This window comes from Uloborus diversus, chromosome 8, assembly GCF_026930045.1.
Source record: "Uloborus diversus isolate 005 chromosome 8, Udiv.v.3.1, whole genome shotgun sequence".
NCBI lineage: Eukaryota > Metazoa > Arthropoda > Arachnida > Araneae > Uloboridae > Uloborus > Uloborus diversus.
The window spans coordinates 14,797,866-14,932,405 of record NC_072738.1 but is presented as its reverse complement, the minus strand read 5'-3'; the positions used below and the strand labels follow the sequence as shown (position 1 = coordinate 14,932,405).

Sequence of the window (134,540 nt, the reverse complement as noted above, 5' to 3'; positions counted from 1 at the left end):
CAGTGAGCAAAAAGCTACCCGCCATACAAGATAAACAATTTAAGGATCTATCTCATATTTTTGAGGAGTTGAATGTGGGAGGATGTTCAAACGGAAGTAGGTGTGATGAAAGAGGAGAACGGGAGAGATGATAGTTAGCAGATACTTGGCGGGCAAACTAGATATCATGACTTTTTAAGGCTGAGGGTTTTTTGGTTTAGGATGAAGGCTTTCTTTTTTGTTTGGAGGAGTTAAGGGTGCTCTTCACTGAGAGTCTGAAAGATTCGGATCTAATGTTAACCTACGGGGGGAAAGTTGGAGCTTGTTTTACAAATTCCTGTACAGTTTTCGGATCCGTTTTTTTTTTCTGAGTATTTTTCAAGACCATGTCTGTTTCTTTTAGTTTTTACTTTTTTGATGTGTCCATTCTCCGATTTTTTAAAATTCGAGAAAAAATGAATTTCTTCGAAAACGAGGTACTGTTGGACATTTCGCTCTGTAAAACATCTGCAACTCGTGCTATCGAAATTTTAAGAACGCCCTGACACGCAAAATATTTCCAGCTCTCTTTTGAGATCTTGTTTGAAATAATGCGACCATTTTTTAAACAAATATCATGTTCTAACTATTGAAAAAAATTTCAAAATACGTTCACTTTTTGCATTTGCCCCGCCCTAGAATAGTTACCTCCCCTTTTTGAGGGGTAAAAGTTAATGGGGTGTAAGATTTATTACCCTCTCATTAGTTCCCCTCAATGACCTCCGCTGGACGTCCTTTCTTCTTTCCTCTTTTCCTAAGGCTTTCGTGAAGAATCAAGTGCTTTTGAAAGTGAATCCATGTAGATGCGTGCTATTAGCTGTTAAATTCGCAACATCTGCTTTTTTTCAAATTTGTGGTTTGAAAAGAAATAGATTTGAAAGGAATATTTCTGAGTCAAATTGTTTATTTACAATATAATGAACATTGTTACAATGCTGTCGAATGCGAAAAGTTGACATTTTTCCCTTCCAGTGGAAAAATATTTTTATATATAGATTAAATCGTATTCCAGATACTGGGTATTTTGCATCGTTTTACATGTGTTTTATGTTACTACAAATGGTACACACATAAAGTGCTTTCCACAGCTCAACAAACATTTTTGAAAATTATTTGTGTCTTTAAGAGCCAGACTCGTCAAATTTCTTGAGAAGGTTTGGGAGGTGGAAAATTCAATAGCGGAAAACATTCCGTACACCAACATACTCATTAAATACATAGAAAATCATGAAAAATATATTAGCAATTTAATATGATTCAGTTAATGTAAAAAACACACCGTGGTAGAATTACTAAGCATTGTATGTATTAGTTTTAATGACGTTTTCAGCCTTATGTTGCCGACAAAGCTAACTAAAATGTGAACAATATAGAATGGGGGTTACAAGTTTTCACTGTTTTCTATTTTCATTCTCAGAAGCTAGATCAACATTTTAATACAATGTAGAAAAAAATTAATTACAGGCATAAAGGTTTTCAGGTCACATAAGCACCCCCCCCCCCTTAAAAAAACATCATTAAAGATCGTCTTAAATTTCGTTTTTATGGCTTTAATTTCAAAAAATTTCGGGAAGGGAGTTTGTGAAAAGTCCTTCTTTGACCATAAAAAAAAAAAAAAAAAAAAAAAAAAAAAAAAAAAGTCGTCTAAAATTGCATTTTTGGATTTCAAAAACCTGCATGTCCCCAACGTTAATAAAGATGGCCTACAATCATGTTTATAACACTTTAAAAATTTTGCCTCCCCCCCAACATCACACTAAGACTGCGTTTTTAGACTATTTCGAAAAATTTCGGGGAAAGCTTCCGAACTCCCCGTTTCCTAACAGAATTGAAGAACCTGAAATTGTGTTTTTGGCGTTTCAAGTTCAAAAATTTGCTGGTGGAAGATCACAGGACCTCTTACTTACTTCCAAATACTACCAGAGATCGTCTAAAAGTGCATTTTGAACATTTTTATTTTCGAGAAAATTAAAAGGCATAGCCCCCAAACAGAGTGCTTGGGAAAATAGGGAGTATTTCTGAGTAAATAGTATGCTTACGATAAAGATCATGTTAATTAAATATAGAAATGGTTCCCTCTCCTAAACAAGAAGCTAAATCCTTTCTCTCGCTGTATTTACATATTACTAGGAGTCAATAGAATAGAAAATGTGGGATCTCAAAAAAGATTTTTGTTCTATACGAATGAAAATTACTTGATAATCATTGGATTAGAACATTCATTTTATTCTGTGACTGAAGACAGGATACGATAATTTTTCGGCACAGAAGTGCGTAACACAGAACTTAAAAGAAAAAGTTTGTCTTGTTTTTTTTTTTTTAATTGTGAACCCTTACTTGTACCTATAATTGCTTTCCTAAATGTAAGCTGTTCATTTTCATTTTTGTTTCAACTTTATGTATTTCCTGCAAATCTGTTTCTTGCCTTTTTTTTATTTTTTATTATTGATTCATTAAATGCAAGATGCATGAAAACGAGGCAGAGCGATAAAAACTTTAAAATCTGGCAGAGCGAGGCGTTGAGATTTTTTTCATCTAAGTATTTCGAGATTTTTTTTTTTTTTTTTTTTTTCAGGCAGATATACATGTAGGTAATATTTTCGTGCCTTCTGAGAAAAAGGACAACCCTTAATATTTATTATGACAACTAACGAGGATCAGACACCAACAAGACTCATTAGAAAATTTTAATAAAAAACTCAATGTGTTGAAGTAGAAGCACTATATACACTATATGACCAAAAGCATTGGGACACTTTCAAAAATTCACATGTTTAGGGATTTCTCGAGAAATAATAGACCAATTGCTCTATAATTTGTTTCGCATAAAATGTATACTCTAGTTGTCATTTTCCAATAAAAATTAAGTCTGCTATTCATTTAGGGGACCGACAACAAATTGAGTAAAAAAGTTTTTTTGATAATTTTTCATTGCAAATTGCTGGGAATAAGCTATAATTTTCAGAAATGAGTTAAAAATCTATCAAAAACTTATTTTTATATTTTTGTGAAAGTATCTCTTATACCCATGGAAATATAAGCATTTCTTTCAAAAATGCAAAATTTTTTTGAAGGTTTTCGCCTTATATTACGCCAGAGTATTTCGTCAAACGTTACTAAACTTTTAAAATATTTGACAGCATTTTAGAGAAACATAATAATAAAATTTGAAGTTAAAATATTGAAAATTTGTTGAAATATGAACAGTTAAAGCTATTAATTTTTCACTGCGCAGGACACGAAAGATAGCAATTTATAACGTTCATAATTCAAAGCTCAGATACATCCTACAATCCATGAAAAAAATTCCACCGCAATTTCTTTAAATTTTAAAAAGTTATCAGCAATCTAATGAGCCGAATTTCTATAATTCTAGGATAGGCGACGAATGGTAAGGAATTGTTAGCAAACTGGCAACACTTTCCTGCCATCGTTATAGAGTGATTCATGATAAGAACAGATTATTTGTTGCTGGTCCCCTAATGAATATCAGACTTAATTGTTATTGGATTTGACGTCTGGAGTATACTTTTCATGAGAAAAAAATTACAGAGCAGAGAGCAATTGGTCTTTTATTTTTTGAGAAATCCGTAAAATTGTGAATTTTTGAAAGTGTCCCAATACTTTTGGTCATATAATGCATGTAATACCTCATGTATTTTGCCGAATTTAGTAACTGGGAATCTGAGACTCTAAAAGTGCTAGGTTTAGTTTTATTGCAAAATTTCAACGCAAGATAGTTTACAAACATTGAGAGTGGGGGAAGGAGTGATTTTTGCCTTTGAGCTTGGAGCAGGGTGAGCAGCCCTTGTATACACAGATCAGAGAAAAATCTTTAATTTTTCAAATTCAGGAAATCCTTATCCGTAGCCGTCCGCGACTTTGCCGTTGTTATGCTCAATTTGAAAGAACTTTCACCATAACAACCCCTTGAGAAATGCTATCGTAGCCTTCTCATCTGCATATAGTACTTAGATAAATAAATAAATATTTTTTCAAAAAGAAAAGGATTCAAAGATAAAGATTAGGGGAATTTTCTGGTCACCAGTGGTGAGAAAAGGCATTTATAGTAGCCACATTTTTTTTCTAGTCGGCCACTACATTTGTAAAACAGGTAACTAACCAACAAAGTAGTATTTAATTTAGCACTAAAATATAAATATTATCAGTTCAAATAAAGGTTAATGTAAGTAATTAGTGGCATTAATGTTTATTGTACAATCAAGTATTAACTATGCAAAGAGGATCTAGTTTCATTTTTAAGAATGTTTTCTGCTAACTCGGATGGGGTTGGGGAGAGTGGCAAACAGGCAGAGGAAGTGAAAGAATTTCGCCAACCGATAACTAGTTAGTCCCCACTTTTATTCGGCACTCGATTTTTCAGATTTATTAAGTAGGATCATCCATTTTTAAAGAATATTTTTTTGTTAGAATTTGGAGTTCATTTCGTTAAAATTCAGTGTGGTCATGTAGGCTATCTTTTTTTTTCCTTCCTTTTTTGATATTATCAATTTTCAATAACGAACATTTTTCTAAAAATAAAACGAATTTATAAATTTATTTATTGCAAATATTCATTCATTCGTTAATTTTTCCTAGATGAGATCAGGAACCGTATTAATGGGGAAAAAAATCTTCGTTTCAAAAATTAATTTTAGTGCGAATGCAAATAAATTAATATCACAAGCGGGATTGCAAAATGCCGCGCCTTTTACACTGAGTAATTTTTCTTTTACCTATGTAGTCAAGACTCAAGAGGGAAAGAACTAGAATTTCGTTGGAAGGGTCTGTAAAAAGCTGCGGTTTCATTTCGCCGTCAGCTATTACCTCCTTCGACTACTCTGCACAGCAGGGGAGCGTCCGGTCTGTCCCCCTGCAAAATGTGACAGGTCACATGATCCACACTTTCATCGGCCACCGCTCGTTCTATTGGTTGTTGAAGTGTCAATCACTTCACTGATGAACATTGCTTTCGTTTAAAGAAAAAGCCCATTTTCAAGCGAGATCGTTTTTCTTCCCCACTGAAGAGCAGCCTTAAAGGTTTTCTTGGTGGGGAAATTTTTACAACAGGGCTGTTTTTACTGAGATATCACATCTTTTTGCATTGATATTATTACTTTGTCTGTATTTTTGGAATTGAGAATTTCAAGTCATAAATGTTCAATTGAAACAACGTTGTTTTGTGTTTTTAAGGAACAATAACGGCAAGCTTAATTTTACGTCATATTATTTTCTGACCAGTAAGATTCTAAGTTCGTTTGGTGAGAATTGGGCCGTTTAAATTTTATTGCAATCCTTGTAGCCTGTCTGTTGCAAAGAAAACTGCTTGGATAATAAAATACAATATTTTAAATCATATTGTTTTCAAGTATTTTACAACTTCGCAATAAATTCTATTACAGCTTCTTTACTTGACGGATTATTCAACATTTTCATGAAGTTATTTTTTTAATGTTTTACAACTTGGGGGCCATTCATTAATTACGTAAGGATCCCGAGGGGGAGGGGGTTTTAAAAATCTCTACTCACCCTTTCTTTGGGGAGGGGGTCAACCATATTCTTATGTAATATTTTCCAATGCGCTGGCATGTTTTATTTTTAATTAGTATCGCATCATAAACAAAAAATGTCGAAAAAACATTCAGTCTAGATTCCAACTTCTTAGTAAATATTTCTTTACACGAAAAGGTGTAATTTAAAAATAGTGAATTTAATAATGATTCGTTCTTTTATCCTTATATATTATTTGTGTAGCCTGTTTTTAGTTTCTACGCGAGATCTTCCTCAATTCTTGATCGATTTCAGTGATTTACCGCTTATTTTAAAGCTTATCATACAGGCTACTGATGAAAAATAGACCCACGGTCTAAAAACTGTTTTTTCAGTCAAAAAAATATGTTTTAAAGAACCAGAATGAGGTTTTCGGTTAAATTTATAACTTTAACTTGCACTATGACCGGCAGAGCAGAATAGCTCGATCGGCAGAGCGTTCGACTGGTAACCAGGAGAATGAGTGTTCGGGCGCATGTCCGGACAATTTGCATCAAAAAAATAGAAAAATATCGCGCATTACATGAACACTTAATAACAATACATAACAAATATGAGGGAATAGAGTAGATGAGATGGAAACGCTCCTTGCTGTTATGAAAACTTAGTGCAACATGGAGCTAAATTGCTTCTTAATTGTAAGGTTTTTTTAAGCTTTGGCTCCGGTAAGAAAATTAAATCATAATGTAAGCGAAAATATAAGTATCAGGTTTAAGATTTCAGACTACAATGGAATTGTTTTTTATTCAGAAAAAAATTATAAATCGTACATTGAAATATAGATTCTTCTAATGAGGTTTTGACTCTTTGTACAAATAAAAAAATCACTACCTCAATTTGAAGGGTAAAATATATATTTTTTCTTCCTTTTTCAAAAAAAAAAAAAAAAAACAAATAGCCTATCACATTTTTACTACATTCGAAAAGCTACGCTTATAAAAGAACTTTGTTCAAATTATTTTGTATTTTATCCGTGCTGTTAAATGATGAACACGTGCTGTCATCTAAGCCATAACGGTTCAAGCAGCCTGAGATAACAAACTAAAAATTTTCAAAAAAAAAAAAAAAAAAAACATTTCTCTTCAATATCTTATTTTATATATTATTTCTGAGGATTATTTTTCTGTCAGTATGTGAGATCTTTCTTATCTCTTGAAGAAATCCCCCCCCCCCATTTTAAAACTTATCAGGCCGGCATATAATGAAAAATAGACTTATGGTCTAAAAATCAAGTTTTCGGAAAAGCCTCTTGCTGTTGCAAAACCTTGATGCAGCCTGTAGTTCTTATGCAAATTTTCTATCTGAACTTCGGGCACGCCCGAGCTGTCGACATAATAGCAAATTTACATTAATATTACGCATTACATCTACTCATAACGTACGACAGATAACACACTTAATAAAATTAATGCAGTGGGAATGCTACTTGATGTTTCGACTCCTTTATGCAGGCTACAGTTATCATTCAGATAAGTTGACTGTTAATCGAAGGGTGTTCTTCCTTTTTTTTTAAACTTTGACTCCGTCCAGACCACTAAGCATAAGTTCTACCTTTCGTACAAATGAAAAAATACTACGCCAAATTGAAACTACAAGTTTCAACCAGTAAACCTTTAATTATTTATTCATACGATATAAAACATTAAAATTAATATCAACTTCAATAGTAAGAAATCGTTTTCACCTCCTCTGCTTTCGGCTGGAAAAAAAGAAAACATTTTGTCTAGGTTCGAAAAATTTCACTTAAAAAACGGACTCAGTTCAACTGGTTTTGGTTTTGGATTTTAAGTGTTCGATTAAAAGATAAACATGTGCGGGCATTAAAGCCGTAACGGTTAAAGCAGCCTGCTATGGGAAATTGTTCAATATTCAAAAATAAAAACACTTATTTTCAGTCGAATTTAATACTTCTCTAGAATGTTTGTTTCAATCGCTACGTGAGATCTTCCTCTTTCTGTAATCACATTCCCTGTTTTACGAATAATTTTAAATCGATCATGCTGGCTAATGACAAAACTTAGACGCATGATCTTATTTTTTTCCGGCAAAAAGCCTTTTTTGCTGTTTTTTATTACGCATTCCTTCAATGAATAGCATTCGAAAAGGAAGGCGCAATTGCTAGGTTTGATGGAGTGTCGTGATGTTAATCAGAATGGCGCCATTTCGAATCCGTGCCAATAAATATCTCTTTAATGTTTCTTTTTTTTTTCCATCAGATGCTCACATGGGCAGGACCGTATTTGCCACACCCTGATTTTTCACATGCAAAATTACTGCTTTTTCACGAGTCACTCAGCCACACTTTTAATGATATTTATGTTTGCATTGAAAATACGTACAACCAAAAGGTGAGCGATGATCAAATTATCACAACGTTGTATTTAACGAGGTTTTGTTACTGATGTCTTCAAGTTACATGCCTTCTCTTGTGATTTTACTTTTTTCCGTTTACTTTTTTCGGTTCTTCTTCATAATGTTCTTTCTTTGAAATTTTTAAAGAGCGAAATGCCTTATGAAACGATTCGAAGCACAGTGCGGAGTTCCGCACGGGTCGACTAGTCATTTTGAAAAACGAAATGGAATCTTACGTAAGAGGGAGGGGGGGGGGGGAGGTTGAAAAATCTTACATACCTTTACATGGAGGGAGGGGGGGGGGGGGTCAAAAATTGCCAAAATCATCCTTACGTAATTAATGAATGGCCCCTTGCGGACTATATTAATCTAGCTTTTCAATTTTTATTTAATGACGTTTCTTAAATCGTGGATTATTTTACGTTTTATGGGATAATTTTAATTGTTCGGTGATTTAACTTTCTTTTGATAGAATTCTTTGTCTTGTTTAATACCTAGTTTTGTTTAAAAGTTCACTAAAAAGACAAACTAACGTATGTTATGACCAAGCAAAAAAAAAAAAAAAACAATTCTTTAAATATTTTAAAAAAATGAATGTGTTAGAAGATGTATGCAACTGTACTCTACGTTAAATCGCGGATATCACAAATTTGCCACAGCGACATGAGCGTGGACTTAGCTCATTTCAAAAGTCTTGCTTAAATTAATTGCAAAAATTTTGTCTGTTAACAAATTACTGCAAAACACGGATATCCACATACATATTTCATATATTTCAATTCATAATGTGTTATGTTTGTGAAAAAGGCATTGATTTAGAAAATAAGCAAACCAATAGATAAGTGCTATTTTTCGCTTTCAATTATAAAGTTAGATGTATCATATTCATATGCGTACAGTTACATATAGTTTCGCCGACATTTAAAATTCCTCCCCCCTTAAATATATCAAAACTGAAAAACAGGAAAGAAAGAAAATTCGTACTGGTGAAACTGGGGGAGGGGGGGACTGTATTCTAATCTCATTCATTAATATTTATATGCTTAAATATAAACAAACAACATAGAATCTCAAAACAGAAAGCCCGATGAGCAAAGTCCGCGCGCATGCGCAGTCGATGTGCCAAATTTGTGATATCCGCGATTTAACGTCTAGTAGCAACTGTTTTTATTAGTTTTGATTGAATTTCATTTCCAAAGACAAATTTTGAATAACTGTTAGATCTTAGATCTGTTCTTGCCTTGCAATTGCAGTCAGAGATTAACAAACCCTATAAGCTGAGAGTAAGTTCACATGAATTTAGGGGAAATTAGTGATTTTCAAACTTTAATACTCCGGTCCATGATGTGCCTGGGATTTGAATTTTTGTATGTGTCCTCAATGGCCGCTCAAGAATATGTATACAAAAAATCATTACCATAGCCCCCCAGGGGGCTGCTACAGAACCCCGGGAATGTACGATTTGTGGGGTAAAAACAAGGTGGGAGGGGAAGGGGGATAAAATGGCACAAAAGGCACATCAGTAGGGCACAAGGAATGTGTGTGCGAAATTTCAGCTTGATTCGTCTTTTCGTCTGGGCTGTAGCCCTGTCAAAGAAAGCGAAAACTTTTTTGAATAGCGATTTTATAACTTAAATTCTTCCTCCCCGTGATGGTCCAGAGGATTGTATTTTGGTTTACGTCGTCAGGGGCCACTAGAGATTGAGTGAACCAAAAATCAACACCGGGGGTCTTCATGGGGCTGAGATACAGAGGGGTGAAAACCCCAACTTGTTCTGTCGCGGCGTAAACTGTTCTTGGTCGCTTTTATTTTCTTTCGTCTTTCTTGGCGGGGATTTGCTTTTGTTGGCTGCTGACGTTTGTTTCTCTTGGCGGCGGGACGCTCCACAGTGGAGTATTTGACTGAAAATCCTGGCCAAAAGTCCAAAATTAAAAATTTACCCGATTTTTATGAAAATTTATTCCATGATAGTTGACTAACTGGTGCATCGATCGGCACCTGTTTTGGAAACTTGAGTCACATACAATTGCTCATAGCCTCAGTGAAAAATGAGATTTCTATAAGAATTTTCGCTTTTTTGTTACGTTTCAGCTTAATTATTACGTTTTAATGTAGATTTTTTTGTAGCTTTCTAAATGAATGGAATTGAACTAAACCAATTTTACGGTATAAAGAAATGTCAGGGCTTAGTGCTAATTATAAATCAAAGTAAATATTTTTATTTTCTTTTAGTGAAAAAAATAAAGAAAACTTGGTACGTGAGATTTTTAAAGGCTTTTCGCCTTAATTTATAACTAATGAAAGCTTTTTAAGTGGGTGTCGGGCTTGGTCGGGCTGTTTTGAAAGTTGCATCGTATTTGGCAAAGTCTCTAGTGCTAATTTCAGCAAAAAAATCTTCCGCCTACAACTGCCCTTTTTTTAAATGATTTTTAAAAAAAAAGTGCATAATCCGATCTTTTTGTGACAAGTCATGATTTTAAACTGAATTTACCTACAAAGATTTAATAAATTTGCAAAAAAGTTATCATAAGTACTACTGAATGAAAAGATCGACATATTTGAGCGCACAAACAACAATAAAATTTCAGACACGAGTTTCATGGTTATGAGAAACCGCTTCATCAATGTGTAAAGATGTAAGTTATGGAATGAGAATCATCCAATTAATTTCGAAAACGCTTACCTTTATGCATCGCTAAAGAGATTCACTTCACCCCTAAAACATGTGTTTGCGTTCAGTTATGTTAATTTTCTCATGTACGTTAATGAGTTAATAAATTAAATTATTTTGTGATCTCGTTAAGAAAATTTGCTCTTCCTTAAAATTGAGATAGATTTTAGATAAAATAAATAAATATTTATATTTTTTCAGCTCATTGCTGCAAATAATGTGCCGGGGGAGGGGGTCTTTCCCCCTTATACGTAGCAAAATGGGGGAAATACCCCCCCCACACACACTTGCTAGCGTTAGGAGACAATTGTAATTGTCTCCTAACGTTCCTACGCTAGCGAGCTATCCATATTTAAGGCATTTTACCTACTCATTGTGAAATTAAAGTTATATAAAATTTTAGTTCCAAATTTGTTCGTACAATTTTTAGCGAGACACATCACACGATGTAAAACTAAGAATCGACCCTAGGTACGAGTACAATATATACAATTCAAAAACAAAGAGCTTTTGAATATCCATTTTCGAGTGTTTTTGCAATTATAATATCCTAGTTCATTTATTTATTTATTTATTTATTTCAGTAGAAAAAAGGTTCTTTGTAACCCCGAAGCCCTTAATTCTATTTGTGCATGATTAACTCAGGGTTTTAATAATTGAAACCAAACGAAAAGAATAAAATTGATTATTTTCTTGGTTTCAAATTAGTGTTTTGTACAGAATACTAGGATTTTTTTAACCGCTTTTTGCTCTTTTCCCCCCTTGAACAGTGCACTTAATTACATATCTTCAAAGGAAAACAGCAATTCGCATCGAACATGTTTACTTATCACTTGTCTAAGCATTATTGGCAAAGAGCCAACCGTGGCATTCATTTCGGATCGAGTGAAAATTATTGAAAATTTTTATTTCAACTCATTGAAAAAAAAAATCATTATAAATCAGTGAAAGAACATAACTTCACCGTTTTCGCTGTAAATGAAGGAAAGGTGTTTATATTATTTCCTTAAAAAGTTTCAGAGCCATAACATTATTAGAATATTGGATGCAAGAATTTTAGTTTACATGGATTGAATAATTGAAAAAAGTCGAAAAAGTGACCTCCCTTTGTAAATTCTTAGAAATTCGGTTAATTACGTTAGAACTTCAAACAAACCATAATCTTGAAGAAAATTATTTTTCCTATATAGTGATGCATTGGGTTTTTTTCTACGTTTACTAGGATCGTTTTTACGGTCGTAAACATGCAAAAGTCTAAACCGTGGATAAAATATTAAATATTTCATTTTCTAATTCAAATTTTAAAAATCGAGTTTCAAATTGTAACATTAGACATTTCAGACAACTTGTATACCAAGTTTAATGTCTATAAGCGGGATAGCTTCGCCTTACAGCGCACAAACGCACACAAGGATGTCGCCTTCAGAAGGGTGAAAATTTCAAACTAGTTTTGGCCAGGATTTTCAGTCAAATACTCCACTGTGCGCCGATCGCTCCAAGAGGTGTTGATTTTTTTTTTTTTTTTTTTTGCGAATAAAAATATTTTTATTAATGCAACAATAAGAAAGATAAATCGTAATAGATTGTCGTCTGCGTATTTCTCGTGATTTTAATTGTATGGAAATGATCGGAAATATTATCTCAATGATTTAAAATTTTTAACTGTTGCCATCTTATGTTTGTTAACAAATAAAATATTTGTAATTAATTCAAGCAAGGCTTTTAAAATAACTTTCAATTTTCGCTCTTTGCTTTGCTTTTGCAATAATTCAGACATTGGGATAGTCGTCAAGTTTTTGCATGTGTAATTTTGTTTTTGTTGGGAATATTGCTTCCTCGTCAAGCATGGGGAGGGATCAGAAAAAAAAAAGAAAAATATAGAAGAAAGTTTCGTGATGGCCACAACATACTAGTTTACTTAGTTTTTATATTTGCCAATGCTATAATTGCCTTCATTAACAACATTCTTTTTATTTGGCTAATTTCCAACTCCGGATTTTGGCAACGATTAAAAAGCTGTTCTTAAACTAACCACTTTTGTCCTACTGAACAGACGAAAATTGATGAAAATCGCGAGATTTCGAAACAAATTTTAATGAGCTCAATAATAGATTGAAAATAACATTCTAAATTTTCCATAAAAGTTTTCGATTGGCAAGTTAATGGAAAGATATACTGGCGAAGTAAATTTAGTTACATTAAAAGCAACACGGTTAATAGTAAAATTGTGAAGTTTGAAATGTACACTGCAAAAAATTCCGAAACGTTACTGAGTATTTCCGTGTAACGTTTCAGGATTTCAATGGGTTTTATCCACTTCCAGAGAAAATCAAGAATTATTGTCAATAACTGACACAACTAAAATATAGGGTTTTAACTGACACAACTAAAATATAGAGATTTACCGAAGGTGGTCTTCGAATTGAGCCGTTGAAAGTATTTTTTTAAAGGTGTGTTTTAGAACTTCAATTTTGTAGTAATTCCGGGGAAATGTTTCGAAACCCCCTTCCCTTAACATGATGGAAGGTCGTCTAAAGTAGCGCTTTTTTGAAACTTTAGTTTCAAAAAATTGCCGGGGAAAAGTCGCTGAAGTCATTTCTTACTCTAACACCTCCTGAATTGTCAACAAACGCGTTATAAAGACTTAAATTTTGCAAAATATCCAAGGGAAAACGTTCCTCCTAACATCACCAGAGATCATTTGAAATAGCCCTTTTGAAACTTCAGTTCCAAAAAGTTTCTGGGAAGAAGATTCGAAACCCATTTTATTTTTTATGCTGTCAAAAATGGCCTACATGGGCGCTTAAAATGGCGTTTTAGAACATCAATTTGGAAAAATTGACGCTGCAGGATCCCTCAAGGGAGGGGCGATCGTCCCCATCGCCCCTAACTTGTATCCGTCCTTGGTCTTAGGGGTAATTCATTAATTACGTAAGGAGGAGTTTGGCAATTTTTGACCCCTCTACCCCCCATGTAAGGGTGCGAATGATTTTTCAAACCCGTCTTCCCTTTTCTTACGTAAGATTGCATTTCATTTTTAAAAATAATAAAATGTTGTTAGAAAAGAATAATTTAAAACTAATCCTCTTCTATATACAGTGCTCGACATTGAAAATGCAACACCAAGAAGGAGTGTTCAGAAATTTATGCAAATTTTAGAGTAGACGTACATCACTGAGTTATGCAAATGATGTGAAATGCGCAGCTCTCCGACGCACGTGAAATAAGTTATAAGGGAAGGAACTTGTAGAATGGGCAATATTCGTATCGTTATTTCTGACTGGAGAATTATCGAAGAAATTTTGTTTTTGTCTTGGAGGATACGTGCAACACGAGAGAATGCCAGACCGCCGTCAACGAAGGCACTTCCAGCAGGTAGACGATTTTACGAGGGGTATGGTGATCGGACTGAAAAGAGGAGGTTGGTCCGTACGTCAAATCGCAGCTGATACCTACATGGATGCGAGCACGGTGCATCGGCTATGCCGAAGATGGTTGGAACAATGAAATGTGGAAAGATTGAGGGGTGCAAGGGCAGCCAGAGTGACGTCAGAACGCGTGGATCGACGCATCCACCGACAAGCTTTAGAAGACCAACAAATCACTTGTTCCTTGATTCTGCAGCAGGTGCAAGATACCCTGAATGTTCCCGTGTCAACCAGAACCATTTCCCGTCGTTTGGTTGCACGTGGTCTGCAATCACAGCGTCCGCTAAGAAGACTGACATCGACCCCACTTCATAGACAGCAATGTTTAGTATGGTGCCGGACTAGAGCGACATGGATGACAGAATGGCGAAATGTCGTGTTCTCAGATGAATCCGGCTTCTGTTTATCCAGTGATAGTCGCCGCATACGTGTGTGGCGTCGTGGAGACGATACGTGGAGACAGATCTAATCCGGCAGTAACTAACGTCCCACCGCACGACAACGTGGCATAATGGTTTGGGGCGCAATTGCGTACAATTCCATATCACCTCTAATTCGTATTCAGGCACTGTGACGGCCCAACGATACTTGGATGATATGCTGCGGCCGGTGGCAATCCCTTACCTTCAAGGGCTACCTTATGCAATTTTTCAGCAGGATAACGCCCGACCACACAGTGCTCGCACTGCCAACATGCTCTCCAAGGCACACAGATGCTTCCCTGGCCTTCATACTCTCCTGACCTGTCACCAATCGAACATGTGTGGGATGTGATTGGAGGCCGTTTGCAGACTCTGTCCCTGCAGCGTTCAGAAGACAAATGGTTGAAAGGGAATGGAGAGCCATTCCTCTGGACACCATCTGCACCCTTATTGACTCTATACCTAGACGTGTTTCTTCGTGTATCGCTGTCCGCGGTGGTCCTACATCCTACTGAGCCGACGCCGTTCGCGATCTGTATTCTGCCTTTCATTTTGAAATTAAGATAATTTATTATTCCTTGCTGTCTCTGTCTTTTTTCCAAATTTCATCACTTTCTGACCACTCCTTCTTGGTGTTGAATTTTCAACGTCGAGCAGTGTAAAACTCCCATAATATAAAAACTCCTATTTTGACGCAAATCAAAGATTTTTATTTTTCAACAGATAAGTCATATTATTTTATTGCTGTCGCTGACGTCATGGTTGGTCCGCGTTATCTAAGTACTTTTCATCTAATGAATACGAATCTTACATCACTGGAATCGTTATTAAATTGACTATAATGAAACTACTTTTAAAAACCTTTTTGTGCTAAGGAATATTTACTGTAAATCTAAACTTGAAATCTAGACTATATGTGCTTCCGACATTTTTTTGTATATGATGAGATACTAATAAAAAATAAAACATGCCATACATAGTGCGATTCTTTTATTATATTTTACACTATTCATTTTTTGTAAAACAAGTAAAAAAGAGCCCATCCTCATATGATTTTTACCTACCAGACGCAAATGAAATATGATCCCTGCCAAACCACTTGACCGCGCGATTTCTAATATAAAGTATAGACCTGGACAATTTTACGTAAGAATGGTTTACCCCCCCCCCCCGTCTCCAAGTAAGGACATGTAGAGATATTTCCAGCCCCTCCCTCTCGGGACCCTTACGTAATTAATGAATGTCCCCTTAGCTTTGGCCCTGTGTAAGAATTGCAGGCGAATTACATTCTTGATATTCATTTGCAATTCTGGCTTAGCTTTGGCCATGTTTGCGATACTACTTTTGGAGCTTTCTTGATACATCAGAAAGGTGTCAAGCTATCATATTATACTTACCTAAGTTTACTCTGAAAGTTCCAGAGACACGACTAGGCTTTAAACGGGAATATTTCTGAGTTCTTCAGGAGGCTTCCAGGGTAATTTCAGGAAGATTACTGAATTTTAGCGGAAATCCTTCCAGTGTTTGGCAAAATATGTTACTGGCAGAAATTGGGCACAACACTGTCCAACCACAGATTGCATGGAATTTTCAAACGTCCAGATAAGGCGAATCTATGTGAATAAGGGGGAAAAGTAAAAATTTGATGCGCGTATTCCGCTCATTTGAATGAGACTCTGCTTCTGCAAAAGTTGACATCGATAAAAAATAACAGATTCGTCCATTTCCGGCTGTAAAACGGATGTTTGTCTTTCCATACAATCCGTGGTCAGACTGTAGCTGCCAATTACTTTCCAGAAACGTTTCTGAGTTGTTTTTACAGTGCATAACACTAATATTTTTAAATTATGTCTATATACAGGGCCTGATTACCGCACAGCCCGACTAGGCCTAGGCCTGGGGCCCATCTTCCTAAGGGGCCCCAAACTTCTTAAGGAAATATGCATATCATTGAAACTATATGAAAAATACATGTATTTTTAAAATAATAATAAAAAAAAAGACTTATTAATTGGAAAAAAAACTTCTTTAAAAGGGAATTTTTAATCATTCTGCCAGCAACGAATTTACTTTGTCACAATTATGAGCGGCCCCAAAGGGGATTGGTAAATGCAAATGATAAATGATTTATACATAGTTCTGTGGTTAGACAAAGAAGCCCCAAAAGAGCATTCCGAAGTGCCCTAAACCTGTAAATCAGCCACTGCATATTCTTCAGGGGGCCTCCAAATTAATGTGGGCCTAGGGCCTCACTTTTAGTTAGTCGAGCCCTGTCTATACAATAAAAAAAAGTAAGGTCAAAGAAATTGTGAAAGGAAGTCTGTGGTTGGTCTGTGTCCAGGAGAACCCTTAGCACCTATAGGCTTGAAATTTTGAACCAAATTACTTCGAACCCCGGTAGTTTGCACTTGGGGTTTTGTTTTTTAAATTTCAAATTAGTTCTTTTGCAATTAATTTTGTAAGCTCAAATTTCACGTAAATGGCCTATTAAACACTGTAAAAAAAATCCGAAACGTTACTGGGTATTTCCGTGTTACGTTTCGGGCTTTTAATGGATTTTATCCACTTCCTGGAAAAATTAAGTTTCTTCGTAAAAAAGTTTCTTGAATTGCTACAAGTTGCACGAATGCAGACTTTTCATTCATGTGAAAAATATTTTTAGCTCCCAGTTTAAAGATTGACGGAGCGTATTTATAAAGTGTATCTTCCTCCGCTCCATTCCGGCTCATCTGTGCTAATTACGCTCCCAAGGGGAGCGAATAAGTATGGGCCACGTAGCTCTGCAAGCATTGCAGGCGAGTAAAATTGTCGTTACTTACTTGCAGTTCTGGCTTAGCTTTGACCATGTTTGTAATTGTGTTCTTGGAAAGATCCCAAGCTACTATGTTATAACTTCCTAAGTTTACTCTAATTTTCCAGAGACACGACTGGCTTTTAACGGGAAGATTTCTGAATTTTTCAGGAGGCTTCCAGGATAATTTCAGGAAGGTTACTGAATTGTTGCGGGAAACGGGGTTGGTTTTGCAAGATATGTTACTGGTAGAAATTGGCCACATCAGCTGTCCATTATTTTCCAGGAACGTTTCTGAATCGTTTTTACAGTGAAAAGGTGAAAGGTTTTCCAAAGTCCTTATCATTCTATGTCGTACGAAAGAGATTTTGTTTCTGCATGAAATAAAGGGGTTTGAGTGGGATATTAATATTTTTCTATGTTTAATGAGTTTTACTAAAACTCTATTTTCAACGGGAAGGGGAGCGTGATTTTTATTTTCTCTGATAGTAACGCGTACTGTAACTGATTCTTAACAAGCACTTTAAATCTTCGCGAACCAAGTGAGGTTGCGAAGCAATTTTTATGTGGTTGGTGAGCGGCAGCGAGCAGGGGGCTGAAAAAAAAAAAAAAAAAAAAAAAAAACTTGTAAAATCATTCTGAGATATCACGTAGTAATTTAAATGCATTCTTAAAAATAGAAAACATTCCATAAGGCAATATAGACTGTTTTCTACTTTTAAAGATAATCAAATTTCTTAAAAAAAAAAAAAAAAAGAAGAAGAAGAAGGAACCATGTTTTCAAAGCATTTTTAAAAATAGAAAACAGTCGATATGGTAATACAACCTGTTTTCTATTTTGAAAGGTGATTAAGGTAATAAAAAAACTTAAGAATATATTCTGAGATACCACAAAGTAATTTAAATGCATTTTTAAATGTAGAAAATCCTTTTGCTGGATGTTTTTCCCCTTGTAAAATCGACTCGTTATAACTTGTTGCAAGCAGGTATACTTGAAAAATTTTTCATATTTTCTTTTCGCATTTGTTTCAGATTTGGAACTTTTTGCCAACTGTACTGGACACCCCGGCACCAGAAAACAGGCTCGGCAACAGTATAGAAGGTGAAACAAAGCTGCCCGATGTTGATCTTCAACTTATCGTCAGACCGGTATCCAAGCTTCTTCTGGAAGGGAATCAACAGCTTCAGGAAAAGGCTGAGAAAGGAATAGTTGTGCTAGGGAACGCAGGAGTGGGCAAGAGTAGACTCATCAGCGAGCTTTCTAACAGACAAGAGCTTCCTGGTGCGAAGAAAAATGAAGTATTAGTGCTTAAAGAGGAAAAACTAAGCGAAAACAATGTCGCAGCTTGCAAACCGTCTTCCGAGCCAAAGGTTCCAACCAGAAGGGTGACTGAAACCATAAACACATGGGAGAAATCGAGGGAAGAAAATGATGATTGCGTGCGGATGAGAAGTTCTACTTGGGAGTGGCAGGGGCAGCTGAAGGAAAAGGCTGAGGAAACCTTTTTTGACAAACAGGGGCTCTCTGATGCTGAGGTGAAAGAATTATTAATACTTGCAGATCGGGGACCTATCGAAGACAACGACTGCAAACCGGCTTCCAAAACAAAGGTTCCAACTAAAATGCGTACTCGTTTCCTTAGTTCACATATATACTTGAGTGTTTGGGACGGAAAAACCCAGCAGAGGAAAATTATTTTTTGGGAAGGGGACGTCCAGAAGAAAATAATTATTTGGGTAGGGGAAGAACATAAGCTAATTAGCGTTTGGGAAATGGATGAACAGCAGCGGGGAAAGGGCGAGGAAGACCTTTCTAGCAAACAGGGGCTCTCTGATGCTGGCACAAATGAATTACTGGTGCTTGAAGAGGAGGAACCTTTCGTAGACATCGTCACTGGTTGCGAACTGTCTTCAGAGACAAAGGTTCCAACTAAAAGTTTATCTGAAGACACAATCATATGGGAATGGCCGAGTTTTTCTGATGTTGTTGATCCCGTACAAGAAATTGTGAACAGCTGTTACATCAGAAAGATCTTTGAAGTTACAGAAAAGATTAAATACGTGTTAGTAGTTCCCGAGACTGATATGATTAGCGAACAAGGCAATCAGTTTATCAAAACGATTTCGAATTTTATTAAAATATTTAAAGACTTCGATTGTGTACCAACTGGTAGCTTGCTTTTAGCAGTTACTAAGACTTGTACGCTGAATAATGTTCGTGACATTCAGTTAACTATTGAGAACATCTTAGCGATCAATGAGCAAATAGATGAATGTGAAAAGGAAATGATTTTAAATATCAAAGAATTTTCATTCCTATTCCCCAATAAAAGTGAAATAAACGACAAAGATTTCTCAAATTTGAGCAAATCTGCAATTTTCTCTGGAAGCTATTCAGAAGCAAATGTGGACACTCTTAAGACTAATCTATCAAACATCGGTGCAGAGTATTCTAACTACTTATTTAACATGACGCTGAAAAGGTTTTTCAAGGTATTGCATGTGATAACTGAAGCTATAGCCAGTGCAAACGACTTTATGAGCATTAATGATCCCAATGTGTTTTCTAAATACCATTCAGTTATTAAAGAATGGCTTTTCTCACCAGTCCATCACATACGCCCCCCAAAAGATGTCGATAAAAGTCGATATTTTCCAAATTTGGAAATGCAATCAAAACTGAAAATAGTGCTTTCGCGTGATTCATTATCTAAAACATCAGATGGAATAAAGGTATTTCAGCAAGCGTTGGGCATATTCTCCGACTACGCCGATTTTGCTGATCTGCAAGAGATAATCCAAGACTATAGTTGCTGCTTGGCGCAGCAATACCAACTGTTGACGCTTTTTCCTGCCATATGCAAAAATGAATTACCAGAACGAAATTTACTTCTGGAACTTATATCATCCTGCCATGAGAAAGTTAACAAAAGCATGGAGCACCAAGTAGTAAATTTCTGCCCACTTCGATGTTACTACGAGGAAGATCTCATTATTGAAGAAATCCAGTACTTGATGGTTTATAAACATCTCGAAATCTGCAGTGAAAAGATAGCTTTTAACTACAGAGAGTTACTCACTTCTACACTGGAAAGGTATGCAGATGAAGCTGAAATGTACTGTGTATTAAACAAAGTGTTTGATAAGAACCATCCTTCTTATTATGGCATCGCAGCTGCAGCTTTGAAAAAGTGCGGTAGATATTCTGAGGCTATCCAGCTCTACATAAAAATCGGATGGCATTCTTCTATTCCGCCTTGTTATATACTCTGGTTCGATGCGAAAGGATACACCTACGAACTCACGATAAATCTGGCTGTTTATGTGCGCACTTTCCGCATAACAAGCTTTCATTACGTTGCTCGAACACTGAGGAAAAAAATAAGTGAGCTTCTTAAAGAATGTCAGGAACTGGCGGAGAAACATAATGTCAGCCTAGAGGAAGTTTTACAATGGAAATGTGAATTCATGTATCATACTGTTGATTACGACGATTACTTGTTGAAGCCATATCTTACTCCGGATTTATCATGGGAGGGAGACACAGGACGTTTTCGCAAGCAGTATTATTTACAGCCCTGGTAATTACAGGGCAGCCGGCCTCTGACTGTAGCGCACATATAACGTGTGCAAGAACAATAATTATGACTACACTGTAAAAACGATTCACAAGCGTTCCTGGAAAATAATAGGCAGCTGATGTGCCCAATTTCACCCAGTAACATATCTTACAAAAACCAGGAACGTTTTCCGATAAAAGTCAGTAACCTTTCTGAAACATTGGGAAATCTCCCCTGTCAATAAAAGCCAGTCGTGATCCTTCTAGAAAAATGAAATAGGATTAATGTATTTGATTAGAACCCTCCTAATTTACTAAGAAAGCTCCAGACACATTATGGCATTCATAGTCAAGGCTACGCGAAAATTGCAAGCAAGAACTGAGCATAAGCCTTGCCCACAATTCCTGCCTCGCAAAGCTGCTGCTATCTAGTGACTTATTTGCTCCCATTGCGAGCTTAGTCGATCCAGATGGTCCGTAATCAAACTAAACCCGATGCACTAAATAAACACGCGCAGTCAATCTTTAAACTGGTAGCAAAAAATATTTCGCACACCAGTGCAAAGTCTGCATTCGTGCCTCTTTTAGGAATTCAGGAAACTTTTTTGCGAAGATACTTGATTTTACGGGGAAATAGGTGAAAACCTCTGAATTTCCGAAACGTTTCACGGAAATAACTAGTAACGTTTCGGATTTTTTTACAGTGTAATTCAAGATGATAAATAATGCAAGGCAAGATTTAAATGCGAATTTATTTTATGTTGTTATCGAGCAGGGGTGCTAGCATTTTTTTTAAAGTTAATTATTTTTTCCACTTAAGAGTTACTCTATAAAGAGGAAAATTAGAAATATCGCAATACAAATTTGGATCAAAGCCAAAAAAACCTACAGTATCATGGTCGACAAAGAATCAAAAAAGTGATGGGAGGGTGCATGAATTTGACTACCCCTCTTTCAATTTTTTTTTCAAATGTAAAAGATAGAGAGAAGGGGGATCCAACGTCTAGTTTAGGATGGCATCATCCTTAGAATTTGAGCACTCAAATGAGAGTTGAGTTACATATGCGGAGAAGAGGTATTAGATATTAAAAAACAAATGAAATGTTCTATTAATGTTTTTGTCAAAAGATTTAATACGCTTAATTGAAGCATAAAATAGTGAAAGCTATCAGAAGTTGTTAATGTAAAATTTTCTCATAATATTAGCTCAGAAACTAAAAAAATCAGATTTAAGATTAAAAAACATAGAAAACGTTATGTACACACTTATAACGGCAAAAAAAAAAAAAAAAAAAAACATGGTAGAAGATTTTACTGGTGAAATAAAAAAATTGTGCGTGGTACATAAACAACATAAGAATTTTGAATGTTGTATTTGGACTCCCCAAATACGAATTCAATATCATAAACCTTTGAAACCCTTCTTAATTCGAAGCGATTTTTCAACTTAATAAAAACATACTGATCTGAGCATTTTAAATCCTAAATGCTGTGTACTATTTATTCATTAATGCAAATGCAAAGCTGAATTTTAAACATCGAAATGATACGTTGAAAGAAAAGTAGACAAACTACAAGTACAGTTCAACATGTAAGAAGAGTTATATGAAAACTAAAATGTAACTTTAATAAAGGTAACTGAAACATTTTAAGTAACATTCCAGATATATTCTATTCCAATTAATCCCCAATTCATTCGTTTACTGAGGGGGTTAAAAAAAGCAACTTTTTAATAGTGGACTCTCTCTATCTGAACACTCCCTGATGTGAATACTCTGATATTCTGAACACATTTTGGTGGTCCCGGCTAAACTCCATAGACTTAACATAGACTGACCTCTCTGTACTCTGAACACCCTCTATATGAACACTAGGATGGTTCAAAAATATGTGTAAAAAAAGTTTCTCCTAGATACCGGGACACCCCTCAATATTTTTAGACTTGTGGATAGCAATATGCTGGAAGAATTTTAGCTTCCTATTTCAACTGAAAGAGAGTGTTCAACCCCCTACCCCAAACTTCAATAGTATGGGGAGGGGGGGGGTATGAAAAAAATGCATCGAACTGAAAAAAGAATGCTACATATTATAATATACTCGAGCATTATGCATAAATTGCAATAAAATAATTATTTACAAAAAAAAAAAAAAACAGCTGGGGAAATTAAATGTTTCTAAATTGGTGACATTTTTTATGGTACGGCTAATGTTAAATTGAGGGGTCATTGAGCACCGTCCTAAAATTTGGGTAAGAAGCTAAAACTTTTACTTCATAATGCTATTGGTAAATCTAAAAAAATAGGAGGTGTCCTGGACTGTAGCTGAAAAAAAAAAGTTTTTTTGAACCACCTTAATGTATGAACCCAAATTTTAACCCCGTTCAATTACTATACCTCTCTATATAATGAACATATTCGCAATCAGTACTCGGGCATTCTTATGAACCAAATTGGAAAACCTGAATTACCTTCACAATTTTGTCACAACGATTGAAGAGTATTAAGAAGGTGAAGAGAGGAAGAAGAAAAATTATTTTTGCGGATATTGCTGCATTGCATAAAAATATTGAGCTGAGAAATATGGGCCTTTCCACCACTGAGCTGCGTATTTCAAGAATCCAACCATTGTATCAAGATTTTTAAAGTACGATTACCTACAAGCAATATGCGGCTGAGAGTCACCTGGAAAGATTTTCATTTAAACAATTGGATGATAACACGTACCTTGCACGAGAATACATAATGCTAAAGCAATTAAGATTACTCTTTTTCACACACACACACACACACACAGGTATTGTACTGATAACTGTGTTGTGTTATTTTATAGTTGAATGTTACGTTAAACTTTTTAAACTAAAGAAAGAAAGAAAGAAATTCAAGCGTTTAGATCCTACTGAGTTTAATTAGACATTGCACTTGCTGCCAATTCAAAGTTCAGCACTATCTCAAAAACTGTTATAGCTCACTTGGCAAAATACTGAATGTAGTCCATTAACGCAATAGAATATAAATGCATGTGTTTCTAGTCTCCATATATAATGAACACTCCCATAATCTGAAATCTTTTGTTGGGTCCCATGAGTGTTTTGGATAGAGAGAGTCCACCGTACACAAAAAGGAAAGATGGATAAACAAAAACATAGGATTGAATTCATCTTCTAGGTCGCTTAGATCTTCCAGTGTAGGCCGGGTTGGCGAAAACCCGGGTTTTTTTTAAAAAAGCCCATGGACCCAGGGTTTTTTGGGGTTTTTTAAAATACCCCCCCCCCCCCAAAAAAAAACCGAACTAAAACTTTTTTTTAAAAAGAAATTTATTTTTTATTTTTTTTATTTTTTTAAAAATTTTTTTAGGGAAAATGAGGGGTAATTGTAGCATATTGTAGCGTTAGTATATGGACGAAGCACAAAAATTGTCTTGGGGTAAAAAAAGCTGGAAAATTCAGCGTTTTCTGAAGAAAAGTATAGAAGACGACGAAACCCAAGAATGGTGAAGTTTCAAATTTATTAGTTTCCATGATTACCAACAGTTAAGACTCGAGTAATAAAATCTATTGTTCGTTTTTAATTACTACATTTTTTTTTGTATTTTACTTTATTGTATTTCATTTTGTTATGCAAAACTACTGTAGAACCTCAAGTAGTTTAAATCCCTTTTTACTGAATTCCAGCTTAATCAAGACATTTCTTTGAATTTTATGTTGCCTGTTTTTCTATTTCTGTGTACAGAGTAAGAAACATTAAACTTTTTCATAAGACAAGAAAATACTGTACATCCTATTCTGTTTTCTGTCAGACCGTTTGTAAAACCTGTTAATTTCGTATACCTTGTTTATTCGAGATTTGTGATGTGTTGGTTTGCAGAAAATAATTCATATGAAAGCCTTTTAGCTAGAGTAGTTTCCTCTGTACAAATCTACAAATATTGAGAAAACCAGAAGTGACAGGACTTAGTCAAGATAATTTGAGTTATTTATGGAAGTTAAAGAAAAAGGTTAAATATATTTATTTGAAATCTTTGAAGTATTTTCTTAATGCCGATAAGAGTTAAGAAATACTATTAAAGTTCAAAATTCATTTTTTATGTCCATTCTCTCTGGTGAAGAACAAATAAAAAAGAAGTTAAAATTGTGAAAATTTAAACTAATTATTTTTTTTAAAACCTTCTCAGACATTTTTTTAAAAACCCAAAAGTGGGCTAAACAATGAGTTTTTTTAAATGGGTTTTTTCAAAAAAAAAAAAAAAAAAAAACCATTGGATCCAACCCAATTGGATCTAATCCGGCCAACCCTGAGTGTAGGCCATCTTTGGTAATGTTAGGAGAAAAAATGAGGTTCAGGAATTTTCTCCAGCCAATGTTTCTCAATTGAAATTGCCCCTGCCCAAGTTTGGTAGACATTCATAGCTCTTTGGGGAAGGGGAATGGAAATTTTTAGAAATGGAAGTCCATTAGCAAGTTCTTTACCTATAAACTGCACTATCCACTCATGTCTTGGGATTATACGGATCAAGTTTCTATCATCTAACAATGAAATTATTTTCACTTAGATAATTTTAAATTATGATAGCTGGAACATACGCGCACTAATTCACGTTTTATTTTGATGTATTAGCGATAAAACTTTAGCGTACTCAAGCTTCATTCAAACCCCACAAGTGTTTGAACCCTAGAGCAAGAATTAAAATGAAGGGAGCAAGTCCAATGATTGGCTTATTAAAAGCTTACCCCAAGACTCCAAGTCACGTGACTTAACAACGACGAATTCTTAGCACGTTTTGCGTGAAACAAACGAAAGAAACCTGATTTCTTCCAATGCTTTGCTTTAAAATATATCACGTGACTTGGGATCTGGGTTTCAGGAATGACAGTCTTCATTCCCTTCATTTTATCCCTTCTCAATGGTTTGAACTAGAAGATCGTGGGCTAGTTCTTTGTTAAAAAAATTAAGGGAATTGTTTTTGTATTTTTAATGTCGTGTAAACAACTCCATGTACTTTTGTTGCAAAGCATAGTTCTTTTTCCATTGTAATGAGCGGTTGAGTCCGCTTATTTAAGGACTTGTTTCGCTTATTACCCGGATTATCCGGATTTTTGATCATCCGGATTGCCGTTGATTCCAGTTAGTCCGGATAAACAAGATTCTACTGATATAACTCCCTCCTCAAACAAGCCTGTTGTGAAAATCCTCCTCCCCATGAAGAAAACCTTAACTCCTTCCCGGGAAAAAGAACAACTTAATCCTAAACCCCGAAACCTTCGGTAACAAAATGCTGTGATTAATTCGCCCGCCAAGTATCTGGCAAACTAGCATCCTCCCTGTTTTCCCCTTTCGTCAAACCTACTCCTGCAAGAACCTTTCCCACCCCCTTTTTTTTCCAGTGCTGTTTGGCAGGAAGTTTTTTGCTCATCGAGCAACTTTTTGCGAAGTTTCCCGCCAAACAGCATTGAAAAACATTTAAAAATCTATCCAAACTGGTACGGAGTTGGAGGTGAAAAGTGGTTCTTTTTTATGGGCAAGAGCTCAAGTTTTCTTTACGGGGAAATTTTTACAATAGAATTGTTTTTGAAGAGATATCGCATACTTTTTCTATTGAAGTTATTACTTTGTCTGTATTTCTTTTTGGAACATATTTTATAAGTGTAGGGTTTAAAAAAAAGTTCTTCTGCATTTTACTTATATTTTAATTAATTATATTTCATAATTTTTCCTAACGCAAAAACACTATATGTGGTTAAAAAATATAAACTTTAACGCCAGATACCCCCAGTGGGCCGTGATAAGCGGTGAAGTGAAAATCATATTTTTGTGCGAGATTTGAAGCCTTAGTGCAGTGGTTGGAAAAACTACATTTCTTTTGTCGCGAACTAAAACTACAACTTTTTTATTACAAATGTTAACTACAACTACAATAACTTTTTTTTTTTTTAATGTAGCGACTACAAACTGCTTTTAAAATGCAGTCGCTACTTCACAACTTAAAAAAAAAAATGAAAAAATAAAATAAATAATAAATAAATAAAAAGCATACACACACGCCGTTTGAGGATTGAACGAAAAAATTCGAAAAATTATCAAATTAATTAATTAGCTCATTTGAACCTGAAATATTACTTAGAATTACCATTTATTTATTTCTTTTCTTTTTAAAACCATTTTTACGAGTATTCACTGGAAGAAAGGATTAAAAAGTTGAAAGATTAATTTTTTATTACACTTCGGCTATTTGAAAAATGTAAATAGAAGCAGTTATAGTTTGATTTAAATTTTACACTAGCATACATGTACATAAAATTGAATAAATGAGGAAAACATCTTTTAAACAGAGGGGAAATTAAAAATTTTTTTTGGAGTTTATATTTTGCAGGATCTAGCTAATTTTGAACTTTATGCTAATGGCCTGGATATGAACACCATCTCCTTTCTTACGCTACTGATAATTTTTTAAAAACTTTAATTAAATTTAAAAGTAGTTTCCATAAATCGCTACGAACTACTATTTTTTCACTACTCTCTACTCTATATATTTTTAAAAAAAAGCAGTGTGCTAAGCTACAAATTACTAAAAAAATGTAGACCGACTACTGCCTTAGTGCATATACTTAATGTCAGAAAGGTTACTGACTTTATGCGGGAAACTTTCCTGTTTTGTTTTGTGCTGCATATGTAACCTTCAGAAATTTGTCTTACAAACTGCCCATTATTTTCCAGAAATGTTCCGGATTATTTTTTCCTTAAGTAACAATATATGTAAAAATATCTAAGCTTAAATAAATGAATCAATTTTATATGAACATCAATCCGACAGAGCGATTGATTCGGAAAACATTACATTAAAATCAAGTTATTTGTTCTTGATAAAGTAACTTTGTATGGTGAAATTTAAAAGAAGACAGCCACTGTACACTGTAAAAAAATTCCGAAACGTTACTGGTTATTTCCGTGGAACGTTTCGTGATTTCAGATGTTTTCACTAATTTCCACCAAAAATCAAGTATCTTCGCAAAAAAGTTTCCTGAATTCCTAAAAGAGGCACGAATGCAGACCTTGCACTGGTGTGAAAAATATTTTTTGCTACCAGTTTAAATATTGACGGAACGTGTTTATTAAATGCATCGGCTTTAGACTGTTTATGGCCCGTCCGAATTGACTAAGCTTCCAATGGGAGCAAATAAGTCACTGGATGCTAAAGCTTTGTGAGGCTGGAATTGCATGCAATTTTCGGGTAGCTTGACTGGAGATGCTCTAATGTTTCTGGAGCTTTCTTGGTAAATCAGGAAGGCTCTAATCAGATAAATTAAACTAATTTAATTTTCCTAGAAGGTTCACGACTGGCTATAATAGGGAAGATTTCTTAATATTTCAGAAAGGTTACTGACTTTTATCGGAAAACGTTCCTGGTTTTTGTAAGATATGTTACTGGTTGAAATTGGGCACATCAGCTGCCTATTTTTTCCAGGAACATTTCTGAATCGTTTTTACAGTGTACGAGGAAATATTTCGGGAATTCAATACTGGTTACCCTGCAACAGAATTTCTTTCAGCTGCTCGCAACGCAAATTGAAAATTCCGAAAATAGTCTGCAAGATAAACCAATATTAGATTAATCACAAAATCTAAATGAGCACCGAGAAATTCTTAGAAACAAGATGCTGAACCTAGGTAAGACAAAATACCTGTGGATTATATCTCAGAAGTACGGTACAAATCTTTGTCCGCCAAAATTTAAGGTTATTTTTTCTCTAAAAATATTAGATTTTTTCCCCCCGTCTACTAAGTAATAGATTTCTCAAGAATCTGCATCCGAGACTGGTTATGTAACACACACAATTTTTGCTAACCAACGTGAAAACGCACGTATTACATACGTGATACTCAAAACTTTGATATCGAATTGTAACAAATAAAAACTATTTTGCTGCTCTAAGGCTGTTCAATCTATTGAAATTCTAAAGGTGACAGTTAAATGAGGCAGATCAATTTCTTGAAATTCAGAAGGTGAGAGTTGAATAAGATGGATCAATCTGTTAAAGTTCAAAATGTGACAGTGGAATAAAATAGATCAATCTGCTGAAATTCAAAAAGTGACAGTTATGTAAGCTACAGGGTGTCCTTAAATAGACTGACTGCTTTCAAAAATTTGTAACTGGATAACGGTTAATGATGAAAAACAAATTCTTGCTGAAAATTCATGTTCTGGGCGGTAAATTTCTTCGCCCAGAATTCCAAATTTTAGTTCAAAAATGTTTCAATAGATGGCACTGCAGATAGTAAGCCTGTACGTCAAAATAAATTGAAATTTACCGATTTTTCCTCCGATTGTGATATGTGATTGCAGCCGACGGTAGATATTTGAAAATATTGTTGCGTCATTTTGTTCATTAAAAATTTTTTTCAAAAAATTATGATGTAATTTTCTATCTTTCTTTTGATGAACGGATATCTGCAGCGCTCTTGGAAAATATTTGAACTAAAATTTGGAACTCCGGAGGGAAAGAGTTTACGGCTCACCACATGAATTTTCTGCAAGAATTTTCTTTTTTATCATAAACAGTTTTCCTGTTATAAATTATTGAAAACAGTCTATTTCAGGACACCCTACAGATTAATCTGTTGAAATTCAAAAGGTGAGAGTTGAATTTCAACTACAGTAAACTTCCGATTATTCGTGAGTGCAAAAAACAAAAACAAATGACAAATTCTTTCAAAAATCGTTAGTTTTCAATGTCGTTGCTTTTGTTTCACATGTCCTTCAGACTAGTGAGGTATAGTTTGACGAATAAATTAGCGTACCTGGACGTTATCGTTCACTTACTTTTACTGCTTTTATATATGCTTTGGTGCATAAAATGCAATTATGTAATTTTTAATGCGCGTACTGCATATATTTTCACTCATTGTACGTTGTATCACATTATTTTTAGGTACCAAACACTAGTTTTTAAGCAAAGACATTTTTTTTCTTATTTGCGCCACATGTTAAGCCTTTTTCGGGTTACCCGCGAGTTTTGTTATTGCGGTACCCGTGCCACCCAATTCTGCAGACAACCAGGAGTGTACTGTATCAAAAATTAAGTCTAATTTCGAAACAACGTTTGGAGAATGAATAATGAAAAAAAAAAAGAATATTATTTTTTTAGCTCATTTACTGTTATAATTATCAATACAGGAAATGAACTTCGGCGATGAACTGAAATAGATACATTAAAGTAAAAACAATTACATATATTAGTTTCTTGACAAGCGAGCGCTTAAACTGAAGACCTATGCCAAGCGAGCCATAACTGGGATGAAAGATATCAAATGAAGCAAAATGATCAACAGAAATTCTTGAAGAATGAATTTATTTTCATAACCATTTACAGTAATACCACTTCACATGAAACGAGGAGAAAACAAAGTTTAAAAGTATAATGAGCAATATGAATGAGGTTTGTGTTATAAATAATACCAAATATATCACACATTCTAGTCAGACAAAATGTACATATATATTTTTGCCATAATAAATGCTGTGCCAACACAACCACCTGAATACACATTGGAACGGGGGAGGGGGGGGGGGGGGACTGCTCTCTGATAATTTTCTGCCTACCAGCAGGTTTTCTGATATAGTCCAAGATTTTGAAAGAGAGATACTTTCATCAGTTTTTGAAAGGAACGTTAGATGTTACTATTTCCGCATATTTGACGCAATGAAAAAGAAATGTGACCATAAAAAGATCTGAGCCAAAATAAAAACAGCAGCTCCAACACAATAATTTTTCTAAATTATTAAGTTGGATGGCAGTTTCTAACAGAAATGACACTTACACTTCATTGCCACCAAATACACATGTCTTTCTCCTATTGTTTGCACTAGTTTTCACCACATTTTAATTTTTGTCACTTAATCATTTAGCGTTAAAAGTTTTTAGGTAGTAACAAAGTGTTCAAAAGGAAAGTCCCTGATTTTTATAAACTGATCGTTAACACAGTTACTGGGTGCTTGACATGTTTATCTGTATATGGTAAAGTTATACGATTTGATATTTTGAGTAAGGGTCAATGCGAAAATGAAAGGGAAATGGTGGCAGAGGCAACTCATGCCGATACTCGATACCAGGAGCGGATAAAAGGGTAGAGTCATGGGGGTCGTGAGGCCAACTGTCGACAATATTATCCATCCACATTATGTTCAAATTCTTTATGAATACAATTTAAACGATTGCAGTAACCTTCACAATTCATTCGTTATTTTTAGGAGTAAATGTTTCAAATATTACTTACTTTCATCGTTTATGAAATTAGTTAGTAACGCTCAAGTCCTATTAGGTGCTTTATTCCTGGTTGATTTGGTGCTTTTTATTGATGCTCAAGCAGTATCAGATTTTTATTTGTGCCTACATTCTTTAGCATGACTCCCCCCCTCCTCAAAAAGTGGTAGTATGTATCCGCCCCTGCCGATACCGCTGTTTAGTTGGTGCTGGGAAGACTGGAAACAACGCCCCTCTGAGTGACACTTTATACTACCTACCTGAGTTTTTCCTTTAATCACATTAAAAATAGGAAAACATAATTTTTCTAAAATAAAAGGTATTATCTGCAAGATGAGAGGGAGGGGTGATCTTTCTTTTGTGAAATTTCTCGTGTGTGAAGACTTTGGTTGAGCTCTAGTAAACTTTTTAAGAAAATAAAAACTTGGCCAATTAAACTTCGTTCAACAAGCCCGTTCCGCTAGGAAACTCTAAATGGGCAAATGAAGGCGATAAAACAGCAACCTTTTATGTTTACTTCCTCTAACACTTCTGGTGAAACAGTCTGGAACCAATAGTCAAACCAGTATGAAACTGTCTGGAACTAATAGTCAAACCGGTGTGAAACTGTCTGGAACCAATAGTCAAACCAGTGTACCTCGAATTTCTTGCGGCAAGAAAAATTCGAGATACGAAGATTTTATAAAAATAAACAATTGGAACCAAGTTTACAAATTATTTTGCATTGACCTTTTTGAGCAACTTACTGTGTAACATATTGTGATTACCCATTTTAAGAGTTTTAATGTTTATGTCGATACTAATTTTATGCATACCTTTAAAGATGACAATTATCTTTCAATCATTGTCTCTCTGTCGAGATTTTTACTGTTACCCCAATTGAAATAATTTTAACATTAGAAGGGCATAAGAACCAGATAACAAGATAAAATAGCTGTTCTCAATGGCTCGAAAATTATAAAACTCAGAGAACTTTTTCACTGTTCAAAAACGCCCCCTTTTCCCATTTTTATGAATGGATAGAATTCCTAGAAAACTTGCTCTTTGTCCATATGTTTTCCCCGTGGTAGATGCCACTCAAGGCAATGAGATTATAGCGGCTGATGTTAGAAAAAATTCCCTTTTATTTTTCAAGTTCTATTATTAACAAAGACCGCTGAGCTTGGGATCACATTCGAAAATGACAGTGTAGTCCGGATGCGAGATATTAATGTTTTTGAGAAAATTCATTCGAGATAAACATGGCAAAGAACGTTGAATTTATGCTATAAATACAGGGAAATGTAACAAATTGCAGCTAAAGAAGTTTTCGAGTTAGACAGGTTCGAGATAAACAAGTTCGGTTTAAATTTTTTAAGGTGCCTATCCTGAAGAATTAATTTCGCGCTAACAGGCTGATATGTAATTATAACAGTTAAATAGATAATACCTTTTGGAAATAATTCATTAATGAGCGTGTTTTTGGACACTAATCTCTTGTAATCTCTTGTCATGTCCCATAGAACCAGAAAAATAAAATGTCTAATATTCAAAAAACTCCCTATTTTTGTTTAATAGCCTTCCACGATTTCTATAGTTCATATAATATTGCATATTATAAATTATAGTAAGTAAAGTAATGTCAACAGCCTCCAATCAGCGCTCAAGAGTAGTTTCCAAACAGTTACTTCGGAGTCATTGAACTATACAGAGAAATTGATGGGTTTGTTTCTGAGAACTGACGTCAGGTTTCGATGTTTTGTCAAATAACCGTCAAATATCTGAGGTCAAAATTGATCAGTGGGTTTTATCGAGAAACTGAATCATTCATAACTCATTTACTGATGGGTGATTAAAAAAAACATCTGAGTTATACAAAAAGTATTTATTGATTTTGATGATTAGGGAATGTTCAATACGAAACAAAAAACCGAAAGAATGTCTTAAAACGCATTTTGATGCGCTCCAAAAAATTTAAATAATTTCAATTCTCAGATTATTCTTGTGCTTCACGAATATAGACATTAGGCTGAACTCTGCGTACCCGAGGCTGGTTTATTTCCACGAACCTTTGTGATGCTTATCCAGTGCTTTAACACTAAACTAAAAGGACCTCAAAGCTCGCGGCAAAGTTAGGCTATGTGCTCTCTGAGTGTATGCCACACTCTTTCACAAACACCTTTTCATAAAGCTATAGTGGACACCAGTAAATTGAATCAGCCGCTTTAATGAATCAAATTGTCAAAAACCGAATAAAATCCAGCTTTTTTGAATCAGCCACTTAATGGAATCAAAATTGCTTAGAACAAATGTGATTCATTTAAGCGGCGGCCACTGTAGTAGCAAACATTGAAAATCTTGATGTCCTATTTTCATAAAAAAATCCCTGCAACTTCTCACATATTACAACATGAATTGAATTCAGGCTCTAAGGGTACTGCAATCTGCTTCTTCTTCGAAAGGATTCCATTCGCTTGGAACTTCTTATAGCATTCTCGAACCATGGTGTCCGTGTCTTTCGCCCAGTGCTCGTTATTGAACGGACCCAACTGCCCTCCAAGCTCTGTAGGCAGCAGCGTCGGAGGCACTATGTTGTGCAGAGCCGTCCAGTTGCTGCTCTTGTGGAAAGATATCTAAAAATGAAAAAGAAATTGCATCGATTTTAAATGTTGCTTAATGAATATTGTTACATAACTAAAATAAAAACGACCATAAAATATTTGAGAATATCCACACTGTAAAAAAATTCCGAAACGTTACTAGTTATTTCCGTGAAACGTTTCGGAAATTCAGAGGTTTTCACCTATTTCCCCGTAAAATCAAGTATCTTCGCAAAAAAGTTTCCTGAATTCCTAAAAGAGGCACGAATGCAGACTTTGCACTGGTGTGAGAAATATTTTTTGCTACCAGTTTAAAGATTGACTGCGCGTGTTTATTAAGTGCATCGGGTTTAGTTTGATTACGGCCCATCTGGATTGACTAAACTCGCAATGGGAGCAAATAAGTCACTAGATAGCAGCAGCAGCAGCAGCTTTGCGAGGCAGGAATTGCGGGCAAGGAATATGCTCACGTCTTGCTTGCAATTTTCGCGTAACCTTGGCTATGAATGCTCTAATGTGTCTGGAGCTTTCTTAGTAAATTAGGAAGGTTCTAATCAAATACATTAATCCTATTTCATTTTTCTAGAAGGATCACGACTGGCTTTTATTGACAGGGGAGATTTCCCAATGTTTCAGAAAGGTTACTGACTTTTATCGGAAAACGTTCCTGGTTTTTGCAAGATATGTTACTGGTTGAAATTGGGCACATCAGCTGCCTATTATTTTCCAGAAACGTTTCTGAATCGTTTTTACAGTGCAATATCCCTTACAATTGAAAAATTTGAGTGGAAGCTGTCCAAATGCAACAAAACTCTCACAAAAATATTCAATTGGCTGACACTTAAAGTGTCATATAGGGCAAAAAGGAAGCATGTGGTTAAATGGGAACACGTTCTATTACCACATGGTGTAAAAAAGAAAAGAAAAGAAAAGAAAAAAAAAAAAAAACCCGAAACATTCCAGGAAAATAATGGGCAGCTGATGTGCCTAACTTCTGCCATTAACATATCTGACGAAATTTAGTAACCTTTCTTAAATTAACCTGGCATATTTCTGAAAAATTCAGAAACGTTCCCAATCAAAGCAAAAATGTTTCTCGAATAACTCAGGGGTTTTCAATGAAAACCTATATAATGTGCACATAGTGATAGTTTGGCACCTTCCTGCTTCACCAAAGAATTTCCTAAAGCAAATATGGCTAAAGCTAAGACGAAATTCTTCAAATCTATAATATCCGGAGACTACATTTCACCATAGATGCAGGGCACAGTAAACCCAGCGGGGCAGTAACTAAGCTCAAGGAGAAACACTTGATAAAGAAGCACAGAATATTTTTTACAAGTAGATATAAATGTTTTTCAAAATAGTGTAACAGTATTGTGAACGTCACCATTGTTTGCAGACATTGAAATAAGTTGCTTTTTAAAGAGTAGTGATCTTACATTTTCCTTTTCAACAGGTCAATCAAAGCTTCTAATCTGATTGCGTATGTTGCGCTTATCTACCTACATATAGAGCTCCTTGAAAAGTACAGGCTGACTTATCCGACATTTTGGTTCCAAGACAAAATTGGATCCAACCTCGTTTCTAGTATTTATAAATACGTTATAATATTCGCTGGTTGTTATGTCGTAAAGCAATTGATGATAAGTTGAGTAAAATGTCACCTAAGGTAAATCTAGAAAGATTACTTAGTTCACAAATTCAACAAAAACGTATCAAGAAATGTTTACTGTAATAAACCTCATTTTTTCACCTTATTTGTTTTTAATTTGTATAAATTAAATCGTCTTCATCTACAGAATAAAATACTCAAACATCAATCAGGTAACACATCTAAAGCTTTGCCACCACTTTTCTGAAATGAGACTTTTGCACAAATACTATTTTTTACGCCCTACAAATTTGGAACCAAAATGTCGGATAAGTCAGCTCCCCTTATATAGGAGCCTTACCTACATAAACCACATGGGGAAGAAATCAGTTTCCAATTACCTCTTAGACTCTGGAGTAAATAGAAACATTGCGAGGTGAATGTCAACATGATTTTGCTAATAAACAGTGATCAAGTCTCATTTTTGTGAACACATAATCTCCTCTAGATTATACTAGCAAAAACACCCGGCGTTGCCTGTGTTAGCAATAATTATGAGAAACAATCGTTACTTGCATTTGTTTTCTGTTTTAAGTGAAATAACTTAAAACACACCTTTTTGACGTGATTTAAAATCTAACTTCTTCCTTACTCATAAAACTGAAGTAGCAGTAAGTAAAAAGAGCAAAATAGTATTCATTTAGAAACGAAAACACGAAATTTAAACGTATACAAATTTGAAGAATTTCCGAAATATGAAATTAAACTTCATATGTTTAAAAAGATTTATCAGTTAATACTTTTTTTTTACACGGAGTCTTACCTTCTCTGTATGTCTATTGAAGAACGAACTGTTTAAAAAAAAATGTAGCCGAGTGCCCGTGATCCCCTTAAACTTAATTTCAATTATTGTGGGGTCTTGGTGCGATTTAAAATGTTACCGAATTTGCGGGAATCGTTTTGGGATACCTTGGATAATGCTCCCCCTCCTTACTTTGTAAAACGGTATGTTACTAATTTTTGTTAAAGAGATTTTGTCGCCATATGCTAAGATACTTTTGGTCACCATATTCCAAAATAAGTAGTAAAATTTGGCGATGGTTTAAATTTGTGCACAAAGTCACATTAATGAAAGTTTTTGTGCTGTTTATGGATTTGCCTAATTTAGTTGCCGAATTATTTTACAGTAAAAAAAGTTTTTAAAGATTCTTTGATTGACGATATTTTGTTTACATGGTGAAAGCTGACAAACATTATTACGTAGTCTTTGACTTCAAAAACCGCGACAGTTGAAAAAACTGCCAAATGCATCCGCTACTGAAATCTTTCTGCATAAATTTTGGCGAGGTTTCTGCTGTTAGATTGGATAGTGATTAAAAAATTCAATCAGCACAAATAATTAAAAAAAAAAAAACGATTAATTACACTAAAGTTCCGTTTAAATGGAAAATAATCAACTAAATCTAGTTATTATTAGCCAATTGGGGAAAAAACATTACTTTGAGATCTGACTTGAGAAAAACCTCAAACAGTCAGACGAAACACAAAAACATTCAGCGATTCTAACTATGAACTGGGAGTTGAGATGATACACTAAATAATGAATTGGGTTGAAAAAAGCCTTCGAACATGGAACAAAAAAAGCTCATAACTCGTTTTTCATACAACTTAGAACTTTCTAACAGATGCCATCTTCAGCAGAAAAATAAGCGCTTTCGATGGACACATAATTTTAATATGTACACGCATTTTTTTACCGCCATATTGGGACATTTATGCGAAAATTTGGACAAATTAGAATAAAAAAGGAACTATCAATCGGATTTTTTTCGAACTAGTCTACAAACCTCCCCAGTACCAAAAAGAACAAACGGTGAAAGTTTCAGCCAAATCTGCCGGGTAGTTTCTGAGATCTTAGGGAACAAATTTACCAAACTCCATTTTTATATATATATATAGATAATAAATTTCAGACGTAACATTGATGCAAAATAGGTTATTGCAAAGACAATCATGACTGGAAATGAAATGGAACATTCTTTTAGATACTGTTAAAAAAATTTTAACTATCGATTTAGAGCTTTTGCGACTGGTGTTTCTTATAATTTTTTTTTTTGGGGGGGGGGGGGGCAAAATTTTAACTTTATATCTTTCTCTTTTCTTGTATGATTCTTCAAAACAAAATGAATAAATGAAGTAAAAAAAAAAAATCACTCTTACTTACCCGCTTACGGATTTTTGTACTTATAATTGGTTTCACTAATTTCCAGCCAACTTTAAAGATGGAGGGCGTATTGATGACGTGGAACTGTTTCACTAAGCATGGACAGCAACTCTGAAGTATAATAAGAAAATTAAAAGAATGTCAATTTCACAATATTTTGTTTTCAACGATAATAGACAATAATATTTAAAAGGCATGGAAAGGATATACAGTGAAACCTGTTTTAAGTAAGTTGACCACTTGCGTAGTGATCCATTTATAGAGGTATATATGTGAAGTGTAGGACTAATCCTGTACATGACAAAAGCAATCAACTTAGCCAGGTGCTCAACTTACAAGGGTATTCAACTTTACACGCTTTACTGTATTTGTTTTAAAACACCGAATTTTGAATTCGCAGCAGTTTTGGGGAATGATAACTTACTTGTAAGGCTTGAATTCCAAACACCAGCCAAGGAACCATAGCGATGACCTGCGTCATCTTCAGCTCGTCAAGGTCAAGTATAACGACGAAACCGGCAATCTGGTTCACCGGATTGTCCATTGCCGTCTGGATTGCTACGATGCTTCCGAAGATGGCGTCCTCGGGAGGCAGTTCTTTTGGATCCCATGGCTCTGAAAAAAATAAATGGTGAGCAATCCAGATTAAATACTACATCAATGGATATTTCGGAATATGTTACTGGTAAACTAAGACACACAGGAATTGTATGTCGGGGAAGGGTCAAATTAAGACATGGGCCCATGGGGCACAGGCTTATAACAATAGCACTTGAGGGACATCAGATCAGGCGCTGAAGCAGATTGGGTATTGCTACAGCAAGATGTATATGTCTTGAAAATTTATTTTCTTTAAATTTTTTTTACCTTTTCGCAAATTTTTGAGACATTCATGGCTAAGCATAACAATTTCACTATTGTTAAATGCAAAAGTTAGATTGTACATTTTGATATTTGCGTCTTATAGCTATCAGACGAAATTTGAGAGTTCACTAATCCATATCAATGATGTATCGGTTGAACATAACGATTAACATGGTCGTTTTAAAAGCGTAAGTAATAAAATATTTTATTTTCGTGGAGGAGGGGAGGGGAAATAAAGCTTGAGCCCAGTGTCAAGGAATAAAGGGGACTCTCTCTATCTGAACATTCCCTATGTGAACACTCCGATATTCTGAACCCATTTTCGTGGTCCCGGCGAAACTCCATAAACTTTGCATAAGCTGACCTCTCTGTACTCTCACTGTAAAAAAATTCCGAAACGTTACTGGCTATTTCCGTGGAACGTTTCGTGATTTCAGATGTTTTCACCAATTTCCACAAAAAATCAAGTATCTTCGCAAAAAAGTTTCCTGAATTCCTAAAAGAGGCATGAATGCAGACCTTGCACTGGTGTGAAAAATATTTTTTGCTACCAGTTTAAATATTGACGGAACGTGTTTATTAAATATATCGGCTTTAGACTGTTTATGGCCCGTCCGAATTGACTAAGCTTCCAATGGGAGCAAATAAGTCACTGGATGCTTACAGCTTTGTGAGGCTGGAATTGCATGCAATTTTCGGGTAGCTTGACTGGAGATGCTCTAATGTTTCTGGAGCTTTCTTTGTAAATCAGGAAGGCTCTAATCAGATAAATTAAACCAATTTAATATTTCTAGAAGGTTCACGACTGGCTTTAATAGGGAAGATTTCTTAATATTTCAGAAAGGTTACTGACTTTTATCGGAAAACGTTCCTGGTTTTTGTAAGATATGTTACTGGTTGAAATTGGGCACACCAGCTGCCTATTATTTTCCAGGAACGTTTCTGAATCGTTTTTACAGTGCTGAACACCTATAAAATCAGCACCCCAGTATTTTGAACGCTTTTTTTTTAACCTGTTTAAATATTACCACTCTATATACTGAATATGTTCATAATTAGTGCTCGGGAATTCTTAAGAACCAAATTGGAAAACCTGAAATACCTTCACAATTTTGTCACAATGATTGAAGAGCATTAAGAAGATGAAGAGAAGAAGAAGAAAAATTAATTTTGCGGATATTGCTGCATTGTATAAAATAATTCAGCTGAGAAATATCGGCCGAAAGTTTCCGTCACTAAACTACGTATTTCAAGAATCGAATCCAAGCAATGTATCAAGTAGTATTTAGTAGTAGTAAGACCTTTAAAGTAAAATATGGCTGAGAATAACCCGGAAACATTTTCACTTGGATGATAACACGCACCATGCATGAGAATACTCAATACAAAAACAGATTAAAATTACTCTTTTTTTTTCCCCTTCTGATATTATACCGATAGCTGTATTGTAATATTTTATAGTTGAATGTTACATAAAACTTTTTAAATTAAAAAAGAAGGAAGTAAAGGCGAGAGTATAGATCTCACTGAGTTGAATTAGACTCACTATCCTCCAGTACAAATAATAAACCCCAATAAAATCTCAGTAACTTGTATAGCTCACTAGGCAAAGTATTGAAAATAATCCACTAACGCAGTAGAATACATCCTTCTATAATGAACACCCCAATAATCTGAACACTTTTGTTCGATCCCAGGAGTGTTCAGAATAAAGAGAGTCAGTCCACTGTAGTCGGGCCATGTGCTTTCAGGCATAGTAAAAAATGCGTGCCTATTATACAATACATAAAACATTCTACAGAATAACAAATGCTATGTAGGCAAAGTATGAGAAAGCTCCTGATAAGACATGACACGCTGGCATTCTATAGAATACATGAGCATCGTATAAAATGCCTAGGCATTCTAGGCGTTATATACACCTGTCATGTCCTGGCAATTGACAAATTCTGAGTTTGAGGCGCGTTAAGAGTCACAGGCCTTGATATCCAAAACGAAACGGAAGTGTATCTCATACTTTGCCAGTCTCTAATTTGGCATTCTAATAGGCAATGCTTAGGCATGTGTGAAATATGACTCGTATCATGCATTGCCGGCTCGTTTAGTTATTATGTCTATGCATTCTATCGGAAGCTGGATTTCCAACTTTGTCTGGTGTTTACAGCTAACATTCTACTCTTAATTTCTGCAAAAATGCTCGTGGAAGAAATCAGGGACGCAGTGAGGGAGAGGATAATGGCCCCAATCACCAGATTTGCTGCCAATAGCGTCGCAGTATGGGAGGGAGGAGGAGGGATCCCAGCGACTTTGGGTTCATATATTGCCAATCCTAATGTGGTAATTCATACGCATAGGGCTGTTGTGATCCCCCCTCCAGATCACTGTAAAAACGATTCAGACACGTGCCTGAAAGATAATAGGCAGCTGATATGCTCAATTTCTGCCAGTAACATATTTTGCAAAAACCAGGAACGTTTTTTCGTTAAAATTATCACGAAAAATTCAGAAATCTTTCCATTTAAAGGCAGTTGTGTCTCTGGAACTTCGGAGTAAACGTAAGTAGGGATATTATAACAGCTTGGCACCTTCTTGATTTATCAAGAGAGTTCTAAAAGCAGTATTGCCAACCTAGCCAAAGCTAAGCCAAAATTGCAAGTAAAGTATCAATCATCTTGTTTGCAATTCTTGCAAAGCTACGTCGTCCAAATATTCATTTCTTTGAAAAGAGATAAAATGGACGGAGTGAGGACTTTCATTCGTAACGCCAAGACCCCAAATCACGCGATAGATTTTAAAGCAAAGCATTGGAAGAAATCAGGTTTCTTTCGCTTGTTTCAAGCCAAACGTGCCATTCATTCGTCGTTGTTGAGTCACATGAGGTGGACTCACCAATGATTGAATTTGCTTTCTCCATTTTAATTCCTGCTCAAAAACTTATTCGCTCCGTTCAGGTTTTGGCGAAGGGTCTTGTTTTCCTCTTCAAATTCGGCGATCTTCTTAAGTAGGATCTCTTCCTGCTGGAGCTGCTGCAAATATGATCTTTAGGTAACGCAGTGTCCGAATTTGAACGTGATCCTCTTCAGTAACAGCGTATCTCTTTTGAAAATTTCGTTGGAGAGTCCAGTTTATGTTTGAGTTCATCCAAGAATTCCAGGTCTTTACTGTTGGCAATAGTGTCTGAAATTCCTGACCTTTCGATGCCTAAGTCCTTGCATGTGGTTTCGAGTGTTGGGTACTCTTCTATCTCATCATCGGGAGGGTGTTGTTGCAAACGAGCAGTTGCTTTGCGACTTGTATTCCATCCTATCATTATGTCCGGAGGCGCTGTCTGTGGATAGGGGAAGGGCCCTTACAGGAGGCCCTTGACCGTTCTCCTCCTTGGAAATTTCCCGTTCCGCCATCTCAGTAGAAATACGTCTTGTTTGTTGAATGCTACGTCCGGGGGACGAAGTCGATATACTTTATACATACGCTCAGATAATCTTTAAACTGGTAGCTAAAAATATTTTTCACAACAGTGAGAAGTCCGCATTCGTGCAACTTGTAGCAATTCAGGAAACTTTTCTGCAATAATACTTGATATTTCCAGGAAGTGGATATAAACCCTTGAAATACCGAAACGTTACACGGAAATATTCAGTAACGTTTCAAAATATTTTTACAGTAATGGTGAATTCTTGCAGCGCTAGTGTTTTCTCCATAGCTGATCTTTGTCCGGTAATATGTCCCACAGAAGGAGTTTGAAAAACAATAAAAGAAAAACAGAATGGAATTGAAACGTGTCGTTTGTAGACGTAGCTTTCGAAACCAAGGAATATTATCCCACAAATTTTCTTTCTGATTTAGTTACTATTTCCGGCAAAAGGTGGCACGGCATACTAGATGAAATTAAAGTCCACGTGAAAATGCGACAAGGACTGTTTCAAAAAATTAAACAACGATAATATTTTCCTAACACTGACAACTGGTTGCGCAGCAAATCCCGGTGTCCCGGATTCAATTTCTCTGCAGTTCTTGTATGTCTACACAACGAATGTCTAAAAATCTGCTTTGTTACTAAAGGGTGAAAAAAAGGATTTTTTTTTTTAATTTTCAGTTTTATTTATAATCTACTGTGTATATAAATGAAAAAATGAATTCATGCAAATGGTCGGGTGCTGGTAGTTCATGCAACAAATTTGTATACGTCTCCTTCTACATGAGAGAGGGATACGATATTTGAAGTAAGTAGGGTTTAAAAGGAATTCCTTAAATGCTCCCAATATATTAACAGGAAACAAATTGGTGATTCGATTCTCCAAAATTCTGACAATATTATTCCCCAGGTGCCTAACACAAGGATTGTTTGACTTATTTTTTTTTTCTTTGTAATATTTAGCAATAATTTTTCCGATTTTCGTTTATTTTTATTAAAACGGTAACTCAATATTTTTTCCTACAAAAATTTTTTTTTGTAGGAAAAACTCAGTTTTGTGGAAAAATCAGAAACTTACTTTTTTTAGGCCCCGTTCCTATTGGTTTCTCAAATGTATTTAATTTTTTTTTTAAACGTATATCAACATTCCACAAATTTAATTTAAAGTACTATATTACGCATACTAAAAGGTGAGAAGTAACATTCTTAAATTGAATGCAAAAAAGAAGTCACATTGAAAATATAATGCGACATCAACTCTTTATTTTTAGTGCTCATTTGCTCTTTTCTCTAATGAACAGAACTATGAAAAATATGCGAATTAAAAAGGAAATAATTATTCGTGTAGTTGTCTAAAATTATCAACCCTTTTTTTAGAAAAATAAAATGGTCACTGTGGACTATATCAGTGGACTGACTAAAAACACATACTTAAATATGACTGCTTCTTCTACTCATAGATGGCGCTACTAAACCAGAAAATGGATTTCACTTTTTGCTTTATTTTGCTCTTGACGAGAAAGAATACAAAGCAATAAGGAAAGGCCATGAAAGGTGTAGTCCGAATTTTCTTATTTGGTGTACAGTACATACAGCAAAAGAAACGTTTACAAAAGAAAAAAGGGAGGGGAAATAACTGAGTTCATTGAACGCAGCATAATAAAAATAATATTAAGTGCAAAATGGACACCATTAATGCAAAAATTGACTACAAGTTGAGAAGAATAGAAGGAAAAAGTACCACAAAATTCAGTCAATTTTAAGGTTCAATCACTAGCGCAGCCAGAAATTAACTTCTGGAGGGTTTTTCAATCAAAATAACCTTCTGGAGGTTTTCTTTTTAAATCAAAATATCCTTCTAGAGAGTTTTTTTTTTTTACTCAAAAGTACCTACTGAAGGTGTTTTTTTTTAAATAAAAATAGAATTTTCATATGCGCAAACTACTCTACAGTCGACGCTCGATAACTCGAAGTCTAATAACTCAAATATACCTTTATCTCGAAGTTTTCATTCGGTCCTACAATAATTAAGTGTTTTCAATACAAAGTTGTCTCTGTATCTCGGATGTTTTTCTTCTAAGTCGAAGTTTTACGAAGATTTCATTTCCATTTTATGCATGAAAATGCAGCCAAAATAAGGGAAAAAATTGCTTTTCTCCTTTAACACACTGCTTTGCTTATAAGCTTGTAGGAGTGATGTAACTTATTTAGAATAGTGCTCCTTAATGCATTGCAAGGTATCTTGAAAAGTGTCCGATTGGGCTACTTTTTGACATGGCCGACGACTTAAAATTTCACTGCTTACTAATTTTAGAAAAACTTGAAAATTTGGCAAAAATTGAAAAAGTAGCCTTTTTACTTTATAGTAATTAAAAGTAAGATTTCAAGGAAATTCAGTCTGTGGCAGACGTGCGTCCAGGAGAGCCCATAGCACCTACAGGCTTGAAATTTTGTACAAAATTACTTCGAGCCCCGGGGGCGTGCACCTGGGATTTTATTTTTTAAAATTCGAATTATTTTTTTTGTAATTCATTTTTTAAGCTGAAATTTCGCGGAAATTGCCTATTACTGCCTATTAAAGAGGTGAAAAATTACTTGCGCACATTAATGCTATGTATCGTTGGAAAGGGTAGAATTTTCCGCGTTCCACGCAATTTGGTTCAATGTTCTAACTTAAATACGGCGGGAGTTATTTGCGTTTTTAGCTCGAACTATTTAGGCTTAGCTGAAATTTAGGCACTATTTTCTTCATTAACTCTATCAGTAAATTGTCCTACAGTTTTCTTTTTGACACCACCGAAAAGAGCGGCTTTTTTTACTCCAGATCTAACTCGACCGATGGTCGAAAAACTGAGCTTCTATCTCCAAAAGAAAAAAAGTTACAAGCCGTTAAAAATCCTAGTTCGAATAATTCTCATCTCTAATGAAATTATTGATGTTTTATTTGTCGTTGCCATAGTTACGTATTTTCGATTCGCATGTTTCTTCTTTCCCTTATTCACAAACTTTAAGGGTTTCGATTTTAACGGAAAATCTTATGTTCAACTCAATTCAAGCCCGGAGCTAAAGAGCATAATATATTACTGAGACCATGAATATACAAAACTACAGTTTTGCAATGCTGAGGAGCCCCTTGCCCTTACGGCTCTGCAAGTTGGTACAAGTTGTTTTAAAAACCCGGGGAAGGGATGTTTTAATCCAAAGGGAGCTCATAATGCGTTTTTAATCTTTTTCTTTCTGACTGACGTTTTAAATCTTTGCGAATCAAATAAAATTGCGAAGCAATCTTCGGGGGTTGGTAAGCGTGAACGAGCAGGGGGCAGAGCCCCTAGTTTTTGAAAAAAAAAATGTACTATTACGTCAAAAGACGTGCAAAAGCAATTCGAACTAAAGTGAAAAAATTGGGCTAAGACTGCAATTAAATTTGCTTTTAAGAATAAACTGCTAATAAAAGTTACTTTCTTTAAAGATATTTTTATGTAGTACTAATAATTTACTTTATCCGAACTATGTATGCTGTAGTCAATCTATTATGCAGTATTTCTTTAAAAAAAAAAAAAAAATTACTTTTAAGATGGCTCGAAAAGAAACTTCCTATAAGTCGAACTACCTCTAACTCGAAGGTTTTAGCTGGTCCCTTGGGACTTCGAGTTATTGAGAGTTGCCTGTACGAGAATTTGCATTTATGTTAAAACCAATGCGTCTGAGGAGTGCTTTTACCCCCCCCCTCCCCCGCTGCGCCACTTGGTTCAATGTTTTGAAAAGATGGACGTGACTTTGAAAAGGTTGACATTCTTTTTTCATTTCTTCCAAGAAAAAAAAAATGAACACCCAAAAAAATTTGTAACGCTGCCGTGGTGGTAAGGTAAAGCGCTGTTCCTGCACATTTTATATTGTTCATTTTTTCCTTTTTTGCCATCTATTGTACGTTAGCTTCGCTGTAGAAGCTTGCTTATTTGTTTTACGCTGAAAATAAAGCACGAAAAAACGTCAAATTCCATTGCCCTACTGTTCGTATGGAAACACAAACGCGTTTCCAACCAAATGTATCAAAAACAAAGTTTTGCAGATTCTGCGCGTTACTTTCGCACTGCTGTAAACTACACTGGTGGGACCCACGTGCCTGCTCTTAGACTTGGTTTAATTAGTTAGATAAAACAGATCTATTTTTTACATGAAATACACTGCCAGCTCAGTCAATTCCAGCCGAGGACTGCAGTTTCGTGCTTATTAGCACTCATCAGCACGACATAGGAGTGACTGAGCTGGAGTGGAAAACGTCTTAAGAAAGCCTAGAGTGCCAAACAAACTGGTAACTAATACAGAATTAGCATTGACCAGGCGAGTGACCGAAACAATGGTTCGGTTCAACTCGAATATTTAAGGCAAAGCAGGTATATGCAGTAAGTTACCAGGTGTAACTTACTGAATAGATCTGTTTTTTATTCCAGATTAAGAGCCGAGCAACCCCCAATCCAGCACCCCTGGTCCACTATATGTTTTTTTCTTCTTTCTAAAGGGGCTACGGAAAAGGCACTGCTTTTTGCAGACCTAGTACGATCCCCCGGCATAGCAACCTCTCTTTCACAAGGCACCAGTTTGGGTGGGATGCCATTGCCACGAGAGTTTTTACACCCTGTTTCCCAACCAGATGAGGCACTTGGGCTCTATGTGATGCAAAACAGCACTAGGAATTTAAATTTACCAACAAATACTCCATGTCAATTGAGTACTCGAGGAATCTTTTACTTGACGCATAATCATACGACATGAACGTTGCCAATTTTCTGCATCTTGAAAATCCACCGACTTAAGCCAGGACCGAACCTGCGCTTTTGGACGTAAGAGACCAGCCTCTAACCATTACATCACTCTGTCGCATCCACTGTATGTAGCAGCGTAATTAAGATCGCCGTCTTTCATCCAACTACTCAGACTCGATATCGGCATTAATCATGGGAAGAACCAACCGCTTTCCCCCCGCTATTTGAACATGGTAAGTCGCGATACTTTACGTTCAAAGGTAGGGAGAAGGAAACTAATCACAGCAAAATTACAACTTCCTTTCAGACAAGCACTCTCATATTTGAAGATACACAAGCCGTTGCCTTGTTTTAAGAGAAGGAAACGAATCGCAGTAAAAGTACAACTTTCTTTCAGACAAGTACTCTCATGTTTGAAGATACACTAGCCGTTGCCTTGTTTTAAGAGAAGGAAACGAAATCGCAGTAAAAGTACAACTTCCTTTCAGACAAGTACTCTCATGTTTGAAGATACACAAACCGTTGCCTTGTTTCAAGAGAAGGGAACTAATTGCGGTAAAAATTACAACTTTCTTTCAGACAAGCACTCTCGTGTTTGAAGATACACAAGCCGTTGCCTTGTTTTAAGAGAAGGGAACTAATCCCGGTAACATTACAACTTTCTTTCAGTCAAGCACTCTCATGTTTGAAGGTAGACAAGCCGTTTCCTTGTTTTAAGAGAAGGAAACGTATCGCAGTAAAAGTACAACTTTCTTTCAGACATGTACTCTCATGTTTGAAGATACACAAACCGTTGCCTTGTTTCAAGAGAAGGGAACTAATTGCGGTAAAATTACAACTTTCTTTCAGACAAGCACTCTCGTGTTTGAAGATACATAAGCCGTTGCCTTGTTTTAAGAGAAGGGAACTAATCCCGGTAACATTACAACTTTCTTTCAGACAAGCACTCTCATGTTTGAAGGTACACAAGCCGTTTCCTTGTTTTAAGAGAAGGAAACGTATCGCAGTAAAAGTACAACTTTCTTTCAGACATGTACTCTCATGTTTGAAGATACACAAACCGTTGCCTTGTTTTAAGAGAAGGGAACTAATCACGGTAAAATTACAACTTCCTTTCAGACAAGCACTCTCATATTTGAAGATACACAAGCCGTTGCCTTGTTTCAAGAGAAGGGAACTAATTGCGGTAAAATTACAACTTTCTTTCAGACAAGCACTCTCGTGTTTGAAGATACACAAGCCGTTGCCTTGTTTTAAGAGAAGGGAACTAATCCCGGTAACATTACAACTTTCTTTCAGACAAGCACTCTCTCATGTTTGAAGGTACACAAGCCGTTTCCTTGTTTTAAGAGAAGGAAACGTATCGCAGTAAAAGTACAACTTTCTTTCAGACATGTACTCTCATGTTTGAAGATACACAAACCGTTGCCTTGTTTTAAGAGAAGGGAACTAATCGCGGTAAAATTACAACTTCCTTTCAGACAAGCACTCTCATATTTGAAGATACACAAGCCGTTGCCTTGTTTTAAGAGAAGGAAATGAATCGCAGTAAAAGTACAACTTTCTTTCAGACAAGTACTCTCATGTTTGAAGATACACTAGCCGTTGCCTTGTTTTCAGAGAAGGAAACGAATCGCAGTAAAAGTACAACTTCCTTTCAGACAAATACTCTCATGTTTGAAGATACACAAACCGTTGCCTTGTTTCAAGAGAAGGGAAGTAATTGCGGTAAAATTACAACTTTCTTTCAGACAAGCACTCTCGTGTTTGACGATACATAAGCCGTTGTCTTGTTTTAAGAGAAGGGAACTAATCGCAGTAAAATTATAACATTCTTTCAGACAACCAATCTCATATTTAAAGATACAGGATGTCCTGAAAAAGATTGACTGTTTCCAAAAATTTATTACAGGAAAACGGTAAATGATTAAAAAAGAAAAAAAATTCTTGCAGAAAATTCATGTGGTGGGCCGTACCCCCCCCCCCCCCCCCCCCCGAATTTCAAATTTTAGTTGAAAATTTTTCCAATAGATGGCGCTGCAGACAGTAAGCCCGTAAATAAAAAAAAAGATAGAGAATTACATCATAATTTTTCGAAAATAATGAACAAAATAACAAAACAACATTTTCAAACAATCGTCGGCTGTAATCCCAAGTTGCAATCGGAGGAAAAATCGGTGAATTTCAATTCTTCTTTTTTGACTTACCGGCTTACTATATGCAGCGCCATCTATTGAAACATTTTGAACTAAAATTTGGAACTCTGAGGGAAAAAAATTAGCGCCCACCACATGAATTTTCTGCAAGAATTTGTTTTTTTATTATTAACCGTTCTCCTGTAATAAATTTGTCCTGAAAACAGTCAGTCTTTTTCATGACACCCTGTACGTAAGACGTTTCTCTGTTTTAAAGGTTAAAACTTGCTTCTTACCTGCCCGGCAATAGAGAATAGCTTTTCCTTGCCTGTCTCTGTAGGGCAGAAAACCGATGACGTTGGCTTCCATCGTCTTTCGGACAACATTGAAGGCGTCGCTGCGGTCAATGAGTTTGCTGTTGGAGTCGACAAATTCCAGGCCACGTCGAAGCAACTCGGCCGAACGCTTGACGTCGAATTTTCTCGACCTCAGAAAGCAAAGGAGAAAGATGTCCTCGTCGGTAAACAGCAACTCTTTGTCTTCTGGAAGGAAAATATATTTAGAATTATACTCTGTGCAGCGAAAAGATAGACTGAAAGTAAACAAATGGGTTGATGGAAGGTTTGCCACTTTTCGGGATTATCTCTGAAATAAAAAAGGAAATCAATATTCGCGGTCTGCTTGGCGCTGATTTGTTCTTTTTGTCTACCTAAAACCACGGGGTTATCGCAGCCAAATGGCGTGTTTCTTTATTTACATCTAGTCTTTCCTTTTCGTAAATGCAATTTAGCCAGAGTTTGCGGTATTTTTTTGCTTCGGGTACTATAATCGTTTTAATAGCGCTTGGCGGCTACAAACTTGGAGAGAACAGAAAAATACCGCTTACTGCCTTACCACATGTCTCAATTTTTCAGTTTAAAGTCAGCTTTTACTGGCTGGTTTTGCGTATTTAAGCGAATTATTTACATTTTCATGAAAGTTTTAGAGTTGAACGATAATTGAAAACTGTTGTGTAGCACTTTTCTCATGTTTTTTATTTACCTTTTTTTTATTTGGTGTTTTGTAGAATCAAAAGGAGGTCGGGAGGATCAGCACCTCCCACAGGCTTCAATCATAATTTTATCGCCAATGATAACTATGATATCGCTTAATACAGTAGTTTACACACATGTGAGGTCTGTTTTGCCCGCCACCCCACCCCGAAGCTCAAATTTAATGGCTGCGTTAATGATTTGGCGGATTATTAGCCTTTCCAATGGCATGATTTAACTATTTGATTGAATGATTATCATTTTAATGGAGTTTTTACTATTTTTAAAGTTTTTTTTCGTTTTAAATAAAAAGTAAATAGTTCAATCCAAGATATCTGCAAAACATTGTCTTTAATCCCTCAATATAGCTTCGCTCAAAGATAGTGACAATGCATAAAACAAAAAATAATCGCGAAGATTAAACATGAGCCATGCAATTCAAAGTGTGCCTATACTCAAGAACAAGAGTTTTCAATATATATATATATATATACATATATATATATATATATATATATATATATATATATATATATATATATATATATATATATATATATATCATTCTTGCGTACCCATATCATAGTAAAACGGAACCCAGTAAGTTCAAAACGTCTCTCATTTGTAGGCATCACTTGCATTGTTCAAAAAAAATCATGTATGTTATTTTATTGAACAACTTGCAATTTTCTGTCATTCATGTACGCCACTTTTATGCTGTAAGCACGATATTATTGTCAAAAGATCGCACCCACATACCCCCTCCCCCCCATTTTTGAAAACACACATCGTTTGTTATAATAAGTTGCCTACCGGACGTTTTAAATGCAGAGTTAAAAGTGTTTGAAAAAAATGATAACTAAAATAAAATAAAATAACTAACAATTAAAACAAAGAATAATATTTTCCGCCTGAAGGAGAGTGAAAGACTGTGACGAAATGGCTGAAATTGAATTAAGAAAAAAGCGGTTCAATTGTAAAGAAAAGTAACTACTTGAAGAAATGACTAAAATTACAATAAGAAATAAGCGGTTCAATTGTAAAGAAAAGTAGCTATTTGAAGAAACGGCTGGAATTGAAATAAGAAAAAAGCTGTTCAATTGTAAAGAAAAATAGCTATTAGTAGAAATGGCTGAAATTGCAATAAGAAATAAGCTGTTCAGTTGTAAAAAAAAAGTAGCTATTTGAAGAAATGGCTGAAATTGAAATGAGAAATAAGCTGTTCAATTGTAAAGAAAAGCAGCTATTTTCTACTACATTTGCACGTCAAGAAGAAAAAAAAAATCTCGTTCAACTGAGTTTGAAGTTTTTTTTTAGAGGTGCAGGAAAACGTCCACAAATTGAAACACGTGAATTGAGTAATACAAGTTCCTTTGAAAACCTCAATTGCGACCTCAAATTGGGTCACGACTTCTTGATGGCACATTTGCCTCAACATTTCCTTCATTTCCCCATGCAATATATTGCTTTCTTTTCCTGTGTTTGCCCTTGAAACATCAGCCGGCGAAAGTATCATTGATGAGAGAGCGTTGTTGAGAAACGGCTGGTTCTCAAAAATCTTGGTACTAGTTGAAAAATGTTTGGATCTAGCCAGGGGCGAGCCGAACTTATTTTTATTATATTTCTTTTGAGGAAAAGGGGGCGAAAATTCACATTCCCCCCCCCAAATCCAAAAAAGTAAATTCGGCCCCGGAAAGGGGGGGGGGGGGTGATGGAACTCCAAATTTTGCCGAATGGCAAAAGTTTGTAAACTTTCAATGACAAAATTAACTTTAAAATCACTAATATTTTCCATATTTTTTCGCAACAATTAAAAAGCGGATTTCGAGTATTGTTTAGTTTTCTCGTTGCTCATAATCCATTTTGTTGTAAATTTTGCAGAATGATAATAATTTTGCCGAATGGATCGCCTAATTTCGCCAAATGATAAAGGTTTGTAAACTTTTATTGACAAAATTAACTTTAAAATTACTAATATTTTTCAATATTTTTTCGCAACAATTAAAAACCGGATATCGAGTATTGTTTAGTTTTCTCATTGTTAATAATCTATTTTGTTGTGAATAGAACTTTGGCAGGCGCAAAAAGGACAAGAGCGTGGTGTGAGAGAAGACATACGGGGGAAATAACACTTCAGAATGCGAAAAAATAAATAAATAAAAGATAAAAGTTTTACTTCTATCGTATATTTACGAAGCACATTTTTTTTTTTTTTTTTTTGCAGCATTTTTTTTTTTTTTTTTTGCTATTTGCATTATGCTTAGGTATCGTCAGTGTACCCAAACCTGTAGCATATGTAATAATAGAAAAGGTATGCGGTTGCACCTCTGCACCACTTTTCACCGATTGCATTGTTTCAGGGGTTCAGAGGTCCCTAAAATTCCTAAATCCGGTCCTGGGTAAAACATCTATGCATGAGCAGACAGGTCGAATCACTACTCAATATTCATTCAGTAGAGAAGAAAATGGAAACTTAGGAGCCATCCACAAATGATGTCGCGCTTCAGGGGGAGGGGGAGCGGGGTCACAAAATTGTGACTGTTTGTGACAAGGGGTGAAAGGGAAGAAGTGGGACATCCCCCATTTTGGTTGAAATGAAAGCATTTTTATAATATCGTCGCCTCAGAGCAACAGTAGGATATCTTAGTGTAATTCCTGGGATTAGATGTGTTACTGGTGCTCTGAGGCGACGATATTACGTGAAGGGAATATTTCATGACATGTGACAAAGGGTGAAGTGTGACAAAAGAAATGAGGGGCGTGGGGTCAAATATTTTGAAAAAAAAGGTGACATCATTTCATCGTTCTAAAATGTAGATAACACGAACTTCAAGTGAAAAATGTTTTCCTGATTATAGAACTTTTTTTTACATTGAAACAGATGTGAGCAGAATGTGTTATTGAAAAACGTTCACAAGTAAAAATCTTGTAAAAGGAAGTTAAACGATATGCACTTAAACACAGACGACATTAAGTATACATTAACTAACATTAACTCGCAACAATACACATTAAAATATAATTTACGAAATTTGTAAATTTTTTTATGAATTTAAAATATTTTTGAAATTTTAGTTTTTGAAGTAAAAATTTACACCCAGTCAGATATTTTTACTTCAACCCCCCTCCCCCCCCCCCCCTTTTTTTACTCCCTGGTATAAACGAAGAACGTGAACATGAAAACTAAGGGATAATGTAGCTGTTGCGGAAAGTAAAGCCCTGCGGAAAGAACTGATTTCAGGCACTTCAGTGGTTAAAGAAACGAGCGGCGCATGCGCATCACGCCTACTTATGCTTCGGAAATTCAATTGCGGATCCCAACCGTTATAGCAGTGTTAGTGGTGAAATAGATTCAGATGAAAATGGAAAAGTAGAACTTTTCTCAAAAGTGCTTCTTGTAAAAACCCAGCTGTTTTTTATGGGGTTTTTATAGGCAAATCCAGTTTTTGGTACCATAAATTTTCTTCGGCAGTTCAACAGAAATTTCAGATCAAAATGTTTCTGGTATGTGTGTTACTTTCTTTAATGGCTTATTGTAACTGTGGGATCTGACGATAAGCTGACTCCCGACGAGGGGTTTTATACCCTTGAGGGATCCTAAGAGGATAAAATGAGAACTTATCTTTACTAATAATAAAGCTGAAAGTCTCTCTGGATATCTCTCTGTCTGGATCTCTGTGACGCGCATCGCGCCTTGACCGTTCGGCCGATTTCCATGAAATTTGTCACAGAATTGGTTTATAACATGGGGGTGTGCAGTGCACCTCGAAGCGATTTTTCGAAAATTTGATCTTGTTCTTTTTCTATTCCAATTTTAAGAATATTTTACCGAGCAAATTATCATAACGTGGACGAGTAAGTTACCAAATCATCATAACGTGGAACTGCAACATGGGCGAGCAAATGAACACAGCAAATTTGCGAGAAATTCATCATCCATTATTTGTAAATATACAGGAGAACCGAATGATCTTTTAATTTTCTACTACATGCAAAGCCAAGCGGGTACCACTAGCTTTTTTTTTTTTAATATACATATATATATAAAACTCATACTTAAATTTAAAAGGTTGAAAATATTTTTTAAAGTTTTAAATTAAAACTCTGTCATTTCTGCCAATAATGACAGCGAACTTGAGAAATTGATAAAGAGTTAAAAGTAAGGTAAAATTTTGTAACAATTTTATTTCTTCTGAAAAATTAGGGAGGGTAGAAAATGCATTTTGTGTGTGTAGCATCAGCGAATCTTAAGAAAGAATCATTGCGATCTTTGCAATAACGCAAAATTCTATTATTATTATTATTATTTTTTTTTTAATGAAAACAAACGTGTTAAATATATTATAGAAATCAGTAAGAAGTCTCAAAATCGAAAAAAAATAATTATGTGAATAAAGGTAGGCTTTTTAGCTCACATTTTCGAACATAACAAAAATTGACTTCTGAAAAATGTAATGTTATTGAAAAAATAAATTGATAAAAGATCCATTACTTAGAGGGAGAGAGGAGAAAAAAAAGGAGAAGAAAACTTAGGAAAATATTCGAAAGAGAAGAAGATGCGTGAAATATGAACACATTCTTTAAATTAATTTTAAGCATTACCCTTAAGATCAAGATAATCATCTATGATTTTTGAATCGAAGTACATTTGAATAAAATTTTCCCAATTATTTAACCATTTAAAAGTAGTAAAACATTAAAATTGAAATAACTTGTATTTAGATTCATCGTGAGAAAATGCATTCAATGAAAATATTAAAATATTTAGTAAAACTCCGTAAAAATAACTGCAACTAAATTAGAAAATTCTCGCTTTTTGGAACAAAACTTTTAGAGAACAGAATACGGAAACCAGTGGTAGTAACAATATTAATCAGATTGGGGTTGTTTCCTTCAGTGCTACTTTTAATCACTAAATTGAGAGAATAAGCAGGGGAAAAAAAAAAAAAATACAAAACATGGAGCCAGAAAAATCTTTTCTTTTTCCAATGTTATTTCGTCCCGTTGATTTTTACTGCATATCTCACACTGCTGCAAGCTTCACATTAGAACATTTTCTTAATAAATTTATTTTTTCACGCTTCCTGTGGTCTTTTAAGTTGCTAGCCATTCATTCTGTTTTCGACAATGATGCTGGAAGCATATTGTATTGTGTAGTCTGTGTAGTGTGAAAATTATTGTGCTAAACCTTCGACGCACTAAAATGATAACGAAGCTAAACTTCGAAACATAACTATAAAGATGTTTCATGTTCTTGCATATGGTCCATGTAATGTTTCCATCAGGTTTAATCGAATTTTCTTGAGCTACTGAGCATTATTAAGTGGAACTTTTTAGGCATGGCTTCGATTCTATCATTTCAATGAAAGCAGTAAAACTCGCGCCTTGTAATGACAGACTTAATTTTTTAACGTACAATAATGTCAGCAAGTAGGCTGACATTTTCATGCAAAGAGTATCGAATGTGCTAGAGACAAAGGAATAAATGTTGAACAAAAACCGCTTGAATTTAAGACTTCATTCCAGTAAGTCACCGCCCTATAGCCATGACTAAGGAAGAAAGGCACCGCCAGCTCAGTCAATCCAGCCGAGGACTGCAGTCTCAAAACACATGTTAAAATTCCGCCATTTCAATATTATTTTCGTGAACCCCTTTGCACCTCTCACGAACCCCTGGGGGTTCGCAAAGCACCGGTTGGGAACCGATGTCCTAGAGGATTGAAATGTACTTTAAAAAAACGGAACACACAGAATGTGAGGATAATAAAAACCTATTGCTTTGCTTAAAAGGACGATTATGAATAGTAATATTTTCTCTCACTAGATGGCGCTTATATTCGAGATTCCGGATGACATTTCATATACATTCCTCCCTGTCATCTTCTTTTCGATTCAGCCGTTCTTCACAGAGTGAAGAGCGTGATACTTGATAATGAATAGACTGATATCTGCATATAGGTACGAAAGCAAATTTACATATAAATAAGCCTTCACTCTTTCAAAATACTGGTAGTCAATGCTAAGGTGTATTAAAAATATTTTCTTTGGTCCACATATTCTGCACTTCAGAATCAGAAGGACCAAAGTCCAAAAGTTGCGATTTTCTGTTAATAAGTGCATTAAGTAATAAGTGCATAAGTGCATAAGTACGCTGAAACCTATTCTGCACCGAGCATGCGAACGTAATTCTTTAAAAACAATATTTTTCAATTTTTTACTAGAGTTAAAAAAAGCGCGCGTCCCATTCTTTGCATGGGCCAGAAGACAGTTCTTCCTCTCTTCTGCAAAATTATCATAGTGTGACTTACGCTCCTCTGGCTCTGAGGTGCAGTATTAATATCGAGCGCAATACCACTTGACAATGATTGCGAATTTCTAACGCTGATATTAAATGCACTGAAAAAGAAAAAGAGCACGTTATACAGCGTGACGTCAGGAAAATTTCCAACCTGCACAGGGCGAGATGGTCTGACGGTGTCGAAAATGGAATTACAAGAAGACGTTGATTGTAGACGATGAACAAGCGAAGACTAGAATTTGCTGAAATTTTATAACATATATTTAGTAGTACAAAATTTCCGTCATAGATGGCGCTGCAGCTTCATATTGCTAAATACGGAGAAATTGGACAACGGCGCGCCGCTGTCCGCCATGTTCAGTCCAAGTGCTTTTAGCTCGAAATGCTGCGCTGTGTGAATTTCTAGATTTCCTACGGAATGTAGGGAATGAAATTTCTGAAGAATAGACTGATTTTTCTTCTCCTCGTATTTCCATCAAACGGAGTGAGCGCCAAGTCTGGCCATCCGGTGCCAATCGTTTCGTATCGTCATAGCGCTTACAAAGAAATTTTTTTTCCTCAAAAATTTGTTCATAAAGATAGAAAACAAACATATATTTGTGATCTTCACATTTCATTTCATAATATCATAACTAGCTTCTAATTTTTTCGATGAAATGTACTGTGATATTTGGGGCAGAAGATGCATTACGGTCTACGGGGAGTGAGCATTTTGGACATAAGATGGCCGCCACTCTGAAGTTGTCCTATCTATCCGTATTTAGGATCTCTAGATCATTCTACCTTGTAGCGACATCTAGTGAAGAAATGAGTAACTATTCAATGAGTAAATATCGCGATTCTTCAACTCATACAAAATTGATAAATAATTATTTTTACTGAGTGTTTTTTCACCAAAAACCTCCTTATTGCTTCCTTTTTGTAAAGAGGAAGTATTGTTGTCGTGAAAATCTTTCACTTAAATATCGGTCTAAACCAGGGTTGCCAGTTGTTGGAACTGTAAATACCGGACAGGTTTCTAGGAGTGGAAAGGGGGGGGGGGGGATACTTTTGAAGTTGAGGACGGTTACTGGATATGGTATATTTTTAAGGGGTGCTTTCTGACGTTGAACGTCTCTTCATGATAAATCAGAAAAATTCAATCGTAACAAAACATTAAACCTTACAAAATGTCGCCGATCAAAATATAAAAATCCTTTTCATTGTGATTGATGACGCATGCGCAGAGATACATTTTTTACTATATACATTAGTCAATGCGCCAAAAGGAAGCAATCATTCGGCTCCTCATGGTCTGCCGCCAAAACAAAAACCAAACTAAATCGAAAATAACTTTTTCGTTTGCTGTCATGTGATTTTCTAATTGCTCTTTATTTCACATTTTTTATTTTACTTTACTTTTTTCCCTTAAAATACTGTCTCGTTTTGTAAAATATTGTTATTAGCTGGAATAAGGGACTTTAGGCGTCCCGTATGGAAGTTCCCCGGGACGCGGGACAATATTTAAAAATGCGGGACTGTCCCTTGAAATCCGGGACGTCTGGCAACACTGGTCTAAACATCCATTTCGCTCTCCCCCGAATGAATGCTAAGTTGTTTTTTTCTTGCCGGACTGCACCGCACTTGCATTTGAGCATTTGAGGAGGTAGTCATTAATAATAAAAAAAAAAATTTGAATTTTGACATCTTGAATTCAAATTATGTTTTTCGCAATCACGAGTGTGTGTATGTAGGCGTGTGTGTTTGTGTGTGTGGGGGGGGATATGTGTTTGTGTGTAGGGGTTATGTGTATGTGTGTAGGGATGTGTGCTTGTGTCTGTGTGCTGGCATAAGTGTGTGAGTAGTTGTGTGTATGAATGTGTGTGTGTGGGGGGATGTGTATGTATGTGTAGGCATATGTGTTTGTGTATGTATGTGTAGGCAAATGTGTTTGTGTCTGTGTGCAGGCATGAATGTGTGGGTACTTGTGTGTATGTGTGTGTGTATCTTTTTGTGTGTGTATGTGTGGGTGTCTGTATGTATGCGTGTGTGTATCTGTTTGTGTATGTGTGGGTGTCTGTGTGCAGGCATGAATGTGTGGGTACTTGTGTGTATGTGTGTGTGTATCTTTTTGTGTGTGTATGTGTGGGTGTCTGTATGTATGCGTGTGTGTATCTGTTTGTGTATGTGTGGGTGTCTGTATGTATGCGTGTGTGTATCTGTTTGTGTATGTGTATGTGTATGCGTGTGTATTTGTTTGTGTGTGTGTGTGTGTATTTGTTTGTGTGTGTGTGTGCGTGCGTGTGTGCAGTTGTGTATGTATGCGCGTGTGTGTAGGACATGGATGCAACCTGAAGACGGCTTTCGCTATAGGAGCAGCATCGTGAGGAGCCCGTCGACGGTGATGGTGCGGAGGGTGGCGGTGGGAAAAATAAAAAGACGCCAAAAACAGTCAAGTGAGAACAATAAGCAATCGTGATTGCTCAAAAAAAAAAAAAAAAAAAAAACACGAAACGAAACACTTTGAATTATTCGGCTATCATACGTCCTAGGAAAGAAAGAAAGGTATTATCTGACTTGGTTTAAAGTTTTTAGAACTACGTGAATTAAATTTTGATAAAATATCAAGTGTTTTGAACCCAAACTCCAAATGTTTGAATATTAACCCCCATTTTTTTTAAGACACAAATGAGTTCCTAAAACTATCAGTAGCTGAGTTGCGAACTTTCATTGCATTCCGACTTGTAGAAGAAAAGACACTAGCGAAAAACGAATCATGGACCATCACAGTATTTAAATGGATACTTGAAGGTCAAAGTTTACCGATCAATGCAAAATAAATTACTGTTACTCCTGATTGTCCGCGTGGCGAATTATCCGCGGGTCATTTAGCAATCAGGAGGAGCATGTATTTTCATAGCAAAAAGGAAAAACAAATGGCTGGTTTTTTTTTTTTTTTTTTTGTCAAAAAATTGTAAATTGAAGCTCATTTGTTGTTGTTTTATTTATTTATCTGCTTATTTATTTATTGCGTTTTCTACATCGTATATACACTTGTTCTTATGTTAAGTTCTATTGGATACAATATAAAGTAGTTTTGCTGTATTTTATATATTTTCACTGTTTGTAGAAAGTTGCAGTTACAGCTAAAGTTATAGTTAAAGTTAAAGTTGTAGTTACAGCCAAGTATTTGAAGAACAACAGTTTTTTCCTTATTTTAGCCTTTTTGCGGTTTATCCGCGATTTCTATTATCCGCGGCACTTGTGCCACTCCATTCCGCGGATAATCGGGAGATTACTGCATAAATAAATGTTTCTGCGTTTATAACTGAAACTACGCACTATAATACTTTAACTTTAAGTAATTACTTGACAACTTTCGAGTTTTGCTAAAGATATGACTTCTTATCCAACTAGGGCAATCATAATATTACGGTTACAGATTTTAAAAGAAAGAAAGAAAAATCTTCAGTATTTTAGCATTTTGCTTAAAACTTAGTTGGAAGTAAAATTCCGCTACGCACTAGCACAGCCAGAATGTTTTTTTTTTCTGTAGGGGAATTCAAAAAGCCTTTCCACATGCATACAGGATGTTCCGTTTTAATCTGCAAAACCTCTATTTTCGCAACCTTTAGTCCTAGAGGCATACTTCCACTTGCAAAAAGGTTCAAAATCAGATAAAGAGTTAAAATATTGAAAGTTTGAAGTGAAAATAAAAATGAGTCAAAAAAAAAAAAAAAATACAAAACTGAACTTTTTATACGGACTCCAAGTCACCTAACTTATCTTCAGGAAATAATCTCCATTGAAAAATAATTACAACACAAAATGTTTGAAATTAGTACGACCAATATTCACCGAGATATGAAACGCAGTGTTTTGTGATTTAAGCCACTTTACACTTGCCGTCTGTAACACTTTTTGGGGGGAACTATAGCAGTTAACAAGGGTTTAAAATTATCTGTGAGCATAGAGTGTGGTTTTAGAAATTGTTCGAGGTTTTGTAATGTGTTCTTACGTATCATGGTATAATATTTGAATTTATTTTTGAGTAGCAATAAAAAATATGAAATACCTTTTTTTTTTAAATTTTACTTTGACAACATGTCATTTTTTTGAAAGAGCGATAAGTTCCAAATTTATCTTCTTATGGGCCCTTAAAACTTTGAACTGGAATGTTTCCTTGAGCTTTGTTCGCACAAATGTCAAGTTTTTTGTGTCAGTAATAGTTTTTAATGGAGATTATTTCTCTAAACATAAGTTACGGGACCTAGGGCCCATATAAAAAGTTAAATTTTGTATTTTTGCTTCAAACTTTCAATATCTTTACTCTGCTGCTGATTTTGAACATTTTTGCAACAGGAAATAAGCATTAAGGACTAACAGTTGCGAAAATAGAGGTCTTGCAGGTTAAACCGGAACACCCTGTATAAACTACTGTACTAGGATCGGCAATAATGTTAAAATCAAGGCCGGTAGGAGATTTTTTTGCCCCCCCCCCAAATCTGCTGCACCACACCTCTTCAGTCAGGGATATTCTGTTACCTTATTTGGTATTATATCTGAATAACTAGTTTAGTTTTTTCAAGAAACAGGCACAGCTGCCCTACGTTCATCTGCATTTGGAATGGTTAGGAGCTGAATTGGCATTTAAAAATTACAAAAAAGGGCTACACATTTTATAGACGATCTAATGCTGATGCGTTACTGTCCCTTTGAATTACATGGATCAGATTTTCTCCGAGACCAAGTCACGTTCCACACCTCCGACCAGGAGTGTATGATTTAAAAATAATTCTTGTGCAATGGTGCAATAAGTGATCACATTTCTATGTTGATCAATTTTTTCTGAAAGTTGAAATTAACTTCCACTGTCTCGGTTTGCAAAATATACCGTCGCTAAAAAAAACGAATGGGCTTCTCAAAAAAAAAAAAGAGTTATACCCACCACGGAAATGTCCAAAGTCGATTCTATTATACGATCAATGAGCGTATCTCTACAATTAATATTAAAAAAGTTACAGTCCCTCACACTGGTGGCGGTTCCCAAGCGATACAGTAAATTGGAAATCTTTAAATTGATTTTCTGCAAAATGCTTAAAAGCGAGATACGCCCCATTCGTCTTTTTACCGATGATACGGATCCTCAAACAGAAGAAAAATTGATAATTTAGCATATTATAAAAACTACCGAATATTTTGAGCTCAAATGTGATGGATATCGGTATAAAATATCTTCTAGACTATTTCCCCATCAAAATATAATATAGTTTCAGATCATATTACAGATAATGACGTTTTTATTTTTGGTTTGAATCATGCTTTGAAATAAAAAAAAAAAAAAACAATCTTTGCCGTACCCTAAGTGGTTTATGTATGACATGCAAAAGTATCAAAAATCCTTTCAACATTATGAGATGCTTTCTTTACCTGACTGAACACGCGCGACGCAAAAGAGGGTAATGTGTTTATGAGTCTGTGTATGCATGCTTGTTCCTATGTGGCGTTGTAGAGGCTAAACGCCTTGGCCAATTTCGATGATTCTTGCGTCAATCGTCTGTCTTAACTTTGGGAGTGTCACTAAACACATTACAGTGATCAAAATTCCTATTCCTATTCCTATTCCTATTCAGAGTCAACAACTGACTACAACTGTATTTATGTCGAGGACTGCATACTAAGTGCCTTGCCTCCATTATTTTATATACCGATAGATGGCAGCATCATCACCGGATCGAACAGTTAATGAGAATTTAGAACTAGTCCAGGAGCTAATAGCGAACCTGGTGCCAGCACCCCCAGAGGTATCGTTTCACTTGGAGGACATTGAGACGACGAGCATATTTAACGTCGCCCAGTCCCCTTTAATGACGACGGTGGGTCTTCGATGATCAAAATTCACCGTTAAAACAACCAGTCGCCATATTGTCAGTTCGGGATCGTGTTGCACGCTACCTGCGTGTGACAAGTGCAGGTAGCGTTTTGCTGCTTGAGTTTTTGTTTACTAATAAGTCTAATAGTTCAATTTTCATCTCTAACATGTTGCATTTGTTTTTATCGTGATTCCGAGACTGAGTTTCGTGACGTGTACTTTCTCGACGGGCTTTTTTAGTTTTGCGCGAATGATTTCACTTAGGACGTTTTCGAGCTCGCGTCATCATTTATTATACAGGCTGTTTATAAAGCTGTAGTTGACTTAAGTTCGCGTATTTTTGCTAAAGGTCAAGCATATGTAGTTTTAAGCCGAGTTAGGTCCCTAGAGGTAATAATCAGTAGTTTAGACCACAGCATGTTACTTAATAATCCTCAACATATAAGCTCTCTCATTAAAATGACAAGATTGCGAAATTTATCGTCTTATAATCATAATAACCAAGTTAATGAAAATTGACTAAAAAGTGAAAAAAAAAATTATTTAATAAAAACAAAAAAACCCGACTGCGTAAAATTTTTTTTTTTAAAAATAAGCTCAATTGTTTAGAATATTATTAAGTAGTACTGAATAACTACACCGTTGAAATAGTCTTATAATATCGTTACACACATAAGAAAAATCATAAGTTCAAAAGCTGAATAAAAGAATCAACAGCCGGAGCCCATTCAAATTTTACGGGGTTCTTCGATTGTTCAAAAATTGATCCTTTTATTCTGCTTTTGAATGTATGATTTATTTTATGTGTGTATCGATTCACACATTCAATGGTGAAGTTATTCAGTTGTACTTAATAATATTCTAAACTACTGGGCTTAATTTTTTTTAAAAGTTTTCTTTTTTTTTACGCAGTCGAGTTTTTTTGTTTTTATTTAATAATTATTTTCTATTCTCAATTTAGTTGCGAAGCAACAGCTGGAGTAAATAAAACAAAATTTAGTCCCGCTGAAACTCAACCAGTTTGGGTTTAACTCAACCAGAGCAGTTGAGTTAAAAGATGATTCTGATGCCAAATATGTAGTCAAAAAGGGGGGCTCTCATAAAAAACTTTAAAGTTCATGTACAATAGTTTTGAAACTTAATTATGTAGAGTGCATTATTTCTGAAAGACTAACACTTTAGACGTCTCTCTAATGGCAATAGTCTTTGAATACGAGCGAGCGTTTCGTTTCGTTTTTTTTTTTTTAATTTCTAAGACTGTACAATATAGCACAGGCAGTACTGCAGTTTGTGCTTAGAGTCATCTTGAGAGTGCTATTGATGTTTTATCACTTTCAAGTACTAGAAGGGTATAAGGCCTCTATATATACGAGCCGGCGCATCATCAGCTTAAGATCAACCTTTTTGGATCGGAGCGCGTGTTTGAGTGGTTGTCTTTTCTGGCGAGTAATCGCGTTTGGTGGTTGTTCTCTGCGAGCGACTATTATCGGCACGTGAATTATATATGAAATAAAGTACTATTTTCGGCAAATTTGGCGAAAGCCTAAACTTGGCTGTGGCAACCCTAACAGCGCAACAATGAAAAATCCGATCCAAATTGGCTAAACTTAAGCTGATGCGTCTGCTTCTCTGTATAGCGGCTCTACAGAATGGTATGGGAGTAAATTTTGACGTCATCAGTGGAGATAGGAAACTAGTGGTATTTAGGGGGCGGGGCTCTCCGGGTGATTTTAAGTATTAATTTAAAAATAGCTAGCTACCCGATTAAACTGAAATTGTGTCTGTCGTCATAAAACGCCCTGACTTTTCATTAAAAAAAATGCATGCAGAATTTTCATTATTCCAACTAAGTTTTAAGCAAAATGCTAGACTATTGAAGTTATTTTTTTCTATCTGCTCCCGTAATATTATGTTTTCCTAAGATGGGTAAAAACCGATCACTTTGGAAATAATAATTTGAATTTGATAAACTTTTTTGATTGCATTGATCAGAAAACTTTCACCTTAAAGTACCATTTACAAATGCGCTGACGGTCCCTGAATTGTTTTACGCTACTATCTGATATTTTACTTCACGGAGTGCTATGAAATTTCGTACCCAGCTGCTTTTCATTTCAGGAATTCATTCATATTGAAAAAATAGGGGTCACTATTTGAAAAATCAGATTTTGTGTTCATTTCACTTTGTATATGATCCCTTACTTCCTTATCAAAGCAAATTTAATTTACGGAGTTTTACAGAAGACTATAATTCACGCCGAATGACATCTCTGTTTCTTTTCTAGCGATCATAGTCTCAACTAGGGTTGGTTGTCGCGTGGGTCACTGGGATAAGTAGGCCACCCCCCTAAAACTGAAATATGGATCAAGTTTTCAAACTTTTTTGCACTGATCATGTTAACTTTCATCACTGTGATTGGTGTTGCACATATTTGGGCATCGTGGAATTTTTTTTCTAGGGCGTAGCGCTTAGTCCAAAAAGAGAAGAAAAAAAAAAAAAAAATTCTGAATTAATTTTTTTTGCGAGTTCAAGCATCATTTTTTAAAGAAGTGTTTCTAGGTTAGTTTTAATTATTTTTTTATGATAATTATTTTTTCACGTATAGTTTAACTTAGTTCAAACAGCAACAAGAATTTTTGTGTAAAATATTGTTAATAATTGTTTAAGAGTAGGGGTCCCACTTACCCCATAAACTGGTGCTATAAGGGGTAAGTGGGTCCCCCTATAATAATGGAGATTTCAAAATCAAAAGCAGCTTTGTATTTGTAAAATACAACTATGATGACATAGTAGAAATTGATAGTTCAGCTACAAAAAGTTCAAAAGCTGGTGATTATGTATTTGTTAAACTTACATCAAAGTAAACCATAAAGAAGGTCTAATGTTGGAAGTTGAAGATATAAATAAAAAAATTATGTTGAATTTTTAGGAACAACAAGAAATAGTGACTTTTTCTTGGCATGGTGCAGATGATGTTGGAAAAATTACTGAGAAGGAAGTAATAATGGTTCTTCATAGCATAGACGCAGTCATTTAGTGTTTCCAATTTCTTTTTCAACTTATATTTTTGGCTAATTCACCAAAATTGATCTAAATTAACTGTATTACGTTCATTAAACACACCTTCATATGTAAAAGCAAATATACCTATAGGCTTTCAATAAATTTCACAAATGAAATAGTTTTGTTTTAAAATTTTCCGTGATACATTTTTAAAAGACAGTAAGAATCTCACAAATGGACGCATTTACAAAAAAATAATTCACACTAAAAATTTACATTCTTTATCATGTAAGACCCCCTGACCCCGCTTTTTTTTTAGATATGTTTCATTTAAATTTTAATAAAAGCGGGGTGACCCACTTACCCCTCACTGTGGGGTAAGTGAACACCATTTCGATTTTTTACAAAATATAATCGTTAAGAAAAGTTAATGCATTATATTAGAAAATAATGATGATTTTTTGTTTATTAATGATATCCAAGATAAAATATGACAATGAGTGAAATTTTTTTTGTTTCAAAACTTTTGTGGAAGGTTTTAAAACGAATTGTTCTTTAATGGGTCCCACTTACCTCAACCTTCTCTATTTAGTTATAATTCTTTGGCTTGTCTTTTCTTCTTTGGTCTATCTTTTATCCAGCCTTTTAACAAATGTGGGGAATGACTTTTAACAAGAGTGCACATTCTTTCGGTGAGAAATCACTTGATTTGGACGAACGTATATTAATATTTTATGATCTTTTTTAAATACTGGTAGTTTTAATTAGATTACGTGTGATTCGTCTTTGTGGCGCGGCGTTTTGATTAGTGTCCGTTCGGATTACGAGAATTTTGGTTATGAAGGTTTTACTATGAGATATTGCAATAGAATTAAAGACTTGTGTCCTTACTTTTCAGTACAGTCGAGTCCCGACTTACGCGAGGGATGCGTTCCAACACACCTCGCGTAAGTCGGAATTTCGCGTTGTGGAACAAGGTATGTTTAATGTTTTATAAGCATACCTAATTGTTTCAGACGTTTGTAAACACCTCTCATATTATTTCAAACAATTTATTAACTATATATTGCAGTATCTTTTACAAAGAACAACCTTTTTCTGTATTTTAGAAAAAGCGTTATTATTTGACATAAAATTCTGTAATTTAGCACAAAATCAATGATTAATGGGGGAGAGAAACTTAAAATAAAGCAGTATGGTACTTACAGTATGTACACTACGGCATTATTATAGCACTTAACAGTATAGATATAGTAAATATATTTATAATTTAAAAAATGAAGAAGGTTTTTGCAGCGCGATCAGAATGTATTTTATCAACATTCATATGTAAAATGAAAAAAAAAAGTAAAGAATCGTAGCGGTTATTTGTATAAACTAAAGTAAAGCCTTGTTTGTTTAGACTAATACAGTGAGTGAACTTCCGCTTTCAGTGATGCTAAAGGGATGAAAGTAAATTCACAAAACCAATATTTAGTGTCAACGAAGCCCATTCTAACTCTCCGCCGCTCTTTTCCGAAAAATTTCATGTTGCAGGCGAGTAATTTGTATCCGCACTAAAAAATTCATTACTCATGAAAAACTCGCGTTATAGCCATTTCGCGTAAGTCGGATCGCGTTGTAGCGGGATCCGACTGTAGTTCTCGAAGATCCTTGAGTCCCTTTTTTCTGGTTTCTTCTGTCTGGTTGAGGTGCTTAGCCGCGTACTCCCTTAGAGCACTGGTGATTACCGTGCACATATACGGTTAATGCACTACCTTTTGTCCCGCTGTTCCTTAAGTATGGGGAATAACTTTTAACAAGAGCGCATATTTTTTTCGGTGAGATAGTAATCGAGGATCGGTCGAACGTATATTTATATTTTATGATCTTTTTTATATACTGGTAGTTTTAATTAGATTACATGTGATTCGTCTCTGTGGCGCGGCGTTTTGATTAGTGTCCGTTCGGATTACGATGGTTTTGGTTATAAAGGTTTTACTATGAGATATTGCAATAGAAATAAAGACTTGTGTCCTTACTTTTCAGCAGCTCTCGAAGCTCCTTGAGTCCCTTTTTTCTGGTTTCTTCTGTCTCGTTGAGGTGCTTAGCCGCGTACTCCATTAAAGCGCCGCTGACTACCGTACACGAATACGGTAAATGCTCATCTGATCGAAGTGCCTCGCTGCGTGAGCTACATTGAAGTTGGGCAGGCAATTCTGGCAGCATACCTGAAATGAACAAGACGCATCTTCAAACCTTAGAACAATGGGGCTGTTTCCTTCAGTCAAAAGTACTACTTTTAGTCACTGAAATTGATAGAATAAGCAAAAAAAAAAATTAATTTGAATTCTGAAATTTTGATTTCAAATTATGTTTTTCGCAATCACTAACTGAGACAGGACCCTACTCATTGGAGTTAGTTTCTAGAAACGGCTCCTGTCCCCCCGAAGCCTGCCTCTCCTCCTGGGCGGTTACATGTGTATAGTTGTGTGTGTAAGTGTTTAGGCTTGTGTGTGTGCGTAGATCTGTGTGTATGCACGTAGACGTGTGTGAGTGTATGTGTTTGAAGTGGTGTGTGTGTATGTGTGTGAGTGTGTGAGCGTGCGTGTGTGTTTAGGACATGGACGCCTCCGACCAGGAGAAGCGGATAGCTCAGGACCGGAGCAGCCGCGCAGCCTACAGAGGACGGTGGACGGTGGTGCTGCAGAGTCTTCTGGTCCAAGCTGAAAAAGGCACGGACCTCAAAAACGGTCAAATGAGAACAATAAGCAATCGTGATTGCTCAATAATAAATAAAATAAAATAAAATAAATAAATAAATAAATAAATAAAAAAATAAAAGAAAACGAATTTGAATTCTGAAATTTTGTATTCAAATTATGTTTTTCGCAATCACGAGTTGCGACAGGACCCTACTCGTTGGAGTTATCGTTTCTAGAAAGGTCTCCTTTCCTCCCAAGCCTGCGGCTCCTTTTGAGCGGTTACGTGAGTATAGTTGTGTATGTGTATTTGTAGGCATGTGTATGTGCGTAGACCTGTGTGTACGCACATTGGCGTGTGTGTAAAGGCGCGTGTGTGTGAGAGAGTGTGTATGTGTATGAGCTTGCGTGTGTGTAGGACATGGACGCCACTGACCAAGAGAAGCGGATTCCGGGGAACAGTGCTCTGAACCAGATGAGCCATGCCCGAAGAGAACGGTGGATTGAAAATGGAAGCAAACATCAAGGAAGGTCAAATGAAAACAATTAGCAATCGTCATTGCTAAAAAATAAAAAAATAAATAAAAATAAATAAATAAATAAATAAAAAATGAATAAAAATAATAACATTTACCCAAAAAATAGGTACTTTCATTTTTCCCAACAGTTATTTTTTACTTAATTTTTCAAAATGTCCGATTTTTCAAACAAGGCGCGATCTTTATGACGTCACAATTGATGCACTTTGGCGCATCTTCCAACCACGTTTGCACGCAATGATAATCAAGAAGCGAATTAAATATGGTGCTTTACGCTTGCTGTCAACCATATCATTGCCAACACACGTGAGTAAAGATGCGAATCAAATATTTTGCTCTGTGAATGGGAACAGTGAATGGCATTTCATCATTTGTGATGTCATCGGCAGAAGCGTAAACTATGAATGCGCACCGGTTAAGCAAAGTTTTTAAAAATATTAAACTTAAACAAATTATTTAAAAAATGGTCAGATCCTATGTTTTTAAGCATGCTCTTTCAGAAAAAAATACCTTTAAAATTTTAGAAACGACCCCATTGTTTGTTCAAGTACAATAAACAGAGGAGCTTCACTTGCAAGGGCAGGGGCAAAATTCGCGATTGTGACCGGAAACAGGGTAACTAAACTATTAAAAAATAAATAAAAAATGGCAGTCTTGGGACTGGCCGACTGAAGTTACATTTTTAATTAGTAGCATAAGCTTATAACGTCGAAGTTGAAATTGTCGAATTGACAAATTTAGCTGTATTAACTGAAACTTAATTCGATTTGTTGTTTCATCATACATGGTGTTCCAAAAATGACTGACACATTTGAAAAATCAATATGCTTGGAACAGCAGTAAATTTTCACATAGACAAGCTTTCAAAATTAGTTGCACCGTTCCCCAACAGATGGCGCTGTGGATATTTTAAAAAGGTATAAACGGAAATGCAGTCTGTAAGATTGCCGAAATGACCGGTATGTTTGAAAAATCAATAAAAACAAAACGAGCAGCATAGATTTTTCAAACATATCGGGCATTTTGGCAATCTCATAAAAACAAAGCGAACAGCATAGATTTTTCAAATATATCGGTCGTTTTGGCAATCTTACAGACTGAGTTTTTATACCTTTTAAAATACCTGCAGCGTCATCTGTTGAGGAACATTGTAACTAAATTTGAAAGTTTTTCTGTCTGAAAATTTACTGTTGTCCCAAGCAAAATGCAACAAACGATATATTCCTGTCACTGCCCGTTTAGTTTTTATTGATTTTTCAAATATATCAGTTATTTTTGGAACACCCTGTATGTTGTTTAATAAAAACCTAACTTCTGACGGCTCTCGGTTAAGTTTAAACCACTAATTATTTGGCAGTAAGTCGAATCGCACCATGCTGCAAACACGCGCTAAGGCAAAACTACATGCAATATAACAGACAGCCCGGTTATCGCATCCTGAGACTGCAGTTTCGTTCTTATTAGAACGATGTTCGCTTAAATAAGAACGAAATTGCAGTCTCAGGATGTGATAACCGGGCTGTCTGTTTATTGCATGTAACACAATTAATATTAGGTCAACGAAAAGCACTGAAAATCAAGCAACAATAAACAATTTTTTAAACAGCCAAAATAGAAATTAAACCAAATAATCAATCAGAAAGTTCGATACCATTGGGCCAGAAGCTCATAAGTGAAAACAACAGCGCTTGCTACGACGAACGAATCTCATTGGAGGAAAGACAAAACCGATACAGCTCAAAAGAAAAAAAAATGAAAAAACATTTTTAATTTACAAAAAACGAAATATAAATAAATGAATAAATAACTAAAATAAACAATAACAATTTTTTGAAGTATAATAAAACGTACAAGAAACTGGATAATAAAAACAGACAAAAAAAAAAAAAAAAAAGACTGTCAAAAAGAAAAAAATATGCACTACACAACTAAACGTTATATGCGTTCAAAAAAAGGGGGGGGGGGATGGAATAATGATAATAATAATAATAAACTTTCAAAACTTGAAATAAATAAAAATAAGAACGACAAAAAAAAAAGAAAAGAAAAACATCAAACCACCATTGAAGCAAAATCTTAAAAAAAAAAAAAAAAACATCGTAAAAATAATTAGAACTTAAATATGAATAAGAATCACCATAAGTATGACATGATGCACGAAGCAACCATCAAAAAATAAGTTATTTATATTTTAAGATATATCTGCAATTGTAATATTTATTAAGTAAAAGATACTGAGTTGTTAAAAAGTTTCTTTCAAAAATCTTTAATGCAGGAAATTCTTAACTAAGATTAGATTCAAAGAATAATCATTCATAGCTGCCGTATTTGAAACTATAACGTCAAATAGCATTTTTAAAATTTTAAGAAATAATATCAAATACAACGAATATCCAACTCAAAAGATGAGGATGAAAAGGAAAAAAAAAAAAGAAACATAGGAGGAAGGAACAAAAGTAAATACAGTATTATAACATGCGAGAAAAGCAAAATTAAACAGAGACGCAATTGAAAAGAATTTTTCAAACAATGGCAGAGGATCATGTGACTCCCCGTCTACCAATCACAAAGCAAATTAAAAGTCAAAACGAAGTGAAATCAATAAACAATCCTGATTGCTCAAAAGAACAATAAATAAACCGTCACGAAGAGTTATGAACATAAAATCAAAGAACAGTAAAATCACTTCGTTTCGGGAGCAGTAATTTCTACGAAAATAAAGATATTGGTGAGTTCGCGAGCTAAAACTGTCTCGAATTTCCTTTGAACAAACCGAATGTTGAAAAAAAAAAAAAAAAATGCGAGGCTTAAATGCTTGCCATTCTGACGGGCTCGCGAAAATTAAAGCCTCTCGGAAGTAAGTGCTTTTACAGTAGCAAAACTATACTGTAAGTGCTTTTACAGCAGCAAAACTATACTCTCAAAACTATACTGTAAGTGCTTTTACCAGAGCAAAACTATACACTCTCAAAACCATACTGTAAGTGCTTTTACAGTAGCAAAACTATACACTATAAAAACTATACTGTAAGTGATTTTACAGTAGCAAAACTATACACTATCAAAACTATACTGTAAGTGATTTTACAGTAGCAAAACTATACACTATCAAAACTATACTGTAAGTGCTTTTACAGTAGCAAAACTATTCATTCGGCATCACGTTAGCTACAACATTAAAAAATTAAGAATTTCATGATTATCCTACCTTTAGTTAATAGAGTTTTATAATGCTATCAGTTTACCTTTTTTTTCCCCAAGTGGCAGACATTTATAAATTTATGCGTATAGTTCTTCCACAGCAGCACAATACATTATTAACTTATGTCTTAAGCAGAAATTTAGTTGATAAACTCACAGAGAAGTAAAGCAAACAGTCAACACAATAGCGTAAGAATTTTTTTGACTTGCATACGAGTAATCCTTTCATTCATCGCGGAATAAAAAGTCTTCCCTCTGATTAGCGTTCTAAAATTAACTCGACGCGTGGTGCCATTTCTTTTCTTATGCTGTCCGTGTAAACACGACTGGAGGTGTAAAAAATGAACCTCATCTTTTTAACGGAGCAGTGGGGGTCGGAGTTGGACTGATTTTGGGGAAAAGGAATCGAAGTTGGAGTTGAGAGTCAAGGATTTTGAAATGCCAAGAGTCGGAGTCGGTCATTTCCCCTCCGAGTCCACAATCTGCCATGGCTGCAGACTCGGAGTCGGAGTCGGACTATTTTGAGGAAAAGGAGTTGGAGTTGGAAATGGAGTCAAAGGCTTCAAAATCCCTTTCGACGGAGTCGGTCATTTTCCCTTCAAGTACACAATCTACCATGGCCGTGGAGTCTGAGTTGGAGTCAGAGGGATTAATTTTGGGGTAAAGGAGTTGGAGTCAGAAACGGAGTCCAAGCCATTGAAATTCCCAAAGTCGGAGTCGGTCACTTTCCCTCTGAAAACACAATTTGCCATTGCTGCAGTGTCAGAGTCGGAGTCGGACTGATTTTGGGGTAAAAGAGTTGGAGTCGGAAACGGAGTCGAAGGTTCCAAAATCCCCGAAGTCGGAGTCGGTCATTTTCCCTCCGAGTTCACAATCTGCCATAACTGCAGAGTCAGAGTCGGAGTTTGACTGATTTTGGGGTTGAGGAGAGAACCTCAGAAAGAGTAGTCGGAGGCTAAAACTCCCGGCTTCGATTATTTTCCGTCCAAATCCGCAGCCCTGCTTTAATAAACCGTGGACGCATGAAGATTTGTAATAAGTATGACGATTTCGTGAATCTGTGTCTGGCACCATATAGCTGCTCCTAATAGGGTCCGACTAACGAAAAGTGAGGCCCTAGGCCTTCAATGATTTGGAGACCCCAGAATAGCGGGATGCAGTGGTTGATTTACAGATTTGGGGCCCATCGTAATATATTTTCGGGGGACTCATTGTCAATCACAGAATTATATGTAAATCATTTATGAATCCTCTTCAGGGCTATTCATAATTGTGACATGGTAAGTTCACTAATGGCAGAATGAATAAAAATTCTCCTTTAAGAAAGTATTTTATTTCCAATGAACAAGTCATTTTTTTTATTATTACTTTAAAAAGATTCATGAATTTTTCATACAGCTATGCATACTTTTTAGGTAATTTACGGCCCCAGGTCCAGGCCGAGATTGCCTGCGCGATAATCAGGCCCTGGCTCCTAAACAGATGAACCGATTTCGGTATTGCCAAACAATACTTAGAGATATATTTTAGGCTCTCTGCGGTTTGTCCTCAATGGCTTCTAAGATACATAAATATTTTATTTTTACATATTTATTTATATTATTAATACCATTATTATTAGGGGCCATTCATTAATTACGTAAGGATGATTTTGGCAGCTTTTGACCCCTCTCCTCCCATGTAAGGGTAAGTTAGATTTTTCAAACCTCTCCCCCCTATCCTTATGTAAGATTCTATTTAGTTTTCAAAATAACAAAAAGACGATTCAAATTAAAAGACGAATCTTACATCACTAGAATCGAAATCACTATTATTAAATTAAACCTTTTTGTACAAAGAAACATTTACTAAGAAGTTAGAATCTAGACTGAATGTTGTTTCGACATCTTTTTTTTTAATATGACGCGATGTTAATTAAAAATAAAACATGCCATACATAGTGCGTTTCTTTTATTTTGCACTACTCATTCTTTGTAAATCAAATAAAAAACAGCTCACCCTAATACGTTTTTTTCCGTCCAGACGCAAATGTAAAAATAATCCCTGTCAAACCACTTGACCGCGCAATTGCAAATGTAAATATCGATTTGGAAAATGCTACGTAAGAATGGGTTTGAACCCCCCCCCCTCAAAAAAAAAGATATGTAGAGATATTTCCAACCCTCCTCCCCCTCGGGACCCTTACGTAATTAATAAATGGCCCTTTATTATTTTGAAATATTTGTTTTAAGTATTCATGATCGATTCAGATTAAATTCTTGAACGTATTCCCACTGTGTGTGTGTTTCTAAATATGACTAACAATTCCTTAACTTTTATACTAAAAATACTCTAGACTTTGGGAAAGATTTCTATAACTGGGAATCATGGCAATTTGTACAATTGTCTGGTCTTTAGCTTTTTAAAGCTAAAGACCAGACGATAGCACCGAACTACCAACTATCAAAATATCTCTTATTTCAATTATTCATCCATGACAAGAAAATTTTAAAATCATTTTTTCTATGATGAAAGAATCTTTTTTTTTTTTTTTGACACTCTTTTTAAAAGCCGAGAGGCTGTCTGATTTAAATGTCGTCGTATGCAAACACAATAAGTAAATGTACAATAAACAGATTTTTTAATGGCAATAAATCCTTATTCACCATTAACTTTGTGTTTTTAAAATCATTTCACAATGCAATAGTATCTCTAAGGTTATTGAAGTTCAATGGTTAAAATTTGAATTCTTATCGCTATATTTGTATCAATTTGTAATTGGTAAACCAGGAGGTCTAGTATTACATGAGTATATTACATACTAGTGGTACCCACACGGCTTTGCCCGTAATAGAAAAATTAAAAGGTCTTTTGGTTCGCCTGTATACTTACAAATAATGTATGGTGAATTTTCTCGCCAATTGGCTTGTACCCATGTTACGGTTCCACGTTATGATAATTTTGTACCTCGCCAATTGGCTTGTGCCCATGTTACGGTTCCACGTTATGATAATTTCGTAATTTACTCGTCCATCTTATGATAATTTTGTTCTTAAAATTGGAATAAAAAAGAACCACATCGAATTTTCGAAAAATCGCTTCGAAGTGCACACCCCCATACTACAAACTAACTTTGTGCCAAATTTCATGAAAATCGGCCGAACGTTCTAGGCGCTATGCGCGTCACAGAGATCCTGACAGACAGAGATCCGGACAGAGAGACTTTCAACTTGATTATTAGTAAAGATAATGTGAGTAACTAATGATCAAGAACTAAAAGAAGGAAATTGGAGGCATGGTATTTCAATTGAAGGGCTCGGGGTAAGAATGTGATATGCCACATGAAGTGAATTTTTCAGTAGGCCAACTCCCAATTTATAAAAAAATATTTGTTGAATTTTTCAAAGGTATTATACATTCTGTACTCTGCAATAATGAAAGCATATGTGTTTTTCTCCTAATGACATAATTCGTTGTCACGTTTATTTAAATTTTAGTTATGAGAAACAAAAATTTTGTTCGAAAAATCACTCTTTGTGGCTTGTCACATTTCTGCGCCGAGCCCTTCAATTGATAAAACCCCAATTTCCTCCACTTGAATAAATAAAGTAAATGAAGATAACTAAATTATGAATCCAGTAAGATATTGTGTTTGAAAAACGTAATAAAAGAGAGAGAGTGAGAGAAAGAGAGAGAGATTACTATGATTTCTATTTACAGAAATCTTACATACCTGTAAAATAGTTCGCCACGTACAGAGATATATCCACTTTCTAAATCTTCTGTTTTCTTTCTTCTTAAACAGTCCTTACCAGAATATAAGACGATTGTTTCACATATTTTTCTTTCTATTCCTTTCAAATTTCCACTGAATTAATCTATACTTTCCCTTTATACAGCAACGGAGAAATATTTGAAGCAATAAATAACGAAAAATAAATTAATCTAAACAGGGAAAGACCCCAAATCCTCTGCTGTCCACGAAGCCCAAGTGTTGGAAACAGTTCCTGCGAAAGTAGTTTATTAAATCGTTGAATGAGATATTTAACCTTGTGAAGATGTTTTTAACTGTAACCGGTCTTATGCCTTTGTGATGAAAAGCTGACGTGAGCGAGAGTCAAGGGAAAGTTTAGACCCTCGGGGGTTCGATGACGGAACAGGTTACATCCTCTTTTTCTTTCGATGTTATTTCTAGGTTGTTCGATTGGAATTAGTTTTACTGTTGATTGCAAGCGTGCATTGGGAGAACGTTGGCCGACTAGTTGGATCTGCGGTTAGTTTACACCCAGAGGAATAGGTAGCTTAAAAACGGAAGAGGGGGGGAGGGGTGTTTCCCCCCCTCTCTCTCCAGGCACGTCATTTCAAAAATTTCGAAGGGAGAGGGGTTAAAGTGAATTTACTTGATGCATATCCTCATATATTGGGGAGCGTGGCCCAAAGCGGGTAGACTTTCGAAGAACGCTCGAAAATTGTAGTTTTTGGGATTTTTATCGCAACAATTTCGGTTTTATTTCCTAGCAGGATTCTTCAACTTCAAAATAAAAAATGCGATTTTTGTATTATTTAAAACCCAATATTTGTTTATTATCAAACTTTACAAATATATGAGAAACCCGCTTTGCCCTACCAGGGAGCCGAAAGCGGATAAGCTTAACTAATTGCGTTTTGGTACATTTACCAATCAAGTATGAAGTTATAAATGATTAAAATAGTTGACTATAAAAAATATAAAGCAGTTGTACTTATCCAATTTAAAGTCAGCACATTCATTTATTAAACATGAAGAAATAACTGATTAAATTAATAGACTAATTAATTGCCAGCCTAAAAAATACCTTTTTAAAGTTTTCTTATCCTATTGAAGTAGAAAATCTAAGTCAGGACACGAGTCAAGAAGTTATAAGTAACTATATGATTAAATCCTATATCCGCTTTGCCCAAAGGCACGTTTTTTATTTTTCCATTATTAGAACCTTAAACTTAAAAAAGAAATAAATAAAAATAAAAATAAAAATAAAAACAAGTAAAAAAATTAATTTGAATTTTTGGCATCTTGAATTCAAATTATGTTTTTCGCAATCACGAGCGTGTGTGTTTGTGTAGGCGCATGTGTGTGGGTGCGTGGGTGCGTAAGTGTATGTATGCATGTGTGTGAGTGAGTGTTGTGCGTGTGCGTGTAGGTGTTCGTGTGTGTGTGTGTGTGTGTATGTGTGTGTGTGTGTGTGTGTGTGTGTAGGCGTTCGTGTGTGTGTGTGTGTAGGCGTTCGTGTGTGTGTGTGTGTAGGCGTTCGTGTGTGTGTCTGTGTAGGCGTTCGTGTGTGTGTGTAGGCGTTCGTGTGTGTGTAGGCGTTCGTGTGTGTGTGTAGGCGTTCGTGTGTGTGTGTAGGCGTTCGTGAGTGTGTGTAGGCGTTCGTGAGTGTGTGTAGGCGTTCGTGTGTGTGTGTAGGCGTTCGTGTGTGTGTGTGTGTGTATGCGCATGCGTGTGTGGGACATGGACGCCACCGCCCAGCAAAAGTGGATTTCGGGGGACAGTGCTCAGGACCAGCCGCGCCGCCGCCGGTGGACGGTGGTGCTGCAGGTCCAAGGTCCCTGGTCCAAGCTGAAAAAGGCACGGACGCCAAAAACGGTCAAGTAGTGAGAACAATAAGCAATCGTGATTGCTCAAAAAAAAAAAAAAAAAAAAAAGAAATGAAATGACTGTCGTAGTTTGTAGGTGGATGGTGTCAGAAAGACGTAACGTTATTGACAAATAATAAAAAAAATCTGGTCTTCGACTAGTCAGAAGTTATAAAACTTCAGTTTTACTTCCTTTTACAAAAAAAGAAGTATTGTATTCGCGAAAATATTTTCACTCAAAAATCGACCTTAATTTCCATTTTGCTCACCCGCGTATGTGCGTATTCATAGAAATTTGAAATTTGGTACGTAGACCCCTAGTGGGGTCTAGGTGTGAACCTCCCCTTTTGTTTGCATTCGGTATTTCTAAAGGGGTCTTTTGCACCTTTTTGGGGGAAAATCATTGTTCATTTCGATGCAAACTCAAGTGGGGTTATAATTTGGTGGACACTTGGCGATATATCGCCAGTCTTTTGGTCGCCAAGTTTTGTCACCAACTTGGCGACAAATTTGGCGGATTTTTTTTTTCTTTTTAAATTTGGTTTCAATGGTGGCCAATGTTGGTGATATTTAGAGAGTTAACTATTGAATCACCTTAAAATTGCAAAAATGGGGAAATAACAATAAATTGGGGTAAAAGGAAGTCATGTGATGCACACATCAGCTAGTTAGTTTTAGAAATGTATCATTCTTTATATTTTAAGCCAGGTTGTGCCATGCCGCTTCACTACTGCTCGCTGGGACTGTATAAAACTCGGGGGTGATCATGTAAACACGATATACGTATGCATCGCCGCTTACACACCATGGGGGGGGGGGGCATACGAAGGCCTACCCGAAGCCTCTCAAATAAATGTTAATCAAATACAATGACCTGTATGTACTTTTACGTATATTATGGATTAATTACACATTAATAAAGGGAGATATGCTAGACATTAGACACAATAAGTACGATATGCACTAAAGATAGGACTTATTTCACACAATCTTCTTTTCTTTTCTTTACTAATAATAAAGCTGTAAGTCTCTCTGTCTGTCAGGATCTCAGTGACGCGCATAGCGTCTAGACCGCTGGGGCCGATTTTTATGAAATTTGGCACAAAGTTAGTTTGTAGCATGGGGTTGTGCACCTCGAAGCGATTTTTCGATAATTCGATGTAGTTCTATTTCTGTTCCAATTTGAAGAAAAAAACTATTATAAGATGGACGAGTAAATTACGAAATTATCATAACGTGGAACCGTAACATGGGCACAAGCCAATTGGCGAGATACGAAATTATCATAACGTGGAACCGTAACATGGGTACAAGCCAATTGGCGAGAAAATTCACCATACATTATTCGTAAATATACAGGCGAACCAAAAGACCTTTTAATTTTTCTATTACGGGCAAAGCCGTGCCAAAAAAAGTTCAGGTCTTTAGTTTTAAACTACAGTGACCGCCGCTTTTATCAATCACGATTGTTCAAAACAGTTTTGATTTCATAAAGCGGCGAATTCAATAAAGCTGGATTTTGTTCTGTTTTTGACAATTTGATTCATTAAAGCGGTTTTTTCAATTAACACTGATTCAATTAACTGGCGTCCACTGTATAGGTTGTCCTGAAATAGATTGACTGTTTTCAAAACTTTACAACAAGAAAACGTTTCATGATAAAAAAATAATTTTTGTGGAAAATTCATGTGATAAGCCGTAATTTTTTTCCCTCCATGAGTTCCAAATTTTAGCTCAAACTTTTTTCAACAGATGGCACTTCAGATAGTAAGCTCATTAATCAAAAAGGAAGAACTGAAATTCATCGGTTTTTTCTCCGATTGCAACATGTGATTGTAGCCGAAGATAGACATTTTGAAAACATTGTTATGTAATTTTGTTCATCTAAAACATTTTTTTGAAAACGTATGATGTAATTTTCTATCTTTCTCCAATTTAAAGTCTTACTATCAGCAGTGACATCTCTTGGAAAATTTTTGAACTAAAAATTGTTTTCTGGGTAGAAAAAACTTACAGCCCACTATATGATTTTTCTGTAGGGAATTGTTTTTTTAATCATTAACCATTTTTCTGTAATATACTTTTAAAAACACTCAGCCTATTTCAGGACACCCAGTATTACAGACCAATGATATTAGATACATTGAAACCTTTATTAGAATCTTAAAGTTGTTACATTTGCATAAATTAGCGGGGTAGGGTTAAGCTTGGAAAAGTCATAGTGGTTTTTCATATTTCTATTATAGGGGAACATGGGGCAAAGTGAAATGGTAAAAAATTTACTCTGCTTTTAGCTCCTGTTTTCTTGTATTATTTTCTCCGAACTCTGTGGTACCATAAGTAGTCTATTCCAGCCAGGAAAAAATCACAGCCGAAGATTAAAAGCATTTGATAATACAGGCAATTTTTAAAAATTGATACTCATATTGTAATATTTAGTTGTAAGTCAAAAATTATGTTTGTTAATATAAAATGATAAAGTTCTTGTTATTAACATTTTAAATATTAATTGCGACTTTCCAATATTCAATGCAGTATTAATTTAGTTAAATATTAAACTTATTTGTATTTTAAATGAATTGTACAATTCGACAAGTACATACGGGGCAATGTGGATGGGGCCAAGTGAAATAGTTTGTTTCATTTACTCACTCAATCATTTAATATAAATCACTTACGTTTTCATTTAAAGATTAATTCATTAGCCATTCCTCCATTTAATAATTCACTTATTTATTAATTTATTCACTAATATTCTCATTCATTCATTCTTTTACCCGCTCATTTATTTTAGTTCGTATATTAATTGATTTATTCATTTAAATATTTGTTTATTGTTTCACTAGCTGCGTTGCCCGGCTTTGCCCGCTCCACCTTGAAAATAAAAACTGTGTCAAGTGACGAATTTTCAACAATCAGGCATTTAAAAAAAAAAAAAAAAAATAATTTGAATTTTGACATCTTCAATTCAAATTATGTTTTTCGCAATCACGAGTGTGTGTATGTAGGCATGTGTGTGTGTGTGGGGGGGGGGGGTTTGTGTGTACGTGGTATGTGTGTTTGTGTCTGTGTGCTGGCATAAGTGTGGGAGGGGGTATGTGTGTGTGGGGGGTATGTGTATGTGTGTAGGCATATGCTTTTGTGTCTGTGTGCAGGCAGGAATTTGTGGGTAGTTGTGTGTATGTGTGTGTATGTATGCGTATGTGTATGTCGGCATATGTGTTTGTGTCTGTGTGCAGGCATGAATGTGTGGGTAGTTGTGTGTATGTGTGTGTATGTATGCGTGTGTGTTTGTGTGTGTATGTGTTTGTGTGTGTAGGTGTATGTGTGGGTAGTTGTGTGTATGTGTGTGTATGTGTTTGTGTGTGTAGGTGTATGTGTGGGTAGTTGTGTGTATGTGTGTGCATGTATGAGTGTGGTTTGTGTGTGTATGTGTTTGTGTGTGTAGGTGTATGTGTGTGTAGGTGTATGTGTGTGTAGGTGTATGTGTGTGTAGGTGTATGTGTGTATAGGTGTACGTGTGTATGTGTTTGTGTGTGTATGTGTATATGTGTGTAGGTGTATGTGTGTATGTGTGTGTGTGTGTGTAGGACATGGATGGAGACGGCTTTCGCTATAGGTGCAGCATCGTGAGGAGCCCGCCTGTCCACGGTGATGGTGCAGAGGGTGGCGGTGGGAAAATAAAATGATAGGAGATCAAAAACAGTCAAATGAAAGCAATAAGCAATCGTGATTGCTCAAAAAAAAACATCATGATTTCCTTTCCAAACAATGACGCAGATATTAATATACTTTTAAGAAATTAAATCCAGAAAGATGGATTATTTAAAATGCGTAACCATGGAAACACAAAATAAAATAAGTTTAAGGAATTAAAATGCGAAAGAAAATGGTTCACAATTTGAATGGAATCGAGATTTCTTAAACTTGATTTTAAAAGGCTTGTAACTTTTTTTTCTTTCAAGATAAAAGGTTATTTTTTCGACCATAGGTCGAGTTACATCTGGAGTAAAAAAGGTCACTTTTTCCAATAACGTCAAAAAGAAAGCTGTGGAACAATTCCTTCACTTTTTATAGAGTTATTTAATGAAGAAAGTAATGCCTAAATTTCAACTAAGCCTAAAAAAATTCGAGCTAAAAACGCAAATAACTTCCGCCGCAATTAAGTTAGAGCATTGGAACAAATTGTGTAGAACGCGGAAAATTCTACCCTTTTCAACGATGTATAATATTACTATTTGCGAGTAATTTTTCACCTCCATATTCGGGGAATTTATGTGAAAATTGGGGCCTAAATTGGAATAAAAAAAGAACTATTTCATCGAATTGTTTTCAAACTGTTCTGCAAACCTTCTCAGGATTTAAAGGAACAAACTGTGAAAATTTCAGCAAAATCGGCCGGATAGTTCTCGAGTTTTGCGAGTTCAAACACACAGACGCTTTTTGGAGACTTCATTTTATACTATGTAGAGATTATCTTTTCATTTATTCATTCAACCTTTTATTTTACTGATTCTTTTGATTAAAAATATGTTTTATAATCGAATAGAAAATATTTCATTAGAAAAATATCTTATTTTTCACTTTGCTCCATGAAAAAAAATGGTGGAAAAATTTTCACTTTTTTTTTAAAGACTCAAATTTACTGCCAAAAATTAAAAAAATCCTGTTTCAACGCAAGTTTTTACTATGAAATAAAATGTTCTTTCTTTATGTACTGTAATTTTCAAAGCAAAGTTCCGATTACTTCATTTTGAAAAAACTCAGTCATCTTAATCATTTTACTTTGCCCTACATTCCCCTACATTGTTTTCATAAATCGTGGTTCCATTCCAGTCCGTTGGAACACGTATAAACGACGCTTCACTGCATGTAGATTTGCATTGCTTTACGATTTTCACAATTTCACTTATTCACGGTTATTACGAACAATGTCTAATACGAACAATTACGCGAATGCTCTGCCTGCGCTGGGCGTTCGGTTCTACAGCTTTTAACTCATAACCTGCCGATTTGATAAGAATTGAAACCTTCATAGTAAACAATTAAGACTTGAACCACTTTTGCTCTGATACGCTCCAGCAATCCATTACCGTTTGTTTTCGATTCTTTAATAAAAGATTTTATCAAGGACGCTTGTGGCGAAGTCGATTCCTGTTTCTAGTGGTTTTGCCGTTGTTTACAAGTGATATCGTTTACGGAGAAGAAGGGAGGGGGCGGGGGGGGGGGGGGGCAAACGGGATGGTTTCTTTTGACGCACTTGGAAACATTTGTGGTATTTTTCGTAGAAACAGTCGCTGGATCTCAGTAAAGACACACATTTCTCAAAACGGAGAAAAACGGGAAAGAAAATAGAATAATTGCTGCGACGTTTTTCGAAATTTGGTTCTTTTTTACTATCTTCCATCGCAAAACAACTGACAGTGAAACGGAGAATTTTAAATTATTTTCCTGGAACTCTGGGGTTCCAAACCAAAGCGACACATCGGTAAAGTATATTTAGAACACTTGAAGCTGTTTGAAAAAATATTCTTGCAAATGAATAAATTTATCAACTAAGAAATAAATTTAAAAAAAAAGAGAGAGAGACAGGAAACTCAGCATCAAGCATTCCTTTGAATTTTGTCGTCTTTAATTCAAATTATTCGCAATTGGGGATGTACCGATGAGCAAATTGGCCGATTACCTATTAATCGGCTGTTGATAATCGACCAGAGCCGATTAATGATCAATATTTTTTTAATGCTATCAATTTCTACAAGTTTTTCTTTCTTTCACAATTTCGACTAGACAATATTTTCTTTTTGAGAGAAGATTTATTTTCTCCATTTTCATTATTTTCCCAAAAAAATTTCAAAATTTCATCTGATTTCTTCCATCCAATTTTCACATTACTCTTAATAAAGTTACATTATGTTAAGTAGACATGAAATTAAAAAAAAAAGGTTAGTCTGTGGCCAGTAGGATAAATTGGAAGCACTTGAAATGAAAAATTATTTAAAATTATTATTAGCCATTTTTAACAGAAGACTAATTCTTCCTGAAAATCATAAAGTTATCCCAACGCACTATGCTAAAGGAGGAAAGTGTCGACACATGAAATATGTTGCAACATTTTACAATGTACATACATGTCTAGATTATTCAAAATAGAAAAGTTAAATTTAAAAAATAATACTGCTTCTACCATCAGTAGTAGGGCAAAGCCGTGCGGGTACCGCTTGTGATAAAATAAAGAGTGAACATTTTTTTAAAAATCAAACGAAATTCAATATTAAAAAAAAAGAAAAAAAAATTCTGCTGAATCAAAAATTATTAACTTAAAGAGTAAATGTATGATGAAATCATATGTAGAGTTACAATGATTAAAATAACTGAGAAAAAAATGTGTCATCGATACCTAGAGTGTACTACTGATATAAGATTTTCATTTTTAGCGTTTTATTCTTTCATTGATACACATCTATGAACACTAGGGTGGTCACAAGGTACGTGGGGAAAAACTTTTTTCAACTAATATTTTGCGCCCCCCCCTAAAATGTGCCAATAAACTGGAAAATGTGATTTGTTAAGTTTCAAGTCATTTCGATGATATTAACACGTGCCGCAAAGAAGCTAAAGTAACGAAAAATAGCAATTTTTAGCAAAAAATCGTAGTTTTTCATCTGTAAAACCAAAACTATTCATTCTAGAAATTTAGTTCTGGTTTCATTTTATAGATAAAAAATGAATTCTTGCCGAAAATTCATTGGCGGAACGTAAGCCTCCCCCCCCCCCCCTCCCCACACATACAGTTCCAAACTTTAGTTCAAAAGTTTTTCAATAGTTGGCGCTCTAGATAGTAAATGCTTTAAGTCAAAAACGAAGAATTGAAATTCACCAATTTTTTCTTCGATTGCGACATGCGAATGCTGCCGACGGTCGACATTTTGAAAAATTGTTGCGTAATTTCGGTCATTAAAAACATTTTTTTGAAAAATTATGTAGTGTTCCATCTTCTTTGATTCACTTGCTTACTATCTGAAGCGCCAGCTATTGGAGAATTTCTGAACTAAAATTCGCTACTTTGGAGGGAAAAAATTTTTGGCCCGCCGCATTGATTTTCTTCAAGAATGATATTTTTTTCGTTTACCGTTTTCCTGTAAAGAAAAAAAAAATCAAAACAGTCGGTCTTTTTCAGGACACCCTGTACTAGTTTAAACAAAGAAAACACCCTCAGAAAAAGCATATTTGCTATCGGAATAATATTGCAGTCGGCGATCATTGTGAACGAATACATAAGCTTTCTTAATTTCGAATTAAGTACACATAATATCGCGGTTCGTCCGTTGATTCTTCTCTGATAGAAAAAATGTGATTGGTCTGTATTAATAACCACTTCTTTTCATCATTTCAAATCTAGCCGTGCTTCATTAAGTGTTTGAAGGTATTGGGCTATACCGGCTGAATAAAATGTTGTCTCTCCCAGGATTTCCACCAGGCATTCAGCAACTGTATTAATAACCTCTTCTTTTCATCATTTCACTATAACTATGTTTCTAACAAATATCGTGCAGTATTTCTACAAGTTTGATGATTTTATGTAAGGTTTAGTAGCTAATGGGCTTTAAGCACTCAAAAGGCTTTTATACAACCCATTCGAAGTAAACTAGTATGTAATATTTATGTACTTTAAAGTAGATCAACTGGTGTTAAGGGGTCTTTGAAATCTTTTAAAAGGAATTTCAAACTTTTTTACCGCAGACTTGTATTCTCGTAAAGAGGGGAAGGGGGGGGGGGAGAGCCCTTTTCACTTTACGTTGCCTTTAAAAAAAAACTATTTCTGCATCCACCCTTGAACAGGGGCGTGCACAGAAATTTTGCGGTCCGCCACAAATGACTTTTCCGGACTTCAATCCATTTTATTTACCCCTATGTTTCACGTGATACTTTTAAAAATATTTGACCCCCTTCTGGCTGGGGCTCGGGCCAACACGTGTTCCCTTTATCTCCCCCCCCCCCCCGCGGTGCACGCCCTTGCCCTTGAACTACTGGTTTGCTCTGGGCAAGTTTTTAAATATTAGGTTGTAACAATCGTACCTCGAGTCACTTTAATGTCCATCCTTCCTCGATATTTTGACTTTATGCCTGCTAACGCAACAAAGAAAGATTCGCAGCTATATATGTGGACAAAGATTGCACTGGAAACTTGAACGACTCTATAAAAATATTCTTATTTAACCCTAACATTGGATGAACTCTTTACTTAACTTTTAGAATACATACACGATCCTTGGAAATTTTTCTACGGCTCTAGGTGGGCACGCCCTCCTGGTTCAGGGGGGGGGGGGGGAACCTCTATTTTAAATAGTTGTGCCAGAGTCGTTTCGTCCCTGGCTATCCTAGCAACCTTTCCCACAACCGAGAGAAAGAAGGAAATTGAAACAAACCATAGTTCTGCTCAGCCTAACCTTATAATCGAACTTCCAGCTGGGTACTATTTCTATTTCTTCATCCGACCTGAGCTTCTGCTGCAGATAGGATGTTCACGAGCAACAAGTTCCGTTTACACAACCTTTAACAACCACAGCTGTCTATCAATACTTATTTATCTTCTCTCAAACCAAATACTGGTGGTTTCAGATTGCTTACGTCGATTGACAGCATAAACACATGAAGGTACCGATTTTTTTAAAGGGAATATCACAGAACTCTACAAAATTTTGTTTATCTTTGTCGAGGGACAGGGTCAGCTCTAGTTGTCTTGCCACCACAGGCGATGCTGACAAATGCAGCCCTCTCGTGTTAATTATAATAATCTCTACATAGTATAAAATGAAGTCTCTAAAAGGTAAATTCAGTAAATTACCGCCCAATAGCCAGGGTTAAAGCAGAAATACATGAAATACACCCCCAGCTCAGTCATTTCATGTATCTCTAAAAAGCGTCTGTTTGTTCGAACGCGCTTACTCTTGCACATATTAATATTATGTATCGTTGGAAAGGGTAGAATTTTCCGCGTTCTACGCGTTCGTTTCAATGCTCTAACCTAATTACGGCGGGAGTAATTTGCGTTTTTAGTTCGAATTTTTTTAGGCATAGCTGAAATTTACGCACTACTTTCTTTATTAAATATATCAATAAAAAGTGAAGGAAATGTCACACAGTTTTCGTTTTGACACCATTGGAAAAAGCGATATTTTTTATTCCAGATCTAACTCGACCTACATTTGAAAAACTCAGCTTCTATCTCGCTGGGAAAAATAGTTAAAACCTTTTTAAATCAAGTTCAAAAAATCTCATTTCTATTCAGGACCAATCCGTCAGTGGACCTGTTGCCATTCACAGTTATTTGGGCGGAGACTAATTTTCGATTTTTTATAAAAGATTTCTTGATTAAATCAAAATAAAAGAAGCTAAAATTGGCAGGATAAAAATTGTAGTAGTATAAATTCGCAGCAAATTTTAAACATTGTTTGTTAAAATGAACGTTGTTGTTACATATCTTGAAAAATCTGCTTAACTGTCCAATTATTATATTAATAAAAACTTTCTTATGCACATTGCTAAACCAATGTGGCATACTTTTAGTGAAAAAATTGAAATAATCTTTTTTACCGTAGATATCAGTGATAAGCCCCGAATTATCGATTTTAAAGGAAATGTCCAAAAATTTTGCGGATTGCATATCCTCATTGGCTTTGTTTAATTGTAAGTTTTGTGGGTAAATTAGATTGGACTTTTCTTCCAAGTTACTGTTGAATATCAGGATGTCGTCGATATATCTAAAAATATTGTGTTTTTTGTTATGTTGAACCGTGTATTTGAATTCGTAGAAAAATAGATATAGATTTGCAACCGTGCTAGAGTAATTTGTGCCCATGTCAATTCCATGAACCTGTTTAAAAGTAAAATCTTTGAAAGTTACGAAATTGTTGAAAAAACAGAAATGGCAGATACTGTCGAAAAAATTCTTATCGATTCCGAGCTTCTCATCAATATGAAAAATATCAAAAAGTTTTGATAGTTTTATCCTCGATAGAAATGTTAGAAAACAAATGTTCGAAGTCAAAAGTATGGACAGATTCGGGTGTACATTGTAATTTTCCGATAATTTCAAAGCTATTATCAATGCTCCAAAAGTAGCTAGTAATGCATATATTTGTTTTTCAAAACAACGTATATTTGTTTTAAAATAAGTTGCAACTTAGTGTTGATATTTCTACCGATACTTCCAGGTGTTGAGCAAATGAAACGGAATTTAATTGGTGATTTATGGAATTTGGGTGACATAATAATAAAAGGCAGAGATCAACAATTTGAGATGGGAAAGTTGTAGGAAAACTTTGAGTTGCAGAGTTTTTTGCATGCAATGAGCTGCTTTAGAATACTATCCGTGCTGAGGTTAGATTTAACATAATTGATCGAGGAGTTAAGTTCTTGCGAAACTCTGTTGATATAAAATTGTTTACAGATGATAGAATAGTTGTTTTATATAAATAACTATGCTATAATCTTTCCTTTGAGTATGGTTGAAGGAACAAGCCATCAAGTATAGGAAAAAGTAGTTAATAAAAAAACTGCTCAGTCTGCTTTAGATAAATCAAGTTGTAATAAATATACGCATTCTGACACCAAGCACAGTTTAAATCATTTTCTTTTTACTTTTTTTTTTTCAACAAAACGGTTCAAACACTTGATAGTTTATTGAATTTTTTTAACATTTCAACAAAGTTTGAACAGAACAATGTCTGTCGGACCCTCTGGTATATATATATATATATATATATATATATATATATATATATATATATATATATATATATATATATATATATATATATATATATATATATATATATATATATATATATACTAGCTGACCCAGTCACGTGTTGCTGTGGCGAAAATATTTTTTTACTCAATATTTTGATAGAATCTAAGTAAAATTTTTAGTAAAGCTTAAAAAAGTCTAGCCAATTTTAAAACAAATGATATTAATAATGTACCTTTTAGGCTGAATTAAGTAATTATTGAATTTAGAAAGTACTAACTAAATTTTCAATGGTTAAAGCACTATACTTACGCTTAGTAAATTTTGCAAGTATGATTTCGGCCAAAAATAAAAGCAAAATAACTTTAAAGTGTTAGTAAATATCGAAACTGATTGTAAAATATTGGAACGCAGAACTTAATCATAAACCAACATACACTTTTAGAATGTACACTACATTTTATTCATCTCGGATTTCTCTGTAGTTTGTATTCAATAACTTTTTTACAAAATACATTAACTAAATTAAAAACATATAAGAATTGAATTTTATAAATGAGGTAGATAACATTGACTTCGATCTATTGTTTCTATTATTTGAAAACTGAAAATTATCTAAGCATTAAGTTGGGCACAATATTCTTGCTTTACCTGTCTTTTGCTAACACGAATAGGTATGATAACTTTCCCGCTCGTGAGCAGGCGATAGATACAGGGTGTCCTGAAAAAGACTGACTGTTTTCAAAAATTTATGACAGGAAAATGGTTAATAATAAAAAAATAATTTTTGCAGAAAAGTCATGTGGTGGGCCGTAAGTGTCGTCCCCCAGAGGTCCAAAGTTTAGTTTAAAAGTTTTTCAATAGATGACGCTGCAGATAGTAAATCAAAAAATAATTGTTGGAATTCACCAATTTTTCCTCCAATTGCGACACGTGGTTGCAGCCGGCGGCAGGCATTTTGAAAATATGGTTGCGAAATTTTATTTATTGAAAACATTTTTCGAAAAACTATGGTGTAATTTTCTGTCTTTCTTTGATGTACGGTCCTACATCTGCTGCGCCATCTATTGGACACTTCTTGAAGTAAATTTTGGAACATAAGGGACGACACTTACAGCGCACCACATGAGTTTTCTGCATTTTTTTTTTTTATCATTAACCATTTTATTGTTATGAATTTTTGAAAACAGTCAGTCTTTTTCAGGACACCCTGCAGTTGCCCATGAGAGAAACATGGGTACGGATGTGATAACCCCCCCCTTGGCGAGGATAGAATTTTTAGCTCATTTCGAAAATCGCCAACGTTGGCGATAAAACTTTTTCCGGTAGCCCTAGTAACCCTGCAGAATGTATCTGGGAAGTACAGATGTGAACTAATTCTTTTCGCACGTGTGTCCGTGGAGGTAGGTGCACATATGTTCCGCTCTTAGGGGGATTTTACGACGTGGTGTTGTATCGTGCAATATACCTTACAGAAATGCTTATTTTGTGTTAGTTTAAATTCAGTAGTTGTGTTTTGAAGTAAAAACATTAGAAAATGCCAGTTTCTTCAAACTTGAAGGTTAATTAAAAGTTAACTCCAACGTGGTGTGTATCTGTAACGTGCCATTGTCATATGATGTATTGTTTTAGACTGAGTGTGAATATTTATACCATATAAAAAGGTAAGTTCTTTATTTTAGAATTCAGCCGAGGTCTCATTACGAAAGTACTATGAGACCGAGGGCTCGTATCCCGGAGAAATGATGAAAAAAAATTAATGCATTAATTTCGACTTGTAATTAATACAATAATTTATTTCATTGTATTTTAATGTGTTTACAAAAAACCCCGGCCCTATACATTTTTGAAGCATATATTCGTGATGCTTTTTGTTGTGCTTTTATGTTGTTTTTATATATATTGTGTTCTGAAGTGCTTTGATCATGTTTTCTTATCTGATTTTTTCCTGTTGGCGCTAAAAAAGCATCGCTAAGAACGATGTATGACATATGTCGTCATACATCGTTTTCTTGGCGACGCTTTCTTGGCGCCAACAGGGAAAAGTCGCCAAGGGTGGGGTATATCACATCAGTTCCGAAACATGTATGTTTCAAGTCCAAACCGAAAGTAGACATTGTTCGCTCTTGAGATCTATTTATGTCTTTTCAAAAGCTTAAAAAATCGGAAATTGAAGCCTTTCAAATGTGTTTGAAAATTATGACGCTATTAATCGCTTACTTGGCAACACAAAAATGTCTCCTTTATACTTTTCGGTCAAAGTTATTGAAATTTTGATGAAGAAACGTGTATCGTTGCATAATCTAGGTGGGTTTAAACTGTGAAGAAGAATAATTGGTGAACGAATTTTCAACCGAAAATCGTCTATTGGCATTCCTGGTATATCCAGAGAATTTAAAAATTCAGTTGGAATGTTTACGGCTTTGTTTTCATTCACAACTGTATAGCCTTGTTCAGCATCAACGGTCAGCACAATCTGATAATGATTTTGTTTTCATCTGTCAGTAATGGCTCATTATTCACAATAATTGCAGCTAAGACAGCGTCATTGCACTGTTTTTTCTTGTAACTGTAAAATCTTGATTTTGACATCGGTATGTTTGTTTAACTCTATGGAGTACATATTCAAGAACAAAATTTACATAGTTTCCCCACAGAAAAGATGATTGTGTTGGATATTATGTCGTGTGAATTATCTTAAACAAATGACGAATAATTTTTCTCATTGTGAAAAAGCTGCATTAGAAAATGCAAATGCTAATAATTGTGTGCTACCAATAATTACAATTCGCGAAATGCATCGTGATATGTATTGAACATCCGACAATTAACGGTCCGAAACATTCCCGTCTTTTAGGGAATGTTTAACGAAAACTAATGCAAAAACAACATTCACTTTGTTTTCGATGCACAGTTTTGTTTTGGATGGAGTTTTGGTCCCAATGTCTTGGCTTTAATTTTTAATTATGACTGAGATTGATGAATGTTGTGTTCTTTGTTTGCGAGGCTTCTATGATTTTTTTGATTTTATTCAACACAGTAAAAACAATAAAGAAACGTCCTGAAAAATAATGGCAAACGAATACGCCTAATTTCTGCCAGTAACATATCTTAGAAAAAAAAATAGGAGCGCCTCCCAATAAAAGTCAGAAACCTTCCTTAAATTTTCCTGAAATCTTTCTGAAGAATTCCGAAACCTCTCCGATTCGAGACAATCATTTCTCTGAAACCTTTAGGGAGAACCGAAGTAAGATTAAAAATAATAACTTGGCACATTTTTCGACTCACCAAGAAAGTACCAAATGCTTGTTACTCTTTGAAAGTTACGGAATCCAGAGACTTCCTTCCTCCCATTGGGAGTTATGTCCTTCTGGCCACGACGACGGCAATGAAGTCAGTTCATCACTAAAATTCATCAACTTCTTCCTGAAATTATCCTGGAATCTTCGAAGAATTCAGTACTATTCCAGGCTAAAAGCCAATCTTGTCGCTGGACCTTCTGAAAAAGATTAGGTAAGTTGAAAGGAAAGTTTTACACCTCTCTACTTTTCCAAGAAATCTCCAATACTTATGCTGCAAGCATGGCGATAAGTAAGACAGACTTATAAGCAAGTATCATGGTCTAATTCGTCTGCGATTCCTGCAAAGCTACGGAATCCGGAAGCTCATTCACTCTCATTGCGAGTTTAGTCAAGGAAGACTAAACGTAATCGAGCTGAAGCCGATACACTTAATAAATACGCTCAGTTAATCTTTAAACTGGGAATTAAAAATATTTTTCGCAACAGTGAGAAGTCTGCATTCATGACGTTTGTAGCAATTTAGGAAACTTTTTGAAGCAGATACTTGATTTCCAAATTAAATTGTTGAGGACCTATGAAATCCCGACACGTTCCACGGAAATAATCAGTGACATTTCGTATTTTTTTTACAATTCATGTAAAATAGCATGGAACATTGGTACTTTGCTGAGAGTCGGCCGAAAACATTAGTTTTTTTAACAGAATGTAAAAAAAAGTGTTTTTGGTGGTTGAAGTGCTCTTTGTAGAAAATATCTTTGGTAAAATGTACTCGTTTATCGTTTTCGAGATTTCGTTTCGTATTGAAAGATGCTGGACAAAAAGGTCTCTCTCGTAGATGGGGAACTAAATTATGCCAGATAGCTTCGTTGCTACTTATATAACCTACTCATCCCTCATCGTGTTATTTCGTCATTTTTGTCCATATTTAGTACATTGAATGCGACCTAATAAGGACCTTTAATAACGTAGTGGCAAAAGTACTTAAAGGATTTCTTGGAACTTCAAAATTCGACATTAATATGAGCCTCATAAGTTTTTAAAAGCAGTGGTGAATATGGAACTACATGTCGCTTATCAATTTCAAATTAATTTGTAGAATATGACATTTACATTGAAAAGTGTGGCCACTATTCTCATCGTTACTAGAACGATACAATTGCCATCGATATCCGTAACATAGTATCATTTATAAATTTTAATTAACTTAAGAACTAAGGAAGAATTCACTTACAGTGCCATCTATTAAGAATTTATAGAACTAAACAATTAATACACACCATTAATGTGCAATAAACATTTATATTGCAATTAGAAATTATAAAAACCATCCTATCTTTTAATTTGGACCAAATTACAGATAAGTATGAAATTTGATAAAAATCGGTTAAGTAGTTTCGGAGTTTACCCCGAACAAACATCGTGATACGAGATTTTTTTATATATAGATGTAAAATAGCGTGAAACATTGGCAAATAATTTTATTTCTGAGAATCGGGCCAAACACATTAGGTTTTTGACAATGTAAAAAAAAATAACGAAAATCAGGATCGCTTTTGGTGGTTCAAGTGCTCTTCGTAGAAAATATCTTCGGTAAAATATACTCGTTGACCGTTTTCAAGATGTACTGCAAGATGCTGTAGAGAAGGGTCTATTTCTTATACGGGGAAACTAACTTATATCAGATAGCGTCGTTGCTGCTCATCTATTCACTTATCGCGTTATTTCGCAATTTCGTACATCAAATGCGATCTAATAAGGACTGTTAATGACATATCTGACAAAGTATTTAATGGATTTCTTGGAACTGCAACACTCGACATTTATATGAGCCTCATACGTTTTTAAAAGCAGTGGTGATTATGGAACTACCCTCTGCTTGTCAATTATATAAAAATTAAATTTTATAAATGAGGTGGATAACACTGACTTTGATCTATTGTTTCTATTACTTGAAAACTAAAAATTATCTAAGCACTAAGTTGTGCACAATAATCTTGCTTAACCTGTTTTTTGCCAACACGAATAGGTATGATAACTTCCCGCTCGTGAGCAGGCGATAGATACAGGGTGTCCTGAAAAAGACTGACTGTTTTCAAAAATTTATGACAGGAAAATGGTTAATAATAAAAAAATAATTTTTGCAGAAAAGTCATGTGGTGGGCCGTAAGTGTCGTCCCCCAGAGGTCCAAAGTTTAGTTTAAAAGTTTTTCAATAGATGACGCTGCAGATAGTAAATCAAAAAATAATTGTTGGAATTCACCAATTTTTCCTCCAATTGCGACACGTGGTTGCAGCCGGCGGCAGGCATTTTGAAAATATGGTTGCGAAATTTTATTTATTGAAAACATTTTTCGAAAAACTATGATGTAATTTTCTGTCTTTCTTTGATCTACGATCTTACATCTGCTGCGCCATCTATTGGAAAATTCTTGAACTAAATTTTGGAACTTTGGGAGACAAAACTTACGGCCCACCACATGAATTTTCTGCAAAAATTATTTTTTTATCAATTATCATTTTATTGTTATGAATTTTTGAGAACAGTCAGTCTTTTTCAGGACACCCTACGAAGTTTAACGAAAACAAATGCAAAAACAACATTCACTTTGTTTTGGATACACAGTTTTGTTTTGGATGGAGTTTTAGTCCCAATGTTTAGGCTTTAATTTTTCATTATGCCGGAGATTAATGAATGTTGTGTTCTTTGTTTGCGTGGCTTCCATGATTTTTTGATTTTATTCAACACTGTAAAAAAAATAAGAAATGTCCTGAAAAATAATGGGCAGCGAATACGCCCAATTTCGGCCAGTAACATATCTTAGAACAAATAGGAGTGTATCCCACTAAAAGTCAGAAACCTTTCTAAAATTGTCCTGAAGTCTTTCTGAAGAATTCCAAATCCTCTCCGATTCGAGACAATCATTTCTCTGAAACCTTTAGAGAGAACCGGAGAAAGATTAAAAATAAAAGCTTGGCACATTTTTCGACTCACCGAGAAAGTACCAAAAGCATTATCGCAACTATAGCCACTGCTGAGAAGGACTTTCAAGCACGCACAAAGAATTCCACTTGCTTGTTACTCATGGAAAGTTACAGAATCCAGAGCCTCTCTTCCTCCGATTGGGAGTTATATCAATCTGTACGAACCACGACGACGGTAATAAAGTCAGTTCATCACTAAAATTCATTAACCTTCCTGAAATTATCCTGGAATCTTTGAAGAATTCTGTACTATCCCAGGCTAAACGCCAGTCGTGTCGCTGGACGTACAGAAAAAGATTAGGTAAGTTGAATAGAAAGCTTGACACTTCTCTACTTTTCCTAGAAAGCTCCAACACTAATGCTGTAAGCATAGCGAAAGGTAAGACTAACTTGCACGCAAGTAACATGGTGTAATTCGTCTGCCATTCCCGCAAAGCTACGGAATCCAGAGGTTCATTCACTATAATGCAGAGTTTAGTCAACGTCGACTGAACACAATCGAACTGAAGCCGATACACTTAATAAATACGCTCAGTTAATCTTTAAACTGGCAATTAAAAATATTTTTCGCAAGAGTGAGAAGTCTGCATTCATGACGTTGGTAGGTATTTAGGAAAATTTTTGAAGCAGACACTTGATTTCCAAATAAAATTGTTGAGAACCTGTGAAATCCCAACATTTTCTACGGAAATAATCAGTGACATTTCGGATTTGTTTACAGTGCATGTAAAACAGCGTGGAACATTAGTAAATAATTTTCCTTTTGAGAATTGGGCCAAACACATTAGGTTTTTGACAATGTAAAAAAAAAAAGAAATCAGGGTCGTTTTTGGTGGTTCAAGTGCTCTCCGTAGAAAATATCTTCGGTAAAATATACTCGTTGACCGTTTTCAAGATGTACTGCAAGATGATGTACAGAAGGGTCTCTTTCGTATATGGGGAAGGCAGATAGCTTCGTTGGTGTTTTTATGTGCGCTCATCGTGTTTTTTCGGAAATTTTGTCCATATCTCATATTTTGAATGCTACCTAATAAGGACCGTTAATAGCGTATTTGACGAAGTATTTAATGGATTTCACGGAATTGGAAAACTGGACATTTATATGAGCCTCATACGTTTTTAAAAGCAGTGGTGAGTACGGAACTACCCGCTGCTTATCAATTTCAACTCGATTTGTAGAATTTGACATTTATATTAAAAAGTGTGGCCTCAGTAATCCTCCTTTCTACGGCGATATTGTTGATAACCATCAATATCCGTAATATAGTATTATTCGTAAATTTTAATTAACATAAGGATACAATTTTTGAGTACAACTTACACCGCCATCTAGTAAGAATTTACAGAACCAAACAATCAATACACATTATTAATGTACAATAAACAATTTATTTGCAATAAAACATTATAAAAACGACCCTATCTTTTAAGTTGGACCAAATTACAGATACGTTTGAAATTTGATAAAAATCGGTTGAGTAGTTTCGGAGTTTACCCCGAACAAACATCGTGACACGATATATATATATATATATATATATATATATATATATATATATATATATATATATATATATATATATATATATATATATATATATATATATATATATATATATATATATATATATATATTGCTGTGGCGAAGTAGTTGGATTAAAATATTCTTTTACTCAATATTTCGATAGAAGCTAATTATTATTTTTGGTGAAGCTTAAAATAGTCTAGCTAATTTTAAAACATATGTGATTGATAATGGGCGTGTTAGGCTGAATTAAGTACTTATTGAATTTAGTAAGCACTAACTAAATTTTCAATGGAAAAAAAAATATACTTACGCTTAGGAAATTTTGCAAGTATGACTTCGGCCATAAATCAAAGCAAAATTTCTTGAAAGTGATAGTAAATATCGAAATTGATGGCAAAATATCGGAATGTAGAAATTAAGCATAAACCAACACACACTTTTAGAATTTACACTACATTTTATTCATATCAGATCACTATAGTTTGTAATCAATAACGTCTTTACAAAATACATTAACTAAATTATAAACATATAAAAATTAAATTTATAAATGAGGTAGATGAAATTGACTTCGATCTATTGTGTTTCTATTATTTGAAAACTGAAAATTATCTAAGCACTAAGTGTGCGCAATATTCCTGTTTAACCTGTGTTTTCCTAACACGAATAGGTGTGATAACTTTTCCACTTGTGAGTAGGCGACAGATAGTTGCCCATGAGAGAAACATGTATGTTTCAAGTCCAAACCGAAAGTAGACATTATTTGGTCTTGAGATCTATATATGGTCTTCTCAAAAGTTAAACAAATCGGAAATTGAAGCCTTCCAAATGTGTTTGAAAATTATGATGCTATAAATGAATTCATGAACACAAAAATTTCTCCTTTAAACTTTTCCGTCGAAATTGTTGAAATTTTGATGAAGAAACGGGTACCGTTTCATAATCTAGGTGGGGTTGTGAAAAAGAATAATTGGTGAACCAATTTTATACCGGAAGCCGTCTAGTGGCATTCCTGGTATATCCAGAGAATTTAAAAATTCAGTTGGAATGTTTACGGCTTTGTTTTTATCGACAACTGTATAGCCTTGTTCAGCATCAACTGTCAACCCAATCTGATTATGTTTTTTTTTCAGTTGTTTATAATGGCTCATTATTCAAAATAATTGTAGCTAAGACAGCGTCATTGCACCGTTTTTTCTCATTGTAAATCAGTGTTAACTAAGTCGGTGACCAATTGATCAGGTGATATCACACCATAATGACTAAACAACAAATTTGAAATTGAAATGAATAAATCTTCAATCAACACTAAAGCTTCCTTATACATCTTTGGTATAAACTCTTAAATTTGAACGTCGGTGTGTTTGTTTAATTCTATGGAGCACATTTTCAAACATAAAATTCATATAGTTTCCCCACAGAAATGATCATTGTATTGGATTTTACGTCGTCAAAATTATCTTAAACAGTTGACGAATACTGTTTCTAGTCGTGCAAAACCTGCATTAGAAAATGCAATTCTCAATGATTGTGTGCTACCAATAATTACAATTCGCGAAATGCATTGTGATATGTATTAAACACTCGACAATTAACGGTCCGCAAATATTCCCGTCTTTTAGGGAACGTTTAACGAAAACAAATGCAAAAACAACATTTACTTTGTTTTGGATGCGCAGTTTTGTTTTGGATGGAGTTTTGGTCCCAATGTATTGGCTTTAATTTTTATTTATGGCCGAGATTGGTGAATGTTGTGTTCTTTGTTTGCGTCGCTTCCATAATTTTTTGATTTTATTCAACACTGTAAAATAAATTAAGAATTGTCCTGAAAAATAATGGGCAGAGAATACACCCAATTTCTGCCAGTAACGTATCTTGCAAAAAAATAGGAACGTATCTCACTAAAAGTGAGAAACCTTCCTAAAATTATCCTGAAGTCTTTCTAAAGAATTCCGAAACCTCTAAAATTCGAGACAATCATTTCTCTGAAATCTTTAGAGAGAATCGAAGTAAATGAAATAGCTTGTCACATTTTTCGACTCACCAAGAAAGTACCAAATGCGTTATCGCTACCATAGCCATGCTAAGTTGAACTTGTAAGCATGCGCAAAGTATTCCTTTTGCTTGTTACTCTTGGAAAGTTACGGAATCCAGAGACTCACTTTCTTCCATTGGAAGTTACGTCAATCTGAATGGATCACGACGACGGTAGTGAAGTCAGTTCACTAAAATTCATTAACCTTCCTGAAATTATCCTGGAATCTTTTTCAAGGATTCAGTATTATCCTAGGCTTAAAGTCAGTGGTGTCGCTGGACAGTCAGGAAAAACTTAGGTAGGTTGAACACAAAGCTTGACACCATGCCACTTTTCCAAGAAAGCTCCAACAATAATGCTGACCGACTTGCAAGCAAGTGCCGTAAGTCTAAATCGCCTAGATTCCAGCAAAGCTACATATTCCAAAGGGTCTATCACTCTCTCTGAGAGCTTTTAGGAAGTACAAACGGAACGTAATTGAGCTGAGCCGATATACTTGATAAATAAGCTCAGTTAATCTTAAAACTGGGAGCTAAAATATTTTTCGCAACATTCATGACGTTTGTAGCAATTCAGGAACCTTTTGGAAGCAGATAGTTGATTTCCAAATAAAATTGTTAATGACCTGTGAAATCCCAACATGTTTCACGGAAATAATCAGTGACATTTCGGATTTGTTTACAATGCATGTAAAACAGCGTGAAACATTGGTAAATAATTTTATCTCTGAGATTCGGACTAAACACATTAGGTTTTGGACAATGTAAAAAAAAAAAAAAAAAAAAAAAAAAATCAGGGTTGTTTTTGGTGGTTCAAGTGCTCTTCGTAGAAAATATCTTCGGTAAAATATAATCGTTGACCGTTTTCAAGATGTACTGCAAGATGCTGTACAGAAGTGTATCTTTCGTATTATGGGGAAACTAAATTATGCCAAATAGCTTCGTTGCTGCTTAATTTCAACTTGATTTGTAGAATTTGACATTTACATTGAAAAGTGTGACCTCAGTACTCCTCCTCTCTACGGCGATATTGTTGATAACCATCAATATCCGTAATATAATATCATTTGTATATTTTAATTAACTTGAATAAAACTTGATGAATTAACAAACAGCGCCATCTATTGAGAATTTACCAAACCAAACAATCAACACACACTATTAATGTATAATAAACATTTTATTTGCAATAAAAAATTATAAAAACAATCCTATCTTTTAAGTTGGACCAAATTACAGATAAGTATGAAATTTGATGAAAATCGGTTTAGTAGTTTCGGAGATTACCCCGAACAAACATCGTGACACGAGATTTTTATATATATAACTAGCTGACCCAGCCACGCGTTGCTGTGGTGAAGTAGTTGGATTAAAATATGCTTTAACTCAATAGTTTAATAGAATCTAATTAATATTTTTAGTGAAGCTTTAAGCAGTCTAGTAAATTTTATAACATATGATATTGAAAACGGGCGGGCTGGGCTGAATTAGGTACTTATTGAATTTAGCAAGTGCTAACTCAATTTTCAATGGTAAAAACATCATACTTGCGCTTAGTAAATTTTGCAAGTATGACTTCTGCCTAAAATAAAAGCAAAATAACTTGAGAGTGATGGTAAATATCGAAACTGATTGTAAAATATTGGAACGAAGAAATTAAGCATAAACCAACATTCATCTCAGATTTCTCTATAATTTGTAATCAACAACTTCTTTATAAAATACATTAACTGATTTAAAAACATATCAAAATTAAATTTTATAAATGAGGTAGACAACACTGACTTCGATCTATTGTTTCTATTATTTGAAAACTGAAAATTATCTAAGCACTAAGTGTGCACAATATTCTTGTTTAACCTGTCTTTTGCTAACACGTATAGGTATGATACCTTTCCCACTTGTGAGTAGGCGACAGATAGTTGCCCATGAAAGAAACACGTATGTTTCAAGTCCAAACCGAAAGTAGACATTGTTTGGTCTTGAGATATATTTATGGTCTTTTCGAAAGCTAAACAAATCGGAAATTGAAGCCTTTCAAATGTGTTTGGAAATTATGACGTTATTATGGGATTACGTGGCAACACAAAAATTTGTCCTTTAAACTTTTATGTCAAAATTGTTGAAATTTTGATGAAGAAACGTGTACCGTTGCAAAAAATTACGTTGGTTTAAACTGTGAAAAAGGAAAATTGGTAAACCAACTGGAAATCGTCTAGTGGCATTCCTGGTATACCCAGAGAATTTAAAAATTCAGTTAGAATGTTTACGTCTTTGTTTTCATCTACTACTGTATAGCCTTGTTCAGCATTAACGGTCAGCACGATCTGATTATGATTTTTTTTTCAGCTGTCAGTAATAGCTCATCATTCACAATAATTGTAACTAAGATAGCGTCATTGCACTGTTTTTTCCCGTGGTAAATCAGTGTTAACTAAGTCGGTGACCAATCGATCAGGTGATCTCACATCATAGTAACTAAACAACAAATTTGAAATTGAAATGAAAAAAATCTTCAATCAACTCTAAAGCTACGTTATATATATCTGGTCTAAATTCTCGATTTGGACATCAGTGTGCTTGTTTAACTCTATGGAGTACATCTTCAAGCATTAAATTTATATAGTTTCCCCACAGAAATGATGATTGTGTTGGATATTATGCGTCAAAATCATTATTTAAACAGTTGACGAATACTGTTTCTCGTTATGCAAAACCTGCATTAGAAAATGCAACTCCCAATGATTGTGTGCTACCAATAATTACAATTCGGCATCGTGATATGTATTAAACACTCGACAATTAACGGTCCGCAAATTTTCCCGTCTTTTAGGGAATGTTTAACGAAAACAAATGCAAAAAACACTCACTTTGTTTTGGATGCACAGTTTTGTTTTCGATGGAGTTTTGGTCCCAATGTCTTGGCTTTAATTTTTAATTATGCCCGAGATTGATGAATGTTATGTTCTTTGTTTGCGCGACTTCCATGTTTTTTTTTTTGATTTTATTTAACAATGTAAAAACAATTGAGAAACGTCCTGAAAAATAATTGGCAGCGAATACGCTCAATTTCTGCCAGTAATATATCTTGCAAAAAAAATAGGAACGTATCCCACTAAAAGTCAGAAACATTCCTAAAATTATCCTCAAGTCTTTCTGAAGACATCCGAAACTTCTCCAATTCAAGACAATCATTTCTCTGAAACCTTAAGAGAGAACCAAAGTAATAATAAAAGTAATAGCTTGGCACATTTTTCGACTCACCAAGAAAGTACCAAAAACATTATCGCTACCATAGCCACTGCTAAGAAGGACTTGCAAGCATGCACAAAGTATTCCACTTGCTTGTTGTTACTCTTGGAAAGTTACGGAATTCAGAGACTCACTTCCTCCCATTGGGAGTTACGTCAATCTGGACGGACACCGAGGACGATAGTATAGTCAGTTCATCACTAAAATTCATCAACCTTCCTGAAATTATTCGGGAATCTTTTTGAAGCATTCAGCACTATCCCAGGCTAAAAGCCAGTCGTGTCGCTGGATCTTCAGAAAAAAACTTAAGTTGAATACAAAGCTTGACACATCTCTACTTTTCCACGAAAGCTATAACAACAATACTGCAAGCATGGAGAAAGATAACACAGACTTGCAAGCAAGTACCATAAGTCTATCTCCTTTTGAGACTTCTGCAAAGCTACGGAATCCAGAAGCTCACTCACTTTCGCTGGGAGCTTAGGCAATGCAGACGAAACTTAACTCACCTGAGGCCAATAGAATTAATAAATACGCTCAGTTAATCTTTAAACTGGGAGGTAAAAATGTTTTTTGCAACAGTGAGAAGTCTGCATTCATCACGTTTGTAGCAATTCAGGAAACGTTTTGGACGCAGATAGATGATTTCAAAACAAAATTGTTGAAGAGCTGTGAAATCCCGACATGATCCACGGAAATAATCAGTGACATTCCGGATTTTCTTACAGTGCATGTAAAATAACGCGGAACATTGGTAAATATTTTTATTTCTGAGAATCGGGCCAAAGACTTTAGATTTTTGACAATGTAAAAAAAAAAGAAAAAATCTGGGTCGATTTTGGTGGTTCGTGCTCTTTGTAGAAAATATCTTCGGCAAAATATTCTCGTTGACCGTTTTGAAGATGCATCGCAAGAAGCTGTACAGAAGGGTCTCCTTCATATATGAGGAAACTACATTATGTCAAATAGCTTCGTTGCTGCTTATATAACCAGACATCGCGTTATTTGATCAATTTCGTCAATATCTCCAACCTCACATGCGACCTAATACGGACCTTTAATAACGTATTTGCATACATATTTAAAAGCGGTGGTGAGTATGGAAGTACCCGCTGCTTATCAATTTCAACTTGATTTTTAGAATTTGACATTTACATTGAAAAGTGTGGCCTCTATACTCTTCCTTTCTACGGCGATATTGTTGATAACCATCAATATCGGTAACATAGTATCTTTTGTAAATTTTAATTGACTAAAGAATAAAATTTTTGAGGCTGAACTAACATACAGCGCCATCTATTAAGAATTTAGAGAACCAAACAATCAATACACACTATTAAAGTATAATAAACATTTTATTTGCAATAAAAAACTATAAAAACTATCCTATCTTTTAAGTTGGACCAAATTACAAATACGTATGAAATTTGATAAAAATCGGTGCAGTAGTTTCGGAGTTTACCCAGAACAAACATCGTGACACGAGATATATATATATATATATATATATATATATAATATATATATATATATATATATATATATTATATATATATATATATATATATATATATATATATATATATATATATATATATATATATATATATATATATATATATATAACTACAATGATGTTTTGATCACTGCGTCGGACAAAGTCATGAAACCCCTGGAAATCTTCCAAAACCATGTGCTCCGAATGACACGGGAGGAGTTAAAACTACTCCTGTGCTTTCCATGCAATTGCTTTGTAACCAACAACCAATAGATAATTTGATACAGAAGAATGCAGCCATTCTTTATAATAGATTAACTCGACTCCCAAACAATTTCTGTAGGGATTACAGTTATTGTGGAATACGTAATCTAAAAACTCAGAGAGGTATCATTCAATGTGTTCGTGAGAACACATTGAATGAAATCTCATTAATTTCAATACAATGACATTAATGATGCTTCCTTTGAACTTCTATGTTTCGCGAATCCACGAAACCATCTGGAACTCGATGTCACACTGGACTTAGTTGTGGACGCAAAAAAAAAAAAAAAAAAAAAAAAAAAAAAAAAAAAAACCACGAGACCTAAATTCTACTGAACTCCGCGCCATTTGGCTTTTTCCCGGGGTGCTGGAGTTGAAATATTTTGTGACTATTTTTCTTTTTATCAATATGTTGGAGCTTTCACAACCCATTTCGGTGGAGAACTTGAAGCCATTAATGTGGCCCAAATATATATACATCCATGATTTAGATATTTTTGAATATTACTCAGATATCCAAGAAATCTAAAAGACGTCTGGACATGTAATAGACCTATTTAGATGTCTTGGAGATATTTGTGGTTGTCAGGGCGTTATTGCGATGGGTCCAAACAATTCAAATCAAATTGTTAATTGGTTAGTTCTGAAGTTTAAATTTTGGAATTAACCAATAGTTTTCATCGCTGTTTATTTCTCATAGCTTCGATAGATGGTAGAGGCATATGTTCTAACATTGATTGGTCTCCGAAACCTTGGTTTGTGTTCATTTTTGCTAAAAGCGAGAGGATTTAGTATTACGGGGGCATTGACGAATTTATAAAGAGACGGTAAGAATTGTTTAGCCTCACAGTCACTAGATGGCATCCGCAGCACGATCGATTCAGTATCCACATTGGAATTCTACCTGAGCCACTAAGGATGGAATGTTTATTTCGGACCCGGTCACAGTGAACGGGTCTTTCAGTCGAACTAGTTCAGCTTTTAGTTCAGTAGAAAACAATCTAGTTCACTAGTTCGTTTAGTTCTTAGTTCGTTTAGTTCTTAGTTCGTTTAGTTCTTAGTACGTTTAGTTCTTAGTTCGTTTAGTTCTTCGTTCATTTAGTTCTTAGTTCGATTTCGTTTAGTTCTCTTTCTCTCGTTCGATTTGGCAACTAGTTCGTTTGTTTAGTTCTTAGTTCGATTTAGCATCTAGTTCATCAGTAGTTCTTTTCCTCATCTAGTTCACTCAACTAGAAATCTAGTTCCCTGAACTAAAAGCTGACTGTTTAGTTCAGTATTGCATCTAGTTCGATTTCATCTAGTTCGACCAGTTTTCCTGCGTGTCTCTCGCAGTGCATCTGCTTTTCGTCAGTCATTCAAGATTCAATGGAGCTATTGTTTAGCAGAGGCGGGTGGGGGAAAGTTCGGCAAGATTCTTGACTTTCCTTTCAATTCAATCGCGATGCACGATGGATGTGGCGAGTGAAATAGGCGGAGTATGTGCGCCTCGTCACATGCATTGGGTGCGCTTATTTCAGAATTAAATTGACAGATTATTATTTTGTTTTTCAATTTAAACTTCAAATTATTTCCATTGCACAAATAGACTTTAGAATGAAAAGAAAAAAAAAAGAAAAAGGCTTTGTAAAGAATTTTTTTTTCCACTTTTGACAGTGCAAAAGAAATTAGGAACAGACTTTTTTGTGCTTTCTAATAAAAATGTTCTGCCTTTCCTAAAACTCATATTTTTCTCAATCTATTTGCACGGGTGTGAGATTTTCGCGCAAAAATTTGCAGTTTTCCCCTGGAGTTTCAGGCATTTTATTGTGGTATATTCGAATAAAAGGAACCCTTATGTATCATAAATGAAGCATCAACTTTCTAAAAACAATTTGTGTAGTATACAAATATTGATTTGTAGGTGTTACGCCCGCAACAACGTAAAAATCATTGTTTTCAAATACAATAAAAATACAATATTTCATAAAATGAGTACAATATCATTTGCTCAATGTGTTTTGAAAACTTCGCAACTAGTCAAGTTTGCAGACCCCTTAAGTAATTTTTTTTTTTATAGTTTTTGAATTAATTTCCATAAGTTTTTTTTTTTACATGTATATCGTTTTGGTTATGTTAAGTAAATTATCACTTTTCAGTGCTGACAATCTTTCCTAGTCATTGTATATCTTTTGAAACTGGCGCCTTGACTAAATTTTTTTTTTGAGTTTTTATAAGGAGTTTCAACGAGAAAAATACAAATGAGGGCGCCCTTAAAAAGTTGCCGCCTGAGGTAAGGGCGTCAGTTTGTTCCCCCGAATTCCTACAGTTGCTTTCAGGGCAAAATATTTCAACAAAATATTTGACAGTTGAAAATATTCAAAGGAAAATGAAAGAGCATCTCATCAATCATATCATAAAATACATTGAATTAAAAGCCAATACAGTAAAACATTTCAGTTAATACAGCTCTATCGCCATGAACTGTTTGCAGATCAGAACCAGAAAATATTTTTAGCGAATTAGTGGTGAAAATGAAGGGGGGGGGGGGGAATATCTCTTCTATGAAGAAATTAAATGTATAGCAATATTTGAAATTTTTTAGCATGAGTAGTTAATGAAAATCCTGGGCGCGAGGGGGGGGAGGGCAAGAGGTAGGAGGCCGCACGTTCTGAAATAATACTATGTTAAAATTTATTATTATTATTTAATTTTAACTTTTGCACACTTTCTATTCTATAAGGGGGGGGGGCGCACTAAATCTGTGTACGCTATCGATTGAGAATTAAAAAATTCTCTTGACTGTTAATGTGAGGATGAAAACAAAAATGAATAACTCTGAAACATTAATTTTGGTAACAAGACCAACCAATCTCTAAAATGTCGAAACTTTAACACAGAACATGAAGTGTGACGCAAAAAATTAAAAATCAACATAAATACTTAATCGTAAAAGAAAATGAGTTGAAAACAATTGTAAAGATGTATATGATGCACTAATGTAATGCTCAAGGGGTCAACCCCTCTGAGCAAAGGCGCAATCCTCTAAAAATCACGAATCCCCCCAAAGCAGGAGCCTACCCCGAAAAAAAGAAAAAATACCCCTAATACCCCTCCCCCTAAAAATTTCAATGGCGCAGCCTGTGCCATGACCCCCCCCCCTCCCCCAGGTTGGAACCTCTGATTGTTAAAAAAATATTAGTTTTGATAATTAAACCGAAAAATGAATAAATATGCGGAAATTCGCCGAAAAATATACATAAATACGCGAAAATTCAATCAGCCCAAATTTCCACAGCCCGGCAAATTGCAAAATTTATCCCCCTCCCCCCGGCCTTTAAAAAGGGAGAACTACCTATCTGGCAACATGTGATTATATTTTCCCGCCAAAAAGCTCTGAATAGTTCATTTGAACTGGTTGAGATGAACTAATTCCTCAAAAGGAACTAAAAACTTCCATCCCTTCGTAAGTCGGGTAGAGCTATTAAATTGCTAAGATTCTCCTTTCCCAGCTTATCTAGCGGAAAGAACCGGAGATGCCTTTAATTATATTAATTCTTGAATCAAAGAATATACGATTTTATATTTATATTTACCGCAATAAATAAAATACTGGCAGTAGAAACTTCCCCCAGCTTTCAAAGAACATTTTAAACCTTACTGTGTCAGAATTTATTAACCTGCCATGTAAAAACGTGAATTCATACTAATAAAATATAATGCAAGTACATAAGTAAAAATTGCGTTTGGTTCACTATAGCACTAAAAGAGCGCCTACATTTTTAGGACAACTTGCTTGAATCTTAGATTCAAAGTACTTTTTTTATATTTCCAAAAGTAGTAGGAGTGACACTAATTTTATTAGTTCAAATGTTAGACAAACATGTTGGTTATCAAGCTTAATTAGTTTCAGATCTGCTATGAGGGGACTTAGTTGTATTCAGATTAGCAAATGGTCAACTTCTGCTATTTCTCCGGGATACCATGTTTTCCTACTATTTCTCCGGGATGTTTTCCCAAGTTTTAGTGCTACAAAATTGCCAGATATCAATAAGAGATGACCGTCTTTCTGAAATTGGGTGATTTGATTTTTTATGTTTTCTTTGTTTTAGTCTACGTCATCCTCAAATTATGTTTCACATTGTGAATGCTCGCTATATAATACATTATGTTCATAACTATTTAAGACATTATGTTATAAATAGTTGCACTTTTAATATAAATAACGGATAAAAAATTAGTATGGTTGAAAAAATATGAATATTAGTACGATTATTTTAGCCTATAATGCACATTACACAATACGTCCATCTGTACCTATATCGATTTACTGTGTTTCTAATGCTTTTATAAAGCTTTTTTTTTAATAAAAAGCATTAGAAACATATTATTTTAGGTGTCACTACTGTAATTGTGCATTACAATTTAAAACAAACCGTGCAAAAAGCCATTCGAATTAGAAAAGTCTTTTTTTAAATAATTCCATAACGTACTAATTTCGAGTGATTATTCCGAAAGTAATCGGAGTCACACCAATTTTTTTAGTTCATATGTTAGACGAACATGTTGGTTATCAAACTTAATTAGTTTCAGATCTCTGCTATGAGGGCGAGAGTAGTAGTTAGATTTTAAACATTTGCATTTTTGTGAAATTTATCACATAAAAGTTCCAATATCTTCTGGCGCCCTTATGGTGACACCAATTTTATTACATATTTTTGATGTATGCAAGTGTAGCTAGGAACTTATGTAAAAACGTTGGTGTCATCATGAAGGCACTTTGAGAAAATTGGCATTGAATGTAGTAAAAAAATTCATTTCCGGACATTTTTAAACGGAGTTTGTGACCGTCGCCCTCGTAGTGACACCGATTTGACAGCTGTAATAGTATCTAAGAAGACCATAAATAGTATAGAATTTAAAAATCCATGTCATTATAGGGGCGCTTAAAGCAACAAGAACTTTAAAATCTGCAAATTTGAAAAACACGCAAAAATGTGCCACGCCCCCTAAATTTAAAAGTTTAATTTCCAAAAAACGGTAATTTGGGCAAAGCTCATATTTTGCACAAACATTACATTCATGATAAGGAACAACATTTGCAAAAGTAAAGAAAATTAAAAATGTCAACAATCACAACCTGCCTGATCCTTACAGACAATGGCTCTTAATAACCCAAATGTAAGATAGCAATAATAATAAATGTTAATTCGTTTACAGAAACAAGTGATGAAACTTTCAATTTGCACCTGGTTTAAATTCCGATCTTGCTCGGGTTAATAAAATATCTGTCTTAAATGTGCAGGTACTTTTTGTTTTAAAATATCACGGTAGAGCTTGACTACGAAGAGATGGTGGGTGGCCTTCATGAGGAAACATCACTTGTATAATTTTTAATAGGTTGTTTGTTATTATTTTGTAATAGATGATATCAGCGAGGCGAAAACACACGGTGCCTTCTGGCTGATTCTACCTATTACAAATCATACGAATTAAGCTTTCGCTTCAAGGTGATCCGCTATCTCTCCGTGGTCAATCTTAATGCATTTTTTTTTTTTTTTTTTTGGTTTTATGAAGTTTTGAACAAATTGATTCATTTCATTTTCTAATCAGGAGAGACAAACTTATACTTCCCCGTGAACAAGAAAATTTTTCCATATGTAACATATTACTACGTATAATTGTGCGTTTGACCTTAAGTTTTCATGATGGTGACGGCATAAAAAAATTTAATTGGAAAACGTAATCACTTTAATTGGAAAAGAAAATCTGCAGAGACAATTGGAATGCAAGGAAGATGAGCCGACTGACCGAGATAAATGCAGAAACTTTAGCTAGAGGTACCCCCCCCCCCTCCTTCTCAGTCCCTTCCCCTCTCCATTTCACCAAGCACCCCCCAAAACGTAACCTCCATAGTTAGAAAAAAATCCTTTTAAAACAACTTCTCTAAACAGCTTTTTTTTTTTAAATTGTGAAATAAATCCTGAATTTAATAACTTTTCTATTGAAAATCGAAATTGAAAATTCAGAAAGACAAATATAAGTCTTGATATTTCAATCATTTGAATTTCCAGAAACAGTTTTAATTGGGAAATAAGAGACACACAGTTATTAAAAAATCCGCTTTTGACAAATTTTACTTTCCAGTTTCATTTCTTTTAATATCTTCAGGACTGATGGTAAATCGAACCAAACAGCGTTATGAAATATCTGACGGAATAAAGTAAAATGCAAAAGTATTATCGACAACAAATTAGATCAATAGTTTCAATAAATTATAAAGTCGTACAAAAGAAAAAATTGTTTTAAAAAAGCTTATTTTTTCATTGAAGATAAGTCATGTAATTTTTGCGTTCTTCGAAAAGTAAATGAACACCCGTGCAACAAATAGAATTTATCTTTACGTTGAAATTAGTTGAACCTGAAAAACGTTTCACATTTTTATATGTATAAAGCTTTTAGTTGCTAAAAATACTGGCAACTAGAAAAATGTTGATCGTGTTTCACGGGGGCTAACTTTTAATATGGAGTTCTTGTTATTAAGGATCCTGCTTCGGTGCTCTAGCACCCTCCATAATATTTGTGGAAGTACTGCTCCCGGGGGGGGGGGGGGTAGGTTCTACCGCCGAAAAAAAAAGGAAAAATCTCTTTCCTTTCTTAAGAAAGGATGATCTTTAGACTTCGGCAGCACAAAGCTGCTCGTTTTGTTTTCCCGTGCATTTTATTTCTTACTAGCTTACTACTCGGCGTTGCCCGGGTGCTTTTTAATGCAACATAAATTTTGGATTATCAAATGAATGAATTCTATCTAAATGAGAATATCTAAATTGTCTAGAGGAAAAGACAAATGATTGTCTTCTGCAGGTCTTGTGGGACAACTTTTTACGTGATGCTTCGAAAGAAAAGCGTTGTGCCGCCTTTGTAGGTTTTTCTTTCCCCAAGACTTTAAAAAATGTAACAGTACTTTCCACGTACAATTTATTCGAAAATAAATCATTAAATGCTTCCTAAGAAAGAGTCGTGATCTTAGCAAAAAAAAAAATCACTCCCAATAATCAGGCACAAATATATACAAAAAAGCCTTCTTGGACACAGTTATAATATTTTCAGATTAATTTAAAATCATCTTCAATGTCCAAAAGCTAAACAGGTAGTCCACCGTACAGAAAATAAAGAATTCAGTCAGTGTTGTTAATAGACGATAACACTCTTTTTTGGCGATGTTTTTCGAATGAAGGTATCAAGTGATAGGTTATTTTGTATGTTTTCAGGCAAGCACATTTCGCAGAAAAGGTTTGCTTAGTATTAAAAAAACTTTACAAAATGTGTCTGTTTGCTCTTTCAAAGGTTCATTTGTGCCATGCCATGGAGTAAAATTGGATAAGTGTAACTTGCCTAAAAAGACGCACGTCAGCCACATTTTATTTTCTTATATTCAGATCAAATTTCTTTTTTCGTAAGTAAAAATGACAGTTAGACTTTTATTTGTCTAACTGTCATTTTTACTTACTCCTCAATAGAAGACAAACCTTTTATTTGTCTTCTATTTGTCTAACTGTCTATTTGTTTAAATGTCTTGTAACGATTTGAAATTTGTCAAGATTTAAGTTCTAGTTCAAATTTTCAAAACGTAATATTTGCCGAAAATGTTATACATGATACAGGTAGAAAGAGCCCGTATTTAGGTTTGTTGCTTTAGACAGAGTATTCTTTAGAGAACATCAAAATTTTAATTTATAGAGACACAGTCGTTGTGAGAGGTGGGAATGGGTCCACTGACTACATTACAGTCATTATTTCAAGTTATGTAAAACATAAAAAATGGAAGTGGGAGCACGTGAACTTATTGAACGCACTATTTAAAAACCGGCAATTAAACTGCGGTATAGAGAAAGAAGTAAGCGTGCGCATTTTGGTCACTATCCGTGTTAGATTTTGTTTTTTAATTATTTGCAAGCAGCGAAATTAAAAAAAAAAAAATGCAGAATCTTGTTGCATATTTTATTCCCCTTATCCACAGCTTAAAATCAAACGAAATGTATTTCACGTTTCGAAACGTAGTCTAAAAATTTAAAACTTAAATGATTCAATTTATTCTAATCCATTATTTAATTCAAAACTTTCTCCTATGCAAAGTAAGTAGAACTGTCGGAGACAGCTACTCAAAAAACGCTTAACAGCAGCATTCCGATTTCGTTCGGTTTTCTTGCCAAACATGCTTTCTGCTAGTATCGTATCGGCATCAACGGTCAGCGTTGAGAATACCTTTAGTTTTCATTGCATTTAAAATATTTCCTGGTGGTTATAAGTTGCAAATCATTTTTATTAGCTTGGAATCAAAGTTCCTAAATTTAACGATAGTAGTTAATCTTTGAAGAAACTTCATCCAGGGCAATTTATTACGGGTTTTTCATTCAGACTAAATTAATAACTATACACAAATTCGTTCGTGCAGAAAAAGGCAATTTTATGACTCAAAATATGAATTCAGACCATTTTGGGTGTTTTTTAAATTCCAAAAACCCGCCTATATAAATTCCTGAGCAACAATTTATCTTTGTGCTAAATGTGGAAGAAATCCGACGAAAACTGGATTTGTAGAAGAAACATAAACACACACACACACAAACTCACACACTAACAAACATACATCTATTTATATATAAATAGATTTACCCCTGTTCTTTGATCTCCTGGAGCGACTTCTATTAAACCGAATTAGGTTATCGGTTATAGTTGAACTGAATTACTGAAAAGTTCGAAGTAAATCAAGGAATAGTATAAAGAAAATTAATACATTGCAAATTGGTTTTATAATTATCATAGAACATTACCTTACATTTCTGTTGTAAAGATGAAATAGATGTGGTTTTAATAAAAGTAGTCTAATGCTGAAACAGTCGACGATTTGCTCATCTTTGTATTTTCTCTGCTATTAACGGGAAAAACACTGATCATAAAAAACACGCAACACTTACACTGTTGTGGATTTTATGATCGAACAATATTTAAAAATTATAATAGTATAACGGTAGCATTCTAATTAAGTACAACAATGAGTAGCATCAATGGACCCCTGGGGCTTCGTAGGTCGCAGTTTAAGAGCCGATGTACAGCATCATTTTTTATACCGACAGCTTTCGCGCTAAACAATACTTTAATGCTCATTGCTAAACGGCATTGACGGCCATCGTTCAGGATACGTTTTGTGTTGATTGCATTTAAAATAGCTCCTGGTGATTATGTGTAGATAACCGTTTTCATTTGCTTTGAACCAAGGTTCACAAATTTAACGATTAAAGTTTTAATCTTCGAAGAAACTTCATCTAGGGCAGTTTTTTACGGGCTTTTCATTTAGACTAAATTTATAAAAATAGAAAAAATAGTTCTTGCAGAAAAGAGCAATTTTATGAAATAAAATATGAAAATAGACCTCTTTGGGTCTTTTTAAAATTCCAAAAACCCGCCTATATGAATTCCTGAGCAACAACTTACCTTTGTGCCGAATTTGGAAGAAATCCGACGAAAACTGTGGATTTGTATAAGGAACATAAACACATACCCACACACCCACAAACATACATCCATTTATATATATATATATATATAGATAGATAGATAGATGTTTTAATAGCTAAATATGCTCACCTTTTAAGAATTAACAGTGAAAGTGATACGTATCCCATCAGTGTTGGCAGTGCTAGAATTATTTAACTGTCGTTTTCTCGCAAAAATTTGATGCTCTCTTTCAAGCGAAATTTCAAAGCTCGTCGAGTTTGCTCTACATAGGCAAGTTTGTAACTGCAAATAAGTTTCAAAATCTCGTAACAGTTTAGAGGATGTATGGAATCTTTAGATTATAGAACGAAAGTTTATTAATAATAGAGATCACCACCTGAAATTTGAACCGTTTTAGAATTTTAGCAACATAATATCAACCAGGCGGAAATAATGGCTGAACATATTAATTCTTTCTGATGACAGTTAAGAACATTTTGCCACAGTTTAAAAATAGTTAAGTCACATTTTAAGAAGTTCCGTTGAAGACCAAATATTAATAACAAGATGAAAAAGAATATTAAAAGCAGAATACTTTTGATGAGGAGGAGTAAGTAAAGTATTAGCAAAATGTTTGTGATAAACCGAAGTTTCACCGAATTCAGTACGAGAAATATTTGCATTACAAGATGTTGTGATGAATTGCACTTTCGTTAGTTTATGTGAACCACGTCTTAATTTTCTCCACTTTCTTGACTTGCTCTCTCGTGAAAATTAATTTTAAGTGTAATTACGAACGTGTTTGCGCTATGAACAGTTTATTTAAACCATCGATCGCAGCAATTCTTTGTAATATTTTTAAAAATTTGTCTCAACTTTACTGAATTTTGAGAAAAAATATTTCTTGTCAGTACAAACAAACAGTAATTTGTTGTCACCAGAATTAGCCTGCCGTTCTGTCTCGCTATTTAGCTTTATACCAAGCGATATAAAATTTATAATGCCTTGAACAAAAGAGGTAAGGTACAATCCGTTGGATACTTTTTTCAAGTATTTACGTAATTGTAACGAATTTCAAAAATAAACAAATAATTAACAAACCGCAAAGCAAAATATACAAAAAAAAAAAAAAAAAAAAAAAGAAAGAAAAAAAAGGAAAGAAAAGAAACTAACAACATCGACTTTATCATAAATTTCGAACCAAAACGCTAATGAAAAGCAAACACAAACCTTTTACGACCAATAGGAAATCGTTGAAGATGATATCAATACTAGAAAAGAATTGTCGCTTGAAGAGCACAGTTACAATTAGCCACAAAATGATAATGATTACATTAAAAAAAAAAAAAAAAACGTACCGTACAAAAGAAACATCCACACTCACAAAAAAATGAATTTTTCAAAACCAACAAGTTAAATACCGAACTGTTTGAAGATAAATGACTTCCAGTCAACTACAGGTATATATCGCGTATTATTAACAGTACCACCGGCATGCATGAATTCAGAAGGCATATTTTCAACTGCAGAAAATTTGTTCACTAAACTAAGTCCCAGACTTAGTGACTATTAATTAGATGCATTATGTTTCTTGCTACATGTGATCGTTTATTATACTTGTTCCTTCATTAATTATTTGTGCACAATAAGTAAATAATGCACCTTTTGCATAAAATAATGAAATATGGCAGCGAAAGATCATGTTTTTGAATGTTTTTGGGAAATTTCTAATACCGGAATTAATACCGGTATCCCGGTATCACGTTAAAAAAATATCAAATACCGGTATTGCAATCCCTAAGTGCAATCAGAGTTTTAAACTGAAGCCGATTAGGAAAGCTTAAACTTAATTAAAATATAGATGATTTCTTTCATAAAATTAGAATTCAACTTTATTTTGATCATATTATTATTAGAGCACACACAATCGATGACAAAAACTAGTTACAAATCAATTTGAGGTATATGTGAAGATTGCTTGTGTTATCAGTCACTCTAACTACATGAGATCTCATCTCATCTCTTTTGAACAGGCCTGGAGAAGATCCCCATTTACCTGACCTCGTGGAAGGTTGATAGGGAAGAAAATTCAGGCCATAAAGCCGACCTAATAAAAAAAGAGAAGGGGGGGGGGGAAAGCTATAGCCTCGTTAGGGCGACGAGGCCGCTTGTGACACCTGGAGCTGCTGCTGCTGGGCATGAAGCTGAGTGAGAGCCTGGTTGAGCATTATCAGAATTTGACTGTTGTCGGGCTTGGAATTGGAAGCTAGCTGCTGAAGAGCAACGGGTCATGGGGTGAAGTCCAGGGCGTCCTTCCTCGTAGGGATGAGCGGTCGTGACCAGGCATTTGCAGGGGTTTTCGAGAAAGTCCGTTTAGGTCTTTACAGGCGGGGCGTTCCGGGCAGATCGGAGCATTGGTTGGGTGACTGACACCGCAGAGGGAACAGCACGCAGAATTCTCCATGTGTTTTGTGCATTCAAACGATCGATGATCTTTGGAGCACTTGAAGCACCTTAGTTTCTGGAAACACTTTGAGGCAGCATGTCCATAGCGCTGGCAGTTGAAACATTGGACAAGAATGTTCTTTGGCTTGAGGCGCTCCACAGAGATGCGAAGACATCCAATGCTGGAGATATGGGATACTAGGATATGGGTTTTCAATAACTGTTAAATTCGGGGTGAGTGGAGTGAACTTTTTGCTAGTAGGAACGCTTGTCTGTACTTGTGAAGTGGGAAGGTCAGAAGAGATGGATTCGCCGCCAGTAGTAATATCCATATCATCCTTGCTTCCGTCGGACCTTGATTTTTTGTTGACTTGGTTGATGAGGTAGATAATTTCCTTACATGGAATGAGAAGGTTCATGAGAAGGCATTCCGTAGGCTGAGGAGTCTCCTCGAGTTCTCGAGACATTGAGGTGAGATACTCTTGAATTCCGGCCAGAGTTGAGGCATCCGAGGCGTCCCTAATCCTTCTCCTTGTTTCTAAGAAATCGTAGTTGTATTTAGAATACACGTCTTCAAAGGATATGGTTGACATATTTGTCCTCCGTCCTGATGTATCGCTCCTAGTGGAGTTCGTTGCGACGATGAAAGAGGGTGATGCGCGTTCTTTGCCCGGGAGACAGTTTTGTTGACGGGGTTTCCCCCGTCGACCCTGACAAATGTCACTACTCTGTAATCCCCGGAATGAGCGTTGCCCATCTTCCTCGGAGGGTGCTTAGGCATCGAGAAGAAAAGAAATCACGTCCGACAAGATCAGACGCTCAATGTGGAATGAATGAATGAATGAACTACATGAGAGGAAGGGCTACCACTATTTATCGTTCACAATCCTGTTAAAAAAAACCTGAAAGTTCAGGTAGTTTTCTGACTGATTTTAACAGAATGTTTCTGTAATGCTTCAAAACGTATTTGTTCCTTATAACAACAGAAACATCACGTAAAGGAAGTAACGAAAACAGAATTTTTCCATTTCTAGGGTTGCCGCTGTGCTGTACTTTGTTAGTATTCTGATTAGCCTTCAAGTTATGATAAACATCGCTTTTTGATAGTGCTTATCAAATCGCACTGTTACATTTTGTTAATTAAAAGCTTATTTAGAATAACAGCTCAGGTGTCGAAGACAAAATAGATAGCTTGCTATTTCATGTCTGGAAAGTAATATACTCGTATGTCGAAATTGTTTTTACGCCTTTGGGCTTTGTAGGTTTGGAAAAATGTTTGCGCCATTTTCAGACAGGCAAATGTGTTTTGATCGCCCTGATGACTTGATGTGGGTTTTACTGAGTCAGTATTAGAATATTATTGCAGTGTATTATTTCGCTCAATACTTCGAACAATTCTATTTGTTAGTCATATTGTGTGTTCTAGCGGTGAGAATAGTTTTAGGATCTCGTGTTATCCATTTAAAATCAAGGCTATTGGATTACTTGTATCCAGATGCAATGGAGACACTTAAATTTAGCACCGCTGGTCCCATGTAAGTATTGTTGAATATCTTTGGACATGTTAATATACTAATGTATTTTTATTGTTTATATGCATTTGATAGAAATCCGATGGTAGCTGATTTAGAATTTATAGAACTATTATGAAGTTACTGTTTTTGCTCTAACGCGTTGTATTCTTGAAAGTCATTAAAACGTTAAATGCCAACATTTCGTATCAACCGGAGATTATCGTGGTGTGCGAGCAAGACAGAAAAAAATCACTCAGTTTTCTTTTTTTTTTTTTTTGACCGATTGAAAGTAAACATTTTGAATCTCTAAAGAAAAGTATTTCTTGCTGTTATATTTTTTGCGAAAAGGCATAGCAGATTGTTAATCTTTGAAAATACAATTACAACTTTGACAAGAATAAGTTTTCTTGACTACTTAGAAATCTGGAAACATTCATTACTCCTTTCGGGATTTCATTTATAATAAAAAATATAAATTATTTAATTTATTTCCTTAGGATCTCATTCAACAACTTATTTGAGATTATTGCAAGTTTCTTGTAAAAACATTTCGGGTAAAACGAACTGATTGATATGTTTAGCCTAAGTATAATGCTTATGCACTAAAAATCTGTGTTGCTATTCCAATGAGTGAAAAATGCGGAAATCGCCGGGTGGGGGGGGGGGGGTATACATCATCTGGGAGCAAAAAATTCTTCACGTGTATGTCAATGATTCTGTTTTTAAACATAGTAAATTGATATGCGATACTCCCCATCAGGTATATTATTCCATGATAAAGTCAACCGGTTTTTAATGGTATTTTATTTCACTCATTCTGCAAATAAAAATATTCTATTTTTCATGTATGCTTTTCCATGCCAGGCCAGAATATGTACGAGGAGATGTCGAAGGAAATATCGAGCAGTATCAGCATCAAAAATTGGTGTTATATTCAAATCCACTAATTTCCTTGTTGGTACTTTTCGATTATTTTTATTCATTTGAAGGTGTAAATTTCGAGAAAGATGCTTGAAAGGTAAGTTATCAAACAAAAATTTCATTTAAAACACATTTGAGTAATAAATACAAATTAAAAGAATGATAGTTTTTGAATAGTTTCTTATTTTTCTATTATATATCATTTTAAACATAGGATAGAAAAACGAGGATGAAATTTCAATTAAAATATGTGAAAATGAGAAACGAAAAAATATCCTAACGAAAAATCAAGAACCGAAAGTTCTGTAAAGACACAGAAAATTTAAAAACGGAAGAATAGATGAACGGAAAATTTAAAAAAGGAAAAATAGATCAACGGAAAGAAGAGAAATGGAATTTTCGTTAAATCGCGGAAAATTTATAAATGGAAGAACAGAACTAAACGGAGAAATGAGAAATAGAACTTCTGTTAAGTCACGGAAAATAATTTAACGGAAACGTAATATTTACGGCAACTTTGCTGCCGGTACTTTGTCCGTTATTTTCAGGAAATTTTTTTTAACAGTGAAGGTTTTGAATATTATTTTGTGAGTAAAGACACTAACAATATTTAACTGGATATTTTGACTTGAGATATTTGACTTAAGTCGGCTGAAAATTCAGGTTCAGATATATGTGGAAGAAGAAAATAGGATAATATAATTAACATTTAAATATGACTAAAACTAAGTACTTCAAAAAATTGCTTTGTGAGATAATGATCCCGAAATTTCACCGCATGTTTCCATATACAATGAGTGGTCAAATTTCGTTACTTTTCTGCGTCGATAAATCGGCATTTATGCTGCCATCTGGTGATAGGCTAACACGTTAATTTTTTATTTGATTAATGGTGATTGCAAAGTAAACGAAAAAAAATGCTGACTGCACATGGGTGCCCATATGCAGTGCCGAATCTAGGAAGTTTCCGAGGTGGGGCAAAACTTCAGAATGCCGCCATCGCCCCCCCCCCCCCCCACAATCATCCATCATGCTTTAAATTTTTCTATCAAAAAGTATTATAGTATTTTTAATAAACTGTAAAGCACGAAAGGGTTTGATTAAAAAAAATCACTTCGTACTAAGGGTGTCAGTATGATTTCGTTTTTTTTATTACTATATTTTAAAAATTTTGTTCAAGTTGTTTGTAAACTTTGCTACTACTCTTGCAGAAAGAGTAACATATATTTTACGAAGGCGCACTCTGGCTTTAGAGAAGCTTCATATAGAGTGTGTCTGGTGATGTTACGGGGCGAAATTTTTCGTGAGGGTATTTTTAGAAACTAAAGTTTTAAGAACGCTATTATAGGCGATATTTATTGACGTTAGGGAAAGGGAGGAGACTTTGTAGCTATTTCCTATCTTTTTTTTTTTTTTTTGAAAACTAGAGTAGTGAAATCGATTATTCCTCTTCCAATTTTTCGAAATCGAAGTTCCAGAACGCAGTTACCGACAAACTTTGATGATGTTAATTAAGGTACACTGAGCCTCTCCCCAAAAAAACATTTCGAAATAGAAGTCCTAAACGACAAAGTTTTTAAACAACATTTAGTGATCCTGGGAAGGGGGGTGTTTAAAGCTCTCCCCTTTATTTATTTATTCATTGGAATTGTAGTTTTTTTCATTTTCAGATTTTACACTGGAGCAAATAGCTCCCTTTATTTTAAGGGGACTGCGTGCTAAGCGCCTCATATAATTGTCGTTTTGAAAATTCCAATTTTTAACGAATTGAATGGTATCAGAGAAAGAAAGTTCGAGGGCCTTCTTTTGAATTTTTTTGGAAATTAAAGTATTAAAAACGTGACTGTAGACCACATTCGGTAACGTTCGGCGCTCAGCAGTTTTTTCAAAATTGTACTTCCTAAAAAAATCAGTCCTTAAACGATTTTCGATGTTGATAAAAGGCTTGGAATCTTGCGAAATTAAAGCTTTGGAAACGAGATTTGAGACGCTCTTAAATAGTTTTGGCTATTGGAAGGAGGCTTCCAAAGTGTTGCATTTTGAAGACTTTAGATTTTCTCCCAACATTCTATATTTTTTCCTAACAAAATTATTTCGTTTTCCCAAGGCGCGTTCTCTTAAACAATATAGAATGTTTTTGGAAAATTAATATACTCGGCCTTTTGGGAAGGGGCGGGCCCCATGTCTCTCACCCCCCCCCTTTAGTTGTACCACTGTCGTTTGGATCTAAGCCAATTTTCAATAAAATGTCGTTGAAAGTTTGTGTTAAAATAAGATCTCAGTACATGATCCTTAGCATTAATGCTAGTAAGTTGGAAATTCTCAATGTCAATGTTCTTAGCCGCTGATTCAGCTATTATAATCTAAATTAACCTAAATACTATTTACAGAATGACCCGCTCTTCGTAATACCTAAACTAAGAATTCTTCTACTGTTTTAATGCTTTGTTCTATGTAGCACCGGTCAAATGTTACACCAAGATCTCCAAATACTCGTATTTTATAGTTGCACAATTCACGATAAATACCACAGAACAAAGTTAGCAGTATTTTTTCTTCTTTTAATTTGGTGACATGACTGTTTCCCTTCTTTTTCCACCCATGACGGAGAACCATATGTTTAGTCGCTGGTGCTTGTAAATGCAAAATTTACAGGCTCCTCCCCCCCCTCCGACTCTAAGAAAAAGGTGAGTTAGAACATTTGTAAAAGATGATCGTATGGTTTCATCACAAGAAGAAAAAGTTTATTCATGCATTTAATCGTAAAATGTGCCGCACGCCCCCCCCGAAATAGACCGCCATAGCCATTGGTGGCAGCATGGTGCTTACACCAGGAGCCAGTAGTTGATCAACGAGGAAGCTATCAATATTCAGTAAATTAGTATTTAATTTACTATAGGGACTTTGAGACGAAACTATTTAGGTAGCTAGTATACCTGTCCCCAGTTCCGTTCCACTAAAAGTGCTTACTTATTCAACTCTCTAACACCTAAAAATGCCTTGCGTAAAGAGCCACTTCCTGCTCGCCGCCTCGTTTTTATCGACTTCTTTTGAAAAATATGTCACTGTTTTCAAAAAGAAATGACTCTATTAATTAATTTCAACTGTCAGCTAAATACACGAGAATGCATAAAATCCCACCTAATACGGTTTTTATCCTATCTGTAAAGTTTTTCTAGTAACTTCTTACTTTTTTAGATTAATTAACTTTTGCATTGCTCTCTTTTTTTTTCTTTCCAGTTTCAGATTTTAAATGTTTCATATTTCTTGCATTTTTTGAATTTTTTTTTAGGAATAACCCTGTTTTTCCTGCCGGAAGCACCCGAGGGTGGACTAGGTTCCCCCAAAAGAGCGTCAACCTAGACTCCCAAAGCTCTTTGGGAATATAGGTTTGTGCAAAAAGACGAGGACGCAGAGGTTGATGGCGCAAGAGAAAAAAAGCGGAAGTCACGCATGTTTGGGGAGGGAAAAAAGGAACCAGGGGCAAACAGGTTCGAGAGCGCAAATAAATAAATAAATAAATAAATAAATAAAATAAAATAAAATAAAATAAAATAAAATGGGGGGGGGGGGGGAGCACGGGCCCCACGGGGGGCCGGAGATGCCAGTTCGCCCCTGGAAGCACCGGTCGAATTTGCCGTTCCTTGAAGCTGCCACCATGGGGCAAGGACCCCCCCCCCCCCCCCGTAGATCCGGTTCTACCCATTTGCAAAATTTTAAGGTGGAGGGCTCAAAAATGTTCCCATGGTTTAGCAGAATATTTTCCCCATAGAAACCGATTTCAGTACAGATTAGAGATATTAAAATTTGACATTTTTAATAACTTATTCATTAATGGCTGAAAAAGAAATTCTTATACATTTTTGGAAAGAAAAAAAGCACTAAAAGCAAGAAAGTTCTCATTTCTAAGGGGGGGGGTGATCCCCCACTTGCCCCCTTCCTTGTGACTGAAATTTTGATTTAACTATTTTCGAACACGAATGTGTTCAATTTAGGAAGCTTTCATTAGTTTTTTTTTTTTTTTTTTCAGCGTAGGAGGAAACAGATTGGATTTAAATTATCGAAACTTGGTAGTTGAGCGAGTGAGTTCGAAATATTTATTAGTCAGTAAAAAAAAATAATGTAATAAGTTTTGGAATCCGTTAGAGGTGTAACGGATGAAATGAAGCTTCTTATCTAACATACATTGTTTTCAACGAAATGGGATTGGGTAAGGCCACAAAAAAGACGAGTCGACGCATCAGTTTAAATATCTGCTATTTTCGATCGTGGGATGTTTGGGTAGTTGTGTTTTCAGGGTAGTTATCGCGTTTGGTAATTTTTCCCTAACAGCAATTATTAGCGGCACGTGAAGTGTTTATAAAAAAATATAATGTATTTTTGGCCAATTTGGCAAGACTCGAAACTTTTCTGTGGTAACGATGAAACTAGTATGTTGTGGCCATCACGAAACTTTCTTCTATATCTTTCTTACAATTCTGATCCCTCCCCATGCTTAACGAGGAAGCAATATTCCCAACGAAAACAAAATTACACATGCCAAAACTTGATGACCATCCCAATTCCTGATTTATCTCAAAAGCAAAGCAAAGAATGAAAATTGAAAAAGTATTTTAAAAACCTTGCTTTAAATAATTACAAACATTTATCTGTTAACAGACACAAGATGGCAACAGTTAAAAATTTTAAATCATTGAGATAATATTTCGGATCATTTCCATGCAATTAAAAGCACGAGTTGAACGCAGACGACAGTCTGTTACGATTTATCTTTCTTATTGTTGCAATTAAAAAGCTATTTTTATTCACACAAATAAAAAAAATCAGCCCCCCATGGAGCGATTGGCGCCAAAATTAAACCAACACCTGTTTACAAATGGATTCATATTTATTCCAAAGTTCATCCAGAACGTAGCATTACTTCTTGAGATATGGCACTCACAATGGAAAAAAAAGAACGTTCGATTGCGCCACCCCCTTTTTAGCTGTTGACACCAAAATAGAATCATTTCTTATACCCTCTAAGGACTACTTGTCGATAAATTTTTGTTTGATTACGTTCATTATTTATTGAGATACAGCAGTCACAATTGACGGCAAAAAACGTTCTATAGCTCAACCCCCGTTTGAGCTATTGACACCAAAATTAAATCAGGATCTGTACCTGTTAGGGACAACATATGGACCAAATTTTGTCTGATTCCGAAAATTACTTCCTGGGGAATAGCAGTCACGCAAAACTCAAAAAAACGTCCCCATTGCTCCACCCCCTTGGAGGAATTCGCGCCAAAAAACCAATGGGCACAAGTTCACATAGGGGCACATATGTGTATCAAATTTCGTTCGATTTCATGCGGTAGTTTTTGCTGTAGAGCGGCCACAAAAAAACTGGTTACACACAGGACGTGACACACATACACACACACACACACATACACACAGACAGACAGACATTTTCCAAAAAATAGTCGAAATGGACTCAGCACACCTCAAAATGTTCGAATCCGTCAAAATTCGAAATTCGAAAATTTGCACGAATCCAATACTAAGTAAAAAACGGATCCAAAATAGCTAAACTTGAGCTGATGTGCGTCTGCCGCTCTTATATAGCGGCACTGTGATGGATAATGGATAACGAAATTGAAATCTTATTTTGGAACAACGATGACCAAAGACAAAAAATAGACTTACGGTCTAAAAAAAAATTTTTTTGAAAACGTCCCCCTTTCTGTTGCAAAACCTTGATGCAGCCTGTAGTTCTCGCGCAGATATTTTTTATTTTTTTTTAAAGCAAGATTCTAATACAATTTTATAATTTTTTCTGTCGCCTTAGGCGATTAATGAAAATCTACAACTAACCTGTTTTTTTTTTTTTTTTTTTTAAATAAAGCTTAAAAGCACTGGACTTAGTTGTTCGTTTAAATTGGTAAGGTTTTTTTCGTTAAAGCGTTCGGCTATAAATTAGCTGAACTTCGAGCCCGCCCGAGCTGTCAGACATCATAGCTTATTTAGATTAATATTACGCATGACATGTACTCATAGCATACAACAGATAACACACGTAAGGCAATAAAATAAATGCGACAGGAATGCTACTTTGCGTTTCGACTCCTATATGCAGGCTGCAGTTATTATTCAGATAAGTGTACTATTATTCGAAAGGTGTTCTATCTTTCTCTCTTTTTTTTTAAAGCTTTGACCCCGTTCAGACCACTAAGTATAATGTAAGCATGAAAAAGTTTTAGATTTAATAATTTAGCCCTCAAAGGAATCCTTTTTGTGCAGAAAAAACTTTTTCTTTGTGTGCTGAAATGTAGAATTTTCTAATAGCAGTGTTCGACCTTTTGTATAAATGAAAAAATACTATGCCAAATTGAAATTACGAGTTTCATCCAGTAAACCTTTAACTATTTATTCCAACACGATGTAAAAACATTAAAATTATTATGAACTTCATTAGTGAGAAATCATTTTGTACGCCTTTGCTTTCGCCGAAAAAAAATGCATTTTTTCCACTTTCGAAAAGTTACACTTAAAAAAAGGACTCAGTTCAACTGGTTTTGGTTTTGAATTTTAATTTCTCGATTAAAAGAAAAACATGTGCTGGCATTCAAGCCGTAACGGCAAAAGCAGCCTGCTATGGGGGATTGTATCAATTTTAAAAAATAAAAACACTTATTTTCAATCTAATTTATTATTTCTCTAGACTGTTTGTTTCAATCGCTATGCAAGATCTTCCTTACATTCCTTATTCAAATTTCTTTTTTTACGAATAATTTTAAAGCGTATCATGCTAACTTATGGCAAAACATAGGTGCATGGTCTTTTTTTCTTTGGATAAAAGCTTCTTTGCTTTTTTTTTGCTACACAGTGCTTCAATGAATAGAATTCGAAAACGAAGGCGCAAATGCTCGGTTGGTTGGAGTGTCGTGCTGTTAATCAGAATGGCGCCAGTTCGAATCCCCTGCAATAAATATCTCTTTAATAGATGAAATACACCGCCAGCTCAGTCAACTCCAGCCGAGGACTGCAACTTCGTGCTTATTGTTTCTTTTTTTCCGTCAGATGCTCACATAGGCGGGACTGTATTTGCCACAACCCATTTTTTCACGCGTCACTCATCCACATTTTTAATGATATTTATGTTTGCATTGTAAATACGTACAACCAAAAGGTGACCGATGATTACATTATCACAACGTTGTATTTAACTATGTTTTGTTGCTGATGTCTTCATTCTACATGCCGTCTTTTGTGCGTTTACTTTTTTTCCGTGTACTTTAATCCGTTTACTTTTCGTGATTTTTCTTCAAAATGTTCTTTCTTTAAAATCTTTAAAGAGCGAAATGCCACATAAAACGATTCGAAACACAGTGTGGAGTTCGCACGGGTCGACTAGTTTCTTTTAGTATCTTCAGGATCGATGATAAGTCGAACCAAATTGCGTTATGAAATATCCGACGGAATAAAGTAAAAGGCAGAAGTATTATCGACAACTAGATTAAGAGTTTCAATAAATTTATCTTTTACGTTGAAAAAGTTCAATCTGTAAAACGGGGTTTTTTAAACTGTGAAATCAATGAGTCAATGATCTGAAGCACAATGTGAGCGGGGCTGTGTAAGCCGGCCGTGCTTTCCAGTACAGCCTCTCACCGCCCCCTTAACCTTCTTTCAACCATGTCATCGAATGACGGTAGTGAAGAAGAAAGTTTTTGTAATACATAACTGCGGACATGGAACGCGTAGTTCCACCCACGTTACCGAGACTAAACAATATTATTTGGAGTGAACGCCGGGCAGGCACATTTTCATATATATATAAAGCTTTTAGTCGTTAAAAATACTGGCAACTATGAAAATGTTGATCGACTATAGTTTACAGAAAGCTAACTTATAATATGTAGGGAAATGTAGGGCTAAGTTAAATGGTTAAGATGAGTGATCATTTTCAAAACGAACAAATCGGAAATTGGTTTTGAAAATTACAGCACATAAAGAAAGAACATACTATTTTACAATAAAATTTGCGTCGAAACAGTATTTTTTTTAATTTTTGGCAGTAATATTTGAGACTTAAAAAAAAAGTTGAAATTTTTCACTTTTTTTTCATGGGGCAAAGTGAAAAACAAAATATTTTTCGAATGAAATATTTTCTATTCGAAAAAAAAAAAAATATTTTTTGATCGAAAAAATGAATTAATAAAAGTTTGAATGAAAAAAGGAATTATAAAATGAATAAATCATTTAATGTATGAAGTAAAATAAATGAGCGAGGAAAAGAACGTATGGATATGAAAATAAGTAAATGAATGAATAAATAAGTTATTTACTAAATGAAGGAATGTAAATGAATTAAATAATAAATGAAAACGTAAGTGATTTATATTAAATGATTGAGTGAGTAAATAAAACAAACTATTTCACTTTGTCCCATCCACTTTACCCTGTATGTACTCCACTAATGTTAATTTATTAAAAACTAGTGGTACCCGCACGGCTTTGCCCGTAATAGAAAATTAAAAGGTCTTTTGGTTCGCCTGTATATTTACACATAATGTATGGTGAATTTTCTCGCCAATTGGCTTGGTTACGATTTCACGTAATGATAATTTCGTAATTTACTCGTCCATCTTATGAGAATTTTAATAGAATTAATTAAAATTAGAATAGAAAAAGAACCACATCGAATTTTCTAAAAATCGCTTCGAGGTGCACACCCCCATGCTACAAACTTTGTGCCAAATTTTATGAAAATCGGCCGAACGGTCTAGGCGCTATGCGCGTCAGAGAGATCCTGACAGACAGAGTTCCGGACAGACAAAGATCCTGACAGACTTTCAGCTTTATTATTAGTAAAGATACAAATAAGCTTAATATAAATTAAATTAATACTGCGTGGAATATTAGGAGATCTCAATTAATATTTAAAAAGTTAATAACAATAACTTTGTCATTTTATAGCAACAAAAATAATTTGTGACTTACAACAAAATATTACAATATGAGTATCATTTTTCAAAAAGTGCCTATATCACCAAATGCTTTAAACTTTGGCGGTATTTTTTCCTAACTGGAATAAACTATATATGGTACTACATAGTTAACATAATGTCAGATAGGTGGAGCTAAAAGCAGAGAAAATATTTCACCTTTTCACTTTGCCTCATGTTCCCCTACTTCTTGTTATGAGAGATCCTGCTGCGATGCTCTAGCTCCCTCTATAATATTTATGGAAGTACTGTGCCGGAGGGGGGGGGGGGGGGGGGGGGGGGGGGGGGGGGGGGGGGGGGGGGAGGTACCAACGCAGGACAAAAAAAAAAAAAAAAAAAATATCTTTCGTAAGAAAGGATGACCTTCATACTGCGGCAGCACAAAGCTGCTTGTATTGTTTTCCCGTGCATTTCCTTCTTTCGTTTTAATGGCTAAAAATCTTCACCTTTTATATGTCAAATAAGTATTTTTACTCGATTATATGCTATTGTTATGTCTTTTGTACCTTTTTTCTGACCATAGGAAAATGTTCGAAGGTCACTTCATTTAATATTTATTGAAATCACCGATTTTATGGAACTATCCTGGAATTCTAAAGAAATGTTTATTCTCGCCATAAAGATCATACTAAACTTGGTGAGGGTAAAATGTCAACGGCATTATAAAATCAAGACAAATAGAAATATACTAAGGAAAATGGATAAAAATGAATAGAAAAAGTAAAAAAAAAACGATCAAAATTTGTAAGACTATGATTCTAAAAAAATAGAAATGTTCCCAAAAATCAAAATCTGATGAATTGGGACAATTTCGTATAACTGGATAAGAATTAACCGTGAAAGTGATACGTATCCCAGCAGCGTTGCCAATACTAGGATTATTTAACTCGTCTTTTCACAAAATTTTGATGGCCTCTTTCAAGCGAAATTTGAAAGCTCGTCAAGTTTGCCCTACATAAGCAAGTTCCTAACTGCAAATAATTTCAAAAATTCCGAAACAGTTTGGAGGATGTATGGCATCTTTAGAGAAGAGAACGAAAGTTTATTAATAATAGAGATCACCACCTGAAATTTGAACCGATTTAGAATTTTAGCAACATAATAGCTCACTTCATTCTCTGATCAGAAGAGACAACATATACTTCCCCGTGAACAATACAATTTTCCCATATGTAACGTTTTGCTACGTAATGCGTTTGACATTAACTTTTGATAATGGTGATGGCATAAGAAATTTTCAGTGGAAAACGTAACCATTTAAATTGGAAAAGAAAATATGCAGATACAATTGGAATGCAAGGAAGATGAGCCAACTCACCGAGATAAATGCAAAAACTTTAGCTTGAGGTACCCATCCAAAAGAGTCATGCTCCCCCTCCAAGTTTCTCAAGCACCCCCCTCCCCCCCCAAAAAAACGAGAGATTAACTTGTTTATAGTTATGGATAAAACGTTACTGTACTCTTTGAAGGATATCCAGATCATTCAACTACTAAAAACGAAGATTTAAGTAAAAGACTCAAAAAAAAAAAAAAAAAAAATCACGTGCTTTGTATTTTGAGGTTATCACTGTATGTACGACACGAAGAGAATTTTTTTACAAAATACGAGAAACGAATAAAAAAAAAAGACTGCTGCAAACAATATTTTGGAGCTAGGCAAAAGAAGAATACCAAAATTGAGAGATGAAGATGATGCTGATGTGAATATAGAAAAATTTACTATTCAGACGTTTAAAGAAGTCTCGAAAAATGTTGTCTTTTTTGTGACTCTCTCTTACTCCAGAAAAGAAAGAAATGTATTTTTTACAAGATTACAGGCGGCAAGGAACCAACTCTGCTACAACATTGGCATTTTATTTCCAGCAACAATAGAAGTCTCTTGACTGCTCCTGCAATCACCGGATGTGACACAAGATCACGCTTTAATGGTGTGGGAAAGATAAAAAAGCCTTTGAAATGATAAAATCTTCAACGGAAACTCAACGGCAAGCATCAACATTTTTGTTAGAAAATATTTCAAAAGACCAACTGCTAATGGACGGAAATATTTTACTTTTGGACTTTTCGGAATGAGCAGATATAAACTTGCATGAAGCTCGTTACTATAGGTTAATGAGCCTACCAAAAAGTAATCCTTGCAATCAAATTTTGACAAGTCAAAGTTACCTCCAACATCCAGGGCGTGCCAACAACATGTACTTCTAGTTTACCTGCAAGTCCAGAAAGACTGAAGAACAATTTAGCAACAATTGAATGAGATGGAAGTTGGAGTCAATTAGTGAAAACAGAAAGGAGAAAAAATTCTATAGCCGTTAAACTTCTATAAAAACTTTTGCACCAAATGAACTATTTAATGTCGTGTCGTGCTCATGTAAAGCTGATAGTGGAAAACATTGTATATGTAGGAGGGTAGGTTCAGGGTCGCCGAGAGCCAAGACGGGTCCCTGCCACCATAAAACTAAAAATAAAAACTGATCTGATTCCGAGTTGAGCCGTGGCTTTCGAGAGGAGAAGGCCTTCTTGCTCCCAGCTGATAAGGGGTCTGAGTCATCACATTTGAGGACACGAGAGTGAAGCAGCAGAGCAGCACATTCATATTCGCGCGATGGATACAAACCACGTTGTTTGTGAAATATAGCAGACGTCCACGATGATTTTACCATTTTTTTAAAGTAAAAATACGACTCAAAATTCACTTTATAGGCTCCAAAGTGTACTACAACTTTGTAAGAAGCAACATTCAAAGGTAAGAAATATTCATTTCAATATCTTGCTCTTATTTTCTTTATTTACTGATAGAACTGTTAAGCCTAATCTAGCTTCTACTGATTTTAAAGAATTTTTTTATTAGATTTTAGTAACACCAAAAGAATTTCTGCTTTTTTTTTTTTTTGTCTTAAACAGAGTGAGAAATGCAAAAAGAAAAAAAGAAAAGAACGTCATTCGTATTTGTTTATCTGAATTTCTGAATTTTGAAAATATTTTCTTACGAGCTTAGCGTATTCGATACAAAACTTATTGACAAGGTTATGTATTTAATACTAAGTAATAAGATTTTTTAATTTGTCCTTGCTTTTTATGAAGCTAAACGAGATTTTTTTTTCTCAAAAAAATTATTATCAATCACACAGTAAATTGAAAAATGAAGCTCACATACGTAGATGTGCCCTTCAAAAGAACATATTCGCTTGTATTCTAGGAATTTTTTTTATCAGATAAAACTTTGAATAATTGTAAAGTGTATTGAAGTATAAGTTTTTGAAGCTATTTTGAGTTATTTAGAATTTGAAGAGCTGCATGAATACTTTATTTTTATACTTCAAATTTTACTCGTAAGGTATCCCAAGTAATTAAATCAATTTTGCTCTTTTTATACAACTAATTCAAACATGTAAATGAATTAGAAAATTCTAAGAAATACAGTTATTTAATTTCAAATAATTTCCACTTATTGTAGGTTAAGAAAATTGAATTGTTTATTATAATATTTTTTCACTCAAATTATTTTAATGTACTGCATGTATTCGTTTAATATTTAAAATTATTTTTCAATATAAGTTTATTAACCATTTAGAATAAATGGCGGGAAAATTGAATAGTATATGTATGTATAATTTAATGTGTATTTAAATATATTTTTAGAAACTTGCCATCATGGGCATGAATTTAAATTTTTGCTGCGAATGGTAATTCGATCAATTACTAACACCCTAACCAACAAATATTGTAAAAAAAATAATGATTGTGAGTCAAAGAAGAAAAAGAATCCATCTTCCAAAATAAAAAAAGTAAAAGAAAACTAGAAACTCTCATAAAAAGCTAAAGTTTAATTGATTAAAAAGGATTTCTTTAGGCCAACTATAGCATGCATTAAAATTAGTAAATTCAGGTCTATTAAAAAAAAAGTTATTCAGTTTGTTTATTTATTTTTTCGAAATGTAATAAATTATTTAAGCTATCTTACTAATGGCCTCATGCATTACATTTAAACTGCTGTACGGTTTACTAAAAGTAAATGATTCATTCGTACTTTAATTTTATATTTTCAGGACAGAAATTTTTCTTTTAAAATAAATGCTTTATTGTCCCTCCCTTTTTCATTAGAACGAATAAAAAATGTTTAACAAATATCCTGACTCATAAATATTATTAGGGGTTTAAATACTTCTCAAAATGTAGTTTATCAAAATAATTAAAGTAAACTTTCTGCATTTTATTTTGAATGTCTTTTTAATGCAGGTTTGGATTCTTTTTTAAATTTCAATTTGAAAATTAGACCTTTGGCCATTAAAAAGCAGATTACAGATGTGTTTTTATATTATCTCTTAGTATTAACATGGTATTTAAAATTGCAAAACACAAATTTTTAAAAATCTTGAATTGGGGAAAAGACCATTATAAAATAATGATAATTAAATTGTTCTAAAATTTGCAGAGCAGCTCAAGTTCTTGTTCACTGTTGTTGGTCAGATATTTTTTAAGAGAAATAAATGTTTATGTTAAACATATGGTGAGATTATTGCAATGAAATGTTTTAGCCTTTGGTTTTTGAACAATTTGTTTATATATGAAGGAAAAAGGAAATCAGGGCCCGATCAAGCCAAACTGGTGCCCAGGTCCTAAGTAGATGTTGGTGCCCCCCCCCCCCACACACATGAGAAAATCTGCGCAATTTTAAAGTCAATGTTTCATACTAGAAACCTAATTACTAGAAACTACATTTTAAAAGAACATTACTACATTTGAAAGGAAATCTGGGATTTGAATACCAAACACTTGATAGTCACCAAACTAATCACAGTTAAAATTGCCTCTTAAGGCAAAAAAGAGTTAAAAAACAATTTAAAACTGCAAAAAAAAAAAAAAAAAAAAGAAAATCTTACTAATTCTGACATCAAGCTTTAAAAAAGCTTCTTTCTGGCTTTAACAGAAGCAAATGTGTCGATCAAATAATTGAAATCTATGTTTGATATCACAGAATTTTCAATGGTCAATGAGGGAAACGCCTGTAAATTATCTTGAGAAACGCAGCTTCTCAAATGATTTTTTATTCTTTTCAAAAATGAAAAGGAACGTTCACTGGAACAGCTGCTGATAGGCAAGGTAAGAAGAAGCTGTAGGGTTGAATTCACGTTCGGAAATGTATGTGTTAGTGATCTTATCCTTTTAAAACATTCTCCAGGAGAAGGCTACCTTTTGAAAAGATTTGAAAGTGTGTTAATTCTTCTGGAAAATGTTCATCTATGTCACCCGAATAATTATTTTGAAATTCCAGAGCTAAGGGACAACGACTTCTTTACGCGAAATGTTTCTAACTTTATGAGGTTTTGAGCTGATTTTTAAAAAAAATTGAGCCTCCTCTTCCTTAAAGTTGAGAGAAAGTAAAATGATCTTTAAAAAAAAAAAAGGAAGTAAGTAACTGAATTTAGGCTAGGCTATTTTGGTGCCCCTAAATTTGTGGTGCCCAGGTCGGCGGACCCGCCGGACCGTGCGTTAATCAGGCCCTGAAGGAAATAAATATATTTTTAATACCAATAGTGTTTTCCTCTATTTTTGCCTCATTTACATGTATATAACTTTCTAGCTATTTATTTCTGAACGTGAGTTACTACAGAATACCATTAATTACATGTATTTTTAATTAGTTTCAGAAAAAAATGGGTCAATATTCAAAGCTAACGTTTGTTTCTAAGATTATGTCCATCTTCCATTATTATCGTTCCGATTTGGAGGGTTCTGTTTAAATAACTTTTAGTATTTTAAAAATCACGAAATACAAGAGAATTCGCTAAGGCAAATTAAAGGCACTGGAGAAGCAGCTCTTTCCACTAGAGTTGACTCACCATCTAAGCAAGCAGGTAATTGTCGGTGAACCTTTTATTGACTGGTGTAAGAAAACTTCTCGTGCGTTAGCAAGTTGGTGCTTGCCATCTTGTCGCGCGTTCTATGCGTAAAGTTGATTGTGTAATTCTATATATGTATACATCATTGGAAAGCTTAGGAACTGCTCCAAATACTGCTCTGCATATTTTTTTTTTCAAATAATGAATATTAGACGTGAGAAGCCCCCAAGATTACATCATTAAAAACGAAAAATGATGTAAAATGACGTATTTGCTCCAATTACAAAAAAAAAGTATTGCTAGTATAAAAAATTAAATGGTAATTTCTCATTTGCCATGTTATACCGATTAAAAATATGTTAAGCTTAAAAGATTTGAATAATATTTAACGAAGATAAAGGCTTTTGTTTAAAAACCTGTAATTTTATACTTAAGAAGGGCTAGGGGGGAAAGCTCAAGGTGAGAGGCGGGGACTTTTCGGAAAAGGCTCCCCTCCCTAAGTACTAACAACTGTCGAAAATTCAGTTTGTCCCTAATTTGTTCCGACATTTGGTCATTTTTGACCTTTGTTGACTGGGCTGTTTATTATATATACAGATTTTCAATTCTTTGGGAAACAGTGGGTATAGAGAGACACGAATATTCAATTGCATTTTTAAGCATTGAAAAATGCATGAAACAATTTCTTTGAAATGGTTCAATATTTGTCACTGTGATAGGTGGTGGTAGGGGGGGGGGGTTTCAAGGGGCAGCTTCCTTCATTCATACTAAACGCAATACACTTTATACAGGAGTGCACATAAAGTGCATGATTACATGTTTTTTCAATCTGGGAAGGATTTACCCCCCCCCCTTTTGGTTCGAATAACGGGTCATTCCCCCTTCCATTCTGAGCTGGATACCCCCTTGGATAAAAATGTTTACTGAAGGTCGAGAAGTTAAAAACATTAAAACAGCGTTCGAAATACAGAACGCAAAATGATCGTTATAACATGTTTTGGGTTACAAAGAAGCCCCCCTTTTTTTCAAAAAAAAAAGTAGTTTATAATGAAAAGAGATTTGTCAAATAAATAAATAGTAACAAGGTTTTCGAAATCTAGAAAAAACCTGCCTGCAATGATATTGCTACTGATGCTTTCTGAACACTGCTGCAAAAATTTACATTTTTAACCAAGTTTCAACTTATATTATTCGACAGAAAATCTTGTTTTTAAAAATCTATCTTTTACTTAAAACAAATTATTATTTCCAAGATATAAAGTTTACACTGCCAGTTTTTCCTTTGACGCAATTATTATATTAAAAAAAACCGGTCATTAACCGTGTGAGTCGCTCGTAACAGAGTTGCAAGTCCTGCCATATCCTGCCTTACAGGCAGGGATTAAAATATTCTTCAGGAGATTCGAGCTACGGATCGTCTCAATGCAGATGCCATCTGGTGAGACGAAATTAAAATTCAACCGTCTCTTCTTCGAAACGCCGTTCCCTACTTTTACTCGTTTCGCATATTTCATTTTTCAAACTAAACTCCCCCTTCCCTCCCCCCCCCCAAGAATCGTCAAAAACAATTTTTGCGTTTTTAAGAGAATCACTATCGTTATGTCTCGGGTTCTGCTATCCGAAAGATGATCAATTGCAAAACTTATTTTTCTTTCCTTGGGGAAATACCTAATGCAGAAAAAAGGCGAAGTTGTTTCCATAACGTTTCCTCAAGTACAGTTTCTTTTTCGGCAGCTCGAAATATTGGTGTTTCTAGCACTAAACCAGGCGTGCCCATAGATCTTAAAATAGAATAGATGTGCCTTCTCCCCACTTTTCTCCTCAGAGCGCGCGTCAACATCCCCCGTTGGACATCACATGATCAAGGGACACCTCTCACAAGAAACTGTTTCCCCTATCGAAGAGAATAACTTTGCGCCGCGATCATTTGCACAATTAAGGGAAATTAAAGCATTTAACCCATGGGTTAAATGCTTTAAGCATGGGTTAAATCCCATAGGTTAAGCATGAGTTAAACTCCCCTTTAAGCATGGGTTAAATTAAAGCATTTAACCCATTATTAAAGAAAAAGGGAACACTCTGTCTCTCACGTAACACCTCATATTTTTCACTAAAAGTAATAATTAAAAAAGGTAACAATTTTTTTTCATTAAGCAAATGTATTTGTTGTACTTTTGCAAAAAATGTCCTTTGTTACTTTTTAAGTTATTACTTTTTAATGAAATGCGGGACAAAATGACAGCTTTTTCATGGAATGGTCCATTAGATATTTTCCCAATCATAACTTTTGAAGCAGACGCACAAGCTATTTAAACTTTTTTTCAAGTGCTTTAAATACTGAGTAGAAATAGACGTCTTCAAAAATCTTAAACAAAAATTGACCTTATAAATTTTCTTTTATTTCAATCAAATTTTTCAAATACAGATAAATGGTTTCAATGCATGCTTTTTCCCACAACTTTTGAAGCCAATGCAACAATTTAACATAAAACCCGATCTAAAACCATAAACCAATTAGAAATACAAATGTAAATAGTATCGAATATCAATTAACTCAATTAAATAATATTCTAAGATTCGCATGCGTTTCGCACCAACACTCTATTAGCCAAACAATTAACTTTGGTTTGTTCCTGATTTTTAAGCAACTTCAGTGTTTTTTTTTTTTTTTTTAAGTACTCAGAAAATAAATTCATTTGCAATTATAAACTACATGAATGGTCATTTGACTTCCGCCCCCTCCCCAATTTTTCTTTTCTTTTCTTTCGTGCTACAGGATATGATAATTTTGACAATTTAAACTCGATGGTGAAGAAAACTAGTGATTATTGTCCCCCAACAATATTAATTTTGTCACTTTCCTACTTATTGGTCATTGTGAATTATTTTCATTGTTTGAATTGACTGCGCGATACATTC

General features: G+C 34.8%; 1 protein-coding gene across 1 annotated transcript; it reads right to left on the bottom strand.

Moving 5' to 3' along the window:
• Positions 1-33,421: 33,421 nt before the first annotated feature.
• On the bottom strand, positions 33,422-114,200 carry LOC129227939 (retinaldehyde-binding protein 1-like). Its single transcript, XM_054862562.1, has 6 exons — positions 114,086-114,200; positions 66,827-67,015; positions 48,918-49,163; positions 37,869-38,059; positions 37,445-37,555; positions 33,422-33,659 (listed from the first exon to the last, which is right to left on the bottom strand). Exons 1-6 carry the CDS (start codon positions 114,198-114,200, stop codon positions 33,423-33,425), a joined length of 1,089 nt encoding a protein of 362 aa, XP_054718537.1. The 3' UTR covers position 33,422.
• Between the last annotated feature and the right edge of the window lie 20,340 nt (positions 114,201-134,540).

Excerpts from the sequence above, each read along its gene's own strand:
- LOC129227939 (XM_054862562.1), bottom strand. The coding sequence starts at position 114,200 with ATGACCCGTTGCTCTTCAGCAGCTAGCTTCCAATTCCAAGCCCGACAA. Across the intron at positions 38,060-48,917 it reads TATTCTCTATTGCCGGGCAG|AGCCATGGGATCCAAAAGAA; the intron begins GTAAGAAGCAAG and ends TATTTTTTTCAG. Across the intron at positions 33,660-37,444 it reads GTACAAAAATCCGTAAGCGG|ATATCTTTCCACAAGAGCAG; the intron begins GTAAGTAAGAGT and ends TTTCATTTTTAG.